This window comes from Megascapheus bottae, chromosome 6, assembly GCF_031878675.1.
Source record: "Megascapheus bottae isolate mThoBot1 chromosome 6, mThoBot2.hap1, whole genome shotgun sequence".
NCBI classification, from domain to species: Eukaryota; Metazoa; Chordata; class Mammalia; order Rodentia; family Geomyidae; genus Megascapheus; species Megascapheus bottae.
Genome location: NC_143514.1, coordinates 67,944,752 through 68,081,434, shown reverse-complemented (window position 1 = coordinate 68,081,434; position 136,683 = coordinate 67,944,752). Strand labels below are relative to the sequence as shown.

The following is a 136,683-nucleotide window of genomic DNA, read 5'->3' as shown; positions in this document are numbered from 1 at the left end:
ACCATCAATACATAGCCAGTGCTGGTAACAGGCAGGACCGCGCCTTGAGACAGACACAGCCATTAATGTTGCTTCTAGTTTGTTTGTTTGTTTGTTTATTATTGTGCTAGCACTTGGGTTTGAACTTGGGGTCTTGTGCTCTCCCTTCTCCCTTAGCTTTTTCCTTCAGGGCTGCAGCTCTGCCACTTGAGCCACAGCTCCAGTGTGCCTTTTGGTGCTGAATAATTGGAGATTAAAATGTTACTGCACTGACTTTCCTGCTGGCTTTGAATTGTGATCCTTAGATCTCAGCCTCCTGAGTATTAGGATTAGACACATGAGCCCCCAGTGCCCAAACCCTTATTTTATTTATTTATTTATTTATGTCGGTTGTGGGCCTTGAACTCTGGGCCTGAGCATTATCCCTGAGCTCTTCAGCTGAAGGCTCCTGCCACTTCATTTTTTTTCCTAGTGATTAATTGGAGATAAGAGTCTCAAGGACTTTAATGCCTGGGTTGGCTTTGAACCGCTATTCTCAGATTTCAGCCTCCTGAGTAGCTAGGATTAAAGGCATGAGCCACCACACCCAGCTTCCAAACCCCTATTTTAGAGATGAGGAAGAAAAGAGAGCCTAGGGCATGGAGGCATTGGAATCTAAATCTAGTCTACTTTCCTTTTTCTTTTTTTCCAGTCTTGGGGCTTGAACTCAGAGCCTGAGTACTGTCCCCGAGCCTCTGTGTTCACGGCTAACACTTGAGGCAAAGTACCACATTACTTCTGGCTCTTTCTGAGTAGTTTATTGGAGATAAGAGTCTCATGGACTTTCCTGCCCAGGATGGCTTTGAACTGCTACAATATTCAGATCTCAGCCTCCTTAGTAGCTAGGATTACATGAGCCACCTGCGCCTGGCTTCTGTTTTACTCCTGATCACCTCCTCTCACTAAGCACCCCTCCTCACCACATCCAAACAAACCCCGTTCTCCTCAGCCCCATTCTTTCCTCTTCCTAGGTCCACTGCCCCACACCCAAACCCCACACTTGCCCAGTGGACCCCGACTGAGGGAGCTACAGGTGTTGCTGAGATGGAAGATCTGGGATCTTTGCTCCACTTTCCCCAGGCCTGATCCTGGGCGCCGTTGCTCTTCTGTGAGTCTAGATGATTTTAGTGAGGATGGGATCTGCAGACCTAGACAAGGGGCAGCTCCCTGGGTCGGGAGCTGGGGGCAGGAGGGGTGTGGGGTTCTGTGAGGTTAAGGGCAGGCTGGGTGAGAGGAGAGGGACCTCTTTCTCCATGCCCATCCACCACTGGGGAAGCTGCCAGGGTCCTGTCCTCTGTCTTGAGGACTCAGCTGCCAGGTTTTCTCCCAACTTCTTCCCGACTGCCCATCTCCTGCTGCTTCAGGGAAGTACTCCACCCCCCCTCCACCCCGCGGGCCTTCCAGATCCTTGAATAAATAATTCAGATTTAGAAATCTTGCCAGGCGCATTCTGCAAGGGCGCTATTGGGCAGTGACGTCACTGAGCTCCTTATCCCGGCCCCAGCATCACGGGACCTGTCCCGGTACCCACTTGGCGACCTGGCCACCAGTGTCCACCAGACCCTCTGTCCCTGGGGCCTGGTCCCCAGTCACCTGAGATCTTCAGGACCCTGCAGCCCTCCTTTAGCACTTGACAGCGTCACGGTGACCCCAAGTCCCTTCACCTGGGTACCCCATCTTTCTGCGCCACTGCCACCCTGGATCCCGTTCTTCACCACGCAGCAGAGTCGGCCTGAGTTGCCACGGTGGCCCCGGGGGCAGAGCACCATCACCCCCCCATCCTGTCACCGTGCTCACGTCCCTGGGGCTCTGCCCTCCTGCACCATCACCCCCCCATCCTGTCACCGTGCTCACATCGTCATCGTCACAGCCACCCACTTCCTGCCCCCTCGTGCTCCCGTCACTGTCACCTCCAGGCCCCATTACCGGCAACTCAACCCTGTCATCCCACCGGGGACGCCCATTCAGCCCATGGCTCGCCTCTGTCACCTGGAGGCTGTCAACTGCTTCCGGTCACCCCAACAGGGTGTCCTACCACCCCACCGCCTATCCGGGCCTCCAGCCTGCCGTTCTCCCCGCGACACCCCCCTCAGCCTCCCCACACCCCGACCTGGCCGGGGTTCTCCCACCATCGCCCCCGAAATCCCCCGGCCCGCAGAGGGCGCCGCGTCAAGGACAGCGCGGGCCAGTGCGGGAGGGGGCGGGGCCAGGGCCACGGTCTCTTTTTATGAATGGGGGAGCGGGCGGCGCGAGACCTCATTACTATGCCGCGCACCGCGCTGCGCCCCAGCGCGCCGCGCCCATTGGCTGAACTGGCTGCTGACGTCACTGAACGGGTGGCCGGGGGCGGGGCGGGGCGGGGTGACTCACGCTGCTTCTCCCGCGGCCGCGGGGGCTTTTCGGGGTCCGTGCACACCTTGCGCTGCCAGGACCCAAGCAGAGCCTCCCCGCGGCCCGGCCGCGCCCGGCCTGGACCGGTGAGTAGCGGGCATCCAGCGCCCGGGAGAGCACTCAGGATACTAGGACCTCGGGCAGTCGGAAAGCTCTGTGCAGCTGACCGGGGTCGGAGGTCGACGCTGGGATTCTGGGTTAACCGATGCTGGGTTAGCCCGCGGGGCCCCGGACGTTTGCGGGCTGGGCCAGCCAGTTGGATGACCTGGGGTGGTGATAGGGGGTGGGGTGGGTGATGAGCATTTCTGAGGGATCCCAGGCCCTGGGAGGAAGGACTGGCACCTGAGGTTGGCTGGCCGAGTCCCGGGCAGAGACCCAGGCACCCGAGCAGCCGGCGGGTCCAGATCCAGGCAGAAGGCGGAGTCAGGCCCAGACGCTGGTGTCCCGGCAGATGGAGGGGTCGGACTCAGGGATCTAAGCTTCCAGGAGGGGTGCCTCTTACAGAGACCTAGGGGTTAGGTAGAAAAAGACGTCTGGCTGCTGACAGAAGTCTGGGAGAGGGTGTGGGGGAGACTGAGTCTGCAGGTGCTGTTACCCCAGGAATGTCAGGTGGAGGCTGTCAGGAGCCTCACGCGCTCTCCCCGGGGGCGGAGCCTGGGCCTGGCAGTTCTGACGTGAGGGGTCGGGAGCCTCAGTCATTCTCTTGGAAGGAAGGAAGCACCGCTGCCTCCTTTTAGAGATGAGTGTCATCTCCCCACCCCCACCCCACATCTCTCTTTCCCCACGCCTGAGCTATTTCAGGGCATCTCCTGGATCCTGTGGTTCTCCCTTCACTTATAGCCCTTGGTCGCTTCTGATCACACACGTGGGAAAAGAGAGCTGCTGGATCCAGAGAACTGGAAGGGAGGGTGAAGGTATCCAAGACAGGGATCTCCAGGAAAAGAACCCCCTGTTAAGAGGCCTGGGGGCACTGGGGAGAATGGATATCTAGAGAAGAGCCCCAGCGCATGAACTGGGGTCACAACAATGACACCCCAACAGGTATCCCCCCAACAAAAGCATCCCACCCTCTCTAGACCCCTTCTGTGAGCACCCAGCCCTGCAAGCATCTCACAGGCTCTTTCTCCTGCAGGTATCATGATGTGGGGTGCAGGCAGCTCCCTGGCCTGGCTCTCAGCTGGTTCAGGCACTGTGAATGTGAGCACCGGAGACCCAGAAGAGAGGCCCACTGGCCCAACTGCCCTGCTGCCCGCACCCAGAGCCTGGGATGTGGTGCTGTGCATCTCAGGCACCCTGGTGTCCTGTGAGAACGCACTGGTGGTGGCGATCATTGTGGGCACTCCTGCCTTCCGGGCCCCTATGTTCCTGCTGGTGGGCAGCCTGGCTGTGGCAGACCTGCTGGCAGGCCTAGGTCTGGTCCTGCACTTTGCTGCGGAATTCTGCATTGGCTCAGTGGAGACGCGTCTGGTGCTGGTTGGCGTGCTCGCAATGGCTTTCACTGCCAGTATTGGCAGCCTCCTGGCCATCACTGTCGATCGCTACCTTTCTTTGTACAATGCCCTCACTTACTACTCAGAGACAACAGTGACTCGGACCTACGTGATGCTGGCCCTGGTGTGGGGGAGCGCCCTGGGCCTAGGGCTGCTGCCTGTATTGGCCTGGAACTGCCTGGATGGCCTGACCACGTGCGGTGTGGTATATCCACTCTCCAAGAACCATCTGGTGGTCCTGGCTATTGCCTTCTTCATGGTGTTTGGCATCATGCTGCAGCTCTATGCCCAGATCTGCCGCATTGTCTGCCGCCATGCCCAGCAGATTGCCCTCCAGCGGCACCTGCTGCCCGCCTCCCACTACGTGGCCACCCGCAAGGGCATCGCCACGCTGGCTGTGGTGCTTGGCGCCTTTGCTGCCTGCTGGTTGCCCTTCACCGTCTACTGCCTGCTGGGTGATGCCAACTCCCCATCCCTCTATACGTACCTCACCCTGCTCCCTGCCACTTATAACTCCATGATCAATCCCGTCATCTACGCCTTCCGCAACCAGGATGTGCAGAAGGTGCTGTGGGCTGTTTGCTGCTGCTGCTCCTCTTCCAAGATCCCCTTTCGGTCCCGTTCCCCCAGTGACGTCTAGCTATCCCTAGTGCCCTGCTGCCCTGGTGAGTTGCTCTAGTGCAACTTCCTCTGCTCCACACCTCTCAAGACCCAGCTGGTTCTGGAGTTCTAGGACATTGGGTGTTCCGGGATTCTGTTCAAGGTCCCTGTAGGCCTGCTGGCTCCAGGGTTCAAGAATGTTCCAGGTTACCAGGGTTCCACTCAGAAATGTCCCACTGCCCAGGTGGCTTGCAGTTCCAGAATGCTGGGAATCTTACAGTGCCATTCCAAGTCCTCAAACTTTCCTCTTCCTGAAACTTGACCTTGGCCATGTCACTTTACTTGTGAATTTTTGAGTCAGAGAGGATAGCCACTTAGTTGCCTAGACAGGAAAAAGATTAATCTATATATCTCTCTACATGTGCACATACAAAGAAATTAGATTTATTATTTATATTTATAAATTTATTTATGGGTGGTTAGAAGAGAAAACAGACCCACACCTTGAAATCTAGGGTATTTCCAGTCCTCACCCCCCATTTCTAACCTCAGTTCCTGGAGGGGGTATGGAGAAAGAGAAATCATGTATTTTGTTAATTATTTTTTGCTTATTTTTTATTAAAGAGATCATAGAAACCAGAGCCTTCTCCCCAGGCCTGCCCTCCTCAGGTCTGCAAGGGAACACACCAGCCTCTGGTTTTTTATTTTTTTAAGAAGCCATCACCTGAGAAACCGACAATTCCTCCGCGCTGGGGCCCCGCTGCCATCTGGTGGTAAATTTGGGGAATTGCATTCCCGGCCAGGCAGTCGGGGACTAGAAAATGCAACCCCAACTCTTAACTCCAGTCTGGCATCCAGCGCCACAGCCATGGCCTGGTACCCTGGCCTCACCCTGAGGTGCCCTAGGGAAGTTGGGGCAAAAGCCAAACCCCACCCCTCTGCCAAACCGGGGTACTGGCCCCCAGTGCATTCCCTGTTCCTCTCCCAACCCAACTAAGTAATAAATGATTTTGTGATACCTGTTTCTAAGAGTGTGTTTATGCAGGGTTTAGAGGCCTGGTGGAGGAGAGTTGAGAAGGAGAGGACCAAGACAGAATAAAAAGACCCTGGCACCCAGGGTGGAGTGTGTCTGATGCCCCTCCCCCCCTCAGGATGTCAGTATCCACCTGGCATGGACCTCCCCTCCCCCTGGGGGCAGGAAGCAAGGTAATGGGCTGTTCTTGGTTGAGCATGCCCACATCCTGCCCACAGTAGCGAGTTTGGGGCTCTGGCATGAAGCATGCGCTCACAGGATGTCAGATTCCTTCATAATAATAGTCACTTTCCTCTATTAGTACTTGTAAATTGTGGCCAGGCAGTGTGCTAAGCAACTGCATAGCTTCTCTCCCTCCACACTGCACAGGAGTCTCCTGGCACGGAGTATCCTCTCCATTTCACAGATGAGGAAACTGAGGCTGAGAGGGGCAGAGACTGGCTTTAGATCATACAGCTAGAAGCCATTGCAGCAGGATTCCAATCAGATGAATCTGTTTCTAGAATCTGCGTTCTGTTCCCTGGACAATAGCCTCTCACTTCCTTTTCAGGATGTCTTCAAGCCCCTGCCCCAACAGTGTCCACAGGAGTCCAGGGAGGTGGACATGCCAACAGAACTCTGTCTTCTCTCCCCATATTCCTGGAGGGTTCCAGGGAAGAGTCCTACTGCACAAGCACCAGGTCAAACTTGGGGACAAACATGTCACATGTCATCACCATGATGGCACCAGACAGGTGCTATCCTTCTCCCTGCTGTTTGGGGTTTTGTTTGGTTGATTCTGGGGCTTGAACTCAAGGCCTGGGCACTGAGTCTACCCTTGAGCCACAGCACCACTTAGGTTTTCTGGTGGGTAATTGAAGAGAAGAGTCTTACAGACTTGGACCAGGAGCATAGCCTAGTGGTAGAATGCTTGCCTAGCATGCATGAAGCCTTGGGTTTGATTCCTCAGTAACATATACAAAGAAAAAAGCCACCAGTGGTGCTATGGCTCAAGTGGCAGAGCTCCAATCTTGAGCAAAAAGTGTCCAAGGACAGTGCCCAGGCCCTGACTTCAAGCCTCAGGACCATCAAAAAAGAAAAAAAAAAAAAAAACCAGAAGTCTCATGGACTTTCATGCCTTGGTTGGCTTTGAATCATGATCTTCAGATCTCAGCCTTCTGAGTAGCTAGGATTACAGGCGTGAGCCACTGATGCCTGCCTTTTTTATTTTTATTTTTTTTTCCCAGTCCTGAGAGTTGAACTTGGAGCCTGAGCACTTTTATTGGGCCTTTTTTCCTCAAGGTTAGTGCTCTACCACTTGAGCCACAGTACCATTTCCAGCCTTTTCTGTATATATGGTACCAAGGAATGGAACCCAGGGCTTTATGCAAATACTCTACCACTAAGCCTGTTCCTAGCTCTCCTCCCCCTGCCTTTTAAAGGGCGGTGGACAGAAGAGTTACAGTTCTATAAGTCAGGTAGAGAGTACGTTTCTTTTGGGACAATGTCACCCTCTCTCCCTACTTTTCAAAAGAAGGTGGAAGCTGGGCTCTGGGTGGCTCACACCTGTAATCCTAGTGACTGGGGTGGCTGAGATCTGAGGATCATGGTTCAAAACCAGTCTGGGTAGAAAAGTCCATGAGACTCTTTATTTCCAATTAACCAGCAAAAAGCTGGAAGTGGAACTGTGGCTCAAGTGGTAGAGTGCCAGCTTTGAGTAAAAAATCCAAGTGAGAGCATGAAGCCCTGAGTTCAAGCCCTAGTACCAGTGCATTCTCTCTCTCTCTCTCTCTCTCTCTCTCTCTCTCTCTCTCTCTCTCTCTCTCTCTCTCTCTCTCCCTTCACATACACTTCATGGATGCAAAAGAAGAAGTTGAGGCTCAGAAAAATATCTCTTCATTCATGGATATCCCTGTGGGTAGCTCATGTCTAGAGGAATAATAAATAGAAGAAAACTTTTTATTTTTATTTTTAAACCTCATGGTGATAAGTCCTCAGATAAAAAGAAAAATAAGGAAGAAGCCTAGGGAATATAGGAGTAATTAAAAAAAAATTGCCAATCTTGGGGCTTGAACTCAGGGTTTGGGCATTGTCCTTGGACACTTTTTGCTCAAGGCTAGCACTCTACCACTTGAGCCACAGCACCATTTCTGGGTATTTTCTGTGTATATGGTAGCAAGGAATCAAACCCAGGGCTTCATGCATGCTAGGTGAGCACTCTACCACTAGGCCACGCTTCCAGCCCCAGAAGTAATTTTTAAATGCAGCTGTTCAAAATGAAGGCCTCCTTGTAAAGTAACATTTAATGACCAAAGTCAGTCAGGACTTGAACTGGGATCTGGACCCAGGCTAGCAGGCCAGGAAACTGAGGCAGGAAGTCCTATGTCTGGGCCAGGAAAAACCTGGGGGGTCTCCTTTACACCCACACCATAGGCGTAAGGACCTCAAAAGGCGGGCCCGCCAAGTGCTGGTTGTTGCTGGGTGTGTTTGTGGGGGGCCTCTTTTGTGTCCAGGCAGGGACCTAACACCCCCAGGCTCTCCCTGTCTGTGGAGATGCACCATCCTCAACACACCCCAGTATTGCTTCCAGTCCAGCTCCTCAGGAGGGAGCCCCAAAGGCAGAGCAGGGCTCCAGAGGAGGGTCCCTGAGGGAGAGGACCTGTTTGTCCACTCAGCCATGAAAGCAGATGTTTTGGTCTCTCCCGGAGACAAGTCCTTCCTCCCCTCAACCTGGACTCCCGAGCCCTCGGCCCTCTCCCTCCTGGGGCTCCAGGACAGGACTGTGCCTCGGGGATCACGCAGCTTCCATTGGTTCCTTCAGTCTCAGGCTCATCTGGTGCTCAGGCTAGAACTGTTCACAGCAGTGTGTGTGTGTGTGTGTGTGTGTGTGTGTGTGTGTGTGTGCGCGTGCACGCGCGCGCGCGCGCACGCGCGCACATGCCTGGGGAGAGAAGGCCAAGCTTTCTCCCAGCCTCTGCTTCTGGAGTTTTCCAAGCCCAAGGCCTGATCCCACCCAGCTACAAAGGCCAAGGAGGAGGCGGGTGGTGGGGTCCCTATATTAGGGAAGACAAGGTGCCTGCAGGGAGGAGGCAGCCCCCCCCACCCCGCGGGGCCATGACTGCTTCTGCCTACAATGAGTGAGGAGACAGCAGCTATTAATATAAGATGAGACCACGGGCAGGCTGGAAAGCAGGCTCATCTCTCAGCTTCCCTCCTGGAGCCTGGAGCCCTGTGGTCCTGCAGCCCCCAGCTCCTTCCATGCCAAGACACAAGCGGGGAGCAGGCATCTGGCTATCCACACACACACACATGTACACCCAGGTGCCTCCACATGCTAGTACAGCACATGCAGGCATCATTGCACAAGCGTACACAGGGAACATAGTATGAGGGCATACTGGACCATCTGCTTAAATGTGTGTATGTGTCATGCTTACACATGTGCGCAAGTCCAGGCATGTCACTGAGCGTGTACACTCACAAGTGTTTACAGTTAGTATCCACTCATGCAAACAGAACTGCACACAGGCTCACACTCAATGACTTAAACGTAGGCACACACCAGTTCACACCATGCACCCGTGCTCACACCCCTCCATGTCTGCCAGTGCCCAGCAATCATGAATTCACTGCCCCTGGCCCCCTCCTCCCCCCCCTGCATAGTGGTCTTCAGCGCTGATTGGCTGGCTCAGCCTCCTGTCCCTCCCCTCCCTTCCCCCAGCCTTATGACAGGCAGTTCCTGCTCCTTCCAATCCCCCCCCAGGGGGCCCAGATCCCTGATTAAGCCCTTGCTAATTGGCCACCAGCCCCTTGACTTTGCTGCAGGCCTTCTCTGGAGCTGGGAGCAAGAGGCTGCAAATTGGCCAAGCAGAATGGACCTAGGGAATAACACGCATGTGTGGGGATGAAGGTGGGAGGGCTGAGAGCCCAGCGCTTGGACAGATCCAGGCCAGAACCCGGGTGGGGGAGCACTGACCTCAGGGTCCTGGGAAAGCACCCCTGAGATCTGCGTGTACACTCACACGAAGCCATTCCCACATGCACATTTACACCCACCTCATGTGCACAAGAATAGTCACCCCTCTGCACACCAATGCAGGCAGGCCTGTATCCAAGTACATTAGTGAGCAGAGCAAGAACCTTCCGTGTGCATTGCCACCTGTCAGGCAGAAGCCATATACAGATAGACACACATGTATGTGTGTATGTATGTGTAAAAGTGCTGAGGGAAGGGCACTCCAGTGGGTGACCTTGTGCTGAAGTGTACCCGCAGACATGTGCAAAAATGCACCCTCAAGTCAGAGGTTGGTGACACACTCCCATAATCCTAACATCCTAACTACTCAAGAGGCTGAGATCTGAGGACTCATGTTCCAAGACGGGCTGAGCAGTCATAGTTGAGAAACACTTATCTCCAATTAACTAGCAAAAAGCCAGGAAGTGGACATGCCTCAAACGGTAGAGCGCCAGCTTTGAGCAAAAAAGCTAAGCAAGAGTGCAAGGCCCTGAGTTCAAGCCCAGTACTGGAGCACACACACACACACACAGTGTGCACACACAGAGATAGGTGTGCACAGTCTGGGCATGCAGGGATGCAGCACACATGTATGCATATCTTTTTTTTTTTTTGCCAGTCCTGGGCTTAAAGCTCAGGGCCTGAGCACTGTCCTTGGATTTTTCTCAAGGCTAGAGCTCTACCACTTGAGCCTCAGCACCACTTCTGGCTTTTTCTAAATAAGTATATGGTACCAAGGAATCGAACCTGGGTCTTCGTGCATGCTAGGCAAGCACTCTACCACTAGGCCAAACTCCCAGCCCTCATGTGTGCATATCTTGATGTGTAAGCTAACAAGTGCCCATGGGCAATGGAGAAGCCCTGCTAGCTTGCTTCTAGCTTTGCCTCTAGCTTTGTGTAAGAGAAACCTGGAGACCTGCTCAGACTACTAGGCAGAAGGTGATGGAATTGTTTCCAAACGTTCAGGAAGGCACATGAACCCCTCCATGGCTCCTAGAATGCATAGTAGAGCCTCTGACTTTTAGCCCTTCTAGCTCCAACCCGCTTGCCTCTGTGCCCAAGCCCCGCAAAGTGCTACACTCTCTGAAACATCAAGGTTTTTATTGCTATTGCTGTTGCCTGCTTGCTGTGTGACTCTGAACAAGTTGCTGTGCCAGTCTGTGCCTTGTTTCCTTATCTGTAAAATAGGAATAAATGGCTTTGTGTTTGTGATTCTTCCAAGACTGACCTTAGAGGAGTCCAAGGAATCATGTGTATTCAAGACACATCATCAGGGAAGTATCAGCTCCCTAGAGGTGAAATGCCAGGATGGAGGGGTCATAACCATCCTGGGGGCTGTCACAATGAGGAAGTGCAGGCCCAGAGAGCGAGCAGCCAGGCAGGAGCTGAGTGGCAGGCCCTCTCCCCTGAAGGCCTAAGGCAGGAAAGCAGTACACAGCTCCTTAGTGGAGGGAAGGCAGAGGTGGCTGCCTGACTGGGGCAGAGGGGCTAGGGTAGGATTCTCCCCATTGCAGGAGACTGACGGTGGAACCTAGATTCCTAGGTCATCAACAGCCATTCTGCTCCATAACTTTTCCCCAGGGCCCTGGGGGAGCATCCCGCATCCCTCCTGCCTGTGGTCTAGACAGGAGCTGGCTGCCACCTGGAGCAGAACGACAGCAAATGGCGCCAGGTTGCCCTGGCAGCCAGGAGGGGGCAGTGAGCAACTGGACGAGAGGCAGCAAGCAGGGAAGGGTGGCTCGGAGGACTTTGTCTAAGACTGGCCAGCCATTATGCCTGTTCCAGTAACTGCGTGCTGACCTGTGTCCTCCTTTGTACAAGGACAGGCGCCTGCCTATACTATGTGTGTGCACACGTGTCCCTGGGCCTGGACTGAGGTGTGCCACTCACACACACCAAGGGTGGGTAAGGAATCATCCATGTGTGTACCCGGCAGTGTGGTCTGCGATGGCTCCTGGTAGCCAGGGGTGCCGGCTGCTTCTCCTGCAAAGGTCCAAGGTGGCTGGGCCCAGTCAAAGCGAGAGGAAAGGTGGGCAGCAGTAAGAGCTGACCCTCAGGCTGGGCTGCGGGATCTCAGGAAGCACTCACGCCAGAACCTGCTGTTCTCTGGTGGAAAATAGGGCCCCTGCCTGTGGTCAGCACTAAGCACATGCGCATGTGCAGTCTCTGGCAGTAGTGAATGCCTGGTGAGTGCTGCTTCTCCTCAGAGTGGGTCCTGAGAGGTGAGGCCGGCTGGGGGGCCAGCCCCGCCGCCACCTTCCTCCCCCCACCCTGTCCCTCCAGGGGCAGCTCCCACACTTCATTTTGTCCTGCAGGGTGGGCAGGAGTCTGGCTGCCTGTCAGTCACCGGCCTCAGGCAGCCAAGTGCTGACTAAACACAGGTCCGAGCAGAGTGTGGAATGGCCGAGCCCCCTCCCCCGCACCCCATCTCCCACCATGAGCTCAAGGCGGGAGCAGCAGTTGCTGCGAACTCAAAACTTCTGCCCCCCCCCCCTTTCAGGACACCAGTGGGTGATTCAACAGCAGGGGTGACCTGCAGAGCCACCAGCCTGGCCTACCCCTCTGCCCAGGGCCATCCCATTGGGTCTGCTGGGCGCGGAACTGGGTGTCTGCCCATCCATCACCCCAAGGACAGCAATTCCCAGCAGCTGTGCTAGGAATAGCCGCTGCTTCCTGCACAGGTCACTTTGGGGGGTCAGAACGTAAGCTCAGACCCCCTCACCTTCTCCAGGCCTAAACCTTCCATTCAGATTCCATTGTGCTACTTCTGAAGGCATGCTGCCTGGGCCTGAGAAGCAGACAAGATGCTGGCCAGATGTTGGAGGCAGCATCTGCAGTCTGTAGTAGCGTGCCCCTCTCCCTCCCCCCCCCCCCCCCCCCCCCCCGCTTGGCGCAAGGCACTGTCGGCAGCCCTCATGGGGAGGGCCTGGACTCCAATCTCCAACCCCCCAACTTAGGTCTCTATCCAGAGGCTGCTGGCCTCAGAGCCACCCAAACTGGCCCCTTCTAGAGCTTGGCTGCTTGTAGCTCTCTCTGCGTGGCCTCTGAGTCTCCCATGAAACACATCAATACCAGGGGTGGCTGTGGCTGCAGAGCTTTTATGGAATTACCAAAAACAGTGGCACTGCAGTGTTCACATGTCTGCATAATTCCACTGGAGCTTCAGGTCACTGGGGTACAAGCATGGTACACAAGTGAGCCTGGCAGAAAGCAAACGAGACCAAGTTTGGAGCTGCAAGGCTCTAAAACTGGGTGCCCTTCCAAGGGTCTGAGAAAAGCTCCCACAATGTTTCCACTAACTCTTCACTCACTCCCCTAAAATCTCAACATGCCAAACACACCCAAGAACTCACTGGAGTCTGTTCTTATAAATATATTTGTATCAGAGAAAACAAGGCACTTTGGGAGATTACAACTTACTCTTCTACATGTACATCATTCTAGACAGAAAGTAAAAATTGGTTAGTTTCTTAAGTGAATTAACTGGCTAAAATTAATACAGAGACAGAGATGTTCCCTGGCCCTTGCTGACGCCCCATTCAAGTGGATGTGGCAGGAGGCACAGGACCAGGCGCTGCTCTGTGACAGCTGCCCCTGGTCAGATGGACTCCAGCAAAGCCCAAAGCCCTCGGAAGAAAGCTGGCATCTCTCCTGAGCAGGAGCGCCTGGGCCTGGCACTGCGTCCTCCCGCAGGCCTGGAGGTCAGGTGAGGGGCTGCGGCGGGAGGCAGTCCTAGAGCAGAGCAGGAACGCGGTGGGAATGCTTAAGCAGGGTCACCAAAGCCACAGAGACCTCAATCTGTCCATGCTGGCGCTGCAGAGACGAGGATTGGCGCCGTGGGAAGAGATTTCACATTAGCCATGACAACACGGCCTCAGCTCTGCAGTGACAGTCGCCAGGGTCGTTTCTGAGGGCGCTGGAGCTTCCATTGGAGGTGAGTGGAGCTCAGGCCAGCTGCTCTGAGCCTCTGAGGGATCACAACCCGCCTCCCCCACCCCTGCTCCCTTGGAATGAAATCATCTCACAAGCAAGGCAAAGCCACAAGTCACTTCTGACACTGCCGAATGGAAGCTAGGCCCCTGGGCCACAGGAATGGGGGCAGGTCCCCTGGGCAGGGCAGACCAGGAAGGGAGGTGGCTCCTTGGCTTTGAAGCTTAAGAGTCCTTATGGGCCATTGTTCTATACTCTTAGCAGCTTCGGCCCAGTTTAAATAACCATCAAACTTTGCATTCTACAATTACAGAATTCCACAAACACAGGCCTACCTGCACTGGGTCCTTTATCATCTTAAGGGGCCCAGGGCTTAAAGGAGCACTTTTTTTTTTTTTGGTGCACATATGCATAAGTAGAGCCCAGAGGGCCTCTCAGCTGACTGGGTCCCCCAACCCCCCAGCTGAGGAGGCTTCGCAAGGCCGGCTGCTACAAAGCACTGAGCTTGGCTGCATAGATTTTAATGAGCGCGTCAGGCAGAGCTGTGCTGTTGCTCTCCGGGACTTGCAGATCATTACCAAACCAGCTGTAGGATGAGAACACAGCACATGGAAACCCTAGGAGGTCACTGAGCTAATGATCTAATCCTACCTTCCGCGGGCAGGCCCTCCCTGTCTCTTCCTGCCCCCAGCCCTTTCCACGGTGGACTCTGTCCATTCCAGAAGCTAGGCCAACACCGCCCCCCCTTCAAGGTCAGCATAGAATGATAGCAGTGGCTCCGGCTCCCCCTTTTTCCGGAAAGGAGGAGGATGGGGGTAATTTAGTCAAAGCCATTAGGCCCAAACCCTGGCCTGGCCAAGCCCCAGGATTCCTGTTTGGAAGAACCACTGCCCTCCCCCTGCCTGCCTCACCAGCCACTGCTGGGCTGCAGCCCAGCACCAGCACCTTCAACCGCCATTTTAGGGTTCTGATGAAAGCAAAGGGCAAGGTGAGAAGTGCAACAGGGCAGGCCAGCCCGTGTGCTCAGCATGGAGCTGGGTGGCGAGCCCTGAGGCCCAAACACCCATGGGGGCATGGCAGCAGAGAGGCAGCAGGAGGCCCTCAGGCATCTGCACGCTTAGGAGGGAAGCAGAGGGGAGGCAGTGGGTAAGGGCAGGCAGCAGCAGCACTGCCACGGAGTACACACTCTCCTCACTCTCCTCAAGCCGGAGGGGTTTACGAGGGCTTTGGCATTACTACAACCATTTGCTGTGCTGGGTAGAGACAGATCCTGTTTCTCTTTGTTTCAGGCTCTGAAAGCTGGAGAAGCCAGGAGAAGCTGACTTCAGACTAAGAGGCTACACAATAGTTGAAGCAGAAGAGAAGAAACCTTGCTGTTGGCCAGAGCTGAGCTGACCATTTTTTTCCTGAAAAATAGCACCTGTGTATTAGCTCTGGGCAGGGAGGCAGAGGGGGAAGCAACATCACCATATCAGTGAGTGGGGAGCTAGAAAGAGGGCCCCTAGTACTTCTGCCTTTCAGCCTTCTCCATGGCTGCCAGCGCCCCCACTCCTCCCCGCCCCCCCGCAGGTCTCTTGCAGCAGGCTGGCAGCTGCCAGCCCGAGGGACTGAGTTTCTACTGCTGGAAGAACCCTGGCTGAAACTAGAGAAATACAAGGGGAAGGGGCTGCAGAGGACTGAAAACAGCATTTGTCAAGGCTGCCTGCCCCCCTTTCTTCTCTATTCCTGGTCCCTCAAAAGTGCACGTCCTTGGCCACCTCAGTGGCTGGAAGTAGCAAGAGGTGGCAAAGGGTCACAAGGGAAGCTACAAGGATCAGAACAGCTCTGACAGGGCTGGCACAGGCCTGGCCCTCCAACAGGGGTCCCTGTCTACAGGCAATCTCGAGCAGCACAGTCAGAACGACTCTGCCCAGACTCCAGCAGGTGCCCGTTATTTGGTCCTAGAAAGCACTTGGAATTCATTAGTCTGTGCTCTGTCACTATCCAACTGTGTGACCTTGAGCAAGTCCCTTCCTATTGGCAAGCCTCAGAGAGCTGGACCCCATGAGTTCTACTCTCCTTGTAGTTCTAGGTCTCTATGCTTCCTTCCTGCCAACCAGCTGGGTTCCTGTGGTCGGGGACAGTTTGGTCATGATGCAGGAGGTTATAACTGGGCTATGCAGTCTACAGGCATCTAGGGGTGAGGGAGAGAGAGAGGGAGAGAGACATCTGAAAGGCACCTGAACACAAGGAGTTCAGAAGGGGGCCTGGGAGAGAGACAAAGCCAGGGAGCAATCACTAAGCAAAAGCAGCCCACCTGCTAAGAAGCAGCGCAGGGGGCAGAAGCCTGCCATAGTCTGGCTATGGGCACCTGCCTGCTCTGCCTTCTTCCTGGGCCCAGGAAGGGGTGGGCTGCATCCACACAGGCCATTCTCACTGCTTTAGGACCGGAATAATGGCTGGCATTATTTGAAGTAGCTGAGGGCAAGGATTTTGGAAGAAGGCCACTATTGAAAATGGCTCTTAGGGGAAGGCACCATCTCCAACTGAAACCCAATCAGAGGAGCTGCTTTGGGGGTTTTCTTCCTTCCAATATGCACTTGTCACTTGAAGGGAAGAGGGAGCAACCCTCAGGAGGCCATGGGCCTTGCAATGGAGAGAAAATGCACAGCAATTTGGAGGAAGCACTTGGATATATCTTTGGTTGCTTCAGGGAAGGCTTTGGCCCCTTGAAATTCTTTTTTTCCTTCCTTTCTCCCATGGGATTGTTAGGATAGATATCAAAGACAGGAAGGAAGGAAAGAAAGCTGGGGAGGGGGGGCAGCAGGCAGAATGAGTTAATCCGACCAGTCATCTTCATCAAATTCAGAGGAGTCGTCTTCGGAGTCGCTGTACTCAACAGCAATGCGACGTGACAGTATGGTGGCCACATCATTGCCCACAACATCCCGCTTCTCTTGTTCCCGCTGTTCTTCAACCCTGCGCAGCTGAAAGCCTGGTGACGGAGAGGGAGACGGGTTAAGAAGGCACTTCTAGCCGCAGAACCCATTCAGCACTAAGGGGTGTGGCTTCTGATGGAGGAAGCGATTGTAAAAGGACAGGAAAAAAAAGGATCCTTTAGGAATGTGAAGAAGCAGGGCAAGCAGGAAGACAAGCTTCATGAAATGGGTGTTCCAGCGCTGTGGGCGTGTGTGGTTGCTGAGGATGGCACTTTCTCATCAGGCTCTAAGTGGGAGTGCCACAATAGCCAACCATGTCGATTGCTCAAGTCCTCAGCTGCAATGGGGCTCGGCAGCTTCCAAATGTCTCTTGAGGATCACCCTCAGAACCAACCAACCACTCCAAGTGTTTGGGACCAGATGTGGGTACTGACAAACAAAACCAATACTCCAGGAGGGTCAGATCAGTTGGGGAGAGTAAGGAGGGAGAAAAGGGGGAAAAGAGGGAAAGGAATTAAGGGAAAAACAGGGTAAGACCCACCTAGTAGCAATTCTTAGATGCAAATACACACAACAAGCACATATTTTCAATGCGTTCTGAGGGCTCAAGAATCTACAATTCTTCACTGTGGCCAGGAAGGTAGTATATAACTATAATCCTAGCTACGCAGGAGGGAGAGGTAGGAGATCAAAGTTCCAAGCCCAGCACAGGCAAAAACGCTGGCAAGATCTTAAAAAACAAACAAAAAGCTACTGAGGCCAGGCACCAGTGGCTCATGCCTGTAATCCTAGCTACTCAGAAGGCTGAGATCTGAGGATCATGATTCAAAGCTAGCCCAGGCACAAAAGTCCATGAGACTCATTTATTTATTTTATTTATCTTTGGTAGATCACGAGGCTTGAACGCTGCCTGGGTATTGCCCCTGAGCTCTTCAGCTCAAGGCTACCACCCTACCCTTGAGCCAAGCCCCCTGCTTTCTAGAGGTTGAGTCTCAGGTCCTTTTATGCCCATGCTGGCTTTGAACTTTGAACCTTCATTCTCAGATCTCAGCCTCCTGAGTAGCTAGGATTACAGGCATGAGCCACCACACCCAGCTCATGAGATTCTTTTCTGAATCTTTTTTTTTTTTTTTTTTTTGGCCATTCCTGGGGCTTGAGCTCTGGGCCTTGAGCTCTGGGCCTGAGCACTATCCTTGGGCTTTCTCAAGGCTAGGGCTCTATCACTAGAGCCACAGCACCACTTCTGTGTATGTGGTACAGAGGAACTGAACCCAGGGCTTCATGAATGCTAGGCAAGCACTCTACCATTAGGCCACACTCTTGGCCCTGAATCTTCACATTTTTAAGGTAAAATCTTTCTCCAGCCTAAGGTCCCAATTGTTCTCGGTACTCCATGAAAGCTGTCCCTTGAGAAGGGCAGAGAGCCCTCTCCCTACCCCTTAATACCAGGTACTGAAAGACAAAGCTCCCTGGCCCCAGACCTACCACCAGGATTTACCTTGACGGATGGCAGAAAGCAGGTCACTCCGGGCATCACTCACAGCAGGCAAGGAAGACTTGGGCTTGGTGGTATCAGAATGTGGTGATGGTATGGCAGGCTGGCCATCTGCACCACTGAAGGGGAGAGGTGGGGGTCCTGGAGGAGGGGGAGGAGGAGGAGGAGGAGGGGCTCCTCCTGTCGGTTGGGACAAGGGAGGTGGTGGGGGGTAGTCAGCTGCTGGGGGTGGGGGAGGAGGAGGAGGAGCAGCAAAATCAGGGTGAGGTGGAAAAGATGGGGGAGAGGGTGGCGGAGGAGTCCCTGGAGACCCAAATCCTGCTGGAGGTGGTGGAGGCGGCACACTCATTGGTGGGGGAGGAGGAGGGGCAGGAGGAGGAGCAAACCCAGGTTTGGGGCCTGGTGGAGAGCCCAGAGGAGGAGCTGGAGGTGGGTGGCTTGGGCTGACCATGCTGGTTCTTTTGGGTCCAGCCAAGCCAGATCCTCTTTGGTTGTCTGCTGGGTAGCTAGAGGGACAAAGAAGAGACTCATCTCACTTTGAGGACACAAACACCCACCTAGAGGTAGGCTTACCTACAAGCCCAGGCTCCCCTTAGCCGGCCCAAACAGAAGGAAACACCCAAGAGTGGTCAGAACAGACCCACAGGGAACTGTGAAGAGCCTTATAAGGAAAGGAACTAGCTCCCTGCAGACAGAGAAGCACCATCGGAAAGTGAGGGGAACTCCCTGGAAGAAGTGGACTTCGGATGTCTCTAGCAGTTTAAAAGCTAAGGCAAGGCTGGGAATTTGGCCTAGTGGTAGAGTGCTTGCCTAGCATGCATGAAGACCCGGGTTCGATTCCTCAATACCATATACATAGAAAAAAGCCAGAAATGGTGCTGAGGCTCAAGTGGTAGAGCTCTAGCCTTGAGAAAAGTCCAAGGACAGTGCTCAGGCCCTGAGCTCAAACCCAGGACTGGCAAAAACAAACAAACAAACAAACAAACAAACAAAAAAAGCTAAGGCAAGACACCTCAGGGGAAGGCATGCTCCTGAACCTGAGCCCTCCTGGAGAGGAATGGAAACTGATGGTGACCATCAGTTTAAGTCTGGAGCCAGGATTCAGAACACATACAGGAAAGAACTGGAATGAAAATTCAAACACTACCCACCAACTGGGCTCTGTTTCCCAGGTTATTAACATTCAGCAGATTTTGTAAGGAAAGGAACCCACACTGAGCTGACCAAGCCTGAGCGGGTATAGATTTAGGTGCATGCATCTTCACTTGAAGTAGAGTAAATCTCTATCTAAGGATCTGAAGGATGGAACCGCTCAGGCTACCAACTCTTGATCCAGGCTGGAAAGAGGATTAAGGCTCTTCTTCTCCTGGGAACGGATTCGTGGGCCTGTAACTGCAGTTTCAGGTCATGTGTAAGGCTGAAGCTTTTCTTCTACCTTTGCATCTGCCCTGCACTAATAGCTGCTCCTTAGGAAAGCATCCATCTTGGAATTTTCCACAGTCCTTCAAGCCTTAGCTGCAACTGACAGGGCAGCCAGCAGGAAGTGATTTGGGAGGCAGAAGGAGATTTGGGATTAGTGGTTTCAAGGGCCAAGAAGAATGGGGGAGGGGAGGACAGCACTGCTTTAGACTGCCTCTCAGGGGCCTCAACAAATTCACTCACTAATTAAACAGTGCAAGGAGAAAAGTGCACCTTTCAAAGTGCTCATTTGTCAGGCATCAGAAAGGAAAAAAGTAACTGCAAGGAAATAGTTCAATGCAAACAGCTCCCAGCTCTCTTTCCAGCCATTACTGGCAGGCAATCTTCTCCATATACCTCTGCCAGAGAGACTAAGCCTCATTCCCCTTTCTCCTTGCTTTCATTCTTCCTGAACAGTCTACCTAGCAGTGAAATTTGCCAGAGCAACAGGAGAGGGGCTGCAAGATTCCTAAATTCTGGGCAAGGTGTCTGCCAACTCCTGCATGGACAGTAGACTGGACAACATTACTTCATACTAGTTAAAACTGGTGACTTCTACCTGTTCCTATAGGCAGAACAGTAAGTAGTTAAGAACTGGACTCAGCCAGGCATGGTAGCTTATTCTTGTAATCCTAGCAACTCAGGAGGATGAGATCTGAGGATCGAGGCTCAAAGCTGGCTTAGGCACTAAAGTCCGTGATACTCTTATCTCCAATTAACCACCAGAAAACTGGTAGTGGCGCTATGGCTCAAGGAGTAGGGCGGTAGCCTTGAGATGAAGAGCTGGGACAGTGCTGGGGCCCAGAGTTCAAGCCCTACAACTGACCAAAAAAAAAAAAAAGTTTTATTACATAGATTAATGTATGTCTATGACATACAAATCCTCAGCCTAATTTTAATTATGTTCTAAAAATCTAAGTGCCAGTGATTATATATAGATTTCCTTCTTGAATACTTGTTTATTAAACAAGTCATTTGAAATATGATGTAAAAATCAATGTTAATAAATTCTTTAATAAAAAAAAATGGGCTTGACTATTGGCTGTGACCTTATGTAAGTTCACCGACCTTTCTGTGCCTCATAGTGTACTCATCTGTAACATGGGGATAACAACAGTACCTACCTCAAGAGGCTTCCTGTGGGAATAAGTAACATATACAGTGTTTAGCACAATGCCCAGCTCCTTCAGACACTTGATAAATGTTCATTATTTCTGGTACCTGGACAGACTTGCCTAAAGTCATTCCAATGGTCCTGGCCTGTATTTTGAACTCCTGTTCTACTCTTGAGTGCTTAGCCACACAGGACAAGTAGAAGAGGTTCTACCACTTACCTGAATTCTGCTGGTGGGGGAGGCAAGTTGTCCTCAGAGAAGGAAGGAGAAGGTGAAGAAGCAGAGTCTGACTGTGGTGGTGGTGGGTAGCTGACTGCATCCACATTTTCAACAGAGCCAATGCTACCGTTCTGATACACCAAGGATGGTGAATAGCTGACAACAAACCCAAGGTGAAAAGCTGTCATTTAAAGAGTAGTACCAGCACAAAAAAGCAAAATGCATGTGATACAAAAGCTACTAGGGAAAAATAGTTAGTAGATTTCCCAGCTATTTTCTGTTATTCTGAAACGTTATTTTAGGACTAAATGTCCTATTGTTATTCATCTTTCAGACACTTCTACTATGGTAACAGGATTCAACCCTGATGATCAAAACCATGTTCTCTTCCGGTATCAACCTTATCAAATCCAACATTCTTTGAAATCATCTCCTAAATATTAGGGATAGCTATACCCAAAGCCCAAAGCTTGTCATGGTCAAAGGGTGAAGCCAAACCCCACAGGCTGTTGAGCTGCAAACATGTGACTAGTTTAAAGCCTGATTCTGAGTGCTCAAAGGCCAGGAGGCATTTGATTGCAAAAATCATGACAAGATCCCTATGCCAGCCATGTCGCTCATCAAATAAAATGAGCTGCTACTTATAGTAGGGGGCTAGGGCTCACCTCAAGGGCTCACCTTTCCCTCAAAGTACTGGGCCTTGAGTGAACTTGCTCTGAGTGAATGATAACAAAATGTCAAGCAAGGACGGATGCTGGTGGCTTGCCTGTAATCCTACTAGGTAGACTGAGATCTGAGAACTGAGTCTGATGACAGCCTAGAGAAGAAAGTTTATGAGACTCTTATCTCCCATAAACAATCAAAAAGTCCAAAGTGGAGCTGTGGCTCAAGTGATAGAGCGATAGCCATGAGCACAAAAGCAGGGACAGCACCCACACCGAGTTCAAGTACCATGACTGGCCCAAAACCCCACAAAAATCCTTCAAGTAAGTACACATGCACTAAGCTCCCTAAAAGCACAAGTGCACTGAGTACTAGTTGGTAAAATCTTGTCTACTCTGCTTCCCCTTCCTCTTTTTTCACCATTACTGGAAGAACTGATCCATCCAAACAGATCCCAGGGAGAATGGTTAGAGGGAAATAACTAAATGACATAATGATATGATGTGGAACTATAGAGGCTTGGCACACCTTACATCTTTTTTTTTGGCTTTTAATTAATTAATTAATTTTGCCAGTCCTGGGTTTGAGCGCAGGGCCTGAGCACTGTCCTTGGACTTTCTCAAGGCTAGAGGTCTACCACTTGAGCCTCAGCACCACTTCTGGCTTTTTTTCCCCTATATTTGTGTTACCTAGGAATTGAACCTGGGTCTTCGTGCATGCTAGGCAAGCACTCTACCACTAGGCCAAACTCCTGGCCTTTAATTTATTTTTATGTGGTATCAAGGAACTGAAACCAGGGCATCATGCCACTAAGCCACATTCCAAGCCCCATCTTTTTTTTTTGGGGGGGGGAGCTTGGTCACAGGTCTTGAACTCAGGGTCTATGCACCTTGCCTTCTGGAGCTCTTTCCTCAAGACTAGTGCTCTATTATTTTAAGCCACAGCTCCACTTCCGGTTTCCTGGTAGTTAACCGGAGGTAAGTCTCACGGGGGCCAGGAGTTTGGCCTAGTGGTAGAGTGCTTGCCTAGCATGCATGAAGACTCAGGTTTGATTCCTCAGTACCGAATGCATAGAAAAAGCTGGAAGTGGTGCTGTGGCTCAAATGGTAGAGCTCTAGCCTTGAGAAAGCCCAAGGACAGCCAAGTGAGGTGGCTGACGCCTGTAATCTTAACTCTCAGGAGGCTGAGATCTGAGGATCTCAGTTCAAAGCCAGCCCAGGCATTAAAGTCCATGAGACTCTTATCTTCAATTAACCACTAGAAAACTGGAAGTGGTGCTGTGGCTCAAGGGGTAGGGCGATAACCTTGAGCTGAAGAGCTCAGGGACAGTGGCCAGGCCCAGAGTTCAAGCCCATGACAGATCCTTCCACCACCCCCTCCCCCACAAAAAAAGCCCTAGGCCCAAGGCCAGTACTCAAGTCCTTTAGTTTAACCCCAGGACTGGGGGGCAAAAAAAGTCTCATGGATTTTCTTGCCTGGGATGGCTTTAAACTGTGATTCTCCTATGTCAGCCTTCTGAGCAGCTAGGGATTACAGGTGTGAGCCACTAGCGCCCAGCTTGACACATTTCTTGGTAAATTCATCAACAAACATGTCTAGGTAGGCCAAGCAACAGGAAAATGGCAGGCAAACTCCTCATCTTCAGGACAAAGTGGTTGGCATCCTGAACATGTACACTTCTGGCCTTTAAGAGTCACTGCACCTAGGAGATGCTCCTATTTCAACAGGATGGCACCACAGAACAAAATAGCCCCTTGTACTGGGGTGGGGGGGAAGGAATGAAGGCACCCTCAGAGTCGACTTCCCTATAGAAAGAAAGGTTCATTTTCCCTCTCACCATCTTCTCCACTCTTTAAAACAAATCTCTTAATCCAAGAAGAATGAGTGTCAGAAGTGTCAAGATTTTGAAAAGTCAAGGTTTTCATGGTAGAGTTACTCCTAAAAGCGAGAACTCAACTCGTTCCTTTTTTTGCCCCTCGACACCCAGCACGGACTGGCATGGATCTTTGATAGCCAGTATGCAATGTATTTAGAGGAAAAGCCAGGTGGCAATTGTGCCAAGCAGTTGTGGTGACTTGGTTCTGAATGTCACAGAGGTCAAACAACAGGATAGGCATCAAACCAGGCTTACAAACCATTTCCCCGCTTTAAACCTCCCGTATGATTTGGTATTGGGAAATGGGGTCAGACTGACATCTCCTATGTCTCCACAGAGATATACAGCCTCCACAGTGGCAGAGCAACCTTTCCCACACTGACTTTGAGCTCTGCATTCAGCCCCTTGGCCAGCCTCTCTCCCAGACCTGACAAAGGCTGGCTGAGAAGTTGGTCTGTAATGTACAACTTCCCTGCCTGGCCCTTCCTATTCCCTCTAAATGACTGGCTCTTAGGCTTGACCTTCAATCCATGCTCCAGAGGCAAAGGGCTCCTTGGACCTCTTTCCTTCCTTCCTTTCCAATCTTTTTTTGAGACCCTTAGACACACTAATGTCTGGCAGAGTAAGGCACTAGAAGCCATGGATCTTTTCTTTTCTTTTTTTTTTCCCCCAGACCACTCCAGTCACCTCATTTAAATTGCTGAGTCTCTTGATTTATTTAGCAAATTTTAATCACCAGATGGCTGCACTTAAAAGTAGCTGATTAATGGTGGTATTGATCTAAACCCCACAGTCAAATTTCAAGGGGTGTGAAAGGTGCTATGCCAGACTGTTATCCCTAGGTCCTCAATCTCTTGAAAGAAGGCTACGGATAGTTAAAAAAAAAAAAAAAAAAGGTAGCACCTACCCAGAAGGCCCTAGTTTTTCTTTGGACTCCACAAATTCTTGTCCCATCTTCATTTTCTCCCACTCTTCCTTACGTGTCTTGATTTTACGTGGGTTTACATTTCCTCGATTTGGATTGTCTTTCTTTTCTTTCTATAATAAGAAGGAACAAAAAAGCCTTGGTAAAATATTTTCCAAAGTTCTTCATTAAAATTCCACCCATCTACCAGGATGCACAGTCAAGAGATGATTTGCCTAGACAACACATGGTAACAGCAGAATTTATAGAATTGCTGGGTTTAGAGTGACCTAGAGGCCATCTAATTCAAACCACCTCCTAGGCAAAACATTTGCTCAGTCCCACACTCAACACCTCTAGCGATGGGAAACCCGTTACCTCTCTGGGTAACTCTTTCACATCTTTGAACAGTTCTAATTGTTAGGAAGTAAGTAAACAGCTTTTTGTTATTTGCTCTGCCACAAAGTTTAGAGAGATGAAAAAGAATAATAGCTGTTGATATCTCGGGTAGTTAGAAGGAAATAGTTAAAAATAAAACAAAACAAAACCACTGAGGAATTTTCTAGCCCAGGCAGCTGCACTAGCCTCTGGCAGTCTCCTGGGTCTGCTGGCAGCCATGCTAATGGGATTGTGAGGTCAAAACTGGTAGTTCACATATAGCATCAGGAGCCTAAGTAGAAAAAAGTATCTCTACAACCCAGGCATATTCCCTTTCCTCCGCCCCAGGAGCACACTGTGCCACAGAACATGGTACTTGTCTCAGAACTGAGCGGCAAAAACGGTGGGAAGGGGACTAACCTTGCTGTGTCCAGCAGAGTCAGGTACAAATTGCAAGAGAAAAAAGTGGTGAACAGAAAAGTCTATTCATAAAACTCAGCCTGCATATACTCAATTGTTAATAGTGCTAGAGGAAACAAACACATTTTTGGTATGATTTATGGATTTGTGCTTTCATCTTAGTGGTGCTTGGTATGGACACTTTTTTTTTTTTTTTTAAGAGTTTCACCTGGTATTCTCCATGCAAGCAGTCACTTGGAATTACTTCACATAAGACTGGTTTCCTTTTTATCCCCCTCCACAAGCGTGCCTACTGATGTGTAGAACAGAGGCCCTCTTCCCCTCACCCTATGCTTTCTCTTCTCTTTCATGATATCCTTGGTGTCCTGCAGCATCTTCTCCCTCCAAAGATCAAAGAAGTACGAAGGGTTGGTGTAGAATTTGAGTGCCTCTTTTCCATCATCCCTGGGATAGAAATGAAGACAAGTAGCTGTCAGTAGACAGATGAGCTCTCAACCAAATCCAATATTCCAAACACCTACCAGTTAGCAGTTTTACAGCAAGGAATCAAGAAGTCATTCAAATCGATTGTGTATTTCTTCTCCCATACCCACATTTCAATGCCCTTGAGTGGCACCTCTCTACTTCTTAAGAACCTTGGTCTTCCTATCAATTCCTGATAGAGAAATCTGTATGATCAAGACAAGCACAGGCTATAGCAGCAGGGACGCTGATTGTTTCTAATGATTTGCATAGCCACAGTCTCTGAGGATATCTGGATATTCTGGCACCTGTGAGAGGGTTTTTGGCACTGGTTACTATTCCCAACAACTTCTCAAGACTCTCTAGAATGAATTATTGGCTTTCTAACCACCTGTGTAGTTTCATATATACTCAATATGTGTTTGTGTGACAGCTCTAATTTCTCTATGTGAAGATAAGCAGTGCATGGCACCTTCTTGCTCTCAACTAGAATAGGTTGGCATCCAATAACACCCCAACCACAAGGGGGCCTCATTGAGACCAAAAGACCAGCTGTTTCAAGACCACAAGAATTTTTTTCTGTTTGGTATCAGTCCTGAGGATTGAACTCGGGGCATGAGTACTGTCTCTTAGCTTTTTCACTAAAGGCTGGTGCTCTATCACTTAAGCCATAGTTCCACTTCCTACTCTTTGCTGGTTAAGTGGAGATAAGAGTCTCATGAACTTTTCTACCCAGGCTTCAAACTGTGATATCTCAGTCTGTTAAGTAGCTAGGATTGCAGACGTGAGCTGCTGGTGAGGCCAGAGAGTTGTTTTTTTTTTTTTTTTTTTTGCCAGTCCTGGGCTTGAGCTCAGGGCCTGAGCACTGTCCTTGGGCTTTCCTCAAGGCTAGTGTTCTACCCTGAGCCACCGCACCATTTCTGGCTTTTTCTATGTATGTGGTACCGAGGAATCGAACCCAGGTCTTCGTGCATGCTAGGCAGGCACTCTACCACTAGGCCAAACTCCCGGCCCCAAAGACCAGAGAGTTTTAATCACCACTTCTTAGTGGCTGTGACAGTAGCACAAAGTGAACTATTAAATGAATGCTATTTGCCAGACCCAGTGATCCTGGCTAGAATCCTCTACTTGGCATGGCATGGACAAGCCCCATGGACAAGGATCTCGAAGCATACACTAAAGGATGAATGCTAACATTCTGAACTGTAGAATTGGAACCTGGGCACAGTGGTGCACACTTGTAACTCCAGCCCTTGGGAATAGGAGGCAGGAAAATCTTGAGTTTAAGGCCAGACTAGACTATATAGTGAGGCCCTGTCTCAAAGAAAACCAAACAACTGAAAAGGCAATTCTATTTCTAGCTTTCTAAGCCTATCAAAATACAGAGAATTCACTTCTAAATCAAATACCAATGATTCTAAGCCTGGCATGGGTGCTGAGTTCTTCTATTCCAGTCTCAGAGATTGAGGTAAGAGGATCATGTGCTCAAGGCCAGCTTAAGTTACACAGTGAGACCCTGTCTCAAAAAAGAAAAAAAAAAAAATTCCCGGCCCATTATTTGCTTATGCTATCCTATCATATAAACACTGCTTCATACTCTTTCTAATATTATCAGTGATCCCTTCTGCCCATACTCTGCCCAAACACAAGTAGACTTAAGAATGGACCAGAGTCAGGGGCCGGGAGTTTGGCCTAGTGGTGGAGTGCTTGCCTAGCATGCACAAAGACCCAGGTTCGATTGCTCGGTACCACATACATAGAAAAAAGCTGGAAGTGGTGCTGAGGCTCAAGTGGTAGAGCTCTAGCCTTGAGAAAGTCCAAGGACAGTGCTCAGGCCCTGAGCTCAAGCCCAGGAATGGCAAAAAAAAAAAAAAAAAAAGAATGGACCAGAGTCAAAACTGACTTGCTATATTCACTAACCCCTTTGACAGACAAGAGATGAGCATAATTTCACGTAACAGTTGAAAAGAGCAGATGCCATGGACTTTGTGTATGTGTGAGAAGCTATCCAGCTCTTATTCCAGGCTCCCTGAATCAGAATGATGTCCTTGAATTTCACAGGGGTGCACACATGAACATTCCACTTTGTAGTATATCCATGTCTGATGGAAGACATTGTCCTTCAGCTATCTGTAATTACTTTTACCTGTTCCAAAGATATATATGGATATAAACAAGACAAATATTTGTTTTCTGCCCCTTGTCTGTGTTTCTGTGTGGAATGACAACACTACCACACTATGAGGGGAGAAGGCAAGGACTCTGAGCTGTCTTCAAGACTGCCTTCTTTTGTGAGTCCAGCTATAACAGGGAAGGAAATGTCAAAAGGATGTTCAAAACAAGGCAAATGACACTTTCTTGGAAGAATGCCAGTCGCTCTTTTTGGAAGGACCCCTCTGAGCTCAGAGCAGCCAGTCCATGAAGATGGTCCCACTAACACGTCCAAACATCTGGCAATCTAGTGGTTTCCAAGTTAGCAGGAGCCTTTCTAGAATGTTGCCCCTGGGATCCAGGCTGCAGGACTGCCTTGGAACAAAGGCCTTTTGGTTCTATAACTAAATTCTTTGGATGGAATCCAGGACGGACCTGGCTTTTACCAAATTAAACTCTTCAGCATGTAATGGTACAGGCAAGCCTTCAATATGTATTATACTCACTATGAATTTTAGGAGCCCAACAACCAAACAGTAAGTGACAACTGTTTATAGCATAAACCTAGATTCTGCTGCCACAAGCAACTTTGGGTAGACAGTAAGCTTTTGATACAATCTTCTGCTATAAACAATATCCTTACATATTTCAAGCAATTTTGTGTTATTAACTATAGGCCTCAAACAAGGAGAGCTAGCCAGTTACCTGTAAGGAGTAAGATTGTTGAGGGGGGGTGGGGTGTCACAGGTATTGTAGGTTTCCAACACAGGCACTGGGAGTGAGTTTCGATCAAAAAGCTTCTGGTCTTGAATGGTGGAGCTTCTGAAGGCTTTTCGAGTGTTGATTCCTTGTAGTGACACTGAGACAAGATGGAAGGTGTTAGAAAATGGACGACAGGCTATTTGAGCAAACACTGAGTCACACCAGCCAGAGCAGCCTCAGCTGCTGCATTTCTTGGCTGCGGCTGTCTGCAGCCAGTTTTTTTTTTTTTCCTCCCCCTCTGGGGAGGCCCCACGAGGCTGTCAGCAGCCCAGCCATTTCAGGACTAAACAGCATGAGGCAACACAAAGGTTTCCTATGTGGCCTGATCCAACAGGCCTCTCCTTCAGTGCAAAGAATATTCCAAGTACTTTTATGGTAGCAAAATAGGGCCAGGGGAAGGGAAACTTGAGGGCAGAGGAGTTGAGGAGTGGGAGAAAGGGAGTTTAAAGGGGTGTGGTAGAGCTCAAAAGGTTTCTTACATCACCCAGGCTTCTGTCATTTCAAGGCACAACTCTATAGGTCTAGGTGATTTCTCCTTTTCTTCTTTCTATACATCAGGGGGGAAAAACTCTAAAAAACTGCTCAGCAGAGCCTGCAAATGCCGAGCTCAGCTTCCTTACCTTCTTCTTCCTTGGGATCCAGCTGAGTGACTTTAACTTGTAGTCGGTCGACCCTTTCAGCAAGGGAGCTTACTCGGCAGGCAAAGGTGTTTGCCTGAGTAAAGAGCTCTCCAAAAATGTCCTCTGCATATTTACCTGGAAAGAGCAAAGGAACCAAGTCACTAGTACACAGAAGTGGTTTAAAGAGAACCAGTTACTGAAGATCCTGTTCCTCATCCCCAAATATACACATATATGCACATATACACACTCATGCACACATACATATATCTCCTTTAAGATAAAATCTACATAGCTTGGACAGTCTGCATTTGTTCTATACCTCAAATCAGGCTGAATAAAATCAGGCTAAAAATTCACCCTGAAAGAACAGAAAGTATTGTCTACACATCTGCCCACGGTTCTCAGTCACTTGCTCTTATTATTCTATAAAGCACCTTGTAAATGGTATGGAAGACAGACCGAGAGTTAAGGGAACCTACTAGGTATTCAAAACTAATATGATAAACAGTAAGCTACTCCCTCAATAGAGCTTCAAAACTCCATGAAACAACCAGGCATGGCCGTGCACACCTATAATTCAAGCTACTTGGGAGGCAGAAGCTGGAGGATTTCAAATTCAAGGTCAGCCTAGGCAAAAGTAGTGAAGGCATCATCTAAAACCAAATACAAATTACAGGGCTAGGGTATACAGTAATTCAATCACAGTACTCAAAAAACAAAAAGTTCACTCAAGGGCTGGGAGTTTGGCCTAGTGGTAGAGTGCTTGCCTAGCATGCACAAAGACCCAGGTTTGATTCCTCGGTACCACATATGCAGCAAAAAGCCAGAAGTGGTGCTGTGGCTCAAGTGGTAGAACCCTGGCCTTGAGAAAATCCAGGGACAGTGCTCAGGCCCTGAGACCAAGCCCAGGACTGGCCAAAAAAAAAAAAAAAAAAAAAGGTTCACTCAACAACTAATATGAACTAGGGGCCACAGGCTGTGAATTTATCAATATCCCTCAAGAGGAAAATATGTGTGTGTGTAAAACTTTTTCTAAAGAAAGAAAAGGTTACTTTATGTCTAGAACCAATAACTTTCAAAGTATCTGTTCTAACTTACAATTCTCATATCTATGCCTAGGGTACAAGTGAAAAACAACATACCAGTGGTCTTTTCCCAATAAATGAATATATATACTATATATATGTATATATATATATATTTTCCTTTTTTGGGGGGGTGGATGGGTCATGGGGCTTGAACTCTGAGCTTGGGCACTGTCTCTGAGCTCTTCAGCTCAAGACTTTCGCCCTACCCTTGAGTCAAGCCCCCACTTCTGTTTTCTAGAAGTTAATTGGAGATAAGAGTCTCATATTCTTTAATGCCCCGGCTGGCTTTTGAACTGTGATCCTCAGATCTCAGCCTCCTGAGTAGCTAAGATTACAGATGTGAGCCACCTCGCCAGAGTTCCCAGAACTCTTCTTTTTTTGGGGGGGGGGCGCCAGGTAATGGGGCTTGAACTCAGTCTGGGCTGACTCAGAGCTCTCCAGCACAAGGCTATCGCCCTACCTCTGGGACTGGGCGCTGTCCCCGAGCTCTTCAGCTCAAGGCAACCACCCTACTCTTGAGCCATTTTCTAGAGGTTAATTGGAGACAAGAGTCTCAGGTCCTTTTTTTTTTTTTTTTTTTTTTTTTTTTTTTTTTGCCAGTCCTGGGCTTGGACTCAGGGCCTGAGCACTGTCCTTGGACTTTCTCAAGGCTAGAGCTCTTCCACTTGAGCCTCAGCACCACTTCTGGTGTTTTTTTTTTTTTTTTTTTTCTATGTATGTGGTACCGAGGAATCGAACCTGGGTCCTCGTGCATGCTGGGCAAGCACTTTAACCACTAGGCCAAACTCCCAGCCCCGTCTCAGGTCCTTTTGTGTTGGGCTGGCTTTCAACCTTGATCCTCAGATCTCAACCTCCAGAGTAACTAGGATTACAGGAATGAGCCACCACCTGGCTGCCAAAACTTTTTTCTAAAAACCAAAATATTAGCCAGGCAAGGTGGCTCACACCTGTAATCCTAGCTACTGAGCAATTTCCTAGCATGGCAACCTAAAGTGTGAAACATAATTTCGCTATACTTAGGGAAAATAAGAATACTGAGGGGCCAGGAGTGTGGCCAAGTGGTAGAGTACTTGCCTAGCATGCATAACGATTTGTGTTCAATTCCTCGGTACCACATACACAGAAAAAGCCACAAATGGTGCTGTGACTCAAGTGGTAGAGCTCTAGCCTCGAGAAAGCCCAAGGACGATGCTCAGGCCCTGAGTTCAAGCCTAGGACTGCTTCCCCCGCCCCCCACCACAAAATAATACTGAGCCAGGAGTGTGGCCTAGTGGTAGAGTACTTTCCTAGCATGCACAAAGCTCTGGGTTGGATTCCTTGCTACCACAGGAAGTGGTGCTGTGGCTCAAGTGGTAGAGCTCTAGCCTTGTGAAAGCTCAAAGTCAGTGCCTAAGCACTGAGTTCAAGCCCCAGGACAGGACTCCAAAAAACAGAAAGAAAAAAAAAGGCAAAATAGCCAGGCACAGTGGCTCACACCTGTAATCCTAGCTACTCAGGAGGCTGAGATTTGAGGATCATGGTTCAAAGCCAGCACTAAAGTCTGTGAGATTCTTATATCCAATTAATCACTAGAAAACTGGAAGTGGTGCTGTGGCTCAAGAGAATAGGGTGGTAGCCTTGAGCTGAAGAGCTCAGGGATAGTATCCAGGTCCAGAGTTCAAGCTCCACAACCAACCAAAAATTTAAAAAAAAATTACAAAATGTGTTATCATGGAGGAGCCATGGCTATGGAATTTTTAGCTTTATGTTTTATCTATTCCATAATCACAGTTTCATGGTTAGAAAAAGCAGTTCTAGCTAGAGTACAATGCACAAGGCCAAGGTCTGAAGCACACAGGAGCCACTTCTGAAGCTTTCTTTGCTAGCTGAAATCCTAGTTATCTTTCTAGGCTCAGTTCAAATGTAACCTCTTCTCAGAAGCCTTCCTTTATTCTGTCCCTATGGGTGCTCCTCTTCCCACAGAAACTATCCCTTCTTCCTCCATATTTTTTATACTGACAACACGGAACATCAGGCACAAATCATTCAATAAACATTTATTTAGTTTTTACTGGGTTCCAGGTATTATATAGATACTGAAGCTCAAGGACAACATGAGTCTTGCTTTCAAAAAATTTTTAATTTAGTATAAGAAACTGCTAATTTGCAATGATATCTGGTAGGTAATAATATAGGCATGTAATTGGAGTTCATAGGAATACTTCAAAAGAAGTCTTATTTAAAAATTGTAAAATGAGAGCCAGGATATGGCTCAAGGGGTACAGTATCTGCCTAGCAAATGTGAGGCCCTGAGTTAAAACCTTCATACAAGGGGCCAGGAGCACAGCCTAGTGGTGGAATGCTTGGCTAGAATACATGAAGTCCTGGGTTTGATTCCTCAGTACCACATACACAGAAAAAGTTGCAAGTGGTGCTGTGGCTCAAGTGGCAGAGCACTCCAAGGGATGGGAGGAGGGAAATGGGGACAAAAACTTAAGAAGGGATATCAATGTATGAGAAGTAATATACCCTCTATCTGACGAATACAACTGTAACCCTTCTATACAATATTGAAAACAAAAAAAAAATGTGTCCAAAGACTGTGCCCAGGCCCTGAACAGGTTCAAGCCCCAGGACTGGCAAAACAAAACAAAACAAAACAAAAACCTCCATACCACCAAAAAAGGGGGAAAGGCTTACTGGTAAAGTGTTTATCTAGCACACATGAATTCCTGGGTTGGATTCCTCAATATCACATAAACATAAAAAGCCAGAAGTGGTGCTGAGGCTCAAGTGGTAGAGCTCTAGCCTTGAGAAAGTCCAAGGACAGTGCTCAGGCCCTGAGCTTAAGCCCAGGACTGGCAAAAAAAAAAACATAAAAAGCTAGAAGTGGTGCTATGGCACAAGTGGTAGAGTACTAACCTTAAGAAAAAGAAACTCAGGAACAGTGCCCAGGCCCTGACTCAAGCTCCAGGATTGGCAAAGAAGAAAACAGAACAAAATCACAACAAAAATCTCATGAAAAAGGTTACAACATGGGAGAAGAAAAATGGCACACACAAAAAAATGAAGACACTATGGAAAGGAAGGCAAGTCTTACATGCCAGGTCAAGGAACTTAAGATTATTCCAGTGCTGAACAGGGGAGACAAAGAGATATGTATTCTGATTTTACTGTTATCGAGATGGTCATGGTGGCACGTAACTACAGTCTAGTTACTCAGGAAGCTGTGACAGGAGAATAACACACCCAAAGAGTGAAGGAGTTAATGAACAAACAAAATTGACTGGCTGGGATATAGCTAAAAATTCCTGAGTTTATTCACCACTAATACAAATAAAAACAACAACAACAACAACAAAAACCCTTGAAAATTACATGTTATGGCTAGGAGCTAGTTCATGCCTTCAATCAGTTACTCAGGAGGCTGAAATCTGAGGATAGGGTTTGAAGCCAGCCTGGGCAGGAAAACCCATGAAAATACATGAGATCCTTATTGCCAATCAGCAGAAAACCAGAAATAGTGCTGTGGTTCAAAGTGGTAGAGCACTAGTCTTGAGCAAAAGAGACAGAGACAGCGTCCAGGCCCTGAGCTCAAGCCCCATAATTGACCAAAAAAGGGAGAGAGAGGGAGAGAGGGAGGGAAGGAAGGAGGAAGGGAAAGGGAGGGAGAGGGAGAGAGAGGGAGGGGGGGACAGAGAGAGGACGGGGGGACAGAGAGAGAGACACAGAGAGACACACAGAGAGAGAGAGAGAGAGAGAGAGAGAGAGAGAGAGAGAGAGAGAGAGAGACAGAGACAGAGACAGAGACAGAGACAGAGACAGAGAGAGCTGAGGGTACGATGCTATAGTGTCTACCTAGAACAAGGTCTTGAGCTCAAACCCACTACTGTCCCCCGAAAGAATCCTTAATGAAGTTTAAATTTTCATTTTGGTGACTGGGGTATGGGCGAGAAGGGCACATGCTTAGCATGTATGTATGTACTAGTGTCAGGCTTAAGTCCCAATACCAAAAAATTAGACAGACAGATGGACAGCTTAGACAAATAAACCAGTAGTGGCGGTGTCTCTTTGGGAACATTATTCCATGGTTCTGAGCTTTCATTTCTTCATCTAGAAAGCGGGAAAAGCATTTCCTACTATCATAGGATTATTGAGAAGACTAAAGGAGATCATGTCAAGATCCCATAAAAACTTGGCACAAAGCAGACAATCAACAAATCTAAGTTCTCTTCTCGCCCCCTCCCCATTGTCTCCTCAAGAATTATTTATTTCTTTCTCCTTTGGTAGATAATGAGCTCCAGGAAGGCAGAGACCATTTCTTCTCATCCTGTATCTTCTCCTCAGTATACAGCACAGGAAATATGCCCATTATATGTTTACTGGATGGATAAAAGGTCAGTCAGCTTCATACTGTCAGGAAATCTTGTTCCTTAGGCAAAGGATCTCCCTGGCCCATGCTGAGATCAGCTTCCTGAAGATAGGAATGGTCTGGTCTCAAGTGGGAGAATGCACAATGGCATCCATCAACACTATTTTAGAAAAGCACCTCAGAGAAGCCTAACTCCTGCTGGGTGGGAATAAGGACGATCATTAGCTACACGTTCTTTGTCCTATGGAGAAGGGAGCAGTGTGTGATTGACTTCCAGCCATTTGGCCTTCTCTGGGTGACAGAAGCAGAAATGATGCTTTTAAGAAGCGGTTCAGCTCTCTGCAGCTTTCATGTGCTTCCCTGTCAGCTGCACTGCCGTTGCGCTGCTGTCAATGTTCCTTTGTATGAGACAGGCACTGGCAGGGTTTCATTTCTTTGTGACGCCCCTTCCAGGTTTCCCTAAGCCCTGGATCAACTGAGATGGTCCCTGAGCTAGGTGCAGGCTTAGGAACCCCAGACTCCATATATCATCTGCTTGCAAAGCTCACACAGCTCTGGCTCCTCATGCTCCTATTTTAAAGACAGGGCCTATTACTATCTAGGGGAATGCATGCTTTCTTGATATTCTACTGTTTCTTTTTTCTTTTCCTTTTTTTTTTTTTGCCAGTCCTGGGCTTGAACTCGGGGGCTGAGCACTGTCCTTGGGCTTTTTCCTCAAGGGCTAGCTCTCTGCCACTTGAGCCACAGCACCACTTCTGGCTTTTCTATGTATATAGTACTGAGGAATCGAACCCTGGTCTTTGTGCATGCTATGCAGGCACTCTACCACTAGGCCAAACTTCCAGCCCTATTCCACTGTTTTTACTAAGGGCTATGATGAGATAGGACAGGTGAATGTCTGAAATAATTCACACCAAGATACCTTTGCTAAAGAAGATGACTAGGACAGAAGTTTGACAGAGGTGCTTATGGGAAGTGGGGTACAGTAAATGAATAGAGAGCCAGTCCAAGCATTCGACCCTCCTAGACCTCAGCTTCCAGCAAAAGTCATCCTGATTTCAGAATGAAATCCAAACCATATGCATGTACCCTACTCAATGCAGTCTCATCATTCATGCCAATTAAAACCATCATTGGATTTCCCTCATCTCCAGAAAATGCTGGGCTCACCCTCACATCTCCCTTCTAGAGAAGAAAGGAAGGCTCCAGCACTAATTGTGTCACTGTGTGTTCCTGAAGCTTGCAAAATTCCCAATGCCCCTGAGATTGAAGAAATAAGCTATACCCTGAACTTGGACCGGGGACTTGCTGTACAATTAAACAAGTACCATGCTGGATGAGTCCGCCAGAATATCTGAGTGCATGTTTGCATACCTTCTCTTTGGGAAGAAAGTGGGGAGGGGTAATGGGTAGATAAAGACTATTGGCACATTTGAGGCTTCCACAGAGTCAGGCTGCATGGAACAGCTCATGTAATTACAGGCACATTCTCCAACCCAAGACAGTGCTTGTGGAACCTCCCACTTTATACAGAGAATTCTGCTCTGTCATTCCATCTGCAGCTTTCACTGCAGCTCTTCCTGCCACCCTTCCTACAGATTTCTTTTGAAGCAGGTGGAGGGGAAGGTGGAAGAAACCTACACGGCAGTGGTAAATGAGGCAAGGGTAGAGGGGAAGCCTCAGTACCAAAAAAGGAGGCTCTCTTTGGAAAGGAGGATGGGCTACACTTTTCACATTACCTAGGGAAGGCAGATGGAGAAGAAATAGGAAATGGGAGAAGGAAACTAAATAAAGAGCACCAACGACCCCTGAGGGCAAGGCACAGGCTCTCGGAGGCACTCACTCAGGCTGCCCAGCTGTCGGATGACATTTGCCAGGGTGATGTTGGTCACGCATTCCAGCTCGTTGCTTCTAACGCTAGGCAACGTCTGACGGCACAGGTGCCTTGGCTCGATGTTCCTCGTTACTAACGGCATGGTGGACCTGCTTCAGGCAATGTTCTGAATGATGAAAAACAACCTAAAAAAGAAATAACAGGAAAGTATTACTCAACCACAAATTCCAGGCACACTGAGGCTGTGTGTGTCTTTTGTTTTTGTTTTTTAAGCTGACTCTGATCTAAAACAGCTTTCCTTTCCTTCTTTTCTTTCCTCCTTCCCTTCTCCCCTGCTTCTCTCTCCTTCCTTCCCTCCTATCTTTCTTCCTTCTTTGTTTTGAGGACAAGATCTTCTCCAAAATGACTTACAACTTCCAATCCTCTTGTCTGGGCCTCCCGTAAGCTGCCATTATAAAAGTGTAGCATTGTGCCTATCTTTACAACAGCTTTCCAAAAAAAGAAGCCGGCAGGCAGGGTGGCGCACATCTGTAATCTTAGCTACTCAGGAGGCTGAGATCTGAGGATCAAGGTTCAAAGCCAGCCTGGGCACAAAAGGGCTCCTATCTCCGATTTAACCTCAAGAAATCAGGAAGTGGGACTCGGCTCAAGGGTAGGGCGGTAGCATTGAGGTGAAAAGCTCAGGGACTGTGCCCAGGCCAAGTTCAAGCGCCATGACCCACAAAGAAAAAGAAAAAGAAAAACCCAGAAGTGGTGCTATAGCTTAAGTGGTAGAGCACTACACTTGAGGAAAGCCCAAGGATAGTGCTCAGGCCCTGAGTTCAATCCCCAGGACTGGCCAAAAAAAAAAAAAAAAAGAGAGAGAAAAAGAAATCTTTCCTCCTCTTTTTCTTTTCTTTTTTAAGGCCCTCAATAATACTTGCTATAGAAGTTTAGACAACCTAAACTGGTAACTGCTCGCTAAGGTATACAGGCAGCACGAAAACGTAAAAGTGCAAACCACTGCTCCAGCCAACAAGAGTACCCAAAGGCAAGGAGGTGTCCATTCAGCAGGCCTTGGATCATAAAGAACCTATCCTTGGGGTATCCATAACCAAGACAAATCAGACTCTAGACCACCAACTGTAAGGATCAAAAAAGACCTCCTCTCATCTAATAATTTCTACAATGAAATCAAGCTGCCAACAGTAATTCTGGTGATCTACATATGGACATAACTTCTCCAGTTCTTCCTGGGTGGATAACTGTCACTATATAACTACATCCTAGCTGCCAACATCTATTAACACTACCCAAGTTAAGTCTGTAAATTGACACAATGAAAGAATATCAAGGAAAACTAAACATGCTCAGTAGGTCCAACCTGATGCTGTGCTGATTCCCTAGTTTTTCTCATCTACCCAGCAGCAAATTTTCCCTCTCAGACTCCCTTTCTCCCTCCCATCCTGTTCCATACACCTGGGCCAAAGAACTTTAGAGACAGCAGGAAGTGTCTGGAGCAGATCCGGAAACCTTCCAGTTACTGTGTCTTATCCTGGCAGCTGAGCCCCTTTCCCTAGGAAATCCCCTAGCACTTCAGGCTCATGCTATGCTAAACCATTGTTTCAGATTTAGATTACCAAATGCTTCATTTTGCCAGTTTAGGAGGAGGTTTTATTTTTTATTTATTTATTTTTTTGCCAGTTCTGGGCTTGGGCTCAGGGCTTGAGCACTGTCCTTGGAGTTTCTCAAGGCTAGAGCTCTACCACTTGAGCCTTAGCACCACTTCTGGCTTTTTGTTATGTATGTGGTACCGAGGAATCGAACTCGGGTCTTCGTGCATGCTAGGTAAGCACTCTACCACTAGGCCAAACTCCCGCCCCTAGGAGGAGGTTTTAATTTCAAGAAAATGGCACACTGGATTGGTCCTGTGTACATAGACTATGAAACAGTAACAACAAACAAAAATCTAAAATGGTCTAATGGTAAAATGACAAAATTCATTTCAAATGAAAAGACAAGGCCTTAAAAGGTAACATATCTAAGCACCCAATAAAAGAAGATAAAAAGGGTTACTTACATCAAATCTTAAAACACCAGCTCACTATCAAAGTTGATTGTGCATACAAAACGCTTAACCCAGACAAATCATCACAGATCCAACGAATTGGGAACCAACATATTGTCCAGCCAAAAGAAAAGAAAAGAAAAAAAAAGTCCTTTGGGCTCAAAGAGGGAAAAGAACCCTTTGGAACAGACTGCTCCAAGTTATGGACACTGATCTGCCACAGTAAAAATAAAACAGGAAGCCAGCAGCTTGGGGAACAAGATTTCCTGTCACCAACAGCAACAGCCCAAGAACCAAGAGAATCAGCTGTTTGCTTGCAAATATGAGCCTCCCTTTAATAGTTACTGTGTGGCAGCTGTGCCTATCTTTGGGGTGCAGAGGTGTTTCCTGAATACTTGCCTACTGTCTTAGGAAATGACCTCCATTCTATTTCTCTGCTAAGTTCCTTCTTTGACTCAAGGTTTTTTGACTCAACAGGTTTTTTAAGTCCAAACTCCAGACTATCCAGTTCAGCACTTTTTCTTCTTTTACTTATTATAAAGAAAGAGTATCAGGGCCGGGAGTTTGGCCTAGTGGTGGAGTGTTTGCCTAGCATACATGAAGACCTGGGTTTGATTTCTCAGTACCACATACATAGAAAACGCTGGCTAAGTGGTAGAGTTCTAGCCTTAAGAAAGCTCAAGGACAGTGCTCAGCCCCTGAGGTCAAGCCCTATGACTGGCAAAAAAAAATAATAATAATAATTATATACATATATATATTTATAGTTTTTTTTTTTTAAAGAGCACCAGGTAGAAGAATGTAGAAAAGGAAAGGCAAGTACAAAAACCTCAAAGGGAGTTGGGCTAGGTGGCTACTCAGGAAAGCCAGCCCAGGCACTAAAGAACCTGAGACTCTTATCTCCAATTAACCACTAGAAAATCGGAAGTGGAGCTACAGGCTCAAAGAGTAGGGCGGTAGCCTAGAGCTGAAGAGCTTAGGGACAACACCCAGGCCCAGAAACAAACAAACCAACAAAACAAAACAAAAAATTTGCAGGTAGTAGGATAAACTGATAAAACTTTCTTGAGAATAAAATAGGGGCAGGAAATTACAAAAGAGTGAGGAAATATGGACTGTAGTTCAAAGCCAGCCTGCACAGGAAAGTCCATGAGACTCTTATCTCCAACTAATCACCAGAAAGCCAGAAGTAGTTAAGTGTCTCAGAGTGGTAGAAAGCTAGCCTTGAGCAAAAGAGTTGAGGAACTGCACCCAGACCCTGAGTTCAAACCCCACCATGGACAAAATGGATGAGGAATTAAGGACAAAGAAGTGAGAAGCTGGATACCGGTGCTTCATGCCTGCAAATCCTAGCTACTCAGGAGGCTGAAAGCTGAAGATCAATGTTCAAAGCCAGTCCGTGAGACTGTTCAAAAAAAGTCCGTGAGACTCTTTATCTCCAATTAACCACCAGAAAACCAGAAGTGGCACTGTGGTTCAATGTAGTAGTAGATGGCTAGCCTGGACAGCACCCAGGCCCAGAGTTCAAGCCCCACAATCACCACCCCCCCCAAAAAAAAATAAGGACATGACAATCTTACAGGAAACAAAAAGGAAACCCAACAATCAAAAGGCCATGTTTTCCCAGCATACTGGTGGCTCAAGCCTATAATCCTAGCTACTCCTGAGACTAAGGATCACAGTTTGAAGCCAGCCCAGGCAGGAAAACAGGAAAGTGTGTGAGATTCCTATTTCCACCTAACCACCAGAAAGTTGAAAGTACAGGTGTGACTCAAGTAGTAGAGCACCTGGCCTGAGCAAAAAATGCTCAGTGACAGCATCCAAGCCCTGAGTTCAGTATACACACACACACCAAAGGCTTCTTCAATGACTCTGATTCTCACTTAAAAACAAGGTTACGGTCTGTGGAGAGGAAAATGAGATAGCTAAGATGGGCTGACGTGCTGTCTTCCCTGGTATGTCTACGTACGTTGCTCTATTTTTTCTTTAAAAAAAAATTACTATCGGGCCAGGAGTTTGGCCTAGTGGTAGAGTGCTTGCCTAGCATGCACGAAGATCCGGGTTCGATTCCTAGGTACCACATACTTAGAAAAAAGTCGGAAGTGGTGCTAAGGCTTAAGTGGTAGAGCTCTAGCCTTAAGAAAAAAATCTAAGGACAGTGCTCAGGCCCTGAGCTTAAGCCCAGGAATGGCAAAAAAAAAAAAAAAAAAAAAAATTACTATCGTCTTTACTATGCTCACTTTATGCTCACTTGTCTGTCCTGAATTCTTCTCTTGCCAGACGAAAGGACAGAGGTCAACTTAACTGTCCTAACTTCCTTGTAACATATTTGGTGCATTGGCCAAGAAGTTAGGGATTAAGTATGCCTTTTTCTGATTAAGTCCCTATATTAACAAATAAACTAGGTATGGTGGTTCACACATAATGATTGCCACATGGAGTTAGATGTATGAAATCTGAGCAGATTTGCTTTAGTTTTTGCACAACAGATATACATGATTTGAACTATAATGGTTACTTAGGCTGGGATGTAGTTCAGTGGCCAAGTGCTTGCCTAGCAAATGTAATGTCCTGGATTTGATCCCCAGTACCAAAAAAGGAAAGACCAACTCTCTCTCCCTCTCTCTCCCTTCCTCTCTCCCACCCTCCCTCTCTCCCACCCTCCACCCCCCCTCTCTCGTTACAATAGTAACCTGACTATGAAAGTCCTACATTCTATAAAGATAAACTTAGAAATGGCAAAAAGAAGCTAGCTACTCAGGAGACTGAGATTTGAGGATCTGGGTTCAAAGTCAGCCCAGGCAATACAAATCCAAGAGGCTCTTATCTTCAATTAATTACTAGAAAATGGGAAGTGGGGCTGTGACTCAAGGGTAGGGTGGCAGCCTTGAGCTGAAGAGCTCAGGGGCAGCACCCAGGCCATAGTTCAAGCCCCATGACCCCCACCCGCACCCCCAAAAAGAAAAAAGAAATGACAAAAAGATTGCCAGTCTCTTAACTCTCAATTTAATTTCAAGCTGTTTCAACACATACATTGTGGAGCTGAGATGCATTTGGGTGATCTTGGGCAATTTTCTTATAGGCATTGAGTAATATGACATATGTAAAATACCCTCAGGCCAAACATGGTGGTACTTGCCTATAAGCTTAGCACTCAAGAGACCAAGGCAGGAGATTCCAGATTGGGGATTAGGGCCAGTTTTGGCAATTAAGTGAGATACTGTCTCCAAACAATAAAAGTAATTAATTAATAAAAATAATAGCAAAAAGTGATCTGCAGATGGGCACTGGTGGCTCATGCCTGTAATGCTAACTACTCAGGATGCTGAGATCTGAAGATCAAGGTTCAAAGCCAGTCCAGGCACAAAAGGACCTGAGACTTATCTCCAATTAACCTCTAGAAAACAGGAAGTGGGGCTAGGTTCAAGGGTAGGGTGGTAGACTTGAACTGAAGAGCTCAGGGACAGCACCCAGGCTGAGTTCAAGCCCCATGACCCACCAAAATAAATAAATAAATAAATAAATAAATAAATAAATAGCAACAACAAAAAACCCTCTGTAGAGATGGTTGTTTTTGTAATTCAGTGAAAATAAGCAAAGCTTCCTAGAGAACCAATTCAATTCATTGATTTTAAAAAAATAGAAATTCTGATCCTCCTGCCTCTGCCATCATGGTGCTAAGATTCCAGAATAACTATGTCTGGCTATCACTGATAAATATTTAAATTTGTAAAAACTGTAGAACACTGGATGCTGAGGGGCCACGGAATTAAGGAAGTATAGGGTAAAGTTTGCATTTTAGACAAGTCATTCTATGAGAAGGGTAGAAGTTACATTGGGACAGGAGAAGGCCAACTGGGATACTTCACAGGCTGAGAGGAAGAACAAAATTAGAAAGGTTCATCATATCACAGCTAGCACATACAAACCAAGCAGACCTGAGAGGCTGCAAGAGCAACCCAGCCCTTCAGACCCACCTGTTTCACTCCCTCCTTAAAGCCTTAAAGCCTGATATACTTATGTTCGCCAAGTTTTGTTTTTTTTTTTTTTTTTTGCTAGTCTTGGGCTTAAGCTCAGGGCCTGAGCACTGTTCTTGGACTTTTTCAAGGCTAGAGCTCTACCACGGAGCCTCAGCACTATTTCTGGCTTTTTTTCTACATATATGGTACCAAGGAATCGAACCCGGGTCTTCGTGCATGCTAGGCAAGCACGCTACCATTAGGCCAAACTCCTGGCCCGCCAAGTTTTTTTTAATATATGTTTTCTTAATAAAAGTGTCAGGAAAATAGCTAATTGCTAGTGCTTGTGACAAAAATGAAAAATGAAGAGAATCAAGAAAGTAGTAGTTTATAGGGGAAAAAAGTTATGATGGACTAGGGATGTAGTAATAGAACACTTGTTTAACATCAACAGGGTTCTAGGTTCAACTGAGTATATACTTGGGTATACACACACATACAGAGAGTTATGGGCATATAAAGAGTAGAACACTTGTCATTATAGAATCAGCTGGATTCCAACTGGACACCTGACACTTCTCCCCACTGGCTAGTGTTTTACCACCTGAGCCAGGCCTCCTACCAATGATGGCCTCCAGCAAATATCTTTAATTAGGGAAAGCATGTAATAGAGTAATATTTGCTTATTTGAAGATTTGAGATTTTATCTTGGGAGATGTTACAGAGAAGAGGAACTAAATTAGAACTGTTGAAAAAATAAAATAAAGTCATAGATAGGGAAGTAATAGTCCTTTTAAACTAGAGCTTCCCAAAGTAGGATTCATTCATCCTCTCTCTCTCTCTCTCTCTCTCTCTCCCTCCCTCCCTCCTTTCTTTTTTTGGTGTTAGTCCTGGTACTTGAACTCAGGGTCTGGGAGCGTCCCCTGAGCATTTTTGCTCAAGGCTAGGACTTTTATCACTTGAGCCACAATTCCACTTCCAGCTTTTTTTCTGGTTAAATGGAGAAAATAATCTCAGGGGTTGAGAAATGTATTTTAGTGGTAGAGTGCTTCCCTAGCATACATAAAGCCCTGGGTTCAATTCCTCAGTACCACATAAACAGAAAAACTCAGAAGTGGCACTGTGGCTCAAGAGGTAGAGTGTGCTAGCCTTAAGCAAAAGAAGCCCAGGGAGGTCTGGGAGTTTGGCCTAGTGGTTAAAGTGCTTGCCTAGCATGCATGAAGACTCGGGTTCGATTCCTCGGTACCACATATATAGAAAAAAGCTGGAAGTGGTGCTGAGGCTCAAGTGGTAGAGCTCTAGCCTTGAGAAAGTCCAAGGACAGTGCTCAGGCCCTGAGCTCAAGCCCAAGACTGGCAAAAAAAAAAAAAAAGAAGCCCAGACAGTGCTCAGGCCCTGAATTCAAGGCCCAGGACTGGCCAAAAAAGAAAAAAAATCTCAGGGACTTTCCTGCCTGGGCTTGCTCTGAACCGTAATTCTCAGATCTCAGCCTCCAGAAGAGCTATAATTACAGGTGTGAGCCACTAGCGCCTGGAATGGGTTCTCTTTAGATCAAGTTATGGGATTCCTCGATCTCTGCATGACCAACTATCGGCCATATTGAAGGAAAAAATTCCTAGAGTTTAAGAAGTATTGGGCTTAGAACTTGGAATGTGGGTCAGTGGTAGAGCCCCTGCCCGGTACATGCTAGATGGATTCCCAGCCCCGCACTGCATGTTCGTGCCAGTTATATTGTGAGAGGGAAACTGTAAGAAGCTCTCTCAGGGACCCCTCCAACAATGAGACTGTTAAGTGTGCAGAATGAGAGTTACCACTGAACATTTATATGCCACATTTGGTAAATAGTCAAAGGGAGACTGACTACTTTCTGAACTGCCACAATCCTAGTTCATTCAGTGCCTTGGAGAGAGGGGGGTGAAGTGGGGAGGAGGCACTCATTTTTACCTCATACTTTGAACCTTTTACTAGCACAGAAGAGAGATGACTATTTATTCTGGCAATGATATTTATCATTACTGTTCATGACAAATAAGTGATGCTGCATTGAGAACCATGGTCACTGTAGATTTCTATGGGTCACATCCCAAATACCAAGTATGAATGAGCTGTGGCAGTAACTATCACACAATAGAAATGCTTCTAAAGGCAGTTCCTCTTTGAAATACCCTCAAAATGCTGACCAGCAGTAGCAGGGGATGAGACCATGTGAGGATGTTGTATTTGTGGCAATTAGGACTTCTGCTTTCACTTCAGCACTTCCCATAGTTGTACAGTTAATGATATTTTGAAAGTAAGTGTATAAAAAGTTTACTTTACAGTTCCCTCTTTGAAGAGGTAAAACGTCTTTCTGCTTAAAATTACAAGTATGTATTCCAACAGAGGGTGATAATTAACAGCTATTATAGGGGATTAAAGGGCCTGGCATGATGGTGAATATATCTGTAATCCCAGCACTGAGGAAAGTAAGGCAGGAGGATCATGAATTTGAATTTGGGTTACATAGTAAGGCCTTGTCTAAAAAATAATAATAATAAAAATAAAAAAGGCAAGGCATTGGTACCTCACATGTGTAATCATAGCTACACAGGAGGCTGAGATCTGGAGGATTTCCTTTTTTTTTTCTTCTTGCCAGTCCTGGGGCTTGAACTCATGGCTTTGGTACTGTCCTTGAGCTTTCTCAAGGCTAGCATTCTACCACTTGAGATACAGCGCCACTCCCAGCTTTTTCTGCCTATGTGGTACTGAGGAATGGAACCTAGAGCTTCATGCATGCTAGCCAACTCAACCACTAAGCCACACTCCTGGCCCCAAAGATTTGTTTGAAGCCAGCTATGCAGAAAAATCTTCAAAACTCCATCTTCAAAACAACCAGTAAAAAACAGCAGCATGGATCAAGTGGCAGAGCAATGTTTAACCCAATTTAAACCCCAGTACTGGCTAAACAAGTAAACAGCTAAATTATGTTTCTCTTTAGTTAGTGCTGGGGTTTAAATTCAGGGCCTCTGCTACTTGAACCACACCTCTAGCCTTCCTCCTGAGGCTGACAAGACCATGTAGCTGAGAGGACAGATGTGTTTCACAACGCCTAGCTATTTAGATGGAGTCTTGCTAGCTCCTCACCCCCTCTGCTGGCTAGCCTTGAACAGGGATCCAGTTAGATCCACCTCTGAGTAGCAAAAATTACAAATATAAGTCATCACTCCTAGCCTGCATTCAAAAATATTTACTGAAAATGTGTATTAATTGTACAAAGGGGTTTCATATATGTAATGTACTCTGATCAAATTCATTCCCTACCAACTGACTTTAAAATGACAGCTAACACACAGTCTTCCTATAATCTAAGCTGGCACTAAGAATGATTTTACTATTCAGCACAGCAGTTCTTGCTACTGTGCAGCATCTAAGAAGGAATGCTTCATTATAGGATTGAGTACCCATCCACTTCCTGTTAAAACTCCTCCACTTCCTGTTAAAATACAAAGACTAAACTGCCAAATACAACCACTTTCTATAAACACAGGAATTACTAACAAATCAGTTTAGATCACTAAGATAATGTGCAGCAGAGCTAACAGGACAGAAATGGAGCTCCTAGGGTGGGCGGAGACAGCATGTGACAATGAGAACAGCAACAACAAAATCCCCAACTTACTTACAATCTAAAACCAGGAGAAATGTTGTTTTATAAAGGAATGACATTAAGCCCACACTGGCCTATATGCTAGATCCAATCAACCTAAGGACCATCACTGTCTTACGTGGCTTTGGAATGGTAACCCAGGAAACAGGATTTCCAAACCTCAGTATCTTACTGGTTGACTCCTTGAGTGCTCTGAACATTTCTCAAGGACCATTCATCCACATCTGGTAATCCCTGAACTCTCCATTATCTTTGGGAGGTAATTCCATCTTTTGTTCTTACCTTTATTGCTCGTTAGGCTCTAATCACAGCTTTGCTCTGATTAGACTGCTTTCGCCTTCAAAATAGACTTTTTCTAGTATCAAAAATAGACTTTTTCTAGTATTCAAAAGAAAATACATTTAGTTGGGCACTGGTGGCTCATGCCTATAATCCTAGCCACACACAGGAGGCTGAGATCTATGGATCATCTTTCAAAGCCAGCCTGGCACACAAGTCCCCAAGATTCTTATTAACCACCAGAAAACCGGAAGTGGCCCTGTGGCTCCAAGTGGTGGAACAAGCGGAACAGCCCAGGGACAGCGCCCAGGCCCAGAGTTCAAGCCCTACAACTGACCAAAAAAACCTGCAAATTAGAAACCTGGACTTTAATTCTTAGTCTAATGCTGACTGGTAATTGGGGATAAAATTACTGATAGGCCCTATACCCTATAGTTCAGCCATTATCTAGACTTAGGAAAGGCTTGAGAGATGCTATTTGGAACTGCCATTTTGTTTATAAAGTAATATCAACTCTGAAAAGAAGTTTGCTCATATAAAATATTCCTTTTCTTCCTTTCTTTGTGTGTGTGTGTGTGGGGGGGTGTGGGTGTGTGCATGTACATGTGTGCTCATGCTGGTACAGGGGCTTTAATTTGGGGTCTGGCCACTGTCCCTTAGTTTTTCTGTTCAAGGCTGGTGCTTTATCACTTGAGCCACCTATCTACTTCTGGCTTTTTGATAATTAATTGGAGATTAATTATCTCACTGGTTTCAAATTCTTTTTTATCTTTATTTTTTTGCGAGTCCTGGGCTTTAGCTCAGGACCTGAGCACTGTCATTGGGTTTTCTCAAGGCTAAAATCCTACCACTTGAGCCACAGCACCACATCTGGCTTTTTCTGTGTATGTGGTACCAAGGAATCAAACCTGGGTCTTTGTGCATACTAAGCAAACACTCTACCATTAGGACAAACTCCTAGCCCATTTTTTTTTTATTTAGAGAATATTAGTTTCTGTATTCAAACCCACGTAGATAAGACCTTATCCTTTTTTTTTTTTTTGCCAGTCCTGGGCTTGAGCTCAGGGCCTGAGCACTGTCCTTGGACTTTCTCAAGGCTAGAGCTCTACCACTTGAACCTCAGCACCACTTCTGGCTTTTTTCTATGTATGTGGTACCGAGGAATCGAACCCGGGTCTTCATACATGCTAGGCAAGCACTTTAACCACTAGGCCAAACTCCCGGCCCTCCCTGAGCTTCTTTTGCTCAAGGCTAGCACTCTACCACGTGAGCCAGAGCACCACACTTCCATGGTTTTCTGTTTATGTGGTACTGAGGAATTCAACCCAGGGCTTCATACATGCTACACAAGCACTCTAATATACAGCACATTCCCAGCCCTGGCTTCAAATCTTAACCTCCTATGCAGCTAGGATTACAGGGATGACCCACTGGTGCCCAGATTAAAATATTTCTTGTATTGAACTGGGCACTGGTGGCTCATGCCTGTAATTCTAGCTACTACTCAGGAGACTGAGATCTAAGGATCACAGCCAGGTTGGACAAGAAAATACAAGAGACTGAAAAAATATATATATATACATGTATATACGTATATACGTGTATATATATACATGTACATATATACATGTATATATATACATATATTTTTTTCCCATCAAAGTACATCTTAACCCAATTTCCTGTTAAATCCGCTTAAATTCCACAGTCTAAGCCAGGCTTGATAGCTCATGCCTGTAATTCTAGCTACTCAGAAGGCTGAGATCGGATGATCAAGGTTCAAAGCCAACTAAGGCACAAAAGGACCTGAGACTCTTATCTCCAATTAACCTCTAGAAAACAGGAAATGGGACTTGGCTCCAGGGTAGAGCAGTAGCCTTGAGCTGAAGAGCTCAGGGACAGCGCCCAGGCCAAGTTCAAGCCCCATGACCCACAAAAAAAAAAAAAAAATTCCACAGTCTACAATGTTATTACTAAAAATTTTCAGATACAAATATGAAATTCATTTTTACTTTCCCAATCTAAAGTCATTTTCTAGTGATACTCAACTCATTAAAACAGTATGATTTGAAGTATTTCAAGCTACCCATTATCTAAATAGGCTTTCTTTTACCTTGGTTAAGTAAATATAGATTGAGTACTTTGATTCATAAATGGGGAAATCTTATTCCCAACATTTATAGGCACTAGATTTCTTTCAGACATAGCCATCAATTGAACATTAAAGAGGAAGATAACATTAAAAAAAAAAAAAAAAAAACAAACCTGCCGGGAGTTTGGCCTAGTGGTAGAGTACTTGCCTAGCATGCACGAAAACCCAGGTTTAATTCCTCGGTACCACATACCTAGAAAAAAAGCCAGGAACAGTGCTGTGGCTCAAGCAGTAGAGCTCTAGCCTAGAGAAAGTCTAAGGACAATGCTCAAGCCCTAGCCCAAGCCCAGGACTGGCAAAAACAAAACAAAACAAAAAACCTGCTCTAAAAAGCCAACACCTAGCCAGGCACTGGTGGCTCAAGCCTAGCTACTCAGGAGGCTGAGATCTGAGGATCACAGTTCAAAGCCAGCCTAGGCACAAAAGAACCTGAGACTCATCTCCAATTAACCTCTAGAAAGCAGAAGTGGGGCTTGGCTCAAGGGTAGGGCGGTAGTCTTAAACTGAAGAGCTCAGGACAGCACTCAGGCTGAGTTCAAGCCCCATGACCCCCCCCCCCAAAAAAAGTTACAGACTGGGGCCACGAGTTTGGCCTAGTGGTAGAGTGCTTGCCTAGCATGCACAAAGACCCGGGTTCAATTCCTCCGTACCCCCACATACATAGCAAAAAGCCGGAAGTGGTGCTGAGGCTCAAGTGGTAGAGCTCTAGCCTTGAGAAAGTCCAAGGACAGTGCTCAAGCCCTGAGCCCAAGCCCAGGACTGGCAAAAAAAAAAAAAAAAAAAAAAAGTTACAGACCTCTGCAAATCATTTGAAAGAATTATTAATATATATCAATAACTAAAATAAGCCTCAACAAAGTATATTTTGTATTCAAATGTTTCCTTACTTAATTATTGTCAACAACAGAAGAGAATAATGTGATTGGTGGTTCCTAAAATGTGGGATAAAACAAACACAAAATGCATTCTTCATGGAGTGTGGTGGTATACATCTGTGATCCCTAACACCAACTGGGAGGCTGAGGCAGGAGGAGCTAGTTCCTGGCCAGCCGGGACTATATAGAAAACCCTTGTCACCACAAGGAAAGGAAGGAGCCAGGTTTAAGGGCACCTGTAGTGAATGCTAGCTATTCAGGAAGCTGAGATCTAAAGATTGTAGTTCAAAGCCAGCCTGGGCAGCAAAGTCCATGAGACTCTTTTCTCTAATTAAGTTCCAAAAAAGGCTGGAATTAAAGCTGTGGTTCAAGCAGAACACTAGCCTTGAACAACAAAACTAAGGGACAGTGCCCAGGCCAAGTTTAAGCAGAAGAACCAGCACCAAAAAAAAAAAAAAAAAAAAAAAAAGAAGCAGAGAAGAGGAAAGAAAAAAAAAGGAAGGAAATTTCTCTCCAAGTAATGGGGAAGAGGTCATGTATTCTAGACTCCCAGATAAGTACACTTCTTGCTCGTTCCAGTACCAAGAATTTAACCAAGAGCCTCACACAGGACAGAACAGTACTCCACTCCTGAACTATTCCCAGCCCCAAAGGTTATCTTTTTCTTTTCTTTCTTTCTCTTTTTTTTTTTTGCCAGTCCTGGGCTTGAGCTCAGGGCCTGAACACTGTTCTTGGACTTTCTCAAGGCTGGAGCTCTACCATTTGAGCCTCAGCACCACTTCTGGCTTTTTTCTATGTATGTGGTACCGAGGAATCGAACCCGGGTCTTCATGCATGCTAGGCAAGCACTTTAACCACTAGGCCAAACTCCCGGCCTTTTTTTTTTTTTTTTTTTTGTACAGTTGTGGGACTTAAAACTCTGGGCCTGGGTGGTGTCCCTGAGCTCTTCAGTTCCACTTCCAGTTTTCTGGTGGTTAACTGAAGATAAGAGTCTCACTGACTTTAGTGCCTAAGCTGGCTTTGAATCACTATCCTCAGCCTCCTGAGTAGCTAGGATTACAGGCATGAGCCATTGCACCCAGCTTATCTTTTAAATTTTATTTTGAGACAAGGTCTCACTAAATTGGCCATGAACTTGGGACCTTCCTGCCTCAGCCGCCCAAGTAACTGAGACTGTAGACCTCTGCCACCTACAGCAGGCCAAAGCTGGTCTTCATGAGATCTATTTCACTTCCCTACTTATAGACTGAAAAGGTAGTGCTAGGAGGTATAACCTTTCTTTACTGGCTCTTACAAGTAAGCAATGGTAAATACTAAAACCTGTACTCGATTCAACTTTCTTTTCTCTCTCTCTCTTTTTTTGGTCAGTTGTGGAGCCTGAACACTGGGCCTGAGCACTGAGAGCTCAGGGACAGTGCTCTACCACTTTGAACCACAGAGCCACTTCTGGTTTTTTGGAGGTTAATTCGAGGTAAGAGTCTCATGGACTTTTGTGCCCGGGCCAGCTTTGAACCACAATCCTCGTATCTCAGCCTCCTGACTAGCTAGGATTATAGGCCTGAGCCACTGATGCCCGGCCTAGATTCAACTTTCTACAGACAAGCACTGGAGTACCCACTGGCGGTAGGTCTAAAACTGAAGAAAAAGGGAGATAATCAGAGCCAAATTGCACATGAGGCACCGAGTCTCATTTCATTTTTGTCAATTATATAACCATTCCGTGCGTGTGTGTGTGTGTGCGCGCGCGCGTGTATGTGTGTGTGTGTGTGTGTGTGTGTGTGTGTGCGTGCACACGTGCATCTACATGACAGAAATAAGGTTTGAATTTAGGACCTCATACTTGCTAGGTAGGTAGTCTGACACCCACCATGTTTTTAGCCCTGTTTTTGTTTTTTTCTCTTGCTGCTTTGTTATTTTCAAGACAGGGTCCTGCTTCCTGCTGGTGTTGGATTCACAGACACAGGCCAATGTAAACAGCTCCCTTTTGCTGAAATTAAGTCTAATAGACTTTTCTGCCTGGGCTGGACTGGACCCATGATCCTCCCAATTCACACTCCTATGTATTTTGGGATGATAGCCATGTACCACTGTACCCAGCTATAGGTTGAGAAGGGATCTCTCAAACTTTTTGCCCCAGGCTGGCCTTGGACCTCAGTCCTCCCATTTTCAGTCTCCCAAGTGGGTAGGACTAGAAGCATTTTAATATCTATTCCTCATTTCAAATTTTAAGCTTCTCTGCATCTGAGATAGAATAGCCTAAAAAGAAACCAACTTTACACCACTGAAAAAGGCAGTGGAAAAGAAGCTTGCAGAGTTTCAACAAGGAAAGTCAGCACAAGGTTTCGCAAACAGCTCAAGGTAACGCAGAGCAAGCAGAAGCAGTGGAGAGTACTGAAATGTGAATTGAGTGGAGAGACCTAGCAGGTACAACCACACCGGAACAAGAGGAAGTAGAATTATGGGACAAGCTGTCCTGCAATCCCATATCAATTCTTCTATTCTGCCAGCGTTAACAAAAATTCACTCCTGGAAAAGTGTCACGCTTATCTATTACTAGTAGCCAAGCTGCCACCACTAAGAATCAGCAGCAAAGGGCAGATGTACTTCTACTTCCTCTCACACTACTCAAAACATGGAGCCAGGCAATAGTAGCTAATGCTGTAATCCTAGCTACTCAGAAGACTGAGATCTGAGGATCACAGTTCCAAGACAGGGTGGGAAGAAAAGCTGGGACAGAGGCATGACTCAAGAAGAGTACCAACTAAGTAAGCAAGCCAAGTAAGCATGAGGTCCTAAGTTCAAATTCTAGTACAGAAAGGAAGGTAAGGAGGAGAGAGAGAAAGGGGGGGGGGGAGAAGAATAGAAAGAAGGGAAGGAAGGAGGGGATAAAAGGGAGGGACGAAGAAAGGAAGGTACATTGGTTTGTTTTTCCAATAACTCCATTAATTAGAATAGAATAATATAGAAAAGAATAGAAAGAATAGAGGATTTGGATCATGATTCAGATGTTAAATCACTAGCCAATGCAATAAGTGTAAGCATTCCAATACCAAGTCTGAGGGGTGGGGGGTTGGCAAAAGAATAGACGTTTATTTTTTATAACACAAGAGGATGTACTATATATTTTAAAGTTTTTCCTAGGGCTGGGAGTGTGGCCTAGTGGTAGAGTGCTCACCTAGCATGCATGAAGACCCGGGTTCGCTTCCTCAGTACTATATACATAGAAAAAAGCCAGAAATGGTGCTATGGCTCAAGTGGGTGAAAGCCCAAGACAGTACCCAGGCCCTGAGTTTAATCTCCATGACTGACAAAAAATTTTTCCTAGACCAGGCACCTATGCCTCATGCCTATAATACTAACTACTTAGGAGGTTGAGATCTGAAGATCACACTTTGAAGCCAGCCCAGGCAGTAAAGTCCTTGAGAACCTTCACATTGCCAATAAACCACTAAAAAGATAAAAGTGGAGCTGTAGTACAAGTGGTACAGCACTATTTTTTTTTTTTTTTTGCCAGTCCTGGGCTTGAGCTCAGGGCCTAAGCACTGTCTTTGGACTTTCTCAAGGCTAGAGCTCTACCACTTGAGCCTCAGCATCTTTTCCAGCTTTTTTCTATGTATGTGTTACCGAGGAATCGAACCCGGGGCTTTGTGCATACTAGGCAAGCACTCTACCACTAGGCCAAACTCCTGGCCCCTAGAGCACTATTTTTGAGCAGAAAAAAGCACAAGGAGAGCACTCAAGAGTCTGAATTCAGGCCCCCGTACTGGCACCAAAAAAATAAATTCTTCCCAAACTTAAATTGAGCTGTGTAAGACTATTCAGATTTTACCAAATCAAGCAGGGCATCCTAGTGATTCATGCCTGTAATCCTAGCTACTCAGGAAGCTGAGATCTGAGGATCAAGGTTCAAAGCCAGTCCAGGCACAAAAGGACCTGAGACTCTTATCCTCAATTAACCTCTAGAAAACAGAAAGTGGAGCTGTGTCTCAAGTGGCAGAATGCTAGCCTTGAGCTGAAGAGCTCAGGGACAAAGCCCAAACCCAGAGTTCAAGTCCCAAGACTGAGAAAAAATAAAAAATTAACAAATCGGGGCCGGGAGTTTGGCCTAGTGGTTAAAGTGCTTGCCTAGCATGCATGAAGACCTGGGTTCGATTCCTCGGTACCACATACATAGAAAAAAGCCGGAAGTGGTGCTGAGGCTCAAGTGGTAGAGCTCTAGCCTTGAGAAAGTCCAAGGACAGTGCTCAGGCCCTGAGCTCAAGCCCAGGACTGGCAAAAAAAAATTAACAAATCATCAATATCATGAGAACAGTGATAATAAAAAATAAGAAAATGAAGCGATATTCCTTCCACACATTGCATGGCTAAAATATATACCTTACTAGTATGTTGATATTTTACTTCATATACAGGAATACAGTTATAACAGCTGTGTTAATACCCTTGTCTGCTCATTTGCTAATTATATCATCTATCTCATTCCTGAGTCTGTTTCTCCTAACTCATTTTTCTCCAAGTTACATATCCTATCTTCCTGGCATGTTTTATTATTGTTGTTGCTATTAAGTAGGTGTACAAAAGAGTTACAATTTCATAAATGAGGTTATAAGTACAATGCTTCATTCTCCCCTTTTCCCCCTCCTAATACTACTCCCAAATTACACAGTTCATTTTTTACATAATATATACTGAATATAATGAGTATATTTGTTCACTCATCCTCCTTCCATTCCTGTTCCGCCTCTTATCTCCAATAAACCACCAGAAAACCAGAAGTAGTACTGTGATTCAAAGTGGTAAAGCACTAGCCTTAAACAAAAAGCTCAAGGACAGTGCCCAGGCCCTGAGTTCAAGTCCCATGACCACCAACAACAAAAATTCCTTTGTATCCTCCTCTTGGCTCAAAAAATATTTGTTACATTCCTAAATATATTTTATTCACATTTACTTGAATAGCTCTAACTCTCAAAATAATTGTATAGCTACTTGAAAGAGATGAGATAGTTCAAGGCCAGCTCTGGCAAAAAAGTTTTCAAGATGCTACTCAACCAATAATGCCACAGTGGTATCTTATTCCAGCTACAAGGGGAAGCACAAGTAGGAGCACTGCAGCCCAGGCCCATTCTGGCATAAAGAGGACTCTACCTCAAAAACTCCAATGCACAGGCTGGGACTGTGACTTCATGGGTAGAGAGTTTGCCTAACATTCTGAGGCTCTAGGTTCAATTCCTTTGTACCACAAAAACAAAAATGAATAAATTACTTAAAAAACAACAACAACAACAACAACAACAAAAAGCCAGATGTGATGGATCACACCTGTAATCCTAGCTACTCAGGAGGCCGAGATCTGAGGATTGAGGTTCAAAGCCAGCCCAGGGAAGTAAAATCTGTGATCTGTGAGACCCTTATCTCCAATTAACCAGCAGAAAACCAGAAGTGGTGCTGTGGCTCAAGGAGTAGGGAGGTAGGGAGGTAGCCTTGAGCTGAAGAGCTCAGGGACAGTACCCACAACTGACAAAAAAAAAAAAAAAAAAATACAGAAAAGTACTGGAGATATGGTCTGCGTGGCAGAGTATCTACCTAGCAAGAACAAAGCCTGAGTTTAAATCCAGTAGTATTAGGATTTTTCAGATGAGAAAACTAAAATTCCAAATGGGTCTGGATTTTTTTTTTCTTTTGCCAGTCCTGGGGCTCGAACTCAGGGCCTGAGCACTGTCCTTGGGCTTTCTCAAGTCTAGAGCTATACCACTTGAGCCACAGAACCATTTCCAGCTTTTTTCTATGTATGTGGTATCAAGGAATCGAACTTGGGTCTTGGTGCATGCTACGCAAGCACTCTACCACTAGGCCAAACTCCTGGCCCTGAGCCTGGAATTTACATCAAAGCAATGGAAATATCAGTGGTGATAAAGACAGCTTTTAAACTCAGATCCATCTCTGTCCAAACTGTATGCCCCAGTGTTTGCTCATCAAATAACCCCCATACCACCAAGAAGTTATACAAAACTGCTATTTCTCCTTTGCACACACAGGTGCCTCTCCAAGCTGAGACAAGTAAATTCTCCCTGGAAAAACAGTCTGTAGTGAGTACAAGAAAGCTTCCTGGCATATTTACCCCAGAATGGAAATGGTGTTAATGAGAATAACACACTGCTCTCTCCCTCTCTACATCCAATTTAGCCAGCTACATGGGGAAAGGGGTTTCACATCTTTCACTTTAAACAATGTAAACATTGACTAATTTAAAGTGCCAGCCTAAGATTACATGCTCAGATGCTATTGTTTAAAAAACAAAAAAAAACAAAAAAAAATTATTTTTCAAACAGCTAGACATTTGGAGTTGCATCATTTCTGACAGGTTACTTTTATCTATGTGGTCCCTGGGAATCACTTCAAGCTTCATTCTCTGTTCCCTGTTCCACTCATCAAATCTTGTCACCAGGGACTTTTTTTTTTTTAAAGCACCTAATCTTTCATTTTCTTTTACAATGAACCAAAACACACTCCTATGGGTAATTTCTAAGCTGCAGATGTATATTTTAAAATAATATTCTTGTAATTCTTCTTCTAAAAAGCCCAGTTGTTTTTCCTACTTAGCTCAAGTCAGGATAATTTTATTAGACATGAGCTTCCCCCATCTCTTTCAGAATATAGGGAAAGATAAGTCTTTAATTATTAAATGTAAATAGCTCATTAAATATAATCCAATTATTTTAATTGTAAAAAGGAGGTAATTACAACATTACATGCATTCTTACCTAGTAGATCTAATATCTTAAATTAATCTTTTCAGCATTAATACTTTAAATTAACCTTTGACGGGAGGGGGGGAACTGATGTCTCTTTATAAAGATATATGGATCTTTGTGGATCTTTGCTGTGATTTCACCCATGAACAATCTTAGTGGGGAAGAGCCCACTTCCACATATAGGAATAATTATACCACCTGTCCATTTAGAAGTTTTTTTGGTCTCTCAAAAACTACATAAAGGGATCAGGAGTTTGGCTAGTGTAGAGTGCTTGCCTAGCATGCACAAAGACCCAGGTTTGATTCCTCAATACCACATACATAGAAAAAAGCTGGAAGTGGTGCTGAGGCTCAAGTGGTAGAACTCTAGCCTTGCGAAAAAAGTCCAAGGGACAGTGCTCAGGCCCTGAGCTCAAGCCCAGGACTGGCCAAAAAAAAAAAAAAAAAAATCTGTTTAAATTCTAATGCTTTAGGGCTGAGGATGAAGTTCAGTTAGTAATGTGGGTCTAGGCTCAATACTCAGTATGGCAAAAATAAATAAATAAATCCTAATGCTTTAGAGGCAGCCAGAGAACAAGAGATGAGTTCTATGGAATTCCAATCATTACAACAACCTCACCTGGAAGACAAGTGCTAGACAAAGTATGTTAGAAGAATGTCTTTGGTGCAATAACCTAAACTCTATTTCCTAATTTATATTCTGTCATCATTAATCAGCTCCCTGAGATTCTGAGCCCCTACTCCCCTACATTCTTGTCTTTATCTTATCTGGTTCAGCCATCTGGTTCTTCAGTTTTTACTCTTTCCTGGTGACCAACAGTAAACAAATTGTTTAGCCAACTAAGCTTCTATGAGCTGTTTTGAAAATGAGCTCTGCCAGTCTATGAACTGAAGAAAATTTGTTAGAACAAGGAAAGAGAAGGAATTAAGGAGTTTGAGAAGCCAGGTGCTAGTGGTTCATGCTGGTAATTCTAGCCACTCATGAGTGCAGTTCAAAGCCTGCTCAGGGAGGCAGGAAAGTCTGTGAGACGATTATCCCCAATTAATCACCAGAAAACCTGTATCGCTGTGGCTCAAAGCGGTAGAGTATTAGTTAGCTTTGAGCAGAAAAGTTCAGGGACAGTGCCCAGGCCCTGAATTCAAGCCACAACCAACCAAAAAGGAAAAAAAGAAAAAGAAAGAAGTTTGAGGAGTCTTTTATTCTCATGTCTTGCCATGGAGAGCAGGAAGTGTTTTTTTTTTTTTTAATTTCTGCTTTAATCCTGTTATGCTAAAATAAATCCTTATTAAAACTTACAAAAAATAATGCTTGAATTCTGGGTATGAGTGGCTGACAGCTATAATTCTAACTGCTTCAGAGGTTAAGAATGGCAGGATCTTAGTTTTAAGCCAGCATGGCCAGAATAGTCCGTAAGACCCTCTTTTCAACAAAAAGCTGGACCTGGTTGTGCACCTGCTATGATAGGAAACCCAAAATAGGTGGCTCACACTCAAGTGTGTATCCGGCAGGAAAGACTCAATTTCCAAAACAATTTGCCAACCTGAGTGCCAGTGGTTCATATCCATAATCTTTGCTACTCAGAGGGTTGAGATTTGAGGATCAAGGTTCAAAACCAGACCAGGCAGTAAAGTCCATGAAACTCTTTCCTCCAATAAGTTTCCAAAAAAGCTGGAAGTAGAGCTATGGCTCAAGTAGTACAGTGCTAGCCTTGAGCATTAAAAAAAAAAAAAAAGGACAGTTGCCTACACCCTGAGTTTAAGCCCCAGGATCAAACCAAAAAGCAACAACAAAACAAGTAAAAAAAAAAAAAGAAAGAAAAAGAAAAAAAGAAAGAAAGAAAGGTGAGTTTGGGCCCTAGGCTCATACTTTACTTGTAATCCTATTTAGGAGGCTGAGATCTGAGGATCACAGTTCAAAGCCAGTCACTAAAGTCCCCAAGACTCTTACCTCCAATTAACCACTAGAAAACCGGAAGTAACATTGTTGCCCAAGGGGTAGGGCAGTAGCCTTGAGCTGAAGAGCTGGGACATCACCCAGGCCCAGAGCATAAGCCCCATGACCAACAAAAAGGGCGGGGGGGGGGGGGGGGGCAGTTGGAAGCATGGTTTGGAGGTACAAGTGCCTGCTTCTCTGCTTGAAACCAGGAAAGAAAGAAAGAAGGAAGGGAGGGAGGGAAGGAGGAAGGGAGGGAGGGAGGGAGGGAGGGAGAGAAGGAGGGAGGGAGGGAGGGAGGAAGGGAATGGCTTGAGCTGTTTTCTTATTTCCTATCAAAATCTGTTAATGAATAGGCTTGAGTATGTATATAGAAAAAAATATTACTGGGGCCGGGAGTTTGGCCTAGTGGTTAAAGTGCTTGCCTAGCATGCATGAAGACCCAGGTTCAATTCCTCGGTACCACATACATAGAAAAAAGCCGGAAGTGGTGCTGAGGCTCAAGTGGTAGAGCTCTAACCTTGAGAAAGTCTAAGGACAGTGCTCAGGCCCTGAGCTCAAGCCCAGGACTGGCAAAAAAAAAAAAAAAAAAAAAAAAGAAAGAAAAAAATATTACTTACAGTATTATAGAACTTTCTCTAAGGTAACACATACAAATAATGGTATCAACTGGAAAGCCAAGTATAGTAGTACACACCTATAATGCCAGCACCTCAGAAGCCTGAGACAGAGGATCTAAAGCTTGAGATCAGACTGGGCTATATCCTGTCTTGAAAGAAAAAAAAAGTACCAACTATATTTGAATTGCAACTTCCCTCCAAAGCAGAAAAGTTCTATTTAGAGGACAGGGAATCTTGTGTTTTCAACAACTCCCAAGGACTTCACTGAAAAAGATTTTCCAGTTCAAACTTTATATTAATGAGCTAAAAGTACAGCTCTGCCTCAGTGATACTGCCCAAGTAAACTAAAGAAATGGAGGAAGGTGGCTGTGACTAATTCCCATAGTTATTCAGATTGTCTACATGTTGGAGCAGTCCCTGATTTCTGTTGGCATTCAGCCTAACTCTGGCAAGTAATCTTATGGTCTGAAAGGATAGTGACATGGGTACCGGTGGGGGTTCTAAACAGTCATCAAAGGCTAGCAAGGGATAGAGACTAGCACCTGAGGATGACCCCCGTGCTCCAGAGAACAGCACCATTAAAAGACTATAAATCGACCAGAAAGAGTGGTAGAATGTTTGCCCAATATGTACCAAGACCCAGGTTCGATTCCTCAGTAACACAAACACAGAAAAAGCCTGAAGTAGTGCTGTGGCTCAAGTGTGGTAAAGAGAAAGTACAAGGACAGTGTTTAGGCCCTGAGTCCAAGCCCCAGGACTGGCAAAAAAAAAAAAACAAAAAACAAGTAGTTTCACAGGTAAAAGGTGCACAGGTAGCTAAAACTAATCCCCTCTCGGGCCAGGAGGTTAGCCTAACATGCAGGAAGACCCGGGTTCAATTCCTCCACATACATAGAAAAGGCTGGAAATGGCGCTATGGCTTAAGTGGAAGAGCTCCAGCCTTGAGGAAAGCCAAAAGGACAGTGCTCAGGCCCTAAGTTCAAATCCCAGGACTGGCCAAAAAAAAAAAAACTAAGCCCCTTCCAAAACACTAAGGAATTAAGTTTTATCTTGATAACACTAGTATTTTTGTACAAAATATATCTTATTAGCCTAGCTCTTAAAAGTTAAAAAGGTGTCTTTAAATGCCTGCTGACCTAAAATTGCCATGTTCCATGCTTTAAAGGGATTGATTTTCTGGAAAAGGACAATAAGATGCCAAATTCTGTTCAATGGAGATCAGAATATTATTTGGTGAACCTATTTTGCACCTGTAGAAGTAAAAGAATAAGACTAGCTCATACATCCGAGAGGAAGGATGGTAGTTATGTGGGCTCTCCCTATGACCTCTTGGCAGCAAAAGTAAGAAAGTCCTTTTTTGAAACTAAGGGGTGGGCCCAGGACTTTCAACTACTCATTCAGGCAGGGTTACATCCCCTCCTCCATAATTAAGTTCCTTTTCTACTCTCTAAGCATGCATGAATTGCAGTGACATTGACATGGGGACCTGACATTAGTCTTTGAAGGTCATTTAAATCCTCCTCCTTCCAAGCTGCCCTAAAAGTGATGCATCATCCATCCCACAATGCCTGAGTATAGGGTTTGACTAGACAATACTCAAAGCAGAATCACCTAAAGAATAAAAAGAAGGGGCTTCAAATCTAGGAATAAAAAAGAACAAATCAAGGAAATAAAACATTGGGTTGGGAGCATGGCCTAGTGGTAGGTGATTGCCTAGAATGCATGAAGCCCTGGGTTCAATTCCTTGGTACCACATACACAGAAAAAGCTGAAAATCGTTGAGATCTAGCCTTGAGGAAAGCCCAAGGACAGTGCCCAGGCCTTGAGTTCAAGCCCCACGACTGGCAAAAAAAAGGAGAGGGGGGGAAGGAAGAGGAAGAAGAGGAGGAAGAAGAGGAGGAAGAGGAAGAGGAGGAGGAGGAGGAAGAGGAACAGGAGGAGGAAGAGGAGGAGGAGGAGGAGGAAAGGGGGAGAGAAAGAAAGAAAACATTATGAAACGAGCCACGCACTGGTGGCACACACCTGTTATCCTAGCTACTTAGGAGGCTGAGATCTCAGAACTGCAGTTCAAAGCCAGCCCAGGCAGAAAAGTCTCAGACTCCTATCTCCAATTAACCACCAGAAAACATGGTACTGTACTGTGGCTCAAGTGATAGAGCACTAGCCTTGAGCACAAAAAGGCTCAAGGACTGCACCCAGACCCTGAGTACAAGCCCTAGGACAAGAAAAAATAAAAATTAAAACTCAGGGACCAGGAGTTTGGCCTAGTGATAAGAGTGCTAGCCTAGCATGCACTAAGGCCTAGGTTCCATTCCTCAGTACTACATACATAGAAAACGCCAGAAGTGGTGCTGTGGCTCAAGTGATAGAGCTCTAGCCTTGAGAAAGCCCAAGGACAATGCTCAGGCCCTGAGTTCAAGACCCAGGACTGGCACACACGCGCATACACACATACACACACACATACACACAGCTGCTCAGGAGGCTGAGATCTGAGGATCAAGGTTCAAAGCCAGCCCAGGAACAAAAGGACTTGAGACTCTTATCTCCAATTACTTCCCAAGAAAATGGGAAGTGGGGCTTAGCTCAAGGGTAGGGTGGTAGCCTTGAGCTGAAGAGCACAGGGACAACGCCCAGGCCCAGGGGTTGGACAGTAGCCTTGAGCTGAAGAGCTCAGGGACAGTGCCCAGGCCAAGTTCAAGCCCCATGATCCACAAAAAAAAACCCTCAGTTATGATACCAAATGCCTCCAGAGCTATGACTCCAGTGGTAGAGTACTAGGTTCGAACTCAAAACCCTTAGGAACAGCACCCAGCCCCTAAATTCAAGACCCATAATAGTAAAACATGCAACTACAAAAAAAAAAAAAAAAAAAACATGCAACTACAAACTGGGCATAATAGTGACATCTGTGGCAGAGGCAGAGAAATCATAAATTTGAAGACAGTTAATAGGATTCTATAGATCCTAGCTCAAAAACAAAAGACAAAAAAGTCAAAAGGAGTCACTGTCCAAAAAGAAATACACTCTTTACCTGACAAGTAACAGTAACCTCTCTGTACACCACTTTTATAACAACAATAAAAAACTAAAAGAACTAAAAGAAAGTGATTACAAATGTTAAGTTCAAGGTGTTATGGGTTCATCTTACTAACTGGGTGGAAATGGAGTCAGTTAAGAAAGGATTTCTGGGGGCCGGGAGTTTGGCCTAGTGGTAGAGTGCACGAAGACCAGGTTCAATTCCTCGGTACTACATACATAGAAAAAAGCCGGAAGTGGTACTGAGGCTAAAGTGGTAGAGCTCTAGCCTTGAGAAAGTCCAAGGACAGGGTTCATGCCTTGAGCTCAAGCCCAGGACTGGCAAAAAAAAAAAAAAAAAAAAAAAAAGATTTCTGTCTTGGTCTGTTTTCTTTTGGTGGGGGTGGGGGGGGTTGATTGTTGTTGTTGTTGGGCATGGGTCTTGAACTCTGGACCTCAGTACTGTCCCTGAGCTCTCCAGCTCAAGGCTAGTGGTCTACCACTTTGAGCCATAGTACCACTTTTGGTTTTCAGGTGGTCAATTGGAGACAAGAGTCTCACGGACTTTCGTGTCTGCTGGCTGTGAAATGAGATCCTCAGATTTCAGTCTCTTGAGTAGCTAGGATCACAGGCGTGAGCCATTGGTGCCTGGCTTTCAAACTGGCTTTGTAAACCAGACAAACCACCTTGTATCACTCCTGAGTAATGGGATCACAAGCAAAAAGGGTATCTTTTTTTTTTTTTTTATCTTGTACTGTGGCTTGAACTCAGAGCTTCAGAACTCAGCCTCCTGATAGCTAAGATTACAAGGGTGAGCAATCAGAATTAGTTCAAAAGGGATATCTTAAAAGACAAATCAGGTTGGTTAAGAGACAATCCAAGTGGAGGGAACAACAAGTACAGAAGCAAACAGTATTCCAGGAACAGCAAATATCTTGGTGTGGCTTAAGTGCAGGAAGCCATGAGTGATGAGGCTAATAAGGCAGACAGAGGCTGAGGCACAGAGGGCCTTGCATGCCATGCAATAGCACTTAAGAGTGTGCTGAAGGCTACATGGAGCTATTTAAGTTAGAAGCCAGAGAGTGACAGGATCAGATTTGCGTTTAGAAAGCTCTCTTTGACATTAGTGTGGAAAATGTACTACATGATGGGGGAAAGACTGAGGTAGTAATCCAGGCAGAAGCACTTGTAATGGATCAATAAAATTTACAGAACCTAACAGGACTGTTGCAATGAAAGATGATAATATGTGTTCTACAGTGAGTTAGATAGAGACTGGGTTCTATCACTGAAAAAATGACATCTCCTGTTTTTTGTTTTGTTTTGTTTTTGTTTTTTGCCAGCTCCATGCTTGAGCTCAGAGCCTGAGCACTGTCCTCAGACTTTCTCAAGGCTAGAGCTCTACTGCTTGAGCCACAGTACCACTTCCGGTTTTTTCTATGTATGTGGTACTGAAGAATCAAACCCGGATCTTCGTGCATGCTAGGCAAGCACTCTACCACTAGGCCAAACTCCTAGCCCCTATCTTAGATTTAATATGTATATTCTTTGGTAACTTTTTCATTCTTTGTTTTTCCAGGCTTTTCCCCTTGAACTTACTTGATCCTTTTGGGCCATAGCTGTGGGGCTTTATGCCAGTTCTGCGGTTTGAACTCAGAGTCTGGACACTGTTCCTCAGTTTTTTGCCCAATACTGCTGTACCAGTTGAACCACAGCTCCACCCTGGCTTTTTAGTGGTTAATTAGAGATAATATACTTATGGACTTTTCTTCCTGGGCTGACTTTGAAACTCAATTCTCAGAACTCAACCTCCTGAGTAGCTAGGATTACTACATTTGGGAGCTACCAATTAAAGAAATTCCTGCTGGGTAGGAAGTAAAAGAATTAGCAAAATCAAGAGAAGGAAATATAAAAATACATTAAGTAAAGGTCTGCTGGCATTAAGAAAAAAAAAACAAAAAAAATTGGCCAGAAGCATAGCCTAGTGGTAGAGTGCTCACCTCGCATGCTCAAAGCCCTGGGTTCAATTCCTTTGTACCACATACACAGAAAAAGCCGGAAGTGCTGCTTTGGCTCAAGTGGCAGAGTGCTAGCCCTGAGCAAAAAGTGTAAAAGGACAGTGCCCAGGCCCTGAGTTCAAGCCCCAGGACTGGCAAAAAGGAAAAAAGAAAAGAAAAATTCATTTAATTGCATTGAAAAGAATCTATGGTAGGGCCAGGAGTGTGGCCTAGTGGAAGAGTGCTAGCTTTGAGAAAGCTAAGAACAATGCCCAGGCCCCGAGTTCAAGCCCTAGGACTGACCAAAAAAAAAAAAAAGAGAGAGAGACATGGATTCTGGAATCTAACAGCCAAGATTTAAAATCTTAGCCATGCTTAATACATATATTCTTTAGCTACATGATCTTAAGAAACTTTGTCTTATTTTGCATTTCAAAATAATTTCAAACTTACAGAAAAGTCATTCTAAATGTCTTTGATATGGGTCTATCAATTACTAATATTTTGTCACATTTACTTTATCTCTCTTTACATACACACTAGTTTTGTTTTAAATGAATCGATAATAGGCTGACATCACAGTCCGTTTCTCTAAGTACTTCCATGTGTTATTTTCTAACAAAAACTACAGTACAATTATCACATTAGAAAATCTAACACTGAGAGAACATTATTATCTAACATAAAATTCATGCCTACATTCTATCAATTGTTCTAATTATACTCTTTCTGGAAACTTTTTCCTCAATTCAAGATCCCAGTACACAATCTTGGGCAAACGTTAACCTTAAGTGCATCAGCCTCACATTCTGTAAAATGGAAGTAAAATGGAGATTAATAACAGTACCCATCCTCTGGGAGTATTGAGAAAATGAACGAGTAAATATAATAGAGAACTCAACAACTATTGGCGTTAAGTACATTAGTTACTTTTAGATAATGACAGATATAGAACTGTTAGATAATGAAATAACTTTTTTTGGGGGTGGGTCATGCGACTTGAACTTGGCCTAGGCACTGTCCCTGAGCTCTTCAGCTCAAGACTACTGTCCTATCCATGAGCCAAGCCCCACGTCCCATTTTCTCTAGGTTAACTGGAGATAAGAGTTTCAGGTCCTTTTGTACCTGGACTGGCTTTGAACCTCTATCCACAGATCTCAGCCTCCTGAGTAGCTAGGATTACAGGCATGAGCTACTACACAGGCTCTGGCTAATGGAATAACTCTTTAGAAAAAATTATATATTCACTGGGCGCAGTGGCTAACTCCTGTAATGCTACCTACTCGGGAAGCTAACATCTGAGGATTGTGGTTCAAAGCCAACCCAGGCACTAAAGTCCATGAGACTCTTATCTTCAATTAACCACCAGAAAACTGGAAGTGGCATTATGGCACAAGGGGTAGGGTGGTAGCCTTGAGCTGAAGAGCAACAAAACACAGGCCCAGAGTTCAAGTCCGATGACAGACCTCCCACCCACCCAAAAAAGTACCCCATCCTCCCAGTTCTGGGGCTTGAACTCAGGGCCTGAGCACTGTTCTTGGGCTTTCTCAAGGCTAGTGCTCTATCACTTGAGCCACAGGACTGCCTTCAGCTTTTTCTATGTATGTGGTGCCAAGGAATTGAACCTGGTGGGTCTTCATGCATGCTATGCAAGCACTGTACCACTAGGACAAAATCACAGCCAGGTATTTTTTTGTGTGTGTGCACTACCAAAATGATACTATTTTTGAAAGGAGAGCTGAAATCAGGGCCTCGAGCCCTCTACCATTTCAAAGTCAGGGACAGTGCCCAGACCCCAAGCTCAAGCCCTAGGAAGAAAGAGTGGGGGTGGGGGAAAGGAGGGAAGAAAGAAGGAAGGAAGGTAGGTCATTTTGAGCAAAACATAATATATGCACACCTGAAACATCAGTGAAGCCTCCTGATCCCCTGATGTCACATATACATTAACAGAATGACAGGCTAGGCACTGGTGACACAAGCCTGTAAACCTAGCTTCTCAGGAGACTAAGATCTGAGAATCGCGGTTAAAAGCCAGCCAGGGCACAAAAAGTCTGTGAGACTCCTATCTCCAATTAAAATCAGAAGTGGTGCTCTGGCTCAAGTGGTAGTGCACTAGAATTGAGCTGAAGAGCTCAGAAACAACACCCAGGCCCAAAGTTCAAGGCCCATGACCAACCAAAACAAAAAAAAGTTCTATCTTTTGATTGGCTATTAGATCACCTACATTTATAAACATTCATTTCCATTTTTGTATGTTTCATTGTATGTAATTTTTAAGTTTCAGGACTCTCTTATTTAGACTGTGGCTCAGTAGTACCTAGCACAGGTATGCTGTGCTCAATTTCAGCATCACTTAAAAAAAAAATCTTATTAAAAAAAAAAAGCCAGCTAGTGGTAGAGTGCTTACCTAGCATGCATGGAAGACTGGGTTCGATACCTCGGTACCACATACATAGAAATGCCAGAAATGGTGCTGTGGCTCAAGTGGTAAAGCACTAGTCTTGAGGAAAGCTCATGGACAGTGCTCAGGCCCTGAGTGCGGTCCCCAGGACTGGCCAAAAAAAAAAAAAAAAAAGGTAAATATTTTAAGCCAGGCATTGTGCTACACATCTGTAACTTTAGTGCATGGGAGACTGAGGCAAGAGGATCAAGAGTTTAAGGCCAACCTGAGCTATACAGCAAGACTCTGTTCTTAAGAAAACAAAAACAAAGCCCAAGACAAGAGCACAAATGGCTCATCCCTGTAATCCTAGCTTGTAATACTAGATAAGCTGGAAGCTGAGATCTGAGGATCAAAGTCTGAAGCCACCCTGGGATGGAAAGTCCATAAGACTCTTATCTCCAATAAACTAATAAAAAAAAAAAAGTGGAAATGAAACTGTGGCTCAAGTGGTAGAGAACTAGCCCTTTCCTGAGCTCAAGCCCTAGAACCAATACACACACAAAAGAGAGGCACAAAGTTAATCTACTTCTCATAAATCCTTAGATGCCTTTTGTATTAAGAATACTACAGTTGCAGTTGTAAGTAACAATAGCATGACCCAAGCCCTCCTATAGAATTAAACAAGTTCCCAAGATGTGCTCTGAGAGAGGGTTGGAATTTTTTGTTTGTTGTCTGTCTTTATGCTTAAGTGTCTAGGAGAAAGGGTTTCAACTAAGTACTACAAGCTGGGACTGAAACAAACCATAACTTCTCTTTTCAGAAAGTTTTTTCTTGGGGAAAAGGGAAGGGCCAATACTAGGGCTTAACCTCAGGGCCTGGGTGCTCTAAGCTTTGTGTGTATGTATGTATATGTGTATGTGTATATCTGTATGTGTGTGTGTGTCTCCATATGTGTGTACTAGTCCCAGGGTTTGAACTCAGGGCCTAGGCAATGAAGCCACCACACACCAGCACTAGACATAGTTTTGAGGCCATTTTTATGAAAATATATGGTGCAAATACAGAGGATATTAAATGTAACAACCCATTTTCTGTGTATGTGGTACCGAGGAATTGAACCTAGGGCTTCATGCATGCTAGGCAAGCAAGTGCTCTACCACTAGACCACGCTCCTGGACCTAGGATTACATTCTGATTGCTGAAAACAGACAGACTTGTGGATATTCTTCTTCTGTACATTCTTAAATAGCGGTCTAAACTTCTCTCAACTTTACAAACAACAGTTCATTGATATGACTTCACACATTTGAAACGAGATAAACTGAGAACTGAGCTGAAGTTTACCTCTGTACTCTAATAAAAGACTAAGAAAACAGTGTGAATAAGATTGCAGGGAGAAGGATTTAATGAGCTGGTTTTAAGCATTTCAAGAGTCTAATTTGCATAAATTAAAGTTAAACTGCATATCATTCTCTGCTTATTCATTAAACACAGGTACAAGGACCTCTATAGACAAAATAACCTACTAACACCATTAGCCTAGTTTCAGTTACTATATGAACTCAAAGTAACACCTGTACCTAAAGAAAAACAACATATAGCTCCCTCACAAGGTTTCCCCCAATTAGCTCTAATTAATGAGGTTTGACTGTACCCTCAATGATGACCCACAAACTGGTCTTCTCCTGATGGCATGGAGTAGATATCAAAATGCAGCTAAACCACCCACCCTAGAAACTAGATAGAGGAAAAAAAAAAAAGACTAACCCAGAGGTCTAGATTGTGGGAAGATCATTGCCCGTTTGACCTTAGTCAGATCATTCAAGTTCATTAGCCTTCAGCTGTGTCATTGACAAAATAAGGGAACCAGTGACATGGTTTCTCTATATAATATTCCACTAAAGGGATCTTGAATTCTTAGGAGAAAGAATGGGAAATACACAGGATGAATTCTATCATCCTGGGCATCAACTACAACCTCTTTTCAGCTAAAAAGTGAGAAATACATCTACTATAAACTGTAGTACAGAGCCATAGTAGCAAAAACAGCATGGTACCGACCAGAACAAAATCAGACCTGCAGACCAGAGGACAGAAGTTCCGAGAATAAAATCACACAGATACATCTAATTTTTGGCAAAGCCAAAAGCAAACACTGGGGAAAAAAGGCAACCTCAACAATGGTAGTGTTATCTACTTGTACAAGACTAAAACTTGACCCCTCTGGCCAAGTACAAAAATTAGAACTTTGAATATGTTGCAGGTCTTCCTGAAACTTTAAATCTACCACAGGAAAACACAGGCAAACTCTGGAAGAAGTGAAAACAAGTGATTATTCTCTATATAGGACTAGAACTACCCAGAAAACATGAACAAAAACTGACAAATGGAACTACATTAAATTAAAGTTTCTACAGGGTGTGAGTCTGCAAGCATATGTACATATGCCAAAATGAAACCTTGTACAACTAATGTTAACAAATGTGTGTAGGGGGGAACCATTATAAATAAATAAATATACAGGGGCTGGGAGTTTGGCCTAGTGGTGGAGTGCTTGCCTAGCATGCACAAAGACACGGGTTGGATTCCTTGGCACCACATACATAGAAAAAGCCAGAAATGATACTGTGGCGCAAGTGGCAGTTAGTGAGCCTTGAGGGAAAAGCCCAAGGACAGTGCTCAGGCCCTGAGTTCAAGCTCCAGGACTGGCAAAATAAATAAACAGGAGCTGGCAAGGGTTTGAGTCCTTGATACCACATACATGGCTGAAAATGGTGCTGTGGCTAAAGTGGTAAAGCTCTGCCCTTGAGAAAGCCCAAGGACAATTCTCAGGCCCTGACTTCAAGCCCTGGGACTGGAAAAATTAACAAATAAAAATAAATAAATAAAAGTATTTTGAGGACTGGGAATGTAACTTATTGGTAGAGTGCTTGCCGCATGAAGCCCTGGGTTCGATTCCTCAATACCACATATATAGAAAAAGCTGGAAGTGGTGCTGTGGCTCAAATGGCAGAGCGCTAGCCTTGAGAAAGTCCAAGGACAGTGCTCAGGCCCCAAGGCCAAGCCCCAGGATTGGCAAATAATAAACAAACAAACAAATTTCTGGCTGGGTTCAGTGGCTCATGCCGGTAATCCTAGCTACGCTGGTAATCCTAGCTACTCTGGAGGCTGACATCTGAGGATCATTGTTCAAAGCCAGCCCCCTCACTAAAGAACATGAGACTCTTATCTCCAATTAACCACTAGAAAACCAAAAGTAGCACTGTGACTCAAGGGGCAAGGTGGTAGGCTTGAGCTGAAGAGTTCAGGGATAGTACCTAGGCCCAGAGTTCTAGCCCCATGACTGACAAAAAGAAAATTCTGCTGTGCTCTAGGTAGGAAAGTCTGTGAAACTCTTATCTCCAATAAACTACTCAGAAAAGGCTGGAAGTGTCTCAAGTGGTAGAGCACTAGATTTAAACAAAAAAAGCTCAAGGAGGGCCCGCGAGTTTGGCCTAGCGGTTAAAGTGCTTGCCTAGCATGCACAAAGACCCGGGTTCGATTCCTCGGTATCCCACATACACAACCAAGCCGGAAGTGGCAGAGACGAGACACAACCAAGCCGGAAGTGACAGAGAGGAGACTGCAACAAGCGACAGAGAGCGAAAGCAAGCAAGCGGAGCCCAACCGAGTGGTGGCCGGAGCGAGCGGGGCCGGAGCGAGCGGGGCCAGAAAGAGAGAGAGAAGGGGGCAAAAAAAAAAAAAAAAGCTCAGGGACAGTGCCTACAACCTGAGTTCAAGTCCCAGGACTGGTTTAAAAAAAAAAAAGATTTAGGTAAAAGGAACAGGTGCTTAGTCAAGAAAATCCTTACAGTGTTCTACGAAAAGGCTGGCAATCTAATTCAAGTTATAGAACTAGGTGCAGTCCCCAGGACTACAACCGTGTTTTTTAAAAAAAGACAGAAAGACAGCTGGGCATGGGTGGCTTAACCTATAATCCTAGCTACTCAGAAAGCTGAGATCAGAGGATGGGGTTCAAACCCAGCCCAGGCTGAAAAGGCCCCATGAGACTCATTTCCAATTAACCACCACCAAAGTGGCCTGTAGTGCAAAGTGGCAGAACAGTAGCCTTCAGCTAAAAGAGCTCAGGGATAGTGCCCTGGCCCTGAGTTCAAGCTCTATGACCACCAACAACAATAACAAAAAGATGGCAGCCAAGCCACTATGACTACAGATGGTGAAGAATGGTAGTATGAAATAGAACTGGACAGTGTAGTAGACAGGAACCAGCTATTTCAAAACTGTTAGTTTTATAGGGCAAGAGTGCTAAACCAGGATCTTACCCTAGAGCCTAGAGCCTAGATTCCCAGTAAAGTATAATTTCTGTTGGGTTTTATATTATTGTGCTTTCGTGCTAAAGATCAAACCCTAGGCTACTATAAACAGAAAACATTTTTTTTCAAGATAATTAATTTAGAAACTGGAAAAAATGTGATATAGTCCCTTCTTCAGATAAAAATGTACAAATAAATGATCTCCTAAGTATTAAGACTTACCAACTAACATTTAAAATTTATTTAAGCTGGGCACCTGTAATCACGCCTGTAATCCTAACTACTCAGGAGGCTGAGATCTGAGGATCAAGGTTCAAAGTCAGCCTGGGCACAAAAGGACCTGAGACTCTTATCTCCAATTAACCTCTAAAAAACGGGAAGTGGGGCTTTGCTCAAGGGCAGGGTGGTAGTCTTGAGCTGAAGAACTCAGGGACAGTAACCAGGCCGAGTTCAAGCCCCATTACTCCCCACACACAAAAAATATGTATCTAAAAAGAAAACCAGTGAAATCTTTCCAGTTTGCAAAGACTCTATGGTACTAAGTAGTAAAAAAGAGGCATGAAGGTTAAAAGTTGTATTGTGGGCCTGGAGTTTGATCTAGTGGTAGAGTGCTTGCCTAGCATGCACGAAGACCCGGGTTCAATTCCTTGGTACCACATACTTAGAAAAAGCCGGAAGTGGTGCTGAGGCTCAAGTGGTAGAGTTCTAGCCTTGAGAAAAATCCAAGGTCAGTCCTCTGGCCCTGAGCTTAAGCCCAGGACTGGCAAAAAAAAAACTTGTATGTGTTCAGAAATACAGAAAATAATGTTCATATAAATAAAAAATAAGTAATGCTGTAATGGAAAAATAGTCTAAATTATAAGTATCAGTTGATGAGCTCTAAGGCTACCTAATATAACACAGGGAAGGAGTTTCAGAGTCTCTGGTGTACATCCTGAATACTGATACAAACAGGCCACAAAATGCCAAACGCTATTATGAAAGCCTGGGAAACACAGAACATATTATCCTACCTTGGTACAAACTAAAGTGTGTCTGTACCTGGAATAGAATGTGCAGTTGTGGTCATCATAACACAAAAAAAGGTAAAATAGAGGAGGCTAGAAAAAGGTCTCAAAAAAACCAAGAACACAGGGGCTTCTGCTTCTGTTTAAGGACAGTTCTTAAAATAATACATACACACACTCACACACACACATATATATTTATACACTAATGTGAAATGAAGAGAGTTCTACATCAAATCTTTAAAGTTATGAAGAAGCGGAGTGTATAACAAATTCAGCAATAACAGCATCTGGAAGGCTACAGCAGGAAGAACTCAGGTCTGAGACCTGTCTGGACTTCACAGTAAGACTCTCAGAAAAAAAAAGAGGGGGGGGGGGCAGGAGTTTGGCCTAGTGGTAGAGTGCTTGCCTAGCATGCACGAAAACCCGGGTTCGATTCCTTGGCACCACATACTTAGAAAAAGCCGGAAGTGGTGTTGAGGCTCAAGTGGTAGAGCTCTAGCCTTGAGAAAAATCCAAGGACAGTGCTCAGGCCCTGAGCTTAAGCCCAGGACTGGCAAAAAAAAAAAAACAGAGAAGGAGCCCAGCATGTAGCTCATGCCTGTAATCCTAGCTACTCAGGGATCAAGGTTCAAAGCCAGACCAGGCACAAAAGAACCTGAGACTCTTTATCTCCAATTAACCTCCAGAAAACAAAAGTGGGGCTTAGCTCAAGGGAAGGGCGGTAGCCTTGAGCTAAAGAGCTCAGGGACAACGCCCAGGCTGAGTTCAAAGCCCCAGGACCTACCCCCCCCCAAAAAAAAAAGAGAGAAGGAAGAAAAAGAGGGAGGGGAAAAGCTATGAAGCAGAAATCTAAAGAGGTAATTATATGTCTCTCTCTCTCTCTCTCTCTCTCTCTCTCTCTCTCTCTCTCTCTATATATATATATATATATATGAAAAAAATATATAGACATTTTGAGCCCAGATTCTGATAACAAACTGGAGTTTTTAATGGTTGTTTTGGATTTTTGAGATGGAGTATTGCTATGTAGTCCAACTGATCTTTAATTTCCAATCTTCCTGCTTCAGTTGGGTGGGACTACAAATGTATACCACCAGAGCCAGACAGTGAAGGTTTTTAGCCCTGTAACTAGGGGCCAAGTGATTTTTTTAGCCTTTCTTATCTGTATATAACTAATTTGAAGAACTGCTGTAAGACTGGAATCATGCACAAATGCCTAACACTTTTATTAGAATCAATAAAAAAAAAAACAACAGTTACTACTCAGTCTAGTATATAAAGTAATAAAACTCACTACTCAGATAACTCAGGTAGAGAGTATAGAACATAACAAAAAAGATACTATAGATAATATAGATAGCAGGAGACATTTCCCTAAGAAACTACCAACAAATATGAATTTTAGGTAATCCTAACTTGTGCATGTGGGTGTATTGGGGCTTGAATTCCAGGCCCAGCTTTTTCATTCATGGCTGGCACTTTATTGTTTGAGCAAAGCCTCCAGCTTTTTGTTGGTTATTTAAAGATAATTATCTCCAGCAAAATGCCAGATTGGAGATGTGGCTCATATCGAATAGTGCCAGCAAGCCAGGCGCAGTGGCTCACATCTGTAATCCTAGCTACTTGGGAGGCTGAGATCTGAGGATGAGAGTTCAAAGCCAGCCCAGGCATTAAAGTCTGTGAGACTTTTATCTCCAATTAATCATTCTATCTCCAATTAATCATCAGAAAAGCAGAAGTGGCGCTGTGGCTCAAGGGGTAGGGCAGTAGGCTTGAGCTGAAGAACTCAGGGACAGCATCCAGGCCCAGAGTTCAAGCTCCATGACTGACCATAAAAAAAGAAAAAAAGAGAATAGTGCCAGCTGTAAGCAAGAAAGCCAAGCTGAGAGTGAAAGTTGGCAAGGGCTGGGAGTTTGGCCTAGTGGTAGAATGTTTGCCTTGCATGCACGAAGACCTGGGTTCCATTCCTTGTTACCACATAGAAAAAGCCAGAAGTGGTGCTGTGGCTCAAGCGGTAGAGCTCTAGCCTTGAGAAAGCCCAAGGGCAGTGCTCAGGCCTTGAGTTCAAGCCCCAGTACTGGCAAAAAAAAAAAAAAAAAAAGGAGTAAATGTCCCAAGTTCAAGCCATCGCACTGTGTAACACCTCACTATGATACTAAAAGGCCAAGGCAGTGGCCTTTAGTTGATCCGGATCATGTCTAATCGGGAGAAAACTTGAAAACTTATATTCAACTGGCTCCTAACTACAATGCCAACAAAAGTAGGATAATCTAGCCAGGTGGTAATGGTTTATGCCTATAAAACTAGCTACTCAGAAAGATGAAATCTGAAGATACCAGTTCAAAGCCAGCCAGGGCAGGAAAGTCTGAGACTCTTATCTCCAATTAAGCCTCAAAAAAGCTGGAAGTGGAGCTGTGGCTTAAGTGGCAGAGTGCTAGCCTTGAGCAAAAAAGCACTAAGACAATACCCAGGTTCTGAGTTCAAGCCCCAGACTGGCGTGAGCGTGCACACAAGTGCATGTACACATACATGCAACATTATCTAATGAGGTCAAACCAGCTCAGGTTTATTTGCAACAACAGAATCAGATTTAGGTGGCCTAAAGCATGAGCATTGAAATAATAAGAACTGATTAGTGAGGATATGACAAGGCTAACATAAAAACGGAGGCCTAAAAATCCATATACTATAGTTGTAGCTGTGGTAAATGAAGCTGTGGCAAAAAGAAAAATGCATCAAAATTTACTTGATGGGTTGATAGATAACATTTTTTTTTTTTTGCCAGTCCTGGGCCATGAACTCAGGGCCTGAGCACTGTCCTTGGACTTTCTCAAGGCTAGAGCTCTACCTTTTGAGCCACAGCATCACTTTTGGCTTTTTTCTGTGTATGTGGTACCAAGGAATTGAACCTGGGTCCTCATGCATGCTAGGCAAGCACTCTACCACTAGGCTAAACTCCAGGCCCAATAGATAACATTTTATAATTTTGTTTTTGAGACAGAATCTTACAGTGTAACTTAGGGTAACATTGAACTTGAAATCCTCATGACTCAGCCTCTGAAGGTCTAGGCTTACAAATGTATGCCAACCACCACACCTAGTTCTGATAGGTGATTCTTACTCTCTGCTTGACAGTATCTAAATTGAGCAGTATTTTCTCTTTACAAAGAGCACTTTTTTCCATAATTGGAAAAAAGGCAGCAATAAAAATGAGCCTAAGGATATTTTTACGCTTTAGTCACTTCTGCTTATATAATGTTTTCCATTAAGCATTCATTACTTTGGAAATTTCAATGATATTCTTTTCTTTTTGGTAGTACTGTGGTTTGAACTCAGGGCCTCAGGCTCACAAAGCAGGCATCTTGTATGTATGTATGTATGTATGTATGTATGTATGTATGTATGTATGTATTGCCAATCCTGGGGCTTAATAAACTCATGACCTGAGCACTATCCTTGGGCTCTCTCAAGGCTAGCGCTCTACCACTTGAGCCACAGCTCCACTTTTGGCTTTTTTTCCCCTATGTGGTTCTGAGGAATTGAACCCAGGTTTTTATGCACGCTAGGCAAGCACTCTACCTCTAGGGCAAATCCAGGCCCCAAAGCAGACACTCTTTAAGCCTGCCTCTAGTACTATTTGCAATGGTTATTTTGTAGGTAAAGTCTTAAGTTATACCCAGGCCAGCCTAGGCTGTAACTCTGCTACTTGTGCTTTCCCCAAGTTGCGGGGATGACACCTGGCCCCTGTGCTCCCCCATATCTGGCACAGCATAAGTGCATCACTGTACCCAGCCAATGGTTAAGATGTAGTCTATCAAACATTTTTGCTGAAGCTGGCCTGAAACTCTGATCGTATCTCTCTACTTATCAAGCAGCTAGGATTATAGGCTTGCATGGTAGCTGAATTATATGTATCAGAGAGGGGAAGGAAATTACATGTAAATACAGAAGCAAACAATGGGGCAGGGGCTGCGAGTGTGGCCTAGTAGTAGAGTGCTTGCCTAGCATTCATGAAGCCCTGGGTTCCATTCCTCAGTACCACATACACAGAAAAAGCTGGAAGTAGTACTGCGGCTCAAGTGGTGCAGTGCTAGCCTTGAGAAAGCTCCCAAGACCAGCCAAAAACCAATAAAATACAATGGGGAAGTCGGGGGCATATATGCTCAGTAGAAGCACACATACCTAGTAATATGTAGGTGGTCCTAAGTTTGCTCCCCAACACATTTCTTTTCTTGCCAGTCCTGAGGCTTGACTCATGGCCTCAGCAATGTATTTGGGCTTTCCTCAAGGCTAGCACTCTACCACTTGAACCACAGAACTACTTCTGGCTTTTCTACATATATGGTTCTGAGGAATTAAACCTGGGTCTTTGGGCATGCTAGGCAAGCACTCTACCACTAGGCCAAACTCCTGGCCCCTCCAACATATTAAAAAAAAGTGAGCCAAGAATAATTAAATTAGCATAAGAACAAGGCATCAGTGACTCACCTATAACCCTAGCTACTCAGACCAAAGGGTCACAGTCCAGGCAACAAAATCCATGAGACTCTTATCTCCAATTACTCACAGAAAAAGCGACACTGTAGGTTAAGTAGGAGAGTGCTAGTCTTGAGCAAAAGGGGCCCTGGAGTTGTACTGACTCACCCCTGTAATCCTAGCTACTCAGGAAACTAAAATCTGAAGATCAAGGTTCAAAGCCAGTCTAGACAGAAAAGTCCATAAGATTCTTTCTTTTTTGCCAGTCCTGGGCTTGAGCTCAGGGCCTGAGCACTGTCCTTGGCTTTCCTCAAGGCTAGTGTTCTACCCTTAGCCACCACACCATTTCTGGCTTTTTCTCTGTATGTGGTACTGAGGAATCGAACCTGGGTCTTCGTGCATCTAGGCAGGCACTCTACCACTAGGCCAAACTCCCAGCCCCCATGAGATTCTTATCTCTAATTAACCACCAGAAAATTGGAAGTGATGCTGTGGCTCAAAGTGGTAGAATACTAATCTAGAGCACAAAATCTCAGTCACAGAACCCAGACCCAGAGTTCAAGCCCCAGGACTGGCAAAAAAAAAAAAAAAAAAAAAAAAAAAGAGTACACTGCCATGAATAAAAATGAAATGAAATCATGTCATTTTCAGGAAAATGGATAAAATTAGGAAACATTATGTTAAGCAAGATAAGCCAAGCTCAAAAAGGCAAATACCGTATGTTTTCCCTCATATGTGAAAGCTAGTCTTAAAAAGTGTACATATGTACATATACTTACACACACATACACACACACAAAGAACATGATTCTAACTATGGGAGTTTGTAGGAAGATGAGGAAAAAGGAAGTGGGAGGGAAAAAGATGGGGGTAAATAATTTTGAAATACAGTTGAACTATGTATAAAAAGAAAGCAAGCCATGTGCCAGTGGCTCACACCTGTAATCCTAGATACTCAAGAGGCTAAGATCTGAGGATCACAGTTCAAAGCCAACTTGGCAGGAAAAATCCATGAGACTCTTATTTCCAATTAACCACCAAAAACCCCAGAAGTGGAATTGTGCCTCAAATAGTAGATCACTAGCCTTGAGCACCAAAGTCAGGGACAGTGCCCAGACCCCAAGCTCAAGCCCTAGGACAAGAAAGAAAGAAAAGAAAAGAAAGAAAGAAAGAAAAAGGAAGGAAGGAAGGAAGAAGAGAGGGAGGGAGAGAGGAAGGGAAGGAACGAAGAGAAGGAGGGAAGGAACGAAGGGAGGAAGGGAGGAAGGAAGGAAGGAAGGAAGGAAGGAAGGAAGGAAGGAAGGAAGGAAAGCGAAGGGAAGGGAAGGGAAGGGAAGGGAAGGGAAGGGAAGGGAAGGGAAGGGAAGGAAGGAAGGAAGGAAGATAAGTTGGGGGAGGGAGGGAGGGAGGAAGTACATTATTCTGAGCAAAACATAATATATGTATATGGGAAACATCAATGAAGCCCCCTGATCCTCTGATGTTACAAACACATTAACAGAATGAGAGGCCAGGCACTGGTGGCACAAGCCTGTAAACCTAGCTACTCAGGAGACTAAGATCGGAGAATTGTGGTTCAAAACCAGCCAGGGCACAAAAAGTCTGTGAGACTCTCATCTCCAATTAAAACCAGAAATGGCACTTTGGCTCAAGTGGTCGTGGGCTAGACTTGAGCTGAAGAGCTCAGAGACAGCACCCAGGCCCAAAGTTCAAGCCCCATGACCAACCAAAAAAAAAAAAAAGTCTGATTTTTTTGATTGGCTATTGGATCACCAAAACATATAAGCATTCCTTTTCAATTCTGTACATTTCATTGTATGTAATTTTTATGTTTCAGGACTCTCTCATTTAGACTATGGCTCAGTACGTACTTCCCTAGCACAGGAGTGCTACCTGTGGTTCAATTCTAGCATTACTTAAAAAAAAAAATCTTACTGGGCCGGGAGTTTGGCCTAGTGGTAGAGTGCTTGCCTAGCATGCACGAAGACCCCGGTTCGATTCCTCAGTACCACATACATAGAAAAAAGCCAGAAATGGTGCTGAGTCTCAAGTGGTAGAGCTCTGGCCTTGAGAAAGTCCAAGGACAGTGCTCAGGCCCTGAGCTCAAACCCGAGACTGGCAAAAAAAAAAAAAAAAAAAGGCGGGGGGGAGGGGTGAGAGGAGGGAAATGGGAACAAAAACATGAGAAGGGGTATCAATGTGTGAGAAATAATGTACCTACAACCTGGTAAATGTAACACCTCTATACATTATCATGACAATTAAAACAAAACAAAAAAGCCAGCTGGTGGTAGAATGCTTACCTAGTATGCATGGAAGACTGGGGTTCCATACCTCGGTACCACATACATAGAAATGCCAGAAGTGGTGCTGTGGCTCAAGTGGTAGAGCATTAGCCTTGAGGAAAGCTCATGGACAGTGCTTAGCCTTGAGGAAAGGACAGTGCTCAGGCCCTGAGTGCGGTCCCCAGGACTGGCCAAAAAAAAAAAAAAAAATAGAAGTGTGGCCTAGTAGTAGAGTGCTTGCCTAGCATGCATGAAGCCCTGAGTTCAATTCCTGGGTACTGCATACACAGAAAAAAAGCCAGAAGTGGTGCTATGGCTCAGGTAATAGATTGCTAGCCTTGAGAAAGCCCAAGGACAGTGCCCAGGCCCTGAATTCAAGGTCCAGGATTGGAGAAAAAAAAAAAGGGTAAATATTTTAAGCCAGGCATTGTGCTACACATCTGTAATTTTAGTGCATGGGAGACTGAGGCAAGAGGATCAAGAGTTTAAGGCCAACCTGAGCTATACAGCAAGACTCAGTCTTAAGAAAACAAAAACAAAGCCCAAGACAAGAGCACAAATGGCTCATCCCTGTAATCCTAGCTTGTAATACTAGATAAGCTGTAAACTGAGATCTGAAGATCAAAGTCTGAAGCCACCCTGGGGATGGAAAGTCCATAAGACTCTTATCTCCAATAAACTAATACAAAATAAAAAGTGGAAATGAAACTGTGGCTCAAGTGGTAGAGCCCTAACCTCGGGAAAATCCAGGGACAGTGCTCAGGCCCTGAGCCCAAGCCCAGGACTGGCAAAAAAAAAAAAAAAAATACAGTTGCCAGTTGTAACAATAGCATCACCTAAGACCTTCTATAGAGTTAAACAAGTTCCCAAGATGTGCTCTGAGAGAGGGTTGGAATTTTTTGTTTGTTGTCTGTCTTTATGCTTAAGTGTCCAGGAGAAAGGGTTTCAACTAAATACTACTGGCTGGGACTGAAACAAACCATAACTTCTCTTTTCAGAAAATTTTTTTGGGGGGAAGGGGAAGTGCCAATACTAGGACTTAACCTCAGGGCCTGGGTACTCTTAGCTTTGTGTACGTGTGTGTGTGTGTGTGTGTATGTGTGTCTATATGTGTGTGTCTGTATGTGTACTAGTCCCAGGGTTTGAACTCAGGGCCTAGGTAATGAACAATTTTGCTCAAGGCCAGTACTCTACCACTTGAGCCACAACTCCAATTCAGCTTTTTCCTGACTAAAATCTCAAAGGCTTTCCTGCACAGGTTGGTTTCAAACAATGATCATCAAATCTCAGCTTCTTGAATAGGAATACAGCACCCACTAAGAAAGAATCTATATCCTAAAAGGAACTTATTTTTGTGTCAGCTGCATTGAGTCACATTTACCATAGCTACTTAAGAGGTTAAAATTGGGAGAACCATAAAGACATACAAGCAAAAGGTCACAAGATCCCACTTGAACAAAAGGTTCGATGACATGTGATTGTCACCTCAGGCAGGTATACAAGAGGCTGGCATGCAGGAAGACAGTGTTTCAGACAGGGTAGAAAAAGTTTGCAAGACCCCATCTCCAAAGAAAAAAAAGCTGGGCATGGTGATATATGCTTATCATCCCAGATACAGCAAAGCTGAACTATGAAAACCAAAGTTCAGACAAACAAGGGGAAAAAAAAAAAAATTAAAAAAAAAAACACACTACCAAAGACCCTATCCCAAAAATAGCAAAAAAAAAAAAAAAAATAGCTAGAAGAAATAAGGAAATAGAGGCACAGCTTCAGAACAAAATACTGAGTTCAAAACCAAATACTATCTTTAAAAAAAAAGGAGGGAGGGGATTTTCAACTGAAACTACTCTTACAAAAATATTTTTCGGATTTTTCAATGTCTTATCAAAAATTAGAGCTTAAAAAGAAATATGCCAGGGGCCGGGAGTTTGGCCTAGTGGTTAAAGTGCTTGCCTAGCATGCACAAAGACCTGGGTTCTATTCCTCGGTACCAGATACATACAAAAAAAAAAAGCCGGAAGTGGTGCTGAGGCTCAAGTGGTAGAGCTCTAGCCTTGAGAAAGTCCAAGGACAGTGCTCAGGCCCTGAGCTCAAGCCCAAGACTGGCAAAAAAAAAAAAAAGAAGAAATATGCCAGACACCGGTGGCTCATATCTGTAATTCTAGCTACTCAGGAAGCTGAAATCTGAGGATCGTGGTTCAAAGCCAGCCCAGGCATTAAAGTCTGTGAGACTCTTATCTCCATTTAACTACCAGAAAATCAGAAGTGGCAATGTGGCTCAAGTGGAAAGCATTAGCTTTAAGCTAAAGAGCTCAAGGACAGCACCCAGGGCCAGAGTTCAAGCTCCATGACCAACCAAAATATATATACATGTGTGTGTGTGTGTGTGTGTAAATGTGTGAGTGTGTGTGCCATAAACATAATAAATAGCTTCACCTATCAATCTCATACTGTTTTTCTGTTTTGTTTTGAAACAGGGTCTTCCTACACAGCTCTGGCTATCCTGAATTCTTTCTATAGCTCAGAGTCAATCAGAACTCATAATCCTACGCCACCCTCCTTAATGCTAGGATTACAGATGTGTATCACCAAGCCCAGCTTCAAACTATTTGTTTTTATTACTCTGGAAATTATAACAAAAGCCATTTTGTCACACTTTTATATCTGAACTTTATTTCCTCTGAAAGCATTCAACAATCCTGTTTCTAGTCTTTTTCCTAATTCAATTCTGTTTGGTTTCTAAGTTAAGAAGTGTGTTTCATTTGCATAAATGGTAACTATTCTGAGATACTATTCATAAGTATACATTTGAATTCTCCAGAGAGCCATTCATGACTTCAAATGAAACAAAAAAAAATTCATTCAACTTTGAAGATCTTAATGGTGACTAAGACATGAATGATTATAATGCTATATTGTAGAGCTGGCCAAATGAGTAAAGTTCCTAAGCCTGGTGTGGTGGCCATGCCTGTAATCCTACCTATTCTGAGGCTGAGATCTAAGGATCACAGTTTGGGGCAGGAAAGTATGTGAGACTGATCTCCAATTAACTACTAAAGAAGCTAAAAGAAAACCTGATAAAGCTTTAGCCTTGAGCAAAAGAGCTCAGAGATGACAGCACCCAGGTCCTGAGTTGAAACCCCAGGGTTGGCACCAAAACAAAACAAAAAAAAGTTCCTAAATGTCAATACTACTAATTTACACTACAACTACAAACTTCACCAATCTATCCATCAAAAAACATTCAGATAGTTCACACCTATATTCCTAACTACTGGGAAGACTGAGGTCTGAGGATCACAATTCAAAGCCAGCCCAAGCAGAAAAATCTCCAAAAGACTCATCTCCAATTAACCACTCAAAAACCAGAAATGGTGTTCTGGCTTAAGTGGAAGAGGGCTAGCCTTGAGAAAGCCCAAAGACAATGCTCAGGCCCTGAGTTCAAGCCCCAGGACTGGCAAAAAAAAAAAAAAAATCCAGCTTAAAGCTTAAGCATGTTCACTGGTTATCAGTGGCTCACACTTGTAATTGTAGCTATTCAGGAAGCTAAGAGCTAAGGATCCTAATTTAAAGCCAGCTGAGGCAGGAAAGTTTGTGAGACTCTTATCCAATTAACCACCAAAAAGCTGGAAATGGAACTGTGCCTTAAGTGGTAGAAGACTAGCTTTGAGAAAAAGAGCTTAGGGACAATTCTGAGTTCAAATCCCAACATAAAAAAATAAATTAAACTTTTCAGCTATGAGCTTATATGAGAAAGAGTATGTCATGAATAGCAGTAATATGCTAGTAAGTTTTACTCCATCTAATCTTAATCAGTGACAGAAATTAAATTTACATAGATTTTCATAAATTCCACTATCTGTTCTGCTCTAATTTATTTAAACTGAATAAAATTTGAACAGAATAAAAAGGATGGGGCTACTTTAAAGTTGTCATTACTTGATTTCCTTCATTTTCCTTTCTTGTCCAAAGTCAGGAACAGGAGACTAACCAGAAAGAAGAAACAAAGGGAGAACACAAATCTAAGGACAGTCTACATTTAAACCCTCAACTATTCCCCCATCCCTACCAGGCAATTCAATGTTCTCAATAGGAGGCAATTCTGCCTGCCAGGGTATGTGTGACAATGTCTGGAGAAATTTTTAGATGTCACACAGGAAAAGAGGGTATATTGAGGGGCCGGGAGTTTGGCCTAGTGGTTAAAGTGCTTGCCTAGCATGCATGAAGACCCGGGTTCGATTCTGCGGTACCACATACACAGAAAAAAGCCCGAAGTGGTGCTGAGGCTCAAGTGGTAGAGCTCTAGCCTTGAGAAAGTCCAAGGACAGTGCTCAGGCCCTGAGCTCAAGCCCAGGACTGGCCAAAAAAAAAAAAAAAAGAGGGTATATTGGCATCTAGTGGGTAGCAAACAGAATGCGGTTTAATAATGTGGTTTAACAATGAAACAGAAGAACTAGTAAAAATTAAGCAGAAGCTAGACATGGTGCATTCCTATAACCTCAGCAGTCAAGAGACTGAGGAAGGAGAACTGAGATGGAGACCAGCATGTCTACACTATGAGACCCTATATGAGGAGAGGAAAAAACAGAATAAACCCAGAGAACATGATTTAAGCACTGTAAGTGTGTGTGTGTGTGTGTGTGTGTGTGTGTGTGTGTGTGTGTGTGTGTGTGTTGGCTTACTGATCATCCAAAAACTAACAATATATAGAGCTGGTATGTATGATCAAAGTACCTTATATAAATATATGGAAGTGATTCATACACACTAATAAAATTTCAAAATACATTAAAATTATGCATGAAAAGGGCACCTCAATGAAAGCTGTTAACCAATGAAAGGGAAAATAGCAATAGAGGGGGATATTCTGAGAAAAATATCTGAATATCTTAAATACCACGGTTAAAAAAAAAACAATTAAAACAAACTTAAAAAAAAGAAAAAGAAGAAGAAGCTGGGCAATGGTGGTTCACACCTGTAATCCTAGCTATTCAAGAGGCAAAGATCTGAGGATCAAGGATCAAAGTCCACCCCAGCAGGAAAGACTTCTAATTTCTTTCTTTCTTTCCTTTTCTTTATTTTGTTGAACAGTGTGCCTGGGCTCTGTTCCTAAGCTCTTCAGCTCAAGGCTAGTTAGTGCTCTACCCCTTGAGCCACAGCGCCACTTCCTAAGAAAGACTCATCTCTAATTAACCACAAGAAAACTGGAAGTGGCCAGAAGCCAGACCTGGTGGTAGAGTGCTTGCCTAGCATGCGTGAAGCCCTGGGTTGGAGTTCCCAGTGCCACATACACAAAATAAATGTATGGAAGTGGTGCCAGAAGTGGTGCAGTGGCACAGTGGCGCAATGGCTCAAGAGATAGAGTGCTAGCCTTGAGAAAGACCAAGGACAGTGCCCAGGCCTTGAATTCAAGCCCCAGGTCTGGCAGAAAGAAACAAAGAAAGAGAGAAAAGAAAGAAAAACAGAAAGAAGAAGGAAGGAAGGAAGGAAGGAAGGAAGGAAGGAAGGAAGGAAGGAAGGAAGGAAGAAAGGAAGGAAGAGAACGAACTAACTGGATGTGGGGGTGTGGCTCAAAGTGATAGAACACTAGTTTTGAGCAAAAAAGCTTAAAGACAGTGCTCAGGTCCTGAGTTCAAGTCCCATTACTGACCAAAAAAAGGATAATCCAAGCACCCGTGGCTCACACTCTTCGCCACTCAGAAGGCTGAGATCTGAAGATCATAGTTCAGAGCCATCCCTGGCATGAAAGTCCACAAGACTCTTGTCTCCAAGTAACCACCAGAAAACTGCGGTGGCTCAAAGTGGTAGAGTGCCAGCCGTGTCTCCACAGAAGTGTCCCATCAGAAAAGTTAAAAGTAGTCTGATTTTTTAAAATATTTTAAATTTTTATTTTATTATTGGGGTGATATCCAGAGGGATTACAATTTCATTCACCAGGTAGTGGGTGCATTACTTCTTGAACATTGTTACTCCCCATGTTTTTCTCCCTACCCCTACTCCATCTTTTTTTTTTTTAAACGTAAGTCAAGCACAAGTACTAGCTCATGCCTAGTAGCTCCTAGCTACTCAGGAGTCTGAGATCTAAAGATTCCAGTTTATAGCCAGCCCAGAGAGGAAAGCCCATGAGACTCTTATTTCCAGTTACCCATCAAAAAAGGCAAAAGTGGAGCTGTGGCTCAAGTGATAGAGTGCTAGCCTGGAATGAAAAAGCTCAGGACAGCACCAAGACCTAAGTTGAAACTCCAAGACTAGCACCAAAAAATAAATAAATAAATAAATAAATAAAATGTTCATAGTCAGCCAGGTGTGGTGCCTCATGCCTGTAATCCTAGCTACTCAGGAGGCTGAGATCTGAGGATCATGGTTCAAAACCAGCCTGGCCACTGAAGTCTCTATCAGACTCACATCTCCAATTAACCACCAGAAAACCAGAAATGGGGCTGTGGCTCAAGGGGTAGGACCGTAGGCTTGAGCTGAAGAGCTCAGGAACAGTACCCAGGCCCAGAGTTCAAGTCCCATGATGACAAAAAAAAAAAAAAAAAACAATGTTCATAGAGGTCCCTGGCCACTTAAAACTACCCAAAATACATACAGCATGCACATTAAATACTCTAGATTAAATATATTTTAGTAAACTCCTTATCAAGATGTATAAACTATGAAAGCTTCACAAATTAGTTTTAAAAAAAAGATACAAATTTCATCTAGTGGTGATTACCTCATACTAAATAGCACACTGAAGAGGGAAAAAAAATCAGCTCTACAATACTGCAAACATGAATCTACAGAACCTCACATGATTAGTCTTTCTCTGAATTATAAGAGAAAAGGTATTACTCTCTTAATTGCTATACAAGAAAAACATGAGCCAATGTGGTGGCTCACACCTGTAATCCTAGCTACTCAGGAAGCTGAGATCTGAGGAGCGAAGGTTCAAAGCCAGTCCAGGCACAAAAGGACCTGAGACTCTTATCTCCAATTAACCTCTAGAAAATGGGAAGTGAGGTTTGTCTCAAGGGTAGAGCGGTAGCCTTGAGCTGAAGAGCTAAGGGACAATGCCCAGGCCCAGGGTTAGGGTGGTAGCCTTGAGCTGAAGAGCTCAGGGACAGCGCCCAAGCTGAGTTCAAGCCCCACAACCCACAAAAAAAAAAGATGAGGGGCCGGGAGTTTGGCCTACTGGTAGAGTGCTTGCCTAGCATGCACGAAGACCCGGGTTCGATTCCTCGGTACCACATATGTAGCAACAAGCCAGAAGTGGTGCTGTGGCTCAAGTGGTAGAGCCCTAGCCTTGAGAAAACCCAGGGACAGTGCTCAGGCCCTGAGCCCAAGCCCAGGACTGGAAAAAAGAAAACAAAAACAACAAAAAAAAAGATGAGCAGAGTGCCTACACATTACTATTTATAAAAGAAATGTGGCCAGGAGTTTGACCTAGTGTTAGAGTGCTTGCCTAGCATGCACGAAGACCAAGGTTCGATTCCTTGGTACCACATACATAGAAAAAAGTCAGAAATGGTGCTGAAAGAGCTTTAGCCTTGAGAAAAAAAGAACCCAAGAACAGTGTTCACTAATGTAGCTCAGTGATAGGGTACACATAGAAGGCCATAAGCACCACAGAAAAGGAAAGAAAGGAAAGTCGGGGCCGGGGGAGGCAGTAAGCATCATCTTAATATATCAAACCAGTGACAGTATTAAGAGACAAATTAGACACTTAAGTTAAAATGCACATGAGCAAGCCCGGCATGGTGATACACACCTGTAACACCAGCCCTCAGGAGGATCAGACAACAGGATCTTAACTTCAAAGACAGCTGGGTTTTCTAGTCCATCTACTACTACTAAATCTGCCATACACATCCCTTAGTCCTGGGGCTTGGACTCAGTGCCTGGCACTGTCCTTGGACACTTTTTGCTCAAGGCTACCTCCCCTGCCACGTGAGCCACAGCACTACTTCTGGCTTTCTCTTTGTATGATGGTACTGAGGAATTGAACCCAGGACTTCATGCATGCCAGGCAAGCACTCTACCACTAGGCCAAACTCCCAACCCCAGATTAAGATTTTTATTTTAGCAATACTGAGGTAATGTTTAGATTTTTACATGATAAAAACCAAAACCACAAACCTCTTCTACACATACTATTTTTAGGAGTTTGGCACTCACTTGGTTTTTAATATTTCACCCTATTACTCAGTATTTTTCCTTATTTTTCTTGCCATCCTGTAAGTTCTATCATAGTCCCTTCATTTCAATTCTAAAATCTAAGACTTGGGAGAAATGAGTTTTTCATTATTCGTATGGTGCAAAATCTGACAAGAAACATGACTATTTATAATATTTACCCTAGTTAGTGTGAATACTCAAATGTTTGACTATTGAAATAGTAATGTATTTATGTATTTGATTACAAGATGAGGTCTAAACATTTCTGGTGTTTTACATACACATAGTACCTATTCCTCACTTCTAAAATCCCAAATTTCTAAATTCAAAAACATTATTTGGGGGACTGGATGTGACTCAAGTGGTAGAGTGCCTGCCTAGCACACATGAAGCACTGAGTTCAGAGAAAAAAAAAAGTCTCTGGTCCCAATAACCTTTTTTTTTTTTTGGCATCAAGAATTTTGAATTAGATACTGTAGATTAGTATTTTAACTAATTAAAACTAATATAATACTCAGAATTAATGTAGACCTTCACATGTGATGCATTCTGTCTACTCCCCATACACACATTCTTAGACAACAGAGCATTAAAAAGACTTTGAGAAATGTCAAAAGCCACAGGATATGAAGGTGTAATCCTACATTCAGGAGGCTGAAGCAAAGGATACAGAGTTGCAAGTCAGGCTGAGCTACATACATAGCAAGACTGTCTCAAAGGAAAAAAATATATAAATATAAAAATAAGGGCCGGGAGTTTGGCCTAGTGGTTAAAGTGCTTGCCTAGCATGCATGAAGACCCGGGTTCGATTCCTTGGTACCACATACATAGAAAAAAGCCGGAAGTGGTGCTGAGGCTCAAGTGGTAGAGCTCTAGCCTTGAGAAAGTCCAAGGACAGTGCTCAGGCCCTGAGCTCAAGCCCAAGACTGGCAAAAAATAAAAAATAAAATAAATAAAAATAAATAAGTGTCAAAATCACCAGTATATTTTTCAAGTGATGATAATACTTATATCCCATAATATCTAAGTCAATTCCTCTTAGTTGAAAGCCACTAAATCACAGACAAAACACAGCCCCAAACTGCGCTAGTAAATATGCTGAGGAAATGAATCATCAGTAATAAGTAATTTATTCAGTAAAATGTTGACTTAAGAAAACTCTATGGGTTTAAAATTATCTCATTCTAGAAGACAATTTGTAAAGCACCCAGCAAATTACAACTGACTTTCTCTGTGCAAGCAGAGCCTCACACATGAACAGGGACAGTTCTTAAAGATCTTTGGACAGGACGAGGAGTTTCACAGTTCTTCCCTTCCTTCCTTTAGCTGAGGCTGTTCTCGATTTAGAATGTCAAACAAAGAAAATACATATTGGCTCCAATGCTAAGAACCGCCCTCTTTCTCTGCAACTTCCTCTTCCAATTTTCTTCCCCTTCATTGACATATGAGAACAATACCCAGGCCTACACCATTTTGATTAACCCAAAACTCTGGGTTTTGGAAAATATTAAGGGCTGCAAATTTACTGTACCCAATTACTTCCTACCCCCAAGTTCACAGTCTTCGGGAGATCACCCACAAAGTCAGACAACATGAGGAGGCATGGCTCAGTACTAATTTCTTAAGCTCAGTAAGCATGAGGACCTGAGTTCAAGCCCCAGTATCACAAAGCATAAAGTCTGACAATAGAGAACACAGAAATACTAACCTTAATCACAGGCAGTCTATAGAACTTTTCATCCAAGGAATCCAAACAAACTTGAACTAACAAATAGTAAATCCGTCTATCCCAATAACATCTAGCCTTTTATGGAGGAGGAAAAAAAAAAAAAAAAGTTGGGCTGGCATCACCCAAAATTAAAAGTCAAGTCTATATCCCAAGAGCTGTGAACTCAAACTGAATTCTCTGAAGTTATGGCCCTTTAAAATGACTTTGAGAATTTTAAAGCTAGAAATGGTGCTTTCCAGCTCACAATATGAACCAAAGGGATGGGCTGACAACTAATCATTAATTAAATAATCTTAGGAGATCAAGATCCAGCCAGTCTCCACGCCAGAAGTCAAGTCAAAGTCTTTGTCTCTTATTTCTGTCTCTGCCTCTCTTTCTAATGAAACAAACTTCCATCTCCTTAGGTGGGCAGTGACTTACCCCCTGGCCCAGTGACGCTCAGAGGAAACATCACGTCGGCCTGCACTTTGCTGTATGGCCCTGAGCAAGTTACTAAACTTGTCTGACACTTAAGTCTCTTTAAATGAAACTCCTCAAGGGTGGCTGTAAAAATTAAACAAGAATGAATGCAGACCTCCACATCTTCCTCCTCACTTCGGGTCCCAAATTCCAATCTCAGCCCCAAGAGGCTCTGAGGATCTCTGCCTCGCCCCCTTAAATCTATGGACAACTGCATAAAGCTTGCCCACTTCCGGCCCCTCAAGACCCGGGTAGCACCCACTGACTTGGTGGAGGAGCCCCCAGCAGCCGACCCTCCCCTGTAGTCTGCAGCCCAACCTGTGCACGCGTGCCTCCCTCCAACTTAGCAGGTTTGGCCCCAAAGTACAATACAAGTTACTTCGGGGTCCGCTCAGCCTAGGTAAGAACTTTGTCCAAGAGTTCAGCAACCACGAGACCCCGATTCATGTACTTCTGTCCACAAACTCTCCGTCCTCTAAGTGGGAAACTGAGGCCCGAGGAGGGAACGTGACCTGCCCAAGGCCCTACAGTCACTTGGTGGTGGCCGAGCCAGGTCCCGCGGCGGCTCTTTCGCGGCCTCACACACTCGCGGGACCCTCCAAGTTACCGAGGGGGGCTCCGGGCCACCCCCCTCCCTGAGGGCCCGAGTGGAGGCTCCCGCTGCTCGAGGGCCCCGGCGGGCCCACCGCGGGAGGTGCGGCGCCCATTTCCCCCTTAAACCCCGCTCGTTCCGGAGGGGCGGCCCGCCAGGCCACGGCCCCGCGTCTCACTCAGCGGGACCCGCCCAAGGGGACTTGTTGCTCACCTGGCCCCGTGCAGTCGCCCTCAGCCACAGCAAGAGCTGCCGGCTTCCACACCGGGTCGGCTCCCGCCGACCGCCTCACCCGGTGCCTCACAGCCGGACCCCCCCGTCAACGCGCTACGCCCCCAGCCGCGCCTGCCGGGTCTGCGTCCGCCATTACGTGATTCCCCACCCCAGGACGCAGCCACACCCCGCCAAGGGCTCTGATTGGCTCTCGGCCTCTCCCGCCCCAGGCTTCTTGCCATTCCATTGGTCGCAATGGAATGTCAGTTAACTGTCTACGCAAAAGATGTACTCCAGGTACAGTCCCGAGAGCTCCACCCGACCGACTTCCGCAATCGGAGTAAACAGCAAGGGGCAAACCAAGTGGAAGGGGAGGTCGAGGGGAAGGTAAATCTCCTCATAAACTCACAGTGCGAAAATCCCACAGACGAAAGGGTCAGACCTCGCCGAAAGCGTGCGGAAAGACGGATTCTTCTTATGAGAGTTGGAAGGGGCGGGGAGAGGTAAGCTGGTGAACTTTCCCTGTGGACACCCCTCGAGGTGTAGATAGTTTTGTCCCTCCGCTCCCAGTCCCAGGCGGGGCCGAAAGTCCGGTGGGAAGGGTGAGTCACAGGCGGGCTCTCAGGACCGTCCCGCCCCAAAGGGATCTGTCACCCCCGCCTGGTGGCTGTTTCTAAGAGGCCACTCACAAGTGAGCTGAACCCTCTTCAGCCGCCACCACCGTACTTTGTCACCTCAAACAACTCCCCGAACTTACCTGAGACTCAGTTTACCCATTTACAAAATAGATGCACTAGGTTGAGGCATCATCGGCCTGGTTCTTACCCTGGCGTGCTTCTGCTGGGCCGGTTAAGTATGAAAGGCGACAGACAACACTGTTACCCAGCAGATTCACAATCCCATTGCCTAGAACAACTCTAAGCAGATATTCCTCATCTTGCAAAATTTAAAAAAAAAAAAAAAATGGAGTCTCTGGGACATTGCATACTTTTCCCAGTGTCACCTAGGAAATTAGGCTCGAACCTGTATCATTGCTGGACACCGATGGGTCATATTTGTAACCCTGGCTACTCAGGAGGCTGAGGTAGTGGTTCAGAGCCAGCCCAGGCAGAAAAGTCGGTGACACTCTTCAATGAGCCACCAAAACGCCAGAAGGGGAAGCTGTGGCTTAAGTGGTAGAAGGTTAGCCTTGAACACAAAACCTCAAGGACAGTGCCCAGGCCCTGAATTCAAGCCCACAACTTGTGCAAGAAAAAAAACAAAACAAAAATATCTGTATCATAGCGGGCCCCGTGGCTCTCACCTGTAACCCAAGCTACTCAGAAGGCTGAGATCTGAGGATCAAGGTTAAAAGCCAACCGAGGCATAAAGGACCTGAGACTCTTATCTCTAGTTAACCTCTAGAAAATGGGAAGTGGGGCTTGGCTCAAGGGTAGAGTGGTAGCCTTGAGCTGAAGAGCTCAGGGACAGTGCCCAGGCCCAGGGGTAAGGTGATAGCCTTGAGCTGAAGGGTTCAGGGACAGTTCCCAGGCCCAGAGTTCAAGTCCCATGACCCCCCAAAAATATATATGTATATATGTATCATTTAGTTTCCATTTCTAAATTGCTCCCCCAGGCATAGTATCAACTGAGACAGTTCTCCCTGGCTACTCATTCTCTTAACAAGCCAAGGATGGTCTTACGGGTACCAGGCCAACCTCCCTACTCTGATCACCACAGACTTGGGCACAGATTATCACTGCCACCACTATTGTTAATCACCACCATTACTGTGGGAAGTAAACTGTAATGTATCCAATTTTCTTGGATTCTAGGAGTCCCAGCTGAGTAAGAGAACAGATGACTCTGCTTTGTGGGTGGAATCCTATATGAGGACATCACTGAGCCCTCCATAGAAAGGCCTCATGCCTCAACTTAAATCCAGGCCTGTCCAACTCTCACAAGAGGGATCTATTCACCCCAAGATTCTTTTCCCCCAAAGGGCTGCCTCGATTACATTTTCTCCTCTTTTTCCCTCTCTGGAAAAAAAATGATACCAAAAAGGAAGTAGGAAGGGTAGTGGCCTTCAGAAAGCCAGAAACTTCCCCATGGGCAGTGCCATCAGGGCCCCAGGGATAAATGGACTGAAATCCTCCAGGCTTGATAGGACATTGGTGGTCTGACCACCAATGGCTGCCTCTGGCTACTGGGAGGCACCATTGCTACAAGCAGTGACTTTGGGGTCAGACAGACCTGAGCCTTCCCTCTTCTCCAAAAGGGAGGGACAGGGTAGTTGTAAGGATGTGGTGAGTTCCTTCCAGAACAAATGAGTCATGTGTGTGAAGTATCAAGTAGCAATTTTCTCCTTTATGGATTCATTCAGTAAGAGGTGGTATTAAATGTATAGTGCAGAGACGTGACAGTGGTGACCCCGCCTCAGATCCTGGTGGATCCTGAAGTCAGGCTAAAGAAGGAGGAGGAAGAGGAAGAAGAGAAACAGGAGGAGGAGGAGGAGGAATAGGAGGAAATTAAACAAGTGACCAGACAAATTCAAACAAATTCTGATAAAGCACAAGAAGACAAAAGGCAATGTGTTTATGAGAGTGAATGCCGAAGAATTGGTAGAATCAAAAGAAGTTTCCCACCAGGCACTAGTGGATTACACCTCTAGTCCTAGGAGCTGAGGATCATGAGCTGAGGGTGATGGTTCGAAGCCACTTAGGGCAGAAAAGTCCCCATGAAATTCATCTCCAATTAACCACTCAAAACCGAGAAGTGGTGCTGTGGCTCAAGCAGCTAGAGCACTAACCTTTAGCAAAAGAGTTCCAGGACATTGCCCAGGTCCTGAGTTCAGACCCCAAGAGTGTCAAAAAGAGGGAGAAAGAGAGCCTGGCAGGCAGGTGGCTCACGCCTGTAATCCTATCTACTCAGAGAGGCTGAGATCTGAGGATTACAGTTCAAAGCCAGCTTGGGCACCAAAGTCTGTGAGACTCTTATCTCCAATTAATCTCCAGAAAACTAGAAGTGGTGCTGTGGCTCCAGGGACAGGGTGGTAGCCTTGAGCAGAAGAAGAAGAAGAAGAAGAAGAAGAAGAAGAAGAAGAAGAAGAAGAAGAAGAAGAAGAAGAAGAAGAAGAAGAGGAGGAAGGGGGAGGGGGAGGAGGGAGGAGGAGAAGAGAGGAGGAGAAGGAGGAAGTAGTTTCTCTTGGCCTGAGCAGATATCTACCTTGAGTTGATGAATAAGGGTTTATCCAAAAGAGCAGAATGGCAGTGGGTAATCCTAGCTACTCAGGAGATGGGCACCTGAAGATTCTGAAGGTGAAAGTTCAAAGCCAGTGCAGACTGAAGACTCTTACCTCTAATTAGCTACCACAAAACCAGAAGTGAGCTGTAGTACAAGTGATACAGTGCTTGCTTTGGACAAAGCAGCTCAGGGACAGTACCCAGGACCTGAGTTCAAGCCCCAAAACCAGCATATACACAAAAAAAGATTATGTTCACACAGTAATCCTAGTTACTCAGAAGACTGAGAACCAAGCATGGTGGTTTGAAGCCAGACCTGGCAGGAAAGTCCCTGAGATTCCTATCTTCAATTAACCATCCCCCCCAAAAAAAAGCCAGAACAGTGCTATGACTCTAGTAGTGGTAGAGCACTAACCTCAGGGACAGTGCTCAAGCCTTGAGTTCAAGCCCCAGGACCAGCACCAAAAAGGGGGAAAAAAAAGAGAGTAAATGTGAAGCAGTTAACACAATGATTGTCACATAATAAGTAGCTGTTGGATGTGATCTACTAATAAACCACTATTATTATTTATTAACAATTGCATCAGCTTTCACCTTCATAAGAAATTAAGATTGGGGCTTCAATGATTGTCCAACCACAGGGTCCTTATCACTATTTTGCTAATGAACTCAAAGAAGCTCAGAGAGGCCCAAGGGCAGCCACTAGGGAATGCTAGCTGAATCCAACCCCATCCCACAGAGGAGCTGAGGGCTCCAATGTCCCAGGTGCAACCTTTCCCATGCAATGAGTAAAAGCTGTCCAGAGGGCTGAGCTAATAATATTCAGTACCTGGAGCAAACAGGGTACAAAGACAACCTGCCCTGTTCCTTCCTTTCCTACCACTTATAAAAAACAATTCCTGGTAGGGGCCGGGAGTTTGGCCTAGTGGTAGAGTGCTTGCCTAGCATGCACGGAGACCCGGGTTCAATTCCTCGGTACCCCACATACATAGCAAAAAAAAAAAAAAAAGCCGGAAGTGGTGCTGAAGCTCAAGTGGTAGAGTGCTAGCCTTGAGAAAGTCTAAGGACAGTGCTCAAGCCCAGGACTGGCCAAAAAAAAAACAATTCCTGGGGCCAGGAGTTTGGCCTAGTGGTAGAGTGCTTGCCTAACATGCAAGAAGACATGGGTTCAATTCCTTGGTACCACATACATAGAAAAAGCTAGAGGTGGTGCTGTTTCTCAAGTGGGAGAGCCTTAGCCTTGAGAAAGCCCAAGGACATTGCCCAGGCCTTGAGTTGAAGCCCAAGGATTGGCAAAATAATAATAATAATAATAATAATAATAATAATAATAATAATTCCTGAGAGCAAGGGAAGGGATGATATTGTCCAAAAAGAAATGTAGCCGGGAGTTTAGCCTAGTGGTAGAGTGCTTGCCTAGCATGCATGAAGACCTGGGTTCGATTCCTCAGAACCACATACATGGAAAAAAAGCCAAAAATGGTGCTGTTACTCAAGTGGTACAGCTCTAGCCTTGAGAATGCCCAAGGACAGTGCCCAGGCCCTGAGTTCAAGGCCCAGAACTGGCAAATAAATAAATAAAATAAGAAATTTTTTTAAAAAATTTTTTGTCAGTTACGAGGATTGAACTCAGGGCTGGGCACAGTCCCTAGCTTTTTTTGCTCAAGGCTAGTGCTCTATCACTTTGAACCACAGCCCTACTTCCAATTTTCTAGTGGTTAAGATAAGAGCAGCCTGGGCTGCTGGGCTGGTTTCAAAGCTTGATCCTCAGATCTCAACATCCTTGGTAGCTAGAATTACAGGTATGAGCCACCAGTGCCCAGCTAGAAAGTTACTCTTTACCTGACTTATGTAACTGTAACTCATCTGAACATCACCTTTACAATAATAATAATAAAATTGTTTTACATAATTCTTTCCTGTTCCCTGAGAAAAGCAGAAAACAGCCCCTCCACAGGGGGAGGAGTCCCCAGAACTTGGTCTCAATCCTAACTTCTCCATGTAATAGCTCTGTAATTATAGCCAAATCACATATTTCTGAGGCTTGGTTTTCTTATCTGTGAAAGAGACAGCAAGCAACCTACAAAGTGGGTTACTGGATGGCTCACACTTGTAATCCTAGCTACTCCGGAAGCTGAGATCTGAAGATTACAGTTCAAAGCCAGTTTGGGCAGGAGATTCCAGCCCATGAGACTCTTATCTCCAATGAACCAGAAAGAAGCCAGACGTGAACTGTGGCTCAGTGGCAGAGCACTAGCTTTCAGTGAAAAAGCTAAGGGCTGAGTTCAAGCCCTAGTACCAGTCAAGTATGAGCATGCGTGCATACGCGTACACACACACACACACACACACACACACAAACACACACACCTACAAAGGCTGAGACTCCCAAGCAATAAAGCCCACAAACTCTAAAGTGCAGTCCATAGAGTACCTGCCTAGCAAGTTTGAGACCCTGAGTTCAAACATCAGTACTGCCAAAATAAATAAATAAATAATAAAGTTCACACAGAAGTTCCTGTCCTTGTTGCCATGGAGATGCTGAAGGGCTGCCAATATAGCTTAGAGAGAAGGCATTTGCCTAGCACACACACAAGGAGCTGAGCCCTTTGGGAGAGTAGCCTATCCATCCCGAAGGCAAGATTGCCACCTGTGGAAAAATAGACGAACAGATCAGCTCCTAGGTCTGCACTGTGGTTCAAAGGGCCAGAGTACTAGCCTTGAGTAAAAAGTGTCAGTCCAAGGACAGTGCCCAGGCCCTGAGTTCAAGCCCCATGGCTGACAAAAACAAAATAATAAATAGTTAAATAATACACACACATACACACACACACACACACACACACACACACACACACACCCTAACTCTGACCTTAGACAAATTATAAATCTTGGCTGAGCCTCAGTTTTTTCATCTCTAAAGTAGAATGGGTACCTTGCGAAGCTAGAAAGAAAATGCAATGTGGAATGTATAAAGAGCCATGAACCAGAGCCTGGCACAGAATTGGCATAACAGGAAACAGAGGGCAGAGGGACCAAGAAGAATCACCCACTGTAGCCCCCCATCCCTGTCTGTGGGGAAAATGCCTAGAATCAGTCTCCTCAGTTCTCGGTCCATAGCACCCCCTACCCCATGAGTCTCTCTTTCCTCACTTCTTTTACTATCTCCCCCATCAAACAAGTTCTCCTCCACTGAGCAGTCCCAGCCCCCTCTCAGTTCCAGCCCAGCTCACAGGCTTCCCCCCCCCCCCCCCACCTCCACAGCCTTAATCCGCAGTCTTTGCATTTGCCATTCCTTCCACCTGGAATGCTCTCTCCTCCCTGGAGCGCCTTTGATGGAGAAGGGGGGGGGGTGCTAGAGGGGAAGGATCTGGAAGGATGCTCCCCTCCCTCCCCCTCTCAAGCATCTCCTGTGGCATGCTTGACCTCCCCCTCCCAGCGAGGGGGCTGAGGCAGCATGGAAGGGGGAAGGAAGGGGGGGGATCAGGGAAGGGCCCTCAGTGGGGTTTTTTTCACCTGCTTAGAAGAGGCAGACAGAAATGAAAGCTCTGGAAAAATGCCTGCTGCTCTGCTTCTGAGGCCCGAGCTTGGTGAAGCCTCCCTGCCTTTCCACCATGCCACTGTGCCACCTCTTCCCCCTCTGCCTGCAGGCAGGTGCCACATGAAATAACATGAGTGGGCAGCAGGGCCAGAGAGACCCGAGTTCCAGTTCCTCTCCTGCCACTTACTCAGCAAGTGACCTTAGCCAACACAACAATCCCTGCCCCTTGGGTTGTTGGTGAAGATGGAGATGGCAGATAAAAGTGCCTGGCACCACTCAAGTGCCTGGTGATCGAGATAAGCACAGTGGCAGCCAAGCCATGCCCAAGTGCACCTGGCACCATTCTTAGCGCCTTTGTGTGACTGCCTAACTCGCGAGGTGTGGTGGGGGGGAGTGAAGACCATTACATTTTACAAATGAGGAAACTGAGTTACAGAGGAAGCTTGAATGACTTTCCCCAGCTTGCAAAGCTGGTAAAGGATGAAGACTCATTTATCCAGCCCATTATGGTGCTTACTCACCGTCCTTAAGGGTGAGGAGGGGAGTTTTATGTATATTGATTCCAGATCCTTAATCAGAACATAGGTTTTTTTTTTTCCCCCTCTTTCCTACAAAATTCTGTCTGGGAGCCTGGGCACAGGTGGTTCACACCTGTACTCCTGGCTAACAGGAGGCTGAGATCTGAGAATTGTGGTTCAAAGCCAGCCTGGGAAGAAAAGTCTATGACATTCTTATCTCCAAGGAATCACCAAAAAGCTTGCAGTGGAAGGTGAGGTCCAAGTGGTAGAGTGCCAGCCTTGAGCAAAAAAAAAAAAATGCCCAGGTACCAGCACACACACACACACACACACACACACACACACACACACACAACTTAAGGGTGTGAAAGTGAATGACTTTCACCAAAAAAGGAGCCAAGCTTAGGGCAGGGTCAGGAGATAGCCCTTGGGGAGCATGGAGACAATGATTCAGAGACAGAAGGAAAAAAAAAGAATGAAAGCAGGAAGAGAGAGAAGGGACTTGGAGGGGGGGGATCCGGATCTTGTAACTGTAGCACTGTAACGTATGGAGGAGGTGGCCGAGTGGGAAGGGAAAAAGGTCCCCAGCCAACTTCCGCTGCACCCCTACATTTTCTCAGCCCCACTGATTCTTCCTGGCTCAGAAAAAGGCAAACCAAACTGTGCAGGAGGAGGAGCGGGAGGAGGTGAGGAGGGCAGCAGGGGACAGGCCAGGCTGCTCCTCCAGCAGAGCTTTTCTCCCAATGCCTGCAGCCAGCACACTGGGGAGCCAGAGGTTGCAGGCAAGGATTAAGGAGCTGGTTGGGTTCTCTTCCCCCCCCCAAAAAAAATGGCTGCATTTCTCTTTCCCTTTTTTCCAGCCTGCCTCTGCCTCCCCCCCCACCTCCTCTTAAAGAAAAATGTTCCTGTACATGCACCCAGAGGCTTTTGCAAGAGGCAGCTTTTGGAGAACTGGGAAAACAAGCCAAGAAACAAGAGAGAGGAAAAAGACCACGCCTTGCCTGGCAGCCTGGCAGATTCCTGATGGCCCAAGAGACCCAGGGCTTGGGAGGGGAGGGTTGGAGGGGGGGAAGCTGCTGGGAGCTGGCTTGGGTGGGAGGGAAGGACAGGCCGAAGGACAGCCACTTGCTGGCTGGTGACCTTGGGCGGGACACTGCCTGCTTCTCTCTGGTGAGGCTGGGGAGGAGGAGGCAGGGACAGTGCTGGCCAGTTGAGGTCACAGGAAGGCCCCTTCCAGCCTGAAATGTGATCTCGGGATGTGGGGCCTTGCCAACCTGCAGCGACCCTGGGCCAGCAGAGATAAAAGGCTGCCTGTCCCCAGCTTCCGGACCCCCAAGGCCCTAGTGCTTCAAGCTAGGGAGGGCAGTAAAGTGGCTGCAGCTGGCTAGAACCAGTTGCTGGACTTTCTTATCCCGCTTAACTCATCGCACCCTCCTTTTACTCTTGTTTTGTAAAGGATACTCAAGCCCAGAGAGGGCAGGTGACCTGCCTGATGTCACACAGCAAGTTAGATGAGCAGAGCCAAGAATCACTTCAAAGTTGGACTTCCAAGTCCAGGCCTCTTTGCCTTTCCCAGAAAGTTGACTGCCCTGGGGGCTTCCCTGGGGACTTGGAGAGACCTCTGACCAGGAAGGACAGTTCCAGTTCTGAGCTGTGCCTGTTTGAAGTCAAAACTCAATGTTGACTAAAGTGGTTTTTTTGTGTGCTTTTTTTTTTTTTTCAAAGACCAAGAGAAAATTCCTGGGCTCTGCCTAAGCCAGGACTTGCCCTGCTGGCAGGAGGAAGGAATTCAGCTCTGGCCACCACAGCTGTTGGCGCTGACCAGCTGCAGCCTCAGCTCCTACCCCAGCCCAGCAGACACAGAGACAAAGGCCTTTTCTTCCTCTGTCCCCTGCAGCCCCCTAAATGGTTTCCTTACAGATCTGCGCAATCCCTGTTTCCCTCTGGGTCTCAGTGACCTTTCTGTAAAATGGGGACAGGGGGATGCCTGACCTACTTCCTCTATCACCCTGCGATTCCAAATCACAGAAACTTGGGCCTTCCAGAACCTCCTTCCATGTGGGGAGGGGCTCTTCTGCCTCCAGCACCCCCCTCCCTGGCAGCCTGCCTCCCCTACTTCCCCACAAGGCTCAGCCAGCCCCCCCATGGCTCACTCTGGGAAGCCAGCCCTCACCTCCAGTCCACATCATTCCTTCAGGGTATTTATCACTGTTGTAATTAAATAATTAATTGTGTAATTGGACCTGTCTCCCCACTCAAATGCAAACTCTGCAATACCAGCAGCTAACACTGAAGGCTTCCCTGGTGCCAGGGCTTTGATGAGTTTCAACCCCCTTAATTCATGTCTTGCTGTCAGGATCTCCCCCGTCTTCCAGAGGAGAACATGGAGACGATGAGAGATGAGAACTTCCATCACTCATCTGAAGTCACAGGGAGCTGAAGGCTGAGCCAGAAGCCAGGCAAGTAGCTGGAAGAACTAGGCCTTCAATCCAGCACCATCAATCCCCTGCCCTGCCATCAGCTGCAAATATGTAGTTATTTATACTTGTGTACCTGTACTGAGGCTTGAACTCAGGACCTCTTGTGCTCACTTGACTTTTTCACTGAAGATTGGTGCTCTACCACTTGAGCCACAACCCCACTTGCTGCGTTTTGGTGGTGAATTGGAGCTGAGGCTCTCACAGATTTTGCTGTCCAGATTGGCCTCTAATTAAGATCCTCAGATTTCAGCCTCCTTGAATAGCTTTGGATGACAAGCATGAGCCATATTAGCCACCCACCCCATCTTAGAGTTTTGCAACAATTCTCCCAAAGGTTTTCTCTGTGTTTAATGCCTTTTCTTTAAAGTGGGCCTCTAGCTGGGTGCCAGTGGCTCACACGTGTAATCCTAACTACTCAGAAGGCTGAGATCTGCCAATCACAGTTTGAAGCTAGCCTGGGTAGGAAAATCTGTGAAATTCTTATTTCCAGTTAACTACCAGAAAATCAGAAATGATACTGCGGCTCTTGAGTGGTAGAGAGCTAACCTTGAGCAAATAAAGCTCAGAGACTGTGCCTAGGCTCCAAGGTCAAGCCCCCACCACTGACCATAAAATAAATAAAAAATAAATCAAGTGGGCCTCTGGGAGAAAAGAAAGCTAACAGAACATGTCATCTTTTTTAACCTCCCTCCCTCCACCACCTCTATAGCTCCTCACTGCTGTCTGGATAAAGCTCACAGTCCTCACTAAGCCTCTCCCAACGGCTTCCAACCTCATCTCCTGCCTCTCTCCCCACCTTTCCAATGCCCTCTACATATACTACAGTGGTGTGGTAGATCAGAGCAGGATGTGGAAAAACTCATTCAAATCCTGTCTGTGCCACTTTGTCTGAAAACAAAGCTATTCACTGCTTTTAGCCACTATTACCACACCTGAAAAATGGGCATCATTATGCTATTTGTGTGTGTGTGTGTGTGTGTGTGTGTGTGTGTGTGTGTGTGTGTGTGTATGTGTGTGTCATGGGGCTTGAACTTGGCCTGGGTACTGTCCCAGAACTCAAGGCTACTGCCCTACCCTAGAGCCAAGCCCCACTTCCCATTTTCTAGAGGTTAATTGGAGATAAGAGTTTCAGGTCCTTTTGTGCCCGACCTGGCTTTGAACCTCATCCTCAGGTCTCAGCCTCCTGAGTAGCTAAGATTACAGGCGTGAGCCTCCATGCCCGGCTTTCATTGCACTATTTCACCGTCGCTGTTTCCATGCTAAACACACTAATGTTCCCTGTAATTATTGTACTTCTTTTTCCTCACAGTACTGAGATTTGAACTCGGGCCTCTTATCCAGCTAAACAGGTGCTCTAACACTTGAGCCATGTTGTTGTCAGGGTTTAGTCTTTTGAGGGGAAGTGGGTCACTTGTGGGGTTTGAGCTCAGGACCTAGGCGCTGTCCATGAGCTTTTTTTCTGGTCAAGGCTAGCACTTCACTACTTTGAGCTGCAGTACTACTTCCAGTTTTTCTGATGGTCAACTGGGAGTAAGAGTCTCACAGGGATTTTTCAAGTCAACTGGGAGTAAGAGTCTCACAGGGATTTTTCAAGCTGGCTTCGAACTGTGATCCTTAGAATTCAGCCTTCTGAGCAGCTAGGATTACAGGGGTGAGCCACCAGCACGCAGCTAAGGACATGCTTTTTTTTTTTTTTGCCAGTCCTGGGCTTGAGCTCAGGGCCTGAGCACTGTCCTTGGACTTTCTCAAGGCTAGAGCTCTACCACTTGAGCCTCAGCACCACTTCCAGCTTTTTCTATATATGTGGTACCAAGGAATCGAACCCGGGTCTTCATGCATGCTAGACAAGCACTTTAACCACTAGGCCAAACTCCTGGCCCCAAAGACATGCTTTTATAGCACCACGGTCTTCCTATTTATGGCCTCCCCTCAGCTGGGATGACAGACATGTCTCATGATGCCCAGCTTTTTAATTGCTTAAGACAGGGGTCTTATTAACTTTTGTTTTGCCCTGGCTGGCCTTGAAACTTGATCCTCCTGATCTTTGCCTCCCAAGAAGCTAGGATTACAGGTGTGAGCCACCACACCTGGTTTACTATCATTCTTTTTTTTTTTTTTTGCCAGTCCTGGGCTTGAGCTCAGGGCCTGAGCAATGTCTTTGGACTTTCTCAAGGCTAGAGCTCTACCACTTGAGCCTCAGCACCACTTCCGGCTTTTTTCTATGTATGTGGTACCGAGGAATCGAACCCAGGTCTTCATGCATGTGAGGCAAGCACTCTACCACTAGGCCAAACTCCCGGCCCCCACTATCATTCTTATATTTCACTACAAATAGCATTTTTCACTGGCATTTTTAGTTCCTGTGTGTGTGACTATGTATATGTAGTATGGGAGTATGTGTTACATGTATGTGCCAATATTAGGACTTGTCCCTTACATTTTTTTTTGCTCAAGGCTAGCATTCTACAATGCTCTACCACTTGAGTAATGCCTCCACTTCTAGCTTTTTTTTTAGTGATTAATTGGAGATAAGCTGACTTCCGGCTTTGAACCACGAATCCTAGATCTCAGCCTCCTCTGAGTAGCTGCTTCCCCTTTCTTTTGCTCAGCTCAGATGCTCCCTCTTACCTGATCCCTCAAGCAAGAGTAGCTTTGCTTTCCAGACTCTACTTTTCACCTCTAGAAAGGACTTTGGATTCTGTTGGCTGGGTGAGGCCACCCTTCCCCCACACCACCAAGGATTCCCAGAGAATTGAATGACCCCTGGCCTCCTGCCTCAGTGCAGGGCCTTGGTACGCAGCAGGTACTCAATACATGTTGATTGGATCAGATGGGGTCAATGCACTGCCTTCCCGAGAGCCTGCAGGATGAGAATGAGATGGAATTGCGTGGGGCCAGCTCTGGTTCCCGCGGTCGCTTCCAGAAGGAGGGAGACAGGGAGGGAGGGAGAGAAGGGGAGGTAAGGAGCAGGTGCTGAGCAGGGGTGGGTGGGGCTGGAGCAGGGCGTGGGTGGGAGCTGGCAGAATCCAGCTCCTCTAAGACCAGGGCTGGGCCTGGCAGGACAGGGCTCCCCTCAGTCCCAGTCCTCACCTGCAGGGCCCCACCTCATCCTGGCACCTGGCTGAAGTGACTTTTCAGGTTGTAAAAGTACATCTTGATTGCAGAGTTTCAGGCTCTCTGCCTGAGCCCAGAGAAAGGGGCGGGCTCCCTTTTGTTTCTTTTTGTGTAGGCAACACCTTGCAGCCCTGGGCACATCAAAGGAGGCAACTGTGGGTTGTAAGGTCACTTTGTTGCCAGCCTTTGCTTCCATTGCCTTTCCTGCCACCTCCCTACAGAAAACCTTTCTCTGACTGCCTAGTGTATCCAAGATGAAGTCTCAATTCCGATCCAACCCATAGAACTCTGGGTGGTTTCTCCCCTGCTCACCTCTTGGTCTTTATTTATGCCAATCGTGGGGCTTGAACTCAGGGCCTAGGCACTGTCCTTGAGCTTTCTCAAGGCTAGCACTCTACCACTTGAGCCACAGCACCACTTCCAGCTTTTTCTGCGAATGTGGTATCAAGGAATTGAACCCAGGGCTCTGTGCATGATAGGCCAAACACTTGGCCAAGAAGCCACATTCCCAGCCCTCAGCTCTTGGTCTTTATCTCATTTCACTCCTTCACCATCAATCCTAGCCTTGTGTGTGCACATGGGCGTGTGTTTTGCTGCTCCTGGGGTTTGTATTCAGGGCCTGGGCTATGTCCTTACATTTTTTTGCTGAAGGCTAGCATTCTGCCACTTGAAACACAGGCTCTTTAGTGGTTAATTGGAGATAAAAGTCTCACTGACTTTCCTGCCTGGGCTGGCTTCAAGGCTTCAAACCTGAACCCTCAGATTTCACCTCCAGAGTATCTCTAGGATTGATTAGAGGCGAGAGCCACCAATGCCCAGTTTCCATGTCTCTCTCTCTCTCTCTCTCTCTCTCTCTTTCTCTCTCCTTCCCTCCCTCCCTCCTCTCCCTCTCCCTCTCCCCCTGTCTCCTTCTCCTTCCCTTTCCCTCTCCTTCTCCCTCTCCCTCTTGTCAGCTGTAGGGCTTGGACTCTGAGCCAAACAATTGGAGATTAGAGTCCCATGGACTTTAGTGCTGGGGCTGGCTTTGAACCTCGATTCTCAGGTCTCAGCCTCCTGAGTAACTAGGATTACAGACATGGGCCACAAAGCTAGGCTCTCTCTTCTTTCCAGCACTGAGCCATTTTCCTATTCTCCCCAGTACTTTGTTTTCTAAGACAGAGTCTGTCTCACTATGTAACCCAGTTTGACACCCACCTTCCTAATCTTCTGCCTCTACCTCTGGAGTGCTAAGATTACAGGTGTATTCTACCATACTCAGCTCCCAGATGTATTCTTCTAGGCTTTTAAGAACATTGCCTTTCACTTTAAGGCTTGTGATTCATGGTGACTTAAAGTTTATGTAGTGTGAGGCAAGAGTTGAGAATCATTTGCAGTCTTCACTTTTACTCATTCTTCTGGTTCCATGTATTCCTCACCTTTTTCCTTCCTTTTCTCCTTCCTTTCTTCTTTTCTTTTTGTGTTGCTTGAACTCTGGGCCTGGGCATTGTCTTCAGCTCAAGGCTACCCCTCCAACACTTAAGCCACAGCGCACTTCCAGTTTTCTGATGGTTATTTGGAGATACGAGTCTCACAGACTTTAGTGTGCGGTTTGGCTGAACCTGGATCCTCAGATCGCAGCCTCCTGAGTAGTTAGGATTACAGGTGTAAGCCACCAGCACCTAGCTGTGAGTCCTGGGGCTTGAACTCAGGGCCTGAGGACTGTCGTTGGCTTTCTCAAGGCTAGAGCTCTACCACTTGAGCCACAGCACCTCTTCCAGCTTTTTCTATGTATGTGTTACCAGGGAATAATTGAACCTGGATCTTTGTGCATGCTAGGCAAGCATTCAACCACTAGGTCAAACTCCCAGCCCTGAGCTTTTTTGATTAACACTAGCACTCTATCACTCGAGCCACATCTCTATTTTCAGTTTTTTGGTGGTTAAAAAATACCCAGAAGAAGACACTGAACAGAACGTTTCCTATTCCCAGAAGCTTCTCCTGACCTTTCCAGCTATGATTTTTTTTTGGGGGGGTGGCAGTACTGGGGTTTGAACTGTGGGTTTTATATGTTGGTTTTATAAAGGCAGGCACTTTACCACATGAGCCATACCCACAGTCCTTTATGCTTTTATTACTTTTTGTTTGTTTGTTTGTTTTGCCAGTCCTGGGCTTGAGCTCAGGGCCTGAGCACTGTCCTTGGACATCCTCAAGGCTAGAGCTCTACCACATGAGCCTCAACACCACCTCTGGCTTTTTTTTTCTATGTATGTGGTACCAAGGAATTGAACCTGGGTCTTTGCAAGTCAAAGTACTCTACCACTAGGCCAAACTCCCGGCCACTTTGATTACTTTTCATAGAGGGTTTCACTTTTTTGACTAGGCCAGCCTGCACTGTAATCCTATTTGTGATTCTGCATAGCCGGGGTGACAGAAGTCCTCCCTGTACCCATCATTTTATTGATTGAAATAGGGTCTCTCAGCCAGGTACTGGTGGCTACTCAGAAGACTGAGATCTGAGGATCTCAGCGAGCCTAGGCAGGAAACTCTGTAAGTCTCTTGAATCAACCACCAGAAAACTGGAAGTAGTGCTGAGTAGATCCTGAGTTCAAGATCAACAGGAAGGGGGAGGAGGGAGGGCCAGAGGGAGGGAGGGAGAAAGGAAGAAAGGAAGGAAGGAAGGAAGGAAGGAAGGAAGGAAGGAAGGAAGGAAGGAAGGAAGGAAAAGGAAGGAAGGGTATCTCACAGGGCACTAGTAGTTCAGGCCTGTAATCCTAGCTCCTGAGAAGGCTGAGATCTGAGGGTCACGGTTCAAAGTCAGCCTAGGCAGGAAAGGCCACGAGACTCCAATGACTCAGCCTCTTGATTAGCTAGGATACAGACATGATCCATCAGCACTGACTGGGCTGTGAGGGGTCCTTGAGGAAGAGTCAGGCAGGCTCCAGGTTTCTGAACACTTCCTGGATCCAGGAAACCCCTGGGCTCTGGGCTCCACCCTGCCAGACCCAGAGCTGGGAGAGGGAAGCACTGGGAGATCCGCCCTGGGGGAGGGAAGTTACAGTCAGGCCAGGAGACCTAGTGTTCAGCCAGGAACCAATGGAAAATGGGCTGATGGTCCAAACGATTGTGTCTGCGTGTGGGGTGAAGGGAAAGAGACTGGAATGCTGGGAGGGAGGAGTATGAGAGACCTAGGGTTGAAAGTGGGGGAAGGCAGAGATGGCTTCCTGGGGGAGAAGCCTCTGAAAATTGGCAGGGCAGCCGAGGGGCCTTCCCAGAGATGGGAGGAGGCAGGAAGAAGGAAATTGGGTCCAGGTGACCACAGAGCAGAAGCTTGGCCTGGTGTGTGAGAGGCAGGGCTGGTGCCGCCCCACAGCTGTGCCTGAGAGGGAAGGGGGGGTGGGGAAAGACTGACCTGGCCTCAGCCCTGGGAGAGTGCCATCTTCTCAGGCCACAGGCTGGGAAGGAGGACAGAGTAGTAAGCCAGGGGGCCTCTTTCTGAACAGCCCCAGGTCCCTGCCTGGATGTCCAGGGACTACAGGACAGAAGGAAGGAGCAGGGTCAAGCCCCAGGCCCCCAGAGACTTCCACAGGGGCCACCAAGACATCTTGGCTCACTTTTCTGCCTCTTTTGTTTTGTTTGTTTGTTTGTTTGTTTTACTTTACAACCATAGCATCTCTCACTGTCCCATTCCTCAGGCAGTTTGATTGAGGCAGGTGGTTACTAGCCAGGTAAAAGAACAAGCATCTAACTATGATCATGCCAATAGACAGCAGAACTAGGGGTAAGAGGTTGACTGTTAGGGGCCCAGAGTTTGGCCAAATGGTAGAGTGTTTGCCTGGCATGCACAACGACCAGGGTTCAATTCCTCGGTACCACATATATAGAAAAAGCTGGAAGAGGTACTGTTGCTCAAGTGGTAGAACTCCAGCCTTGAGAAAGCCCAAGAACAGTGCTCAGGCTCTGAGTTCCAGCTCTACCACTTATGAGCTATGCCATCTTAGGTGTCTTTTTTTTTTTTTTTTTGCCAGTCTTGAGGTTTGAACTCAGGGCCTGAGCACTGTCCTTGGGCTTTCCTCAAGGTTAGCACTCCACCACTGAAGCCACAGCACCACTTGCTGCTTTTTCTATGTATGTGATACTGAGGAATCAAATCCTGGTCTTCATGTATGCTAGAGCAGTACCACTAGGCCAAACTCCCATCTCTCTCTGTTTGTTTGGGGTTTTTTTGTTGTTGTTGGTTTGTTTGTTTATTAGCTAGCACCTTACTGTATATTCCAGGCTGGCCTCTATTCTCCTGCTTGCCTACCTCAGCCTCTGGACTGCCAAGATTACATTTATGTGCTACCATGCCTAACAGGCTAGTCTCTTAACTTTGCAATGCCTAAGTTTGCTTATCTGGAAAATAGGATGAGAATATTATACAGGGTTGTTGTGACAATTAAGTAGTAGATGTCTAATATTTAGGTATAAAGTGTTGTCCCCTAATTGGTTTTGGAGTCACTCTGGTCTCAGTCTCAGGGCCTTAGTTTCCTGTGTGTGTGTGTGTGTGGTGGTGGTGGTGGTGGTGGTGGTGCTTGAGCTCTGGGCCTGAGTGTTGTCCCTGAGCTCTTCAGCTCAAGGCTACCGCCTTACCCCTTGAGCCACCACAATGCCACTTCCAGCTTTCTGGTGGTTAATTGAAGATGAGTCTCACGGACTTTAGTACCCTGGCTGGCTTTGAACCACAATCCTCAGATCTCAGCCTCCTGAATAGCTAGGATTACAGGCATGAGCCACCGCACTGGCTCTCTAAAACAGGGCACTTGTGATTTGGAAGGACAAGCTGTCTCTTAGTAAGAGTACCCTGAGCCAGGCACAGTGGCTCACACCTATAATCCTAGCTACTCAGGAAGCTGAGATCTGAAGATTGTGGTTCAAAGCCAGCCTGGGCACTAAAGTCCTTGAGACTCTTTATTTGCAATTAACCACCAGAAAACCAGAAGTGGCACTGTGGGTCAAGGGCTAGGACGGTAGCCTTGAGGTAAAGAGCTCAGGAACAACACCCAGGCCCAGAGTTCAAGTCCCACGACCAACAACAAAAAGTACCCTGAAGCCCTTCTTCTCCTGTACCTCCTCCCATCCCCTTGTTCTGTTCACCTCACCCCTCCCTGCCAACCCTAAAGCCAAAGAATCTGCTCTGGCACTGTGGTTTGGACTAGGGAAGGGCCCGCCCAGGCCTTGGAAGCTAGCTCAGGAATTCCAGGATCCTGGGTACCCGGAGCTATTCCAGAAGGGGGTGGGGTGGCCTCCAGCTGGACATGTCCTGTTGCCCTCTCTGACTCCTGACCCTGTGGGAAGGGACTGGTGGAGGAGGCCTGAAATGGCCCTCTGAAAGGCTGAGGTCCCACCTCCTGAGCAGAATGGCTGTACTAATTAACAATAAATGACAAAGCCTGGCACAGCCCATCATTGACACTTGGGAACTAGTAAAAAATGATTGCCATTCTTTATCTTTACAGTAACTCCCAGGGACAGGGACTTTTGAGTTAGTTTTGAAGATGAACACACAGACTCAGAGAGGTAAAACCACTTGATTTGGGTCACACAGCTATCTCTAAGGGCAGAACCAAGATTCAAAACAGACTCTGATTCCAAAGGGGCTGCTAGCTGGGCACTGAGTGGCTCACACCTGTAAGTCTAGCTACTCGGAAGGCTGAGATCTGAGGATCAAGCTATGAAGTCATCCCAAGAAAAGTCCAATGAGACTCTTTATCTCCAGTTGCTCACCAAAAAGCCAGAAGTGAGGCTGTGGCTCAAGTGGAAGAGCTGCAGTCTTGAGTGAAAACACCTAAAGGAATAGTGTTCAAACCCCAGGACTGGCACCCAGAAAAGGGATGGACATTTCAAAGTCACCAGTGGATCTTTAGAGGGTCGCAGCCAGGAGACAGAGGCTGGGCTGGTCCAGATACTGGGGTCTGTCCCATGGGAGAGGGTGAAGGTGGGGGTGGAGGGGGCTACCCTCGGTAATCTGGCCCACCAGCCCTTCTCACGCCCCTCCCACTGTAGTCTACCTAAAGTGATTTATTCCTTCTGTACATTTGCACTCCAACCTGTGGGTGGAGCCATGCACTGGGCCCTGAGGACCCTGAATGAATCAGACTTGGCCTCTTTCCTCCTGATTCGGGAGGCAGATACACAGCCAGGAAGATCTTAACCCAGCTTGGACACAAACTGTGGCAACAAAGCCTGGCTTCAAGCCCAACTGTCATTTAACTATCTTTGGGGACTAAGCCAGGCACTTAACTTCTCTGAGCCTCAGTTTCCCCTAAGTAAAATGGGGATAACATCTTTACAAGCTAGCCATGACTGGTGAAGTCAGAGCATGGACATAAAATGCTTACATAAAGTCTGACCAAATAGTTCAGGAACAGCAGTTGGGATCACAATTCTGTGTGGAGAAAAGAAACCTATTTCTGTAGGGGAAGACGAGGTCAGGAGGGCTTCCTGGAGGAGGGGACATCAAGCAGGACCCTCAAAGGACTACATGGGGGTGAGGGCATTTCGGGAGGAATGTATAACCTGGGCAAACCCAGGAGACGCGGAAGGATATGACCTGAGCGGGTGGGGCTGCACAGAGCTGGCTGGGAGGAGTGGGAAGAAATGAGGCTGCCTGTGCCTGGAGTAGCGCATTGCTGAGCTGGGATTTTCAAGGTCTGTGGAGACAGAGCAGGACTGTGCCTGTTTTAGACAGATGATTCTAACTGTAGCGTGGAGAGGGAACCGGAAGAGGAGAGGCTGGATGGCGGGGAGCAGATCCAAGCATGCTTCCCCCTGGGTTCCAGTCCCCTGGTGACTCCCCACCAGCCTCCAGATCCGGCCCTGACCTCTTACTTCCTGCCTTCCCACAGGCGTGTTCTTTCCTCTGCTTGGAACATCTTCCCCCTCGCTTTGCAGGCCTGGCTCAGTGCGTCTTCAGGTCACGGGTGATCTGTGTTTCCGCCTGGATCACTGCTAGACCCCTGTCTGGCTTAGGTCCTCCCTCTCCCCTGCACTGCATTCGCACACCTGCCAGCCTCCCCCAGGCTGGACTCTGGCCCAGGGCAGGGCCGAGTGCCTGCTCGCAGCTGGAGCCACAAGGCCCTGTGGCACAGCAGCAGACACACCCAGGGCGCCTGACCTCTGATCAGAGGAATGGAATAGCTGGGCCAGCGAGGGGCAGGGATGAGCTCGCTGGGGTCTGCAGAATTAATGAGAAGACATGGGGTAGGAGGTGACAGGACAGCAATGAGGAGAGGTGAGCTGGGAAGAGAGAGTGGGCGATGACTCAGAGGTTTCTCTGTGCTTGGATAAGGAAAGGGGGTTAGAAGTGGGAGGAGGAGCAGGCAGGACGGAGGGCCGGAGGCTGGGGCCCTGCCATCCCTGCTGGGAATGCTCCTCCCCTTCTGTCTGCCCACAGTGGATCCTCACCAATGTCCCTGACTCCCCAAATGTCTCCTCAGCAAAGCCACCTTGGCCACTTGAAACACACTTTTCCCTAGAGGCTCTCCATTTCCTCCCCAGTCCTTAGCATGGATGCACTACTTTAGTATCTGAGTGTTGTTGTTGTTGGTGGTGGTGGTGGTGGTGGTGGTGGTGGTGTGTGTGTGTGTGTATGTGTATTTGCAGTACTAGGGTTTGAGTTTCAGGGCCTCCTGATTTGTAGTTTCTGTTCAAGACTGCAGTCTTCTTGCCTGTTCCTCCATTATAGCTAGGACTGAAGGTATACCTTATTGCAACCAGTTGTTCATTATTCTTTTCTTCTTTTTCTTTTTCTTTATTTTTACCAGTCGTGGGGCTTGAACTCAGGGCCTGGGCTCTGTCCCTAAGCCTCTCTGTGCTAAAGGCTAGCGCTCTGCCACTTGTGCTACAGAGCCATTTCTGGCATTTTGTGTTTATGTGGCACTGAGGAATCAAACCCGGGGCAATCAAAACCAGGGCCAGAGTGCAGGCAAGCACTCTATCACTAAGCCATATTCCCAGCCTCTTTTCTTTTCTTTTTTGGTACTGGGAGCTGAATTCAGGATCTGGACACTGTTCTGGACTTCTTCACTAGCCCTCTGTCACTTGAGCCATAGCTCCACCCCTGCCTTATTTGCTGATTGATTGCAGGTAAGAGTCTCATGGATTTTCCTGCCCTGGCTGGCTTCAAATCAGAATCTTCAGATCCCAGACTCCTGAGTAGCTAGGATTAAAGGCATTAGTCACCAGTGCTCAGCTTTTTTTTTTTTTTTTTTTTTTGTGGGTCATGGGGCTTGAACTCAGCCTGGTTGCTGTCCCTGAGCAATTCAGCTCAAGGCTACCGCCCTACCCTTGAGCCAAGCTCCACTTATCATTTTCTAGGGGTGAATTGGAGATAAGAGTCTCAGGTCCTTTTGTGCCAGGCTGGCTTTGAACCCTGATCCTCAGATCTCAGCCTCCTGAGTAGCTAAGGTTATAGGTGTGAGCCACTGTGTCCGGCTTCATTTTTCTATTCTTGAGATAGAGTCTCACTATTTAGCACAGGCTGCTTTGAACTAGAGACCCTTATGCTTGCTGTGTGCTGGAATCACAAATGTCTCACTACAGTAGGCAGTTGAATCTCTCTTGTGCTAGTACTGGAGATTGAACTCAGAGCCTCTAGCTCTTGCTCTCATTTATTTTTTTCCACTCATAGCTGGCACTTAAGCTCATGCCTCCACTTCCAGATTTTTGGTATTTACTTGGAGATGAGTCAGGCATTTTGTTTTTGTCAGTCATGGGGCTTGAACTCTGGGCCTGAGCCCTGTCACTGAGCTCTTCAGCTTAAGGCTAGCCCTCTACACTTTGAGCCACAGCACCACTTCCAGTTTTCTGGTGGTTAATTGGAGATAAGAGTATCGGGCCGGGAGTTTTGCCTAGTGGTTAAAGTGCTTGCCTAGCATGCGCGAAGACCCAGGTTCGATTCCTTGGTACCACATACATACAAAAAAAAAAGCTGGAAGTGGTGCTGAGGCTCAAGTGGTAGAGCTCTAGCCTTGAGAAAGTCCAAGGACAGTGCTCAGGCCCTGAGCTCAAGCCCAGGACTGGCAAAAAAAAAAAGAGTATCTTGGTCCTTCATGCTCAGGCTGGCTTTTGAACCATGATCCTCAGGTCTCAGCCTCCTGAGTAGCTAGGATTACATGCATAAGCCACAGGTGCCCAGCTAAGACTATTTTTCTAGGCTGGCTCTGAACCTCAATTCTCATATGTCAGCCTCTGAGTAGCTAGGGTTACAGGCATGAACCACTAATGTCCAGCTTGATTCTCTTAATTTGAAGTGTGTGTGTGTGGGGGGGTGCAGGGAGTTTGGCCTAGAAGTAGAGTGCTTGCCTAGCATGCACAAAGACCTAGGTTCAATTCCTCAATACCACATACATAGAAAAAAAGACAGAAGTGGTGCTATGGCTAAAGTGGTAGAGCTCTAGTCTTGAGAAAGCCCAAAGACAGTGCTCAGGCCCTGAGCCCAAGCCCAGGACTGGCAAAGGGGGGGTGGGGAGAGAAACCTGGAGCTTGATCTTAGGCACTGTCTTTCACCTGTTTTTGCTCAAAGCTAATGCTCTACTACAGTGTCATTTCCAGATTTTTCTAAGTAATTTGTTGGAGCTAAGTGTCTCATGAATTTACAGCCTGGTAGATCTCAGCCTCCCTAGTAGCTAAGATTACAGGCATGCACCTGGCAAAATTTGAAGATTCCCATGCCAGGGTCCCCCCCCCCCCCGCGCGTGGTCCTGGGGCTTGAACCTTGAACTCAGGCCTGAGCACTGTCCTTGGGCTTTCTCAAGGCTAGAGCCACAGCACCACTTGAGCCACAGCGCTGCTTCTGGCTTTTTCTTTTTCTTTTTTTTTGCCAGTCCTGGGCTTAAGCTCAGGGCCTGAGCACTGTCCTTGGATTTTTCTCAAGGCTAGAGCTCTACCACTTGAGCCTCAGCACCACTTCTGGCTTTTTCTAAGTATGTGGTACCAAGGAATCGAACCTGGGTCTTTGTGTATGCTAGTCAGGCACTCTACCACTAGGCCAAACTCCCGGCCCCTGCTTCTGGCTTTTTCTATGTATGTGGTACACTGATATTGAACCCTGGTCAGTGCTAGACAAACACTCTACCACCAGGCCACACTTCCAGCCAAAATTTGAAGGTTTTTTCCCTAGTCCTGGGCTTAAACTCAGAGCCTGGGCACTGTCCTTGAGCTTTCTCAAGGATAGCACTCTACCACTTGAGCCATAGCACCACTTCTTGCTTTTTTTTTTCTGTCTTTCTCTTTCTTTCTTTCTTTCTTTCTTTCTTTCTTTCCTTCCTTCCTTCCTTCCTTCCTTCCTTCCTTCCTTCCTTCCTTTTTTCTTTTTACCAGTCCAAGGCCTTGAACTCAGGGCCTAAACACCGTCCTTGGGCTTTCTTAAGGCTAGCGCTCTACCACTTGAGCCACAGCACCATTTCCAGCGTTTTCTATGTATGCGGTACCAAGGAATAGAATCCAGGTCTTTGTGTATGCTAGTCAGGCACTCTACCACTAGGCCAAACTCCCAGCCTCACTTCTGGCTTTTTCTGTGTTGTATGTAGTACTGAGGAATTGAACCCAAGGCTTTGTGCATGCTAGGCAAGCACCTACAACTTGGCCATGCTCCTGGCCCAGGTTTTTAAAAATATATAGAGCTTGTCTTCCTTGCTGGACTGGAAGTTCTGTGAAGGCAGGGATCTTGGGATTGAATCCAGTGCCTCACTTAGGCTTCATCATTTAGCCACACTCCTAGCCTATAGACAGGAATCTTGTCTATTTCATTGTGTTTACCTAGAAGGCTCCCTTAACCCATAGTAGGGTGCTCAGGAAAGGTCTGTTGAGCGCATGTGTGACTGCCTGGAATACCATGATAAGGAATTCAACTCAGCCTCAGGGTGTGGAGTGCCATGGGAGGTTCTTCAGGAAGGCAATGTCAGGATTCAGCTCGTGTTTGAGAAGTGTTTTCCAAAGCTCGCCCTGGTGGCTATATGAAAGATGGATTATGGATTGGGGAGGAAAGGAAGGCGCCAAGAGGAGGGGGAATTGCAGAGCCACTGGGGGAGACAAAGATGCAGCACCTGGGGGCTGGGCCTGACGCCCCCCTGCCTGTGAGGGCCTTGAGCCCCCCTCCCTCTCGTCCCCCCCCCCCCCCCCCCCGCCACCTTGCAGTCTTGTTGTCTCCAGCCCAGCAGCAGGCGGTGGGAAGAGCAGGGCTGGCAAAGCTGACACTCACTAATCACGGCCCTCACCCCGGAGCCGCACTGACTGTCTGGTCTCCATGGAGACACGGCAACCTCCGGCCACTTGTTAATGGCAGCTCAACAAGGCTGCAGCAACAAGGGATGGGCCTGGCCAGCATGCCCGGCTCCATACCCGTCCTAGCTTGGGCCTCTGCAGAAGACCCCAGGGGTGCTTGAGTCAGGGGACAGGACCCAGGTCTGGTGGCAGGATTGGCTTTTCATCCCTCCACAGCCCCGCCTCCCTTGGCACTGCCAAGCAGGGAGGGCAGAGCAGCCTCTGCCCAGGCTGACTCCTCCGCAGGGCTGCTGGGAAGCTGAGCTCATGCAGGTCACCCAGACAAGGCCAAAGGGCTGGCAGGAGACGGTGAGGAGTCCAGAGGGGATCTGACTACATCCCACACACAGCAGAATGGAGAAGGACGTGCCTCGCCTGCCCTGACAACCCTCTGTAATGCTAGCCGGAGGCAGGGGCCCAATTGGGAACCATCTGTCCAGAACCTCTTCCCAGAGCATTGTCATTACATCTGAAATGCCACCATTAGCAATTTGCTCCTTCGGGAGGCAGTGTGGCATAGCACACAAAGCACTGTCTTTGCAGTCAGGCAGGCAGACCTGGGTGCAAGGCCTGGTGCTGGCTTCGCCTGTGCGCGTTGATTTTCCCATCTGTAAGATGGCGATCGTAATTGCGCATGCACAAACACGTGTTCACCCTTGACACGCACTCCTCTTCCTCCATGCTAACGTTGACGTGTCCTGGAAACCTAAACGCTAAACCTGGCCACCTGGCCTCTCACAAGCTTTCTTTTATTTGGAGAGGGGACTGGAATTTGAACTCAGGGCCTTATTATACTTGCTAGACAGGCTCTCCACCATTGAGCCATCCTCCAGCCCTTTTTGCTTTAGTTCTCTTTTGGAATAGACTTGCCTTTATGCTCATGATTTTGATTATTTTATATATGCCTCCCTTGGAGCTGGGATGACAGGTATGGCTCACTGTACTCAGTTCTTTTTTCCTTTGTGTTGATACTGGGGCTTGAACTCGGGGCCTAGGAACTACCCCTGAGCTCTTTTACTCAAGACTAGCACTCTACCACTTGAGCCACAGCACCACTTCCGGATTTTTCTGTGTATGTGGTACTAAGGAAGGGAACCCAGGGCTTCATGCATGCTAGGCAAGCACTCTACCATTAAGCCACATTCCCAGCTTTCCTTTTCTTTCTTTATACCTTTGTAGTCCATCTGTCTGTTCATCCATCCTCTGGCAACTACTCTGAGTCCCTCCCTTATGTGGGGCTTCAGAGGAGGCAGACAGCCTGTAGGTGAGGCAGGGGCCAGCTTTCCAGACTCCAGATACCTGCGACACACCATGGCTGCAAAGAGACCAAGGTCCAGCCATACTACATTTTCCCTTGGTCACTCCAAGCTGAAAGGGTCCTTGGAAATCATGTAGTCCAAAGGAAGACAGCCAGCCAGAGGAAGAAACTGAGGCCTGAGGCAGCCAAAGATCCCACAGCAGCTCTGTTTCTGAGCTGACAATGTACTGATTATGTGAGCTTGCTGGAGAGGTGGTGGTTGGCTCTCGGGGCCCAGCTGACAGCTGTGCTCCTAGCGGCAGCTGGAACGCTAGTGGGAGGCCTGTCTGGCCTTTGCACCCTGACTTCCTGGGGCAGAACCAGGTGATTCTGGTAGGGCCAAGGGTAGGGTGGGTGAGGTGGTGGCTGAGATTCTGAGGAAGCAAAGGGGTATGGGATGACTGAACGATGTGGCAGAAGTGTTGATTTTATTGATTTGTTTATTTATCTTCTTGTGTTAGTACTGGGGTTGGAAATCAGGGCCCTGGTACTGTCCCTGGTCTCCTGAGCTCAAGGCTAGTGCTCTACCACTTTGAGTCCCAGTGCCACATCTGGTTTTCTGGTGGTTAATTGGAGATAAGAGTCTCAGAGACTTTCCTGCCCCAAGTGGCTTCAAACTGCACCCTGCAGATCTCAGCCTCCTGAATAGCTAGGATTACATTTGTGAGCCAGCAGTGCCCAGTGACAATGATGATTTTAGAGAGCGTATCAGAAGCTTTGCTGTCCTGTCCCATCTCTGTCATTCACTGGCTGGGTAGCTTTGGGTGTCTCACTTGAAAATATGGCCTCAGGGCTGGGAATGTGGCTGAGTGGTAGAGAGCTGGCCTAGCACGCCTGAAGCCCAGGGTTCCATTCCTCAGTGCCACATAAAGAGAAAAAGCCATAAATGGTGCTGTGGCTCAAGTGGTAGAGTGCTAGCCTTGAGCAAAAGAAGCTCTGAGAAGCAGTGGCTCACTCATACCTGTAATCCTAGCTACTCAGGAGGCTGAGATCTAAGGATCAAAGTTCAAAGCCAGCCCAGCACTGAAGACTGTGAGACTCATCTCCAATTAGCCACTAGAAAACTGGAGTGGGGCTGTGGCTCAAGGGTAGGGCGGTGGCCTTGAGTTGAAGAGCTCAGCGACAGCACCCAGGCCCTGGAGTAGGGTGGTAGCTCAAAACAGAGGTTCTGCCTTTGCAGAAAGAAAACTTTGGCAATGGTGATGGCTGTACAAAGGGGGAAGGAGGAGGCCACAAAGTGAGCCTATGTCTGCCGTGAGTTTCCTGAATGAAATACAAGGATTTGAAAGGGGAAGCATCCAGTCCAGACTGTTCACTTGCGGGTGGAGGAAACAGGACCAGAGATGGAGAACAAATCTCTCAAGGTCACCCAATGAGTTCAGGGCCAATGGCCCAGGCTGTGCACAAGGTCCCTTTGCCCAGCTGCCCTTGATTTTGTCTCCCCTAGTGAGTGGGCGCACAATGGGCTCCGCTTCCTTCCTGCCGCCCTGTCCGCCGTCTGCCACGTTGGCAGCCGCCTGCAGCCTTCCACCCCTGCTGCTGCGGCTGCTGCTGCCGCATCAGCAAACACGGACCCTCAGAGAGGAGAGTTTTTGCCCAGAGCAGCCAGGGCTATCTGAGCCAGGCAGGGCTGGCTGACTCGATCAGACAGGAGGGAGCAAGCCAGCCCAGCCTTCCCAGCCTTCCCTTGGCCTGGCTGGCCTGTGTGTGTGTGTGGGGGAGTGTGGGTAGGAGACTGGGTTAGGGGCCAGGGAGCTGGAAAGTCTGGTAGTGAGGTTCTATCCCTGTGTGTGTGTATACATGTGTGTGCATGGAAGAACACACACGTACGTGTGTGTGTGATTGCTTCACTATGGACACATGCTGCTGAGTATATTTGTACCAATACAGAGCCACTGTGTGTGTGTGTGTGTGTGTGTGTGTGTGTGTGTGTGTGTGTGTGTGTGTGTGTGTCCTGAGCTTGAACACTGGCTCTGGACAAAGAAATGCTGTGACTAGCAGTGTGTGTCCACGGAAGTGGATGTGTGCCATAGGGGTGACAAAGGCTCTGTGTATGTCCCCAGGATGGAAGCAGCTCCTCTTCTGAGTCTGTTATGGCGTACGGGAGGAGAGTGACACATTGCACACAAGGACTAGCAATTGTGTATGCAAGGGACTGCTGTGTGGGCCTGTGGGCTTGTGCACGTCTCCATGGAAGACAGTGCATAGCCGTGTGGGTTAGTCTTAATGTCCAGGAATGCCAAAGCATCTGGATTCTGATGGGTTTTGTGAGTGTGGCTTTTCATTTGTTTATCTGTCAGAGACAGGATCTTTCTAGACAGCTAAGGCGGGCCTAGAACTCATGCCTCAGCTGCCCAAGTGCTGAGATTACAGCTATGCACTACCACACTGGGCTCTGAGTGGGACTGTGGCTGCATGCGTGCAGGCTGGCATGGATGGGGTGAGGGTATTGTGTAGTGATGGGGTACATGACAGCTGCCCTTGTTTCTCTGTGTGCCACAGCTGGTGTGTGTGTGTGTGTGTGTGTGTGTGTGTGTGTGTGTGTGTGTGTGTGTGTGACAGAGAGAGAGAGAGAGAGAGAGAGAGAGAGAGAGAGAGAGAGAGCCCGGTGCTGCTGAGTGTGTGATGAGCTGAGTGTAGGCAGGGGGAGGGAGGATGCAGCTTGGTTTGTACTTGCCTGTGAGCCCCGGGGTCAGATGTGCTCTGTGGGTGCCCAGGTAGCTGCCGTGTCCAACCACGTCTTTGTGTGTCTCGGGTCGCCTGAACGTACCCAGGAGGGAGCTGTGGGGGCACGGGAGTACGTGCCTGTGCAGGCCCCTTTAACGTGGCAAGTCTAAGAAATGTCGGCCTCCTTGGCAGCAAATCTGGGCTTGGCTCCACTGGGGGTGTCTGCTGCAGAGAGGGGCTCTTAGAAGGGACGTGCTTGAGCGAGAGAGACAGGAAGGGAAGGGGGGGAGCCCCAGCACAGGGTTTCCAGGAGGGAAAGGCAGACATTGGAACTTGTCAATGCTGCTACCTCCTTCCCTCCCCCACCTCTCTGCTGCTGCCTCTTCTCCTGGCGCCTGAAGGCTGTTGGCAGACAGACAGACAGACAGACAGTGCACACACAGACTGGCTCAGTGGCACAGAGCCCAAACCCAGGACCCTAAATACACAAAGGCCTGGACATGGAGGTCCAGGGAGGGCAGAGAAAATGGCCTCTTGTGGGAAGAGCAGGCCTGGGAAGGGGAAGGAGCCTGTTGGCGGGGGTGGGGGGAAGGGAGGGAAGCCCCCAGGGAAAGGGACTTTTGTGGTTCACACCAGGCTCCAAAAGCACCCAGCTCCATGCCCTGTTTATACAACTGCTACAGTGTCTGACATTCCTGTCGTCTCCAACATCTCCTGCTGCAACTCCCTCTTTTGACCTAGGCAGAGGAGGCCCAGAGAGGGCCAGCCACTGATCCAAGGTCACACAGCAGAACTAGGACCAGAGCGCAGGACTCCCCATCATCAGTGCTGTGAATGTGAGTCCACGGGCTAGATAACCCTTCCTTCCTGTCATTCTTCTCTCCAGACCTGCAGGAGATGATAATAATCCCCTTCTTTCCCCCATACCCCAAGTGACATTTCTGTTTGACTGTTACCCCACCTCTTTGTCACAGGGACTCTGATACTGTCTAACGGAACCCAGAAAAGGAAGAAAAGACATTAACCAAGAAGAACAAAGAGAGGGAAGGGGACAGATCAGATGGTACCGACCTTCAAGGCACAGAGTTCAGAGTCCTGCCTGCCTCAAGGGCTCAGATTGGGGAGTCTTGGTTTCCTGCACTCAACCCTTCAACCCTGGGGGCTGGAGAGTCACAAACTTAGGGCAGCCTTGCAGGTACACACTGGCCTGGGTGTGTGGTGACCATACTTAGCTCATGAGAAAGGGGCTGGGGCTGAGGAGGGCAGAGCCTAGGTGTCTGGGTCCATGCCCGCAAGGGCATGTAGGTGTAGTTGTAAGTTTGCTAGGATGTCCACTGTCCACCGTGATGGTGGGCATCCAGGCTGCGACTTCATGGGGAGAGAGGGAGAGAGGAGGACTGTAGGGGACTTCGTGTGTGTGTGCGAGTGTGTGCACATGTGTGTGTGTGTGTGTGTGTGTGATAGGCAGGGAATGGTTGTGCACAGGATAGTCGTGTGAGCGATTCTGTATATGTGTATGTACATTATACCACCATGTATAGCAGTGTGTGTGTGTTTGTGTGTGGCTGGATTTACATGTCTTGGGTATAGCTGTGTATGTGTGTGGTTGTGGGTACACATGATGCCTGTGTTTTGCGGTACACACATGTTGTATGAGTCTTGACTGTAAGCAGTTGTATATATTTGAGGGGGAATGAATATGAGTTCACACAAGTATATTTCGGTGGATTCAATCCTATGTGTGGTTCTTTTGTGGTGTGTGTGTGTGTGTGTGTGTGTGTGTGTTGGTACTAGGGCTTGATTTAAGGGCTTTGTGCTCTCATTTGGCTTTTCACTTAAGGCTGGTGCTCTACTACTTGTGCCACACCTCTACTTCTGAGTTTTGCTGGCTATTGGAGATAAGAGCTTCCTGGACTTTCCCACCTGTTCTGGCTCCAAATGACAATCCTTACATTTCAGCCTTTGAGGGGTTAGGATTACAGGTATAAGCCTGTGTTTTGACACCACCTGGCAAGGTTGTTTTTTTCCCCCTGGTCCTGGGGCTTGAACTCAGGGCCTACATGCTGTCCCTTAGCTTCTTTTGCTCAAGACTAGTACTCTGCCTTTTATTTTTTATTTTTGGAGTTTATTGGAGATAAGAGTCTTAAGGACTTTCCTGACTAGGCTGGCTTGGAACCATGATCCTCTGGTCCCAGCCTCTCGAGTATCTACGACCACAGGAATGAGCCACAGCTGCCTTCCTCTTGGCAAGTTCTCATCTCTTTTGTTCACAGTCTCCGGTGTCTAGAAGAGTGTCCAATATGTAGTAGGCGTTTACTAAATACTTTTGTGTGTGGGGGGGGGGGTCATGGGGCTTGAACTCATGGGCCTGACTGCTGTCCCTGAGCTCTTCAGCTCAAATCTACCGTCCTGCCCCTGAGCCAAAGCTCTACTTCCCGTTTTCTAGTGATTAATTGGAGAGATAAGAGTCTCTCGTACTTTAGTGAGGAGGTTGGCTTTGAACCACGATCCTCAGATCTCAGCCTCCTGAGTAGTTAGGATTACAGGTGTGAGCCACCACATTCGGCCTAAATATATATATATATATATATATATATATTTTTTTTTTTTTTGCCAGTCCTGGCTTCAACTGAAGTCCTGAGCACTGTCCTTGGGCTTTTTCAAGACTAGATTTCTACCACTGAGCCATAGCATCACTTCTGGCTTTTACTATGCATGTATACTGAAGAATCAAACCTAGGTCTTCATGCATGCTAGGCAAGCACTCTACCACTAGGCCAAACTCCCGGCCCTTGGCCTAAATACTTTTTGTTGTTGTTGTTCTGGTATTGGAGCTTGAATTCAGGCCTTGTACTCTGGCTCAATTTTTTCCATTCACTGCTGGACTGGGATTTGAATTCAGGATCTGACATTTTCACTCAAAGGCAAGCATTCTACCACTTGAACCATGCTTCCAGCTCCCAGTCAACTTTTTTTGCTGGTTAACGCAAGACAGAGTCTTGAGGCCTTTCTTCCTCCCTCCCCAGTCCTGCCTGGTGCTTGAACTCAGGGTGCTGTACTTGAACTTTTTTTTTTTCTCAAGGCTAGAATGCTGCTACTTGAGTAACACTTCCACTTTAGGATTTTTGGTGATTCACAGACCCTCCTGCCTGAGCTGTCTTCAAACCACAATCCTTAGAGCTCTGCTTCTAAGTATCGAGGATTATAGGTATGTGCCACCAGTACCTGGCCTACATTCTTCTTGAATGAATGATAAACAAGTGAATTTAGGCTGAGCCACATGTAGGAAATGTGTTGTATCTATGCTTCATGTATGGAAGTGTCTAAACAGACACATGTTTTAGTGTGGCCAGGTGTGTGAAGTTTCTGGCATATGTGGCGTGCGAGCCAAGTGTGCGCACATGTTTAGGTATGTGACCTTTCACCTGAGGCTGTGCCTCTGTGTAAGTACTTCCAGGGTTGGGTCCAAGGCTGTGTGTGCACAGTTGTGTGTGTGTGTGTGTGTACATGGGGGTGGGAAGGCATTGTCAGCTTCTCCCAGCCTTCAGCACTCACTCAGCTTCACCCCAGGTCGCCTGCTGCGAAATGTCAGTGGCAGAGAAGCTAAAAATATCCACTCTCCTCCTGCTCACTGCTTGGGCTGATGGGACTGTGGGGCCCCAGCTGGCCCCTTGGGCCCTGGGGGAGGAGGAGCTGCTGGATTGGGGGTGGTGATGGAAGGAAAGGAGGCCCTTCTGGGCACATACCCTTCCTTCTTCTTCCTGGCTCCAAAGCCAGGCCCCAGGCTTGCTTCTTTTAGGGAGCCCTTTGAGAAGCCTCTCGAGCTGCCACAAGCTCTGCTCCCGTGTCCCTGTGTGTGGAGTCTGTCTGTAGTCACAGCTTCCCCACACTGGCTTCCATCAGAGGGAGGGACCCCAAGGCAGGATGGTGTCTTGTCAGTCCCTGGGATCCAGAGGTCAGAGCTGTGTTTCCGTTCAGATAGGGGATTCCCACAGAGATTGCTGGTGCTGTCTCCTTAAGGTTGTGGCTTGGGGAGTGCAGGCCAAACTATTTCTTGGGCTAATGGGGCCCTGCTCCTCTGACCCTAAGGCAGGTCTGCTGCTACTCAGAACCTATATGCAAGGAGGAATCTCAGCTCTTGCCCACACCACACCCTAGGCTGGCACATGTGAGGGTGGGATGTGTCAGGGCCCGTGGTCCTTCAGAGAGAGCTGCACTTCTTCCCATATTAGGTCCTGGGTGTGTCTGCCCTGTGCTAGTAGTATCTGCCATTGCCTGCCCTGGGCACTGTGAAATGGGTAAAAGACAGGTAGGTCATGTGTTCTTCTGGTTCTAGTGTGCACATGGATCTATGAGGGTTTCTGCTTGTCATTCAGACCTGAAAACAGTAGCAGAAATGAGGGTGTGCATGTGAGAGGAGCTGAAATTAATGCAGGGTGCTCTTGTTGATGCCAGTGAGTTTTAGTATGTTGGCTAGTCAGTGCCCATTTGTCTTGTGCATTAGGTATCTGTGGCTCTATTTGTGTGTCTGTGTTTTGTTTTTTTTCATTTGATGACTGTGTTTCTGTGGGGTTTGAATGTCATTCTGTCTGAGGGCATCTCTATACCTTTATCTGGGGTCTATGATCCATGTTAGTATTATCTGCGTGCCTTGGCATCTGGGTCCCTTTCTCCTTTTCTTAGGCTCTCACCATTCTGCTGCAGGCCTCAGGCGTGTGTGCGCATGTGCAGACATGCACACGTGCACAGCAACTTTGTAGGGCCCCAAAGCCTCTAGTCCTGAGATCTCTGTCTCTCTCTCTCTGTTTCTCTCTCTGTGTCTCTTTTTCTCTGTTGGACTTGAGATGGGAGCCGAATCAAAGAGGGCAGATAAGCATGGAGTCCACGACAGGCAGGGCCAAGACCAGGCTGCCATGAGGGCCCTGCCTCAGCTTTCCTCCAAGCAAGAGCTAAGCCAGAGCCTCGGTTACATGTAAACACCAGCTGTGTCAAGACAGCGCAGCTTCTTCTAGGTCAACAGACAGCTGTGGGGTTGCTAGGCAACCGCCTGGCTCCCCCCTACTCAGCCCCCCTCCCACCGCTTCTACCTGCAGACCTTCTGCTGGCTGCCCCCGCCCCAGAGGGCCTTCCCCTCCACGCCAGTTAACACAGCGGGGGCTGAGGGGGCGGGGGGGGGGGGTTAGGGCAGCTCTGGGACTGGGATCCAGGTAGGGGAGCATTAACCCTGCCTGCGCCACTCCCTCCTCTCCCAGTCCTCGATGGCCTCCGTGTGTCCACCTCAGCCTGCCCAATTAGGACTGGACTGCAGGGCTGCAGGTCCTGAGAGATCAGGGACCCGCTACACTGTGGAGGGTGTGAAGAGCAGCGGGAAGCAGGGGCGGTGTGCGGTCTTGCTAGCCCATGGTGGGGGGGCAGTGTGTTTGCGGGGGCACTGGGGGGCCCTGTGGCGACGCGGGGCTAAGTCCTCCTTTCTTTTTCCCTGTCCCGCCCTCTCCCAGGATGGCCGTCCCATTTCCAAGACAGCACCTGCGCGCCCAGCTGCCCGGCCCTCCCTGTGCCAGTGTCCAGGCCCCTCAGCACCCCCAGGGCCCGGGCCAAACCTGCCCGCAGCCCGCCGCCCGGGAGGGGACTGAAGCTCCAGGCCCACTCGAGGGCTCAGGCTCTGCGTGGGGCGCGTGGGCCGGGCCGGGCACCGGCGGGAGCCGCAGGAAGGAGTGGGAGGAGAGCGACCGACGGGGTGGGGGGGCAGCTGTGGGGGCAGCGCGAGGCCGCCCATTAGTATTCGGGCCCGCGCCGTGCGCCATGGCAACCGCCCCCCTCCTGCTGGCCGGGGCCGCCCCGGGCGCAGTGCGCACCTCGCCTCCCACAGGTGGCGGCGCGCGCACACGCACGGGCACACGTACGGGCACACGCACACACACACGGGGCTGCGCGGGAGCCCGGACGTGCCCTGGGCGCCAGGTGCTCCCCAGCCCCGGCCCCGCCCCGCGTCCTCCCACCGATGGGCGTGTCCCCAGGTGTTCAGGAGCGCGGGAGGGGCGGGCGGTGCCTCCAGAGCCCCTTATGCCTCTCTGTCTTTGATGGCTCTTGAGGGCTTATGCCTGCCCTGCCTCAGCTCATTTGCCTCTTTATCCCTGAATGCATGTGTTGTCCGAGTGCGGTTGCCCAGAGGTACCGAGTGTCCCCTACCTGTGCCTTTGTGTGCACATGTTCCAGTTTGTGCATGCATCTGCTCTGTTTCTTGTGTCTGTGTATGCCTGGGGTGTGTGTGTGTGTGTGTGTGTGTGTGTGTGTCTGTCTGTCCCTGGCCCTATGCATGTTTGGGGCTCTAGGTTTTCCTCTAGAGGAATAACCTGGGTGTGTCTGGATGAGTGTGTACATGCCTCAGTAATGAGCATGTCCACATGTGTATGCCCCGTGAATAGCTACATGTAACACACACAACCCCCTCCCCCATCAGTTTGGCATCCTCAGATGCTTTTGGGTGTGGCAATGTGTGAAGTTTTACGCGTGTGTGTTATGTCTCTGTGTTTGTGTCGTGGTGCCCTTAAGTGTGTGTCCTAGAGTGTGCTGTGTCCAGGGACTGCTGGCTCTTTGCCCTCCTGGGCTTCACTCCCTGCTGCCTGAGTGAGCCCACACCTGCTCCCAGAGTAATGGGCCCCTCCCCCCACCTGGCAAGGACAAGGAAGGGCAGAGGCAGACATGGAGGAAGAGACAGAGACATAGAGGGGGATACAGAGCCAAGGAGACTGAAGAGGTGGAGACCCAGAGTCATGTGATCCACTTCATAGCCCAAGACCCAGAAGAGAAACAGATGCCAAGATCCGGACATTACAGCGAGGGACACCCAGAGCCACACAGAAACCCAGAGTCCGGAACTGCTGAAACAGAACAGAGATCAAGGATGTGGCTCCCCAGCTTCCCTCCCTCTCCCCCCTCTCCAGCTTCCAGCCTCAGCTGTGCCTCCCCCACAAACCCAAAGCAGAGCTGTCCTAGCTATGTGACTGGACCCTAGCTTCCTCCTCACAGCTGCTGTGTGCGTGTGCGTGTGTGTGTGTGTGTGTGTGTGTGTGTGTGTGTGTGTAGCATCTGTGTGTTCTTGGCTTATGCCTTCCTTACAGCCTTTCACCTCTCTGGGCTGTTCACATTTTCACAGGCCCTGGGCTTGGACATACATATATGCCACACAGTCAGGCCATACTCATTTCAACCCAGACACCCACCTTGAGCCTCTGTCTCTCACTCACACATGTATACAGGGCCAGAATGCCCAGCACACAGGCTGCCACACAGGCAAGCCACTTGTGTTTCTCAGCTCTGCCAGTCAGCCATTCATCCCTCAGCAACTCTCCAAGGGTTCCAACCCCCCAGCAGAGAGAAGCACACCACAAAAGGTGTCAGTTCTAGCAGACTGGATGCTCACAGGCGTCCAGTGCCATCCTGTGTGTGTGCACGGGTCCCCGTAGTGCTTGGGCCGGTGTCTGGAAACCTGCAGGGGAACAGGCAGGATGCATGTGGAATCGAGGTTCACTCAGCATCTGCAGCAGACACTCCCAAGAAGCCATAATAACTTCCAGGCCCTGCATGAAAGAAACTCCTGGATACCAGTGTTCATACACATTAAATATGGGTGTGTGCACAGGTGGCTGCTTGTGTGCAAATGCTCAGCACAATAGCTAGATTAGAAGCTCGACTTTGGCTGCTCATTTAGCACCATGTGAGAGCCTTTTAAAATCCCAGTGTCCAGACCCTGCTCCAGACGAGAAAAGCAAAATCTGGGGTAGGGTTTGGGCATCTGCAGTGGAAGGCTCTTAACTATGGCTCTTGTTTGAATAGACTGGAAAACTCAGAGATGGGATATCAGTGGGATATCAGTTGATAGAGACAGTTCTCAGTTTCTCTTTCCTGGTAGGGATTGAACGCAGGGCCTTGTTCAAGATAGACAGGTGCTCTACCAATGAGCTGTGACATCCCAGTTCTTAAGATTTTATTTTAATAATCCAGTGAGTCTAGGTGTCTGCGGCTTATGCATGTCATACTAGCAACTCAGGAGTCTGAGATTTGAGCATCACAGTTGGAAACCAGTTTGAGTAAGGAAGTCTGAGACTTTTTTTTTTTTTTTTTTTTTTTTTTTTTTTTTGGTCCTAGGACTTGAACTCTGAGTCTAGGCACTGTTCCTAAACTCTTCAGCTCAAGGATACCACCCTACCCCTGGAGCCAAGCACTACTTCCAGTTTTCTGGTAATTAACTAGAAATAAGAGTCTCACGGACTTCAGTGCCTGGGCTGGCTTTGAACTGTGATCCTCAGATCTCAGCCTCTTGAGTAGCTTGGATTACAGGTGTGAGCCACTGTGCCCGGCTAGAAAGTCTGAGACTCTTTATCTCCAATGTACCACCAAACAGTTCGAAATAGAAGTATGGCTCAGTGGTAGAGTCTCAGTCCTGGATGAAAAAGCTCAGGAAGAGCTTCCAGGCCTTGATTTCAAGCCCCAATACCACACAAAAGCAAAGCAAAATACAAAAGCAGTACAGTGAAACACCAATTCTGAACCTGACTTTAAAACCTGGTGTTGGCACTTACTAAGAAGTCTGTGTAAAGTAACTGCTCTGCACTTGAGCTTCCTGTCTGCAAAATGGGAACAATAATGGTTAACAATGAAGCCTCCGGGCATTGTTGTAGGAACAAAATCAGTGGTTTAGTATGTATGGAAATCGTTAAAAACATCTGATGCGAAGAAAATACCGTATAATATTTTTACTATTATTGTATTTCTATCATTATGATAATAGTACTGAGGCTTGAACTCTGAGCCTGGGCACTGTCCCTGAGCTCTTCAGCTCAAGGCTAGTACTCTACCACTTTGAGCCACAGTGACACTTCCAGTTTTCTAGTAAGTTAATTGGAGATAAGAGTCTCTTAAGCAGGTGAGATGGCTCACATGCACAAGGCGCACAGGCCCTGAGTTCAAGCCCCAGTACTGGCACTGGCACACACACCAAAACACTGAATCGAAACTTGAATTAAAAAAAGCAAGATGTAGGGGCCAGAAGTTTGGCCTAGTGGTTGAGTGCTTGCCTAGCATGCATGAAGGTCCAGGTTCAAAACCTCGGTACCACATGCATAGAAAAAAAGCTAGAAGTAGTACTATGGTGAGCTTTGAGAAAAGTCCAAGGACAGGGCTTCAAGCATGCTAGACAAAGTGCTCTACTATAATTACTGATTTACTATACAATGCATTAACTTGTCATTCTTTTTTTCTTTCTTTTTTTGACTGCATGGTGGCTTGAACTCTGGGTCTAATGCTCATGCTTGCCTTTTTCACTGAAGGCTGGCACACTATACCACAGCCTCCAGTTTTACTGGTTATCTGGAGATGAATTTCTTAGATTTATCTGCCAGAGTTGGCTCCAAACCAAGATTCTCAAATCTCAACCTCCTTAAATAACTAGGATTTTTACATATTTACCTATTTTAATTAATTAATTAATTAATTATTGTGCTGGTAGGAGGGATTTCAACTTAAGCCTTGAGCTCTCCATCTGCTTTTTCACTTATCGCTGACACTTTCCCATTTGAGCCATTGTTCTAGTCCTAGTCTGACATTTTGCTGGTTAATCAGAAATGGAGTCTCAAGATCTTTTTTTGTTGTTGTTGTTGTCTAGGATGGCTTTGAACCATGATCTACCAGATTTTAGCCTCCTGAGTAGCTAAGATACCAGCATCAGCTACTAGCAGTTTTCAATTATTTTATTTTGGTGCCAGTGCTGGGACTTGAGCATCGGGCTAAGGTTTTGTTACTAAGCTTTTTTTTTTTTGCCAGTCTTATGGCTTGAAGTCAGGGTCTGAGCACTGTCCTTGGGCTTTCTCAAGGCTAGAGCTCTACCACTTGAGCCACAGCACCACTTCCAGCTTTTTTTTCTATGTATATGGTACTGAGGAATCGAACCTGGGTCTTCATGCATGCTAGGCAAGTGCTCAACCACTAGGCCAAACTCCCAGCCCATGTTTTTTGATCACCCTATCACTTGAGCCACAGCTGCACTTCCAGCTTTTTCAGTGGTTGATGGGAGATGAGAGTGTCACAGACTTTCCTGGCCCAGGCTGATTTCGAACTGCAATCCAGAGGTCTCAGCCTCTTGAGTAGCTAGGTTAGAAGTGTGAGCCAGAGACACTGGACAATTTCCAAAGTTTATAAGCAGAGTTTTTTGTTACCGGTCCTGGGGCTTAAAAACAAGGCCTGAGGACTGTCTCCAAACGTCTTTTGCTCTATCACTTGGGCTACAGCTCCACTTCTAGCTTTTTGGTAGTTTATTGGAGATCAGAATCTCATGGTTTCCCCTGATTGGGCTGGCTTCAATCTTCAGATATTAGGGTTTTTTTTTTTGTTTTTTCCTTTTTGACTCCTGGGGCTTGGACTCAGGACCTGCACTGTTGGCTTTCTCAAGACTAACCCTCTACCACTTGAGCCACTGCACCATTTCCAGCTTTTTCTATGTATGTAGTACCAAGGAATTGAACCCAGGTTTTCATGCATGCTCGGCAAGCACTCTACTCTACCACTAGGCCAAAACTCCTGGCCTAAGTGTTTCTTTCTTTTCTTTTCTTTCTTTCTTTTTTTTGCCAGTCCTGGGCTTGAGCTCAGGGCCTGAGCACTGTCCTTGGATTTTTCTCAAGGCTAGAACTCTACCACTTGAGCCTCAGCACCATTTCTGGCTTTTTCTAAGTATGTGGTACCAAGGAATGGAACCCAGGTCTTCGTGCATGCTAGGCAAGCACTCTACCACTAGGCCAAACTCCCGGCCTAGAAAAATAACTTTTAATTATTATCAGGAAAGCAAATGGAAAGCAGGTAAGCATCCACTTGGATCTGGGGAAGTGCAAGTGCAGAGTTTTGCCCAGACCTTCATTAATGTTCCCATTCTTTTTTTTTTTTTTTTGCCAGTCCTGGGCTTGAGCTCAGGGCCTGAGCACTGTCCTTGGACTTTCTCAAGGCTAGAGCTCTACCACTTGAGCCTCAGCACCACTTCTAGCTTTTTTCTATGTATGTGGTACCAAGGAATCGAACCCCGGTCTTCATGCATGCTAGGCAAGCACTTTAACCACTAGGCCAAACTCCTGGCCCTAATGTTCCCATTCTTGCGAGGGAGTCTAAAGGGACATTCCCATTACAGGAATGACACCAAGTCAATCAAGATGGCGAGCATGAAGAGCCTTTGTTTTTCAGGATCCCTCTTGCTGAGCTGCAGTTACCTCTCTAAACTCCTACTTTCCTCCTGAGTCTCTTCTCCACACAGCTCCTGAGCTGCAGACATTCAGCTCTTCACTACCTTTATTCACCTTCTTTTAAGCTGGAGCCACAATCTTTTCTACTACCTAATCTCCTCAGCCCCCCAGGAAGCCTCACCTTCAGACTGACCCCTCATTTCCTTGGAAGCCAGTTTAGCACCCGCCCCCCCCCCCCCCAGCTACCCCAGGTTCTTCTGTCTCCTCAGTAACTGCTGAACACATTCATTTTCTCCCTGCAGGCAATTCTTGGGGATGCAAACCAGTTTCTCTTGGTTGACCCATCTTAGCTTCCTCTGATATGTTCTCTGAACCCCCTCCCTGTTCAACTGACCTTGCCAAAAGCCCTCCCCGCTCCAGGAACACAAGCAGTGTAGATTCCAGACAGATCTGTGACTTCCACCTCCTGCCACCCTCTCCCATCTCTGGGCCTTGCCTGGCACATGTTCTTGTCTTTCCTATCATTTTTCTGCCTAGCATCCTAGGCTTGGCTTTTTTTTTTAGAGTTTTCTCTTCTGCAGAGCCCCCTTCTCTGGCCCTCAGGGTTTTATTGCTTCCTACCTCCATGTCCGCTCCACAGGGATTGCCAGTGCTGCAGGCTGTATGCAGAAGAAAGGTAGGCAAAGGTCTTAATCCTGGGGAGGAGTAGAAGGGGCTGAGCATCTGCACAAAGGCTGCAGTACTAGGGGCTATGACATAGGATCCTCCAGCTACTCATAAGCAGGAAGGCCCAGGAAGGGGGGAGCCCCTCAGTCCAGGGTTCCTTTGTTTACCCCAAGGCCTGGCCCTAGCTTGGGGGTGGGGGTGAGGGGTCAGGGAGGCCAGGCCACATGAAGCTGTCTCTTGATGTCTCTATGGGCAACAGTGAGGAGGGAGAAGTCACTAGAGCCAGAGGTTTAACATAAAATGGGTCATGGGAAAACTGTGTCTAAAGATCAGGAGATCAAAGTGGCTATTGTTTGGGTGAGGATAACTGAGAACTCCCCCAAAGTCAGAGAGTGGACAGCAGTTCAGTTCTTCTAGGCCATTATTGGGGTTCAGGATAGAAAGAGAAAGGTGGAGAAATAATGGGGTAACTGGCATGGTCAGATCCTGGATTACGCAGAAGCAGATGTGCTTGCTGTGTTAAGACAAGGGGCCTGGAGGCAGAGGCGGCCCAGGATCTGAGGCAAATGGGAGCCACATAGCAGTCCGGGGGGGGGGGGAAGAGTTGCAGAAGTGTTTTTGGACTCAGAATGGAATATATGTTTTCTAGGTAGGTATGCCTAGACCAGGGTAGGAATATGGAGGGCCTGGCCTGGCACTGGTGGCTCACGTCTGTAATCCTAGGTACTCATAAGGCTGAGATCTGACGATCAAGGTTTGAAGCCAGCTTGGGCAGGAAAATGTGTGACTTTTTTTCTTTTTGGTCAAACTTGAACTCTGGGCCTGGGTGTTGTCCTTGAGTTCTTCAGCTTAAGGCTACCACCCTACCCTGGTGTAGTGTGCCACTTCTGGTTTTCTGGTGATTATTGGAGATAAGAGACTCACTTTAGCCTGCTTTGAACTGAGATTCTTAGATCTCAGCCTCCTGAGTAGACAGGATTACAGGTGTGAGCCACCATGCCTGGTGTTGTGTGAGACCTTTGTTTTCTTGTTGTTGCTGTTTTGTTGTTGCCAGTCTGGGGCCTTGAACTCAGGGCCTGAGCACTGTCCTTGGGTTTTCTCAAGGCTAGAGCTCTACCACTTGAGCCATAGCACCACTTCTGGCTTTTTCTATGTATGTGGTACTGAGGAATTGAACCCAGGTCTTCATGCATGCTAGACAAGCACTCCACCACTAGGCCAAATATCCCGCCCCTGTGTCAAACTTTTATCTCCAAGTAACCACCAAAAAGAAAAAGAACAAGAAAAAGCCAGAAGTAGAGCTGTGGCTCAAATGATAGAGCATTAGCCATGAGAGAAAAAAAAAAGTCAGGTACAGGGTCTAGGACTTGAGTTCAAGTCCCAAACAACAACAACCAAAAGAGCAAAAAGATAGTTAAGTTATTGGTGTGGCTCAAGTAGTAAAGTGCCAACTGAGCAAGCATAGAGGTCTTGAGTTCAAGCTCTTCCCCCCACACCTAAAAAAAGAAATGAAAAAAAAAGAAAAAGAAAAAGAAATGTGGGGGCTTGGGCCAGGAGTTTGACCTAGTGGTAGAGTGTTTGCCTAGCATGCACAAAGACCTGGGTTCGATTCCTTGGTACCACATACATAGAAAAAAGCCAGAAGTGGTACTGTGGCTCAAGTGGTAGAGCTCGAGCCTTGAGAAAACCCAAGGACAGTGCTCAGGCCCTGAGCCCAAGCCCAGGACTGGCAAAACAAAAACAAAACAAATAACAACAAAGAAAGAAATGTGGGGGCTAACAGCCCAGAGACATAGAACAAATGAAGGCAGAGTCCTGAGCCCAGGGCTGGAGTGAGGGAGTCTAGAAGAGGAAATGCAAGACCAGGCATAATGGAGGGATTTTCCCCAGGGAGAATCTGGTCTCTCCTCTGTTTCTCCCCACAAGTCCTTGGGCAAAATGAAGATCAAGAGGTAGAATTTTCTTCACATTTAGGGAAGAATGCATGGATTGGGGTCAGGAAAGTCCTGGAGACCAAAACAGTGGTAAGGGTAAGGGGGTTGTGGCAGTGGGGGGGTTGGTGTCAGAGGCAGGAGAGCTCAAGGCCTATAGTAGAATGCAGGAGAAGAGGGGACCCCAGATTCCAAGCAGATGTTGGATGTAGCAGGGAACATATGTAGGTATTTCAATTCCTCTGGGGAACCAGTGGCTGGTGACAAAACCCAGCTGTGTGCCTTCCACTCCACCCACCCTCACTCACCCCCTTTCACAAGACACAATTTTTTTTTTTTTTGCTTTTTTTCATTTCTTTTTAATACAAACTTGGATCTTTGGGTGTGTCCTGCCAACAGAAAGCAACAACAACAACAGAAGAGAAAACCCAAAAGAGTGAAAAATAAGGGAAAAGAAAAAAAAAAGCTCCCGTAAGAGGTTCTTCTCCCTCCCCCCACCATGCGAATTTGCACACCACGGGACCACAGCAGGTTTACAGAATGCAATATACAATCCACGATTTATAATAAAACAGTATATACAATAAATAGGATATTGTTCATTTTTGTCAAACGACCTGTAGATAAATTTCTCAGTGCATACTTGCAGGGCCTCTGGACCCCTGGAGGCCCCGCTTGCAACCTCTTGCACACGCACTCTCTCTCGCTCTTTTTTTTTTTTTTTTGTCTTTTTCTAAAACTGTGTGTGTGTGTGTGTTGTTTTTTTTTTTTGTCTTTAAGTTTTGTACATTTTTAAAAAGTATTTACAATTGCTGGTTTTGTGCAGAAAGGGCTCACCTTCGGCTTCTGCGTGGAGGAGATGGGCAGGGAGGGTTGGGGTTGGGGTGGGAGGCAAAGGGCAGGCTTTCCTGCCAAAGGGCATTGTGGACACTAGGAGGGGTCTTGGCGTTGGTTTTCTGAAAGCTGCAAAGAAACACAAGAGAAGAGGCAGCGACGTCAGTAGCAGGCAGACACGGAACCTCTAGACTAGGGAGACTGAGTCCTCCATTCCCACCATTCTGGGAAAAGCCAAGCCCATTGTTTCTTCCCCCAGATCTAGCTCCCACATGACTTTGGGATTATGTGTGGCCATCTGAATTCAATTTCTCTCTGTAATACAAGCATGCATAATCCCACATTAGAGGTGATAGCTGGGCTGAGAGAGGTGTACAAACCTACAGGCAGTAGGTTTGTAAAGAGCTTGGGCTCTTGGAGTTAGGGTACAGCCGAGTTCAAATGCAAGCACTACCATTTAAGAGCTCTGAGACAGCGGGGGTGAGTTGGGCTTCTGCGAGCCTCCAGTTATCAGTAAAAAGGGGGTAACTAGAGTTGGGAATGGTGGCACTCAGGAGTGTGAGGCAGGAGAATATCCAGTTTTAGGTCAGTCTGGATGACAAAGCAAGGCTCTGTCTCAACAAAACAAGTCACAACAAAACAAAACACTAAGCGGGGTGGGTATTACAACCACCCCCAGAGATCTGTTGGCAGGATTCAGTATCTTAAGGCAGAGGAAGGCTGAACACAAATGCATAATAAACATAGTACCACTTGCTATTATTTTCCTGGGGCCAGTTAGGGCTCTCCAAATCTCAGTTTCCTAATGTCACAACGAGTTCATTTAGTAATTATTTTCCCCACCTAGGCTGTTGTGAGGAACACTACCGGGAGGACAGACTCAGCACAGCACAGCTGTGAACCAGTGCTTCCATGTTCTCTAAATCTAACCCTTTTCCTAGCCCTACCTATCCCATTCTGTTCCTTAGAGAGAGAGGTGCTGAGGAAGTCTGTCTGAATGAAGAAAAGTGCCCAGCAGGCTGCCATCTGTGTTTGGTGGAACGCTGCCTTCCAGAAGCTCAGACGCTCCCCAGGTCCACTCCGAGTTGCATCTTCTTCTTAGGCAGCCCCAATCACGTTTGGGAGAGCAAACCTCCCTATCCACAGCCCCAGCCAGGCTAGACCCTCTAGATTCACAGCTTTGAACCAGGAGGAAGGACCGAGCTGCCCAGAACGGGGTCAGCTTGGTAATTTCTCAGTCTGCCTGCCTCTCCCGCCCCCAGCATGTGCCACTTCCTCAGGATTAGGGACAGGGATGGGGGTGCTAAAAGTACATCTTAAGCCTCTTCTGTGAGCCCTCCGTCCTCCCTGCCGGCCTCTCTCCTCCCCTGTACTTTCTTGGCTTCCCTTCCAATGGCCACATTGACATTCTGCTCAGCCGCAGCTGCTGTCTGCTGGGCAGTCAGCCCCGGGGACGACTTTTGTCCCAAGGCTGGACTTGCCAGGACACCCCCAAGAGTTAGGGGATCAGGCGGACTCCTGAAGGGCAAGGAACACCCAATCCCGCTAACTGGATTAGGCATTGGTAGCCACTGTCACACTGGCAGGGTCCATGGCAGACAGGGTCAGCAGTGCCTGTGAGGTGGCAACCGGGGAGGGAAGCAAAAAGTAGCTCCTGGTCTGTGCAGTGAGGTGACAAGCAGGACCACTTGCAGAGATTGGGGGCAGGAGTATGTTCTCTGGGGTACAGCTCGGGGGTGGGGCCAAGGCCTCTATCTCGAAGCTAACTTTATTTATCGCAGGTGAAGGACAGTGGCCAAGCTGGGTAACTAGCGAGAGGGGAGATTTACGGTGGGCTGTTCCAAACACTCTGCACATCAACCACGATGAACCTCAGCTTTCCCCCCAAGGGCCTGGGGCAGGAAGAGAGGTTCTGCACAAATCCCTGCCTCTCCCACCCCCACCAGCCCTCAGCCACTGCCAGTGACCCTCTACCAAGCCAGGTCTCCATGGTGATCTCAGCCCAGCAGGCGGCTTCTGCCAGAACCTTCCTGCGGTGCCCGCGGCCAGGCAGCAGGAGGCTTTCTCACCCTCTGCTAAGCCGCCCAGTGTGTCTCACCTTCCTCCTCCCAGCGCCCTCCCAGCTTTCAGGACTTGGCCAGCCACAGACTCTGGCAGAATCTGAGAGATGATGGGGGTAGGGAAGGGAAAAGGGAGAAGGCTAAGGCTGCATACAACTCACATCCCACTAGACTCAACTGTTCATGCTAGAGAGCCAAACGCTAGGGTGCCAGGCACTAGACACAGGCAGGAGACACAGGACAGTTTTGGTCCTGCCTTTGAGAGGCTCATGCAAAGACCTAAGATAAGGTACTTTATGCAGGGAGATGAGGAAGAACCAGGCGAGGGAGCACCTAGCACAATCTTGGCAGAAGGTCCCATGGCTCTTGGTTCACCGTTGAATGCTCAGTGGTGTCTCAAATGCATGGACTGGATGACAGAGCCAAGACTGATTAGAGGCAGGTCAGCATGTCAAGGTCCAGCTCAGCTCTTGTGCACCTCCAGGATGCCTCCTTAGAGCACCCTGTTACCATAGCTACCGGTGTACTTGTCATTCTCTCCAGGGCACAGGCCTGCAGGTGGTACCTCTGTACTCTCAATCCCAGCATGCACCTGGCCCCAGAACACCAACCACTGTTCCTAAGACTTAACCTTTTAGGAACTCTGCAAGGAACTTCAGAGCCACAGTCCACCAAGTCCTCAGGTCTAAAGTGTTCAAATCTGAGGTGCCATAGCTGTCAGTGCCTCTTGCCTGGTAGTGGGAGTAGGCTTGGGAGGTGCTACAAGGTAGCTGAGTTGAGATTCAAAGGGCTCTCAGGGGATATCCCCTGAGAGCTGGTCTCTCCCTAAAAGAAGGCTAAACTTGGGGCTGGGAGTTTGGCCTAGTGGTAGAGTGTTTGCCTAGCATGTACGGTGACTGGGATTCGATTCCTCTGTACCACATACATAGAAAAATGCCAGAAGTGGTACTGTAGCTCAAGTGGTAGAGCTCTAGCCTTTAGAAAACCCAAGGACAAAGCTCAGGCCCTGAGCCTAAAAGCCCAGGACTGGCAAAGAAAAAAAAAAAAAAAAAAAAGGCTAAACTTGCACATTTACTTAAGCAATCAGCAAACATGAATTCCTGCTCACTGTCAGGGCACATGATAAGATTAAACCTCTACTACTTTCTGCCTCAAGAAGGGAGGGAGTTTCATGACAAATAGGAGCAGAAAGCAAAGTGTATAAAAATGAGATTAATTCGCTGGATGACCTAGAACAAGGCCCTTCCTTCTCTGGGCTTCAATCAGGCTCTGGTGACTTACATCTGTAATCCTAGCTACTCAGGAGGCTGAGATCTGAGGATTGTGGTTCGAAGCCAGCCCGGCAGGAAACTCTGTGAGACTCTTATCGCCAATAAACTACTCATGAAAGCCGGAAGTGGCAATGTTGCTCAAGTGGTAAAGTGTAAGCCTTGAGCAAAAGAAGCCCAGGGACAACACCCAGGCCCAAGCGCCAGAACCAGGGGGGGGAAAAAAAAAAAAGAGGGCTCAAACAGGTAATAAGGGGGATCTTCAGGAGCCAAGATGGCTCTCCAAGGACCACAGCTGCCCGAAGAGCCTCCAGGTATTTCCAGGCTGTCAAGCCTGAGCCACCTAAATGCAGAGATACCATTTCAGAGCTCAGACCACACTTGACTGGCAGAAATAACATCGGGTAGGGTGGGCATGGCACCTATGACGTCTCACAAGGAGGTTCCCAACTGGGGAGGGGGGCAGGGTGTGGGGGTTCTCTCCTTAGTTTTTAAAAATCGGTGTCTACTACTGGTCAGAGGCACTCTTTAATCTCTGGTTCTGCCAGTCACTTCCCATGCTTTATCTGCTGCTGGAGACCTAAAATGCTAGTGACACCCCAGAGTTCACATCCATGGATACCTCAAACCTTGTGTGAACATTTGTGTCTGCCACACCCCACAGCATCATATTCCTATTATAACTACCTCCCCCATACACACACAATTTTCCCACTCTTCCACTTAGGGGTGTCCTCTATGTAAAGACTGGACCAGTCTAGAACAGTCCTGTAAATGGGCTTCTAAAAGCTGATGGTCTGTACCAGCTTACTTACATGACCCTTGCCCACTTTCCACACCTCCCTCTCTCATGATTCTCTCATTCTCCCTGCTCATCTTTGACTCAAGTTAGAAGACAGATCCATTCCCTGACCTGTCCCAGGCATAATGAGACACCGGGGTGGGGAGATGGTAGAAGAGATGAGTAAGTGGCCCAAAGGGGTTGCTGGCCAGTGAGCACATTCCCAAGAAGGGCTGTCACCATGCACACAGGGCCAGAGACAATTGTGCCTTGGAGGAGAAGTCAGTGATGATAGAAATTGGCAGGTGGGAAGACCACAGTGGATAGGAGAGGATAAGGCAGGCCAGGGAAGAGTGAAAGCAACAGGGAACCCTCAGGAAAGACCCCTTCGGTAGTACCCTCCTCACTACATTCTCTTGTCGGGCAAGGAAGGCAAGGCTGCAAGAGAGGACAGCATATGAGCCCTGAGTACCTTCCAAGACAGGCCTGTACTTTGCAGGAAGGAGGCTGGAGAGGAAGGATGCAATCAAAAGGTGTGAAGCATGGAGTTGCAGGAGCAGATGTGCTTTAATCAATTCATCCAATAAATATTTTAGGGGCTCCAGACACCATGCGTCTAAAAATACTGAACAATAAGCACTTTGGCAGCCATGGTGGGGAGAATGGACTCCAGCGGGGGAGGCTCTGAAGCCAGGACCTGTTTCTGGTCTCCAGGAAGACCTTGCTGTCTGC

The 136,683-nt window shown here is 46.9% G+C and overlaps 3 protein-coding genes across 3 annotated transcripts in view; 1 reads left to right on the top strand and 2 right to left on the bottom strand.

Moving 5' to 3' along the window:
• Window positions 1-2,417: 2,417 nt before the first annotated feature.
• On the top strand, window positions 2,418-5,491 carry Gpr3 (G protein-coupled receptor 3). The gene is made up of 2 exons (XM_090333834.1): window positions 2,418-2,495; window positions 3,542-5,491. Exon 2 carries the CDS (start codon window positions 3,547-3,549, stop codon window positions 4,537-4,539), a length of 993 nt encoding a protein of 330 aa, XP_090189960.1. The 5' UTR covers window positions 2,418-2,495; window positions 3,542-3,546; the 3' UTR covers window positions 4,540-5,491.
• A 10,164-nt stretch (window positions 5,492-15,655) lies between these two features.
• Window positions 15,656-89,231, bottom strand: Wasf2 (WASP family member 2). The gene is made up of 9 exons (XM_090335470.1): window positions 89,069-89,231; window positions 36,183-36,358; window positions 28,898-29,032; window positions 28,221-28,374; window positions 25,229-25,346; window positions 24,108-24,238; window positions 20,662-20,817; window positions 17,873-18,375; window positions 15,656-16,430 (listed from the first exon to the last, which is right to left on the bottom strand). Exons 2-9 carry the CDS (start codon window positions 36,313-36,315, stop codon window positions 16,273-16,275), a joined length of 1,488 nt encoding a protein of 495 aa, XP_090191596.1. The 5' UTR covers window positions 36,316-36,358; window positions 89,069-89,231; the 3' UTR covers window positions 15,656-16,272.
• A 42,533-nt stretch (window positions 89,232-131,764) lies between these two features.
• Window positions 131,765-136,683, bottom strand: part of Ahdc1 (AT-hook DNA binding motif containing 1) — a 16,671-nt gene continuing 11,752 nt past the window's right edge. Inside the window, exon 2 of the mRNA XM_090335467.1 lies at window positions 131,765-131,971. The gene's annotated coding sequence lies outside the window, so the exon portion shown is untranslated. The remainder of the gene's footprint in view (window positions 131,972-136,683) is intronic.

What these genes read in the sequence shown, in the direction of transcription:
- Gpr3 (XM_090333834.1), top strand. Translation starts at nt 3,547, where the DNA reads ATGATGTGGGGTGCAGGCAGCTCCCTGGCCTGGCTCTCAGCTGGTTCA.
- Wasf2 (XM_090335470.1), bottom strand. Translation starts at nt 36,315, where the DNA reads ATGCCGTTAGTAACGAGGAACATCGAGCCAAGGCACCTGTGCCGTCAG. An exon ending in GAAAAACTAGGGCCTTCTGG is followed by an intron (nt 20,818 to 24,107) that starts GTAGGTGCTACC and finishes GTTTGTTGTCAG; the next exon opens with CTATTCACCATCCTTGGTGT. An exon ending in GCTTTCTGCCATCCGTCAAG is followed by an intron (nt 16,431 to 17,872) that starts GTAAATCCTGGT and finishes CTCCGTCACCAG; the next exon opens with GCTTTCAGCTGCGCAGGGTT.